General features: G+C 36.6%; 12 protein-coding genes across 30 annotated transcripts in view; 5 read left to right on the forward strand and 7 right to left on the reverse strand.

The window, feature by feature from the left end:
* Positions 1-1936: 1936 nt before the first annotated feature.
* On the reverse strand, positions 1937-6016 carry LOC128191486 (calmodulin-like). The gene is made up of 4 exons (XM_052863588.1): positions 5750-6016; positions 4832-4975; positions 4082-4327; positions 1937-2172 (listed from the first exon to the last, which is right to left on the reverse strand). Exons 1-4 carry the CDS (start codon positions 5922-5924, stop codon positions 2132-2134), a joined length of 606 nt encoding a protein of 201 aa, XP_052719548.1. The 5' UTR covers positions 5925-6016; the 3' UTR covers positions 1937-2131.
* A 3165-nt stretch (positions 6017-9181) lies between these two features.
* LOC128168496 (trichohyalin-like) lies at positions 9182-19102 on the reverse strand. 3 transcript variants are annotated; one of them, XM_052834705.1, is made up of 12 exons: positions 18453-19078; positions 18175-18189; positions 16441-16567; positions 16114-16219; positions 15866-15943; positions 14577-14691; positions 13805-13989; positions 13551-13706; positions 12983-13144; positions 12533-12691; positions 11986-12153; positions 9182-10434 (listed from the first exon to the last, which is right to left on the reverse strand). In XM_052834705.1, exons 1-12 carry the CDS (start codon positions 18622-18624, stop codon positions 10222-10224), a joined length of 1656 nt encoding a protein of 551 aa, XP_052690665.1. In that variant the 5' UTR covers positions 18625-19078; the 3' UTR covers positions 9182-10221. The 3 variants fall into 3 exon arrangements, with proteins under 3 accessions (XP_052690665.1, XP_052690679.1, XP_052690674.1); XM_052834719.1 differs by lacking the exon at positions 18175-18189 and having other exon boundaries at positions 18952-19102; XM_052834714.1 differs by lacking the exon at positions 18175-18189 and having other exon boundaries at positions 18453-19077.
* Positions 19103-19233: 131 nt separating this feature from the next.
* Positions 19234-42687, forward strand: LOC128168404 (vacuolar protein sorting-associated protein 11 homolog). The gene is made up of 29 exons (XM_052834663.1): positions 19234-19296; positions 19721-19795; positions 20271-20444; positions 20558-20608; positions 20703-20768; positions 20900-20997; positions 21410-21554; positions 21930-22019; positions 22222-22358; positions 23220-23361; positions 23477-23556; positions 23706-23859; positions 24191-24337; positions 24824-25015; positions 25952-26057; positions 26922-26951; positions 27688-27788; positions 28751-28834; positions 29046-29096; positions 29203-29291; positions 34560-34634; positions 36033-36124; positions 37110-37195; positions 37507-37628; positions 39619-39717; positions 41569-41628; positions 41929-41995; positions 42184-42249; positions 42388-42687. Exons 1-29 carry the CDS (start codon positions 19282-19284, stop codon positions 42454-42456), a joined length of 2763 nt encoding a protein of 920 aa, XP_052690623.1. The 5' UTR covers positions 19234-19281; the 3' UTR covers positions 42457-42687.
* A 487-nt stretch (positions 42688-43174) lies between these two features.
* On the reverse strand, positions 43175-65031 carry LOC128168420 (potassium voltage-gated channel protein Shaw-like). 9 transcript variants are annotated; one of them, XM_052834664.1, is made up of 8 exons: positions 64867-65031; positions 54509-55210; positions 51546-52458; positions 50890-50928; positions 48823-48846; positions 47434-47610; positions 46234-46398; positions 43175-45244 (listed from the first exon to the last, which is right to left on the reverse strand). In XM_052834664.1, the coding sequence occupies exons 2-8, from the start codon at positions 55028-55030 to the stop codon at positions 45087-45089; spliced, it is 1998 nt and encodes a 665-aa protein (XP_052690624.1). In that variant the 5' UTR covers positions 55031-55210; positions 64867-65031; the 3' UTR covers positions 43175-45086. The 9 variants fall into 9 exon arrangements, with proteins under 9 accessions (XP_052690624.1, XP_052690625.1, XP_052690627.1 ...); XM_052834665.1 differs by having other exon boundaries at positions 54518-55210; positions 64867-65029; XM_052834667.1 differs by lacking the exon at positions 50890-50928.
* Positions 65032-78892: 13861 nt separating this feature from the next.
* On the forward strand, positions 78893-97317 carry LOC128176308 (uncharacterized; the record flags this gene model as incomplete). The annotated part of the gene is made up of 13 exons (XM_052842565.1): positions 78893-79027; positions 79300-79330; positions 79551-79694; positions 81201-81374; positions 82825-82905; positions 89914-90102; positions 90637-90841; positions 91224-91483; positions 93956-94105; positions 94535-94837; positions 95612-95914; positions 96574-96867; positions 96977-97317. Coding segments are annotated over 13 exons (2595 nt in total), but the record flags the coding sequence as incomplete, so codon positions are not given.
* A 1311-nt stretch (positions 97318-98628) lies between these two features.
* On the reverse strand, positions 98629-104068 carry LOC128179468 (low-density lipoprotein receptor-related protein 5-like). Its single transcript, XM_052846903.1, has 7 exons — positions 103936-104068; positions 101901-102092; positions 101386-101596; positions 100925-101172; positions 100514-100660; positions 99635-99931; positions 98629-99522 (listed from the first exon to the last, which is right to left on the reverse strand). The coding sequence occupies exons 1-7, from the start codon at positions 104024-104026 to the stop codon at positions 99326-99328; spliced, it is 1383 nt and encodes a 460-aa protein (XP_052702863.1). The 5' UTR covers positions 104027-104068; the 3' UTR covers positions 98629-99325.
* A 4194-nt stretch (positions 104069-108262) lies between these two features.
* On the reverse strand, positions 108263-110025 carry LOC128187294 (DAZ-associated protein 2-like). 2 transcript variants are annotated; one of them, XM_052857636.1, is made up of 5 exons: positions 109870-110025; positions 109677-109769; positions 109423-109496; positions 109151-109297; positions 108263-108809 (listed from the first exon to the last, which is right to left on the reverse strand). In XM_052857636.1, the coding sequence occupies exons 1-5, from the start codon at positions 109874-109876 to the stop codon at positions 108678-108680; spliced, it is 453 nt and encodes a 150-aa protein (XP_052713596.1). In that variant the 5' UTR covers positions 109877-110025; the 3' UTR covers positions 108263-108677. The 2 variants fall into 2 exon arrangements, with proteins under 2 accessions (XP_052713596.1, XP_052713586.1); XM_052857626.1 differs by having other exon boundaries at positions 109151-109300; positions 109870-110024.
* A 2006-nt stretch (positions 110026-112031) lies between these two features.
* On the forward strand, positions 112032-117517 carry LOC128156103 (rho-related protein racA-like). 2 transcript variants are annotated; one of them, XM_052818114.1, is made up of 10 exons: positions 112032-112169; positions 113320-113504; positions 113607-113781; positions 114006-114151; positions 114399-114510; positions 114648-114826; positions 115203-115332; positions 115491-115727; positions 116100-116434; positions 116869-117517. In XM_052818114.1, exons 2-10 carry the CDS (start codon positions 113322-113324, stop codon positions 117070-117072), a joined length of 1701 nt encoding a protein of 566 aa, XP_052674074.1. In that variant the 5' UTR covers positions 112032-112169; positions 113320-113321; the 3' UTR covers positions 117073-117517. The 2 variants fall into 2 exon arrangements, with proteins under 2 accessions (XP_052674074.1, XP_052674082.1); XM_052818122.1 differs by lacking the exon at positions 112032-112169 and adding an exon at positions 113086-113223.
* A 144-nt stretch (positions 117518-117661) lies between these two features.
* On the reverse strand, positions 117662-126299 carry LOC128156096 (DBH-like monooxygenase protein 1 homolog). Its single transcript, XM_052818102.1, has 11 exons — positions 125928-126299; positions 125503-125649; positions 124732-124926; positions 123323-123406; positions 123077-123250; positions 122164-122266; positions 121906-122072; positions 121440-121628; positions 120390-120449; positions 118156-118446; positions 117662-117909 (listed from the first exon to the last, which is right to left on the reverse strand). Exons 1-11 carry the CDS (start codon positions 126282-126284, stop codon positions 117835-117837), a joined length of 1842 nt encoding a protein of 613 aa, XP_052674062.1. The 5' UTR covers positions 126285-126299; the 3' UTR covers positions 117662-117834.
* Positions 126300-128052: 1753 nt separating this feature from the next.
* LOC128182785 (protein gustavus-like) lies at positions 128053-143538 on the reverse strand. 6 transcript variants are annotated; one of them, XM_052851543.1, is made up of 5 exons: positions 143433-143472; positions 131958-132002; positions 129490-129609; positions 128943-129377; positions 128053-128370 (listed from the first exon to the last, which is right to left on the reverse strand). In XM_052851543.1, exons 1-5 carry the CDS (start codon positions 143455-143457, stop codon positions 128330-128332), a joined length of 666 nt encoding a protein of 221 aa, XP_052707503.1. In that variant the 5' UTR covers positions 143458-143472; the 3' UTR covers positions 128053-128329. The 6 variants fall into 6 exon arrangements, with proteins under 6 accessions (XP_052707503.1, XP_052707497.1, XP_052707510.1 ...); XM_052851537.1 differs by lacking the exon at positions 143433-143472 and adding an exon at positions 134105-134430; XM_052851550.1 differs by lacking the exons at positions 131958-132002; positions 143433-143472 and adding exons at positions 130090-130116; positions 134105-134428 and having other exon boundaries at positions 128054-128370.
* Positions 134545-139860, forward strand: LOC128182775 (rho-related protein racA-like). The gene is made up of 10 exons (XM_052851527.1): positions 134545-134819; positions 135298-135491; positions 135802-135970; positions 136217-136353; positions 136839-136959; positions 137043-137233; positions 137587-137770; positions 137858-138094; positions 138181-138524; positions 138625-139860. The coding sequence occupies exons 2-10, from the start codon at positions 135309-135311 to the stop codon at positions 138835-138837; spliced, it is 1779 nt and encodes a 592-aa protein (XP_052707487.1). The 5' UTR covers positions 134545-134819; positions 135298-135308; the 3' UTR covers positions 138838-139860.
* A 275-nt stretch (positions 143539-143813) lies between the features above and the next one.
* LOC128182761 (rho-related protein racA-like) overlaps positions 143814-144179 on the forward strand; it is a 6004-nt gene continuing 5638 nt past the window's right edge. Inside the window, exon 1 of one of the 2 annotated variants that reach the window (XM_052851517.1) lies at positions 143814-143913. The gene's annotated coding sequence lies outside the window, so the exon portion shown is untranslated. Of the gene's footprint in view, positions 143914-144052 lie in introns of those variants that run through there. The other variant, XM_052851510.1, reaches the window with a different exon arrangement.

The following is a 144179-nucleotide window of genomic DNA, read 5'->3' on the forward strand; positions in this document are numbered from 1 at the left end:
CAGCTATACAAAAGAAATTAATCATAAAATGATAATTATGAATGTTCACTTGCTGGCAAAAGGGTTTTACTCGACAGGAAACATTGAGGGGTATAGTAAGTAAGTACAATGTAAACGTCTATCTAGCAATTGACGTTATGTAATTTTCTTATAATATTTATCTTTTCAACTGTTTGTCTTTGATAACATAACGAATCAATTTTGAACCCTAAAACTCAAAAACTTCATAAAACATGAGTGACACAAAATGGGCGTGTCTTATAGCATAACCGAAAAACGGTATTGGTTGTGCCGCGTAGTAATACATAGCATGGGCTACGTCAAAAATAGTGGTTTTAATATATAATGTTGTTTTAAAGTGTTCAAATTGGAAATACATTAAATATCAGTAATAAGAAATCATTCTTTGAATATTATGAGGGGATATTTCCAGGAGCTTGGTCAAATCTATCATAAAGACCTTCGGGCTATATATTTGACCACGCCCTGACGGAAATTATCACCTCATAATACCCAAAGAATGATTCCTTAAATGAAAACGCTTTTACAAGAATCCAATTCTATTTACATTTTTTTTAATCAATGAGTGGATGGTATTTATATAATGTCAGTGGCTAGTTACTTTTAGCATAACTTCTGGTGTCGCGTTGCAGCTTTTCTATAGGGAGATATAATTCCGATGTTGCGATGAATTGTTTTACCAACATAAAACTATTGCCAGGTTTGTGATTATTTGCAAGTACACGTTCCTCTCGATCTTTGGTAAAGTATGTCCTAAGTTATTGCTTTCATCACTTTTTGATGATTTTTTAAAAAAAATACACATACATGTGAAAGAAATACAGTTTGAATCAATGAAAGGGAATATATCCAAGATATCTTCATTGAACAATTATCATTTTTCACTCATAAAAGTTCACAGGAACAAAAACAAATTTCTTACGGAGATTTATAATGGGAAATGTTTACATCTTTTCTCCATTCGGAAGTACTCGGGATACCTCGCGCAATTTTTCAACGTTATCATCCGGGGTTATTAATGGCTGATGCAATGCAAAATCCCCGTAGACTTTTTATTTTGGGATGTGTATTAAAGCCTGATGCGGTAGAGGGGTCGTTTCAAAACAGCTAATCTGGACATTTTTCGTATTAGTGGATAAACGTAGTTGGAGCACACTTTTGACGTACCTCTATAATCTTAATAAGGTGCACGATTATCGAAATATCAAGCAAGAAGTAGTGGAAGCAAAAACTCGGGACAGAGTATAGGAATAAAATGGTTTCTGTTCATCACCATTTATCTTTGAACATTATCCTGGATATGACATTAAGAGCGTAGGAATAAACTAGAAAACGAAAAAAGTACATCATTTTATGACATTAAAACAATCAAATGCTTTCTTTAATGATTCATGCGGGTATGATGGTAGCTACTTTTACCCCCAAAAAAATTACATAACCCGCGTTATGTAAATTGTTTCTGCAATGATAGCTACATTCAATTCATAGCCCGCATGGATTATCAAATATAGCATTTTATTATTCATATTTACAATTTTCTTTTTAAAACTTATTAAACTAATCATAAATTGTTAGTAAACTAGCTAAATTGTTGTTAATGAAGATCAGTTCGATAGATAAAAGAAACAGACAAATCGTCCTCTGTTGGAATTTGGAGTCTGACATCAACATGGTTATTTCATGCAGTCCGTGATTATCTTTACGTTGCTGAAGATTTTGAAAGATCGATAAACTGTAGTGTAGATTTTAATTCTGTCAGTTTCTATAAAGCTATAAATTACAATCAAATTCAGTGTAAAAAAAAACCCAGAAGGATTCATAATCAGTGGATGTAAATATAATTCTTAAGACTAAAACTCCCGATTTCATTTGTATATGTACGACTCCACTGCTCAGCTCATAAACAAAAAGTATCAAAACGAAACATACTCATTTATTTTCCTATAGTAATACATGAGGCACATAGATATTGATAAAATATATGATTCAGTTAAAGTATAAAGTTCACATTGTAATAAGCAATCGTTAAACAATATTGCAGCGTAACTTGAACATTCCTTTCCACGTTTATAATGGCGACCGCCACACAATCTCCATGGCGTAAACAAAGTCATTGAAAGACGACGGAACAAATGTGACTGTTGATGAAATCTGAAACAAACAACAAACACATTTGAAAACACTTAAAAAGTTCAAGGAAAGAATAAAAAAAATCATTAAATGAAATAAGGGTCTTCATGCTATATATAAGGAATAAGGAATCATTCTTTGAGTATTATGAGGTGATAATTTTGGTTGGGGCGTGATCAAATCCAATAAAGCCCGAAGGCTTCGCGTCGGTTGACAATGGTTTTCTCGGGGTGTCAATTTCAACTGTTACCCTCCCAAACAGGCACTATTTATATAATATAAAACATGCCAAATTTATACTACATGCAATAACTTCTCTTTTTATTCATATTCGGATTTCAATATATGTTGCATATATATATTCATGCACTTTGAATAGCTTACAATGTAGCTCAATATATTATCAATTGTAATTATTAAACTGTACTCCTTAAAGCGCTTCTGCATCTATATCTGTGTTGTTATTTATTTTATGAATTATTTATGTTCATTTGAGTTGTAACGAGTACGAACATAAAAGGTTATTCATAGTATGCATTTTGAATCACATAATCTTTGATTTCTTAAATCAAACATTGGATAACATGTGATAAATTTTAAAAGATTTGTTAATCCCATTAATCCGATTAATGCTTATAAACTGCTGATCTCTTTCAATAATATTTACAGTCACTTATAGAAGTCTATAACTATCCTTGCAAGTCGCTATATTTGTTTACAAAGTGTATTGCACAAAAGTAAACAATGCCACCAAACGATTGTAAGGTATAAAATTGTCTCTGAATATTTTGCATTTGAAATGTACATGTATTTTATGGCAAAAATAAAAGCAACTTAACAAACGTTGAAAACATATTGATATTCTACATGTACAGTAATTTTTTTTTCTAAATTTGTAAAATAAATTGTAAAAGAATTTGACTTCCAGGTAGCCCTAACCAGATCGATGACATACCTTCATATTCCACGCAACTCTTAATATGCTGATGGCGTATGACTTCTTAATCCACGTAACCCTAGCTAGGCTGATGGCAGACCTTCCTAATTCATTCAAATAATACTTGCTACACTTTTGACGTACCTCTTTAATCTTGTGTTGAACTTATTGATGAAATACCTTCTGAAACAGTTAACACTGGAGCTTGACTGATGATAAACCTCAATAACCCAGGTAACAAAAAGTCGACTTATGACATATACTCGTACACAATCTAGGTACTTAGTATAATAGCTCAGCTAATGCATCATTCGGGTAACCTTTGGCAGACTGGTGGAATATCTTTACATCGTATAATCCCGCTAAGACTGTATGGAGACTGCTAACATACCTTTATAATTCAGGTGGATATAGCTAGACTAATGATACACCTTCATAATCCAGGTAGACATAGCTAGACTAATGATACACCTTCATAATCCAGGTAGACATAGCTAGACTAATGATATACCTTCATAATTCAGGTATAGACATAGCTAGACTGGTGAAATACCTTCGTAATCCAGGTAGACATAGCTAGACTGATGATATACCTTCGTAAACCAGGTAGACATAGCTAGACTAATGATATACCTTCGTAATCCAGGTAGACATAGCTAGACTAATAATATACCTTCGTAATCCAGGTAGACATAGCTAGACTGATGATATACCTTCGTAATCTAGTTAGACATAGCTAGACTGATGATACACCTTCGTAATCCAGGTAGACATAGCTAGACTGATGATACACCTTCGTAATCTAGTTAGACATAGCTAGACTGATGATACACCTTCGTAATCCAGGTAGACATAGCTAGAATAATGATATACCTTCGTAATTCATTTAGACATAGATAGATTGTTGATATACCTTCCTAATCCAGGTAGACATAGATAGACTAATGATATACCTTCCTAATCCAAGTTGACATAGCTAGACTAATAATATACCTTCGTAATCCAGGTAACCTTTGCCCGAGGAGTCCACCTCTTTGAACAGTTCCTCCACTTTCTCTTCCGTCATCTCGTTGTTGTTGTACATCATGACGACCCGGAACTCGCTTAGCGATATCCGGCCGTCGTTGTTCCGGTCCAGAAGATTAAAGGCCGCCTTCATCCGTTCCCGCTCGATGTCGATTGACACGAAATTTGAGGTCATGACCTTGGCATACTCATCCAATGAGATGAATCCATCCCCTACAAACAACGATGTTACCATGACGATATCTTAACTAGTTCGATCAATATTGATATCTGAATGATCCTTGATTACCGGTATACGTGTGAATACCGTATTAATAATGTCATAAAGACATGGCTATTTTGATATCAGACTGGCCATTGATCTATACACATGTTGATATTTTAATTATGAGGTCAAAATGATATCAAAGCAATACATTGGGATATCTGAATTACCATTCATGTATACTTGTTAAGACCCTGTTTACTGGATATCTATGTGTGATGTTCTATTGTCTGACTACACACTTATTTTGATATGCTGTTATAATAAAGTAAAAAAAAAATATAAGCAGGATGATTTGATACATGACTTAATTCACACAACTAGAAACCTATTAATTAAGTCCAATCGATAGCCAGCTGTTTTGATTTCTGACTGACCTTTGCATTATTTATGTAGATACATTATGAATAAATTATTATAAGAAGATATCTGAGCTTTATGTTTTGACTGACCGTTGATATCGGCCTCCTTCCACCAGGCGTCCAGCTCCTTGGTTGTAGGATTCAGACCGATCAGAAAGGCGGCGTCATTCAGCTCCTTCTTTGACAGTCGGCCATCTTCATTCGAGTCAATCAGGTAAAAGGTGTTCACAATTTCTGCCATGAAAACAAAACACTAATTGTATAGTTTATATCTATGACCAAAATTGAAGAGTTTATCTAGAAAAACGACAACTGCAAGACCTAAGGAATATTTTGAAAAGTAGTTAATTTTATATAAAATATGGCACATTTGTAGTAGAGTCCATAAAATGACATTGCTACTAGCTCTGTTCAGTGAGTTTAAATTTCAACTGCAAAGTTCTGTAAGCTCTGTAAATAAATTTCTACAACTGAATACAACAGATCGCCAATAAATATCGGGTCATAAGATTCAAGCAACTAGTGCCGTATTTGATTCCATCCGCTGATCCAGAAAAATTTTCCAAAGGGGGTCCGACGGTTATTTGAGTTTTCAAGGGGTATGACGCATATTTTTGGGTAATTTTATAAAGTAAATTTGATTATGCAATGGGTCTGGAACCCCCCTCCCCCCAACCTCTAGATCCGCAATCTCGCGTGATTTTCCAAAACATGGATAATAAATCCGGATATGTTTTATTTGACTGATATTTATACTGTATTTGCACTTAAAACTAATGTCTATGTTTACAAATATATGACCGAGATACAAGTTTTAATTAAAACTTAAATAAACTAGAAATCGTTTGTCTCCTTTGTAAACACGGATTAATTAATATTAGGTTATGTTTTACTCTGTCAGAAGGAAAGACGATACCAGACCAAAAGTCTGGCTTTGTGCGAGTAATAAGTTGCAGCATTCGAAATGCAGTGAGTGTTTCAAAAGTTCTTAGCGGAAAATTACCCTACCTTCGAATTGCTCCTCCGGCATCCCGGCAGGTTTCCTTGGTTTCTTTAAGAACGGTATCACAGATTTCTTTCTTCTCTCCCGTTTTCTAGTCAGGGCAACAGACGGACTCTCCGTGTTTCTCTCTGGTTTCTTAAACTGAGCAACAGAGGGACTTTCCATGTTAGAATCTGTCATTCATTGAAATAGAGTTCTATATATTATAAGGTCGTGTGCGTGCTACCTCCCTCCGTCCTGACCAACTTAACCATATGAGCTTCTAACCCATATGAAACCTTTATACAATACACAGAGGTTAACGTGATTATAGCGGAGACAAGTCAAGTGAAAGCAATACACAATCAAGATTCCAAGTCAGGCGCATGGAAAATCCTCTGTTTAAAGCTCTTAGAGTACTATTATTTAATGGAAGGGCTATAATTACAATTAAGTTGTTCAGACTAGTTTAATTGGTCTCAGTTAAAAGGTTAGAATATCAACATTACATGAGTTTCACAATTATAAATGCATGATTTTTACTACCTTTCTAGACATTTGTAGAAGTAATGGATAATGGATCTATGAAAATACTGCAGCTATAAATATCTGTTGATGGGATGTATTGATAGATTTTTGTAGATACATGTATTGCTTGATAACTGCTACATAGAAGTCTGTAAAGTATTCCTTGTTATCTATATTTTTTAACTATTTCTTGATATTTGTAATTTGAACTATTTGCCATGTTGTAAATTTTGTATTTACACAGACCCAGTAAATTCAAAATTTACAACATGACATATTGCTTGATATCTATAGATTGAACTATTGGTTGGTATCTGTAACTTGAACTATTCCTTGATATCTGTAAATTGAACTATTCCTATATACAAATGTATTTGAAGTGTTGTACTATTTCTTGAAATCTGTAATTTGAACGATTTCTTGATATCTTTAATTTTAACTAGTGCTTAATATCTGTGATTTGAACTTTTGTTTGCTATCTGTCGATGTGGTCGAAGATAAAATATTATCTAAATGTAGATTTTGACCATCTGAAATATCGTAATACCGGAGTCTTCAGATCTTTCTGTGCATTTTCTATATGTTCGTTTAATGGATAACTCCCTTCTTTTTTCCTTTTTATCTAACACACAGAGGAACGACATGCCTTAATATGAAAATTCCGTAAATTTATTTATAGCGCAGCGTCTAGAGTCTGCGTATACTGTAGCTCTTCTTCCCGATCAGATGGGAGAGGACCCAGAGGCGGATCCAGCAATTTGGAAAAGGGGGGGGGGGGATTCCAATTGATGATAATCAATACGTGCAAAATTCATTATTTGTCAATAAACAAGGCCTTTTGAACGTTTTCTGTGCGTAAATTTTTTAACAGTTATCTCGTCAATATCTACATGTATTTCATACCTATTTCAATATCAGAGTGCACTGCATTTATTAAGCGTTTTGGGTTAGGTAAGGAAGATTTGCACAATTTCTAGCCTTAGAAAAAAACCAAGTCTCCAGCAATGAGAACGTGCGTCTATGCTTAATAGAAAGAAACTAAAAAACAAAAAAAAAATGATTCAGACTTATTACGACAAGCTATTATAAATACGAGTTTTTTGGTAATTTTGTTATGTCTTTGATGTTTAAATTCTGAACTATTTATCGATTTTGATTTCTATCGATCGCCTTCTTAAATAAAGGTCTAAATGATAGGATATGACAAAACAAGGGGATACTTTATCTGCTGAATAGATTGTACATGTGTAATACAATTGTACAAGCAATAGTCGTCCCAGGGAACTTGATGTGACCTCTGTAATGGGTGCCCAACCTCACCCGGCACTAGTACAGATGCGATCATATTCAAGAAAGTTTTGAAAAGTTGTGCATTTACATAATGGTTTACATATAAACCCCCCCTCTGGATCCGCCAATGGGACCGTACATAATGGCAGTGGTTTCCGACGATGTATCCTAGCTTACTTCTTCAGAAATTTGTTTTTTTTTTTCTTTTACATTTTATTCTATGCTGAACACCTAATTCCCGTCTCGGTCTGTCCTGAGCGCTACGGTTATGATTTCAAAAAAAAGTTAAATCTACCATACACGTATATGTCAAGAGTTTATGTAAACTTATGATACAAGAATATAAAGAATTGTGGTTCCGATGAGACGATTCTTATAGAACATTTAACCCCGTTTTTTTTCTTTACTGCTTATCTCTTCTATGAGCCTGAACGCCCATTACCTAAAGATGTTTGTATCCGGTTTTATTGAAATCACGGTCTCATGGTTCTGGAGAAGATGAAAATGAGAAAAAAATACAACAAAGAGAAAGGCAACACCAACAACGAAAGACGCCGGGAAAATTGTGAGCTTAAAGCTGAATTCATATGCATTTGGCCTAGGTATATATATTTTATGACAGTAACAAAATTTCTATCAAGAGGAAATTCAATTATCCCGTCACCAAATTTCCTCAAGTCAATACTCAGCCACAAGTCTGAGCAATAAGTTAATGATTTGAGAACTTTGGTGACGATGGAGTGGCGAAATACATTTTGTTAAAAACATGAAGAAGTAGTAGTTGATGGCAATTCTTAATAATTTTGACTCGTTTGATATACGGAAAACTTACGTCTATGATCTGTGCAGCTGTTGACCGATAAACATTTATATGTACAATACAACATCGATTCACTATGTATTTCGGCGTTTTATTATTCAACACAAACATCCACTTTTAAAGAAGAATAAATTTTCATATATATTTAAAAAAGACACTGGAATTATTACGAGTAAATCATCAAGAAAATCGTTTTGTTTTATGTCAATTCGTCTCTCGTATACAATATACGTATGACGTTGTGGTTAATTACAAAAACGACGTTATCCTTAAAAATTTGATCAAGACCAGCAAAGCAAATGAAAACTCATAGTAAGTTACCGTGACGGTGACTGTTTTCGTCCAAAACTAAGAACTTTTTCAGTAATGTACACGCAATTGGGACAACACTGCCGGCTTGGTGAATGTTGGACTACTGTGGCGTCAATCCAATTATAAACATCTCTGACCTTTCGATTTTATACGAATTCGAATTATTACATCAAAATTCAAATATACAATTGAAACTTGTCAATAGTCTTTGTACTGAATATAGGGCCCCAGCCCCTGACCAGCTCTATATACAATGTATACAGTTACATTGTATCTTCATTGAACGTTTAACTGAACTCATTGAAGAATGATAATGTAGAAGCTTTTGAAACCTGCATAAACGATGAATAGATGTAAAGAAGTATGTGTGCCCCTACGGACATTGATTGGGGTGGGTTTAAGTATTTGTGTACAGGTTTTCAGCCAGGTATTTAAATTGTGAAATACTATTGGGGTTAAGTAAACATCAACAGTTCCATTTCATAGTAAATAAATACACAAAACAAGATTTAATTTTCTTCCTTTATTGTAACTATCTCTTCACGCTTGTTCAAAAAGCCATAAATATATATATGATGAATTCGTAGTGGTAACAACATGGACGGATTTACATATATCGTATGATTACTGGTAACTATCACAGAAAGAAACAAAAAATTATCATAATTAAAATCAATACATGTAAAATGTTAATTAAAACTAACAAAAAAAAAATTAAAATTCATTTACGCTCAAAAGTCAATAATAATTTGTGTTAAATGTTTATTTGTTCCATCAATGTTTAACTTTGATGCATCCTCTGAATGTGAATGACAGGATCTTTCTTGGCAGTGACGTCATGGTGATCGGTCACGTGGTACATCTAACGGTAACCAATCATTTTATCCAAATCATTCCATGTGATCAAATTTAGTCATGTGATCCGTATAACGGTAACCAATCATTTCAAACAAACATCAGGGAGATTTCTATATAAGAAGACCCGTAAATTAACAATGGATGCAGAAATACCGATTATCAGACTTTAGTGGGCGGCTTTGTACAATGTATAAATAAACACAAAGTACCGAGTATATCACTATTAGTAGATATTAAAATATGTGCCAGATTTGATCTCTCTACTCTCTTCTACATACTATTGTTTGTTTTTAACAAGACTCTGTTATAACTTAAATAAACTATAGATATCTATCCTAAGATGTTCCTGTTTCGTTCCTATGGTATTCAATATATTGAACCAACCTGACTGATTCTTCAAACTCATTGCTTATCATTTCTCTTACAACATTTCAAATTTTAATCTAAAAGAACTACATTAAATAATTTTTTAAAATAAATTATCATTTGAAAACCACATTCTTAATTTTGGTTATTAACAATTTTAATTACCATTCAAGCAGATGTAAGCAATCAATCATATTTTGTCAAATATATAACCCTATTCTAACAACTTAAAATCCAACAGAACAAATACATAATAAGGAACTCTCTGTGTGACCTACAACCTCTTTACTGTGACCCATGACCTTTGTCCTATGACCCTTGACCTTAGTACTGCATAACCCTGGAGTTGGAGAGGGGTGGGTGGGCCATGGAGTGAGACAGGGTCCTCATGTTCTCAGCGAGCTTCTCAAACTCCTCCCACTTCTGGCTCTGGACGGTCGACTCAAGCGAGTTCAGGTGCTCGAGGTCTTTGAGTTTGGACTCCATTGTCTGAACCTGGGACCTCAGCAACACGATCTCTTGGTCCTTCTGCTCAATCTAAACACAAGTTCATTGGGCAACATTAGTCACACAAAAATTTCACTTGAGCAATGTTGATCATGGGTTTCATTTATATAAGACAAATGTCTTTTAGTGAATGAAATTAAATCTTCTTTACATTACTAAAATTCACATTTTAAATAGTAGTAACACTTTAGATATTTTTTGTAGTCCTATGTATTCCTATGCCATGTGGTTCACTGTCATTGATTACCAAAGCATCATTTCTACAGCGGTAGCGTTTGGAATCAAGGGTAGACTATCCAATCAAAAGATAGAACCAATACTGGAGACCAGACTTTATTGTTATTTGTTAAAAAATTGCTTGGATACAGATGTATTTCTTTATAACTGATACATAATGCATTGTAAAGTTTGATGGCGTTAATTCTATCTTTAGATATTACCCAACATGATTGATATTGGGTTTTCTGTTTATAACTAGGAATTCTTGTCAGAAAGAACCGAGAACTGAGTTGATATTTGATAAAAATGTAATTATTCATATACAGCAATGTACATTAGTCTCTACTTTAGTCTCTACATTAGTGTGTACATTATTGTGTACAGGTGTGTGTACATTATTGTGTACAGTTGTGGGTACATTATTGTGTACAGGTGTGTGTACATTATTGTGTACAGGTGTGTGTACATTGTTGTGTACAGGTGTGTGTACATTATTGTGTACAGGTGTGTGTACATTATTGTGTACAGGTGTGTGTACAGGTGTGTGTACATTATTGTGTACAGGTGTGTGTACATAATTGTGTACAGATGTGTGTTCATTATTGTGTACAGGTGTGTGTATATTATTGTGTACATAATTGTGTACAGGTGTGTGTACATTATTGTGTACAGGTGTGTGTACATTATTGTGTACAGGTGTGTGTACATTATTGTGTATAGGTGTGTGTACATTGTTGTGTACAGGTGTGGGTACATTGTTGTGTACAGGTGTGTGTACATTGTTGTGTACAGGTGTGTGTACATTGTTGTGTACAGGTGTGTGTACATTGTTGTGTACAGGTGTGTGTACATTATTGTGTACAGGTGTGTGCACATTATTGTGTACAGTTGTGTGTACATTATTGTGTACAGTTGTGTGTACATTGTTGTGTACAGGTGTGTCTACATTGTTGTGTACAGGTGTGTGTACATTATTGTGTACAGTTGTGGGTACATTATTGTGTACAGGTGTGTGTACATTATTGTGTACAGGTGTGTGTACATTATTGTGTACAGGTTTGTGTTCATTATTGTGTACAGGTGTGTGTATATTATTGTGTACATAATAGTGTACAGGTGTGTGTACATTATTGTGTACAGGTGTGTGTACATTATTGTGTACAGGTGTGTGTACATTATTGTGTACAGGTGTGTGTACATTATTGTGTACAGGTGTGTATACATTATTGTGTACAGTTGTGGGTACATTATTGTGTACAGGTGTGTGTACATAATTGTGTACAGGTATGTGTACATTATTGTGTACAGTTGTGTGTACATTATTGTATACAGGTGTGTGTACAGTTGTGTACATGTGTGTACCTTTCTCTGGAGCTCTGACACGTGGTCCACCAGCAGTACTTTGTCCTTGCGTAGCTGCATGTTCTCTTTGTCCACACTGCTGTGTAGGCTCTCTAACTCAGCCACTCGACTACGACTCGTGTTCAGCTCCAAGTCACGTGTCGTAGACACAGACTCATATTTAGACAACTGTAAGGAAAAACAAATGTTTAAGTCAATGACAAATAGTTAATACCTGTGAAATTAGTTCGCCCACACTTTTGAGATTTTTTTCTTTTTCTCTGACAGAGATTAACTAGTAAATCATAGTCACTGCAGAAATGCTCGGAATGAATTCATGCTTACAACAAAGTCATTTTTATTCTCCCAAATTTTAAATTAAAAAAAAAATTTGATTGGATAAATAATGAATTAGGTTTATATCAAATCAAAATTTGTTTGTCCCTGGCACTATGCTGTGTGTTTTACTGTTTATGGGATGTACATATCTGTTTACAAATTAACAACTGCAGTGTAGATACATAGAAGCTGGTTGTTTAGAGCGTGCTTGTAAGGATAAGACATTGACCTTCTCCATCAGGTTCCTGGTCTTCTCCTGCTCCTTCTTCAGCTGTTCCTGAGTGTGCTGTAATTCAAACCTCGCTTCCTTCTCGCGATCCTTGATCTGAACATACTCAGCAATGCTCTGATTCTGTCGAGATTCCGTAGCCTCTCTATAAGCTTTCTCCTACAAACAGATTACATTCACTGAAATACCGCTGACAACACATATGTGCATGACTGTATGTATGTATGTATGTATATATATATATTGATTTTTATTGATAATCCAACATGAAACTTGATGTTTAAAATATAAATCTCTTTGTTTCAAGCTGCAGTATTGCACCCCCCCCCCCCCCCCCCCCCCACTTTTGAATATTTTCACAAGCAATAAACTTTGTGAGCCATATCATTTTATATCAAGTGTATCTTCAATTCTGACTCATAGAAAACTAGTACTCCGGTAATATCTCACCCTGTCCAGCTGCTTTTTGAGGTCCATCATCTGCTGGGTCAGTGCTGCGTTTTCTCGGGCGAGGTTTGTACTGTCCTCAGACAGTTTGACTTTCAGGAAGCGGTCCTGGTCCGCCGCCATTTCTGTCTCCTTCAACTTCTGTCTCAATAGCTGTATTTCTTCCTGAATAAAGAAATAGTAGTTCATTCAGCTAAAATCCAACGAAATAGTTGTTGTAATTTAAAATCATAGGCTGAAATACAAGGTTTTCCTCTGAGCCTGAGTAATTCCAGTATTCTGTATTTAGCTTCAAACCCCCTTGTGACCTTGTACAAATATGATCTGTTTTACTCCAATAATTGATGACCAATATAATTGTAAATATCAATGTTTTTTATTTATTAGATGACCTTGACCTATCTCTCATCTTAAGATCACTGGTTACTCTCATTTTAAGATCACTGATTACTTTAATCTATCTCTCAGCTTGAGATCATAGTTGGCCTTGATCTATCTCTCACCTTGAGATCACTGGTGACCTTGACCTATCTCACCTTGAGATCACTAGTGACCTTGAACTATCTCTCACCTTGAGATCACTGGTGACCTTGTCCTGGAGCTGCAGTGATTGGTTGTAGTACTTGTCCTCCACCTCTCTCAGCTGAGTCTCCATGCTCATCAGCTCCGAGCGCTTCTCATCCACTGTGATCTGGGCCAGATTGTGAGCCTCAATTCGTTGTTCCAGCTACCGGTAATCAAAGTACATCAAATGCAGGTATAAATAATATCATCATGAAAAAAACAAGTGTCAAACATTCTAGGAAAATGACAATAAAAATTTACCTGAGATCTTAGGGTTTCCATTTTGAGGTCAGCATTTTTCAGTGCTGTTGCACTCTTGTCTAGTTCAGATTTGGCGTCCATAAGCTGGGAATCTCGCTTAGAGATTTCTCTTTCCATGACATCTTTGTCTTTCTTTAATTGTACTATTTCATCCATCAGCATCCTTTTGTCTCTCGTCCTAGAGGCTATAGAAACAAACTTCTAGAGATTACTTTCTTCATATAAAAAATAAATCCTCAAAACAAAAGGAAACTCAAAAGTCTCACAGGCAATTGTTAGGAATACATCCTGTCATACATCAAGTATACCTTCTTTGTCCCTCATTTGTGTCACACAAAACATACCTTCTTCATCCCTCACTCAATCATGTCATACATAACACATACCTTCTTCATCCCTCACTCAATCATGTCATACATAACACATACCTTCTTCATCCCTCACTCAATCATGTCATACATAACACATACCTTCTTCATCCCTCACTCAATCATGTCATACATAACACATACCTTCTTCATCCCTCACTCAATCATGTCATACATAACACATACCTTCTTCATCCCTCACTCAATCATGTCATACATAACACATACCTTCTTCATCCCTCACTCAATCATGTCATACATAACACATACCTTCTTCATCCCTCACTCAATCATGTCATACATAACACATACCGTTTTCATCCCTCACTCTCTCCATCCTATCATACAGTATTTATACCTTCTTTGTCCCTCACTCTCTCCATCTTGTCATACGTAACACATACCTTCTTCATCCCTCACTCTCTCCATCAACTTCTCTTTCTCCGTTTTCAGAAGAGCAATGTCGGTCTCCTTCCTCTTGACCTCTAACTGAAGGTCGTCTATCTCCAGCTGCATTTGCTGCAATGAATTTCAAATGATGAATATGTGTATGTTATGTACAAATGTTACACGTAGATGTGTTAAATACTCCCGTGTTGCTGTTGATGCATAATGGGTTATGTTGTTTATATTTATCTTTTGTTAATTGTAACTATTCTTAGCTTGACCATGTTTAAGATTCACTTGATTTTAAAAAAAGAGGAATGTTATAATTAACGAGGCCGAGTACAGAACGAGTACGCACGCTTTCGCGCAGCGTTTCATTTGTATTGTGACGTCATCTTTTTGCTTGGTTGACGCCATGGCGTGATAGTTTCAACTGCAGATATTCAGCGAAAATTGTTGAAAATATCTCGTTTGATGCGTAAAAATAATGTTATATTGTGGAATAAACATAAATGTCTCGATGTATAAGCTATATTTGGGCTCGGGTCGAAAACGTGAAGAGGGTTCAGCAAGCCTAGCCCTCTGTCACCTTTTCTTAACCCGCCTAAATATAGCTTAATTCATATATTTCAAGACCGTAACCATATATTTTATATTGATGACCCTTAATATGTGATGTTATATATTTTTTTATTACTTAAATATGTCTGAATGTTTTAATAATACTATATAGATCACCTTTTTCGCCTTTGTTAAATAAAAAATAGCCATTATCTGACGAATCTGGGAAATTGGGCATACAAAAATCAACTTTGATAAGACCCCTGGAACAAACCAGGAGGTAAACGGTTTTTTTTATTTGACCATTTGACGCCTTTTAGCAATAACTTTAATATGTAGAACAGAAAAAGAAATCCCTAGGGCAGAAGTTTTGAAAAAATGAGAAAAATATGCAAAATTGATACATTTCAAGCAAAATCCCATAGGGTCCTATGTTAAAGATTAACAAACTTTGAGATGACCCCCTAAACAAACGGTGTGGTAAATGTCTTATTTTTCAATCTTAAAATAATAATTATATCAGTAGAAATTCATGTAAAAAGTTTCATCCAAAAATCTAGGGCAGAACAAATTAGACCCGGCCTCGTTAAATTGGCATTTAAAAAATTGATATCAAAATCATCAGAAATGCTTAAAATCTTTGCCCCTAAAACTTTGTAGGCAGCATTGGAGTGTTGTGCAAAAATAGCCATGTTACACATCTTTATTACTCTACAGTACTGTATATAAAGCAGGAATGACCTACCCTGAGTTTAGCCAGCATTCTCTCTGCCTCGGCAGTCATTTTGGGGTGCATCTCCGTTGCTTTCTTCACCTGCTCCCGTGTATCACATGTTAAGAAAAATATTATCTATTAAATCATCAAGCTACATCTTTTAACTCTCATAACAAATACTCTACCGGATTATACAATGTAGCAACAGTCTGTAAAACAATCTTAGGAGAGGGAAAGAATACTACATGTAGTGTATGTGAACATGATTACAAAGGATATAAGTAGTTTGACTCCAGTTCTAAAAAGTAGATTTGCTGCTGAAGATTCTTGATGTACTCTCCCTCTATGTTTTCTAGAGTAGAACTTTTCAGGGTCTTAAGATTTCTGGAAATCAGAAAAAAACAAATTTTAAATTGAATGTTAATAGCATAATCTTGGATGTGCATCAGTTCTTTGATTTTACAAATTCTTTTACCAAGAAATACCACTTTATATAACTCACTACTGGTTTTCAAAAAAAATATTTGTTTAGCAATGCAAACATATAAGTATCTCTCAGAAAAATGTCTTGCTGTGCTGGCTGACATTTGAGGGCGTGTTCTTACCCTGATCCCCCCAGGGAGGCTGCTAGTGACCCAGTGCTCTTCCTCAGGCTGTTACTGGACTTGTGGGCTTTCTTACTGGAACTGGACATGGTGGGCAAGGACTGCTGGACCTCCGTCAAATAGGCACCTACAAAAACAACAACAATGGTAATACCGGTATGTGTCAAATTAGATGTCCTACCATTTTCAAGTAGGCATCTACAAACAAACCTGCAATTGTCACCTGTGTTAAATATAAATTCCTCACTTAAACCTACAGTCAGAAAAGCAATTTTAGGTCTTTAGATCTAAGGTAACATTCAATTATTAATGTTTAGGAGGTTCACAGGTGTATCCTGAATAAAACTAGAGAACATTTCAACAAGAATGAAAGCATTTCTTTAAAATTAATTTTTTATATACAGGGTTATTTTTGCCGTTTGTAATTTTCTCCCTTGTACACTTGCAAACAGTTTACCCCATCTTTAATTTGCCAAAACGACAGTTGTGTTTGAAGAGAGATAATTTGAGACATTGTAATTTGCCAATTTCTAAATGAGACCACTGACAAAGAGGGCAAAATGGGCAAAAATGAAATGGGGAAAGTATTTCTCTGTATACAGTAATAAGTACATGTTATTGTATAAACTTGATGCAGAATCTTAGAGGTGATTGTGAAACAATTCATACAAAAAAATACTGACAGTGAAATATGTTTTTGTCCTCATTCATCCTACACAGACTTATGAAATATAATTGAACTTCCTTCCACAAGCACTTAGAATATGAATTCCTATTCTACATGTCATTCTTTTAATAAATACATGTTCAAATATGACGGAAAAGAAACAACTTCCTCAAACTATTAAGTTTTCCTTTTATTATAATTCACTGAATGCAAGTTTCACTGGTAAAATCAACTTATGCTGAGAATGTCAAGAATAAAAAATATTACATTTTATAAAAAGTATGAATTATCAAATATGCGTATTATGCAAGGATAATTTATGGTAGGCTTTTCAGAGTTCTTGAATGAAATTAAATGCTCAAAATTTTGACATACATGTAGCATCAGATAGGAAATATTAGGTTTGAGCAACCATAATTATGTCACTACTGGCGTGCGACCAGTTCTCACCAGTACATTGTGACATCATTTTTCGTCTACAATTTTATCTGTTGATAAAATGAAGTCACAATGTACTGGCAAGAAAAGGTACTCAGAGAGAACTGATTGCACGCCAGTATAGTACAGTGCAAGACATGTAGATACATGTACAGGACTGGAATCTGGTGCAGATCTGGGACAGGTGATACATGTAGTGCTAGGTGTGATCATCTTGCCAATGACCGCTAGGTAACTTGTATACACACTATAACAAGTTGCATTCACTAGTTTTTGATATTTTGATTTTCTTAAATACCCCCATGTCCACACAATATTTATTCATAAGAATGATAGAGCCAACAATGTTTCAATTAGAAAATCATCACAAATGAACGAAATAGCAACACAAGATATAGCATATTGTAATATCAATACTAATAGACATTTACCTGTAGTCTTTTTTCAAAAGATGATCAATTGTCAAAATCATGCACAGATTATATTTCAATATAATGTTGCATTAGTACTATTAGTCCTTTTATAATATATAAAATTTGTGAGTAATCTGTAAGCAATGACGATGCACAATCCTTATTATAAATCTGTGTCATAAGTGGTGAATTTACTTATCTACACAAAAGTTATACTTTCATTTCCATCCTCTGAAAAATACATTGAATATATGCAAACATGCAAACTTTGCACACAAAAAGCCTACAATGAACAAACTCTGATATTAATTTCTAAATTTGTACCTTAATATCATTTTTTCACAGATAAGATGTGATTATATATGTATAGGTATATCTGAACACTCTTGTAACTAAAAAGAAGCTATTAGAAGTTGAACACAACATAGCTAGCTAGCAGAAGCTTTATCTAACATGGTGATACCATTTGGATGGTTTCCAAGCATCAGATTTACCTTTTTTTGTATGAGAGCGAGCACTGGTGACTCTAGAAGGCGATGGACTACGCGATCTCAGATTCTGATGACTGTGATGGGTAGGTGAGGGGCTTCGAAGTGATCTGCTCCACTCTAGGACATCGGGTCCCTGAGAACCTATAGGTTCACTAATTCTCCCTGTCTCAGTCATGGTTAATTAGGTCACTGACTCTTCAGATAGTAGCTAAGCATGCAATGTTTTTTTCCCCCAGAAACTAAGAACTGTGCTAGACAATGTATATGTGCTGCTCCTCTATAACACTCAATTTGATGCAAGTTTTGCAAAATGCAAAATAATGACATATACCCTACTTATCAGCTCCCCTCAAAAATATATGAGATAGATGCAGACACACACGACTATGTTATGCACCTAAATGTCAAAAGTGCTGATCTTCTATCAGTGTTGAAATGCAAGGATTGCAAACATATACAGGCAAATGATCCCCTTTTTCCGATAAAGACGAAGCTTACAAACCTCCTAAGTATTTCGGTGAAGACTTTGGACCCTTCTCTTTGCCAAATGTTGATGATGTTTTAGACATAGCGAGGGAGAAACTTTACATGTATGGACGCGGCATCGGTTGAGAGGCAACAACATCAAAGCTAGGCGTGGTAGTTTCGTACTTCTCTTGCATCTGTATTATTTGTGACCATTCATTGAACAGTAGTAGAGTGGTTGTTAATATTACTAAAAGCAAAAATGATCATAATTTCTCTAACCCAAATGTGTGCATCTTTTAAACTTTCATATAAATTTACGAAACTTCACATAAACAGTGCGCGATCACGTGATTTTTCAGAAAAGATGGCCTTTCTGCAAGTAGGTGTTTCATTTTTATTTTTCTGTAAATAACACCTTTAGAGCTTGCAAAATTTTTTACGAGAAAAAACACACGAAGTTTTACAAGGATTATCAAGGATCTGTATATATTTTTTTGTGACAAGACTGAAGCAACATGCAGGCAGTTGAGGAACATTGACCATGTTGACCACAGGGGCTCGTCACGAAGTTTTTTCAATCTTTTATATATACCACCTCTATACTATAAAATACACGTGTATTTTATAGTATAGAGGTGGTATATATAAAAGATTGAAAAAACTTCGTGACGAGCCCCTGTGTGTTGACTGTCGGGTTTAACTTGCATACATATACACTGTACATGTATACTAAAGATTTAACTAAATCAAATGATAAAAACAACATAAAACTCACTAATGTTTTTTTTGGTTGTTTCTTTTAGTGGAGGAGGTTCAACTTCTTTGACAAGGAAATTCTTAAGGACACAGAGAGTGACCAGGTCTATGACAAATTAAAGGTACACACTTCCCAAAGTAATATGTATACATGTAATTTTCAGGTTAGAGGTCTGTGGGGTTTTACTATAACAAATTTGACTGTAAAGCCAATGTGAAGATAATTGTGCTGTAGATGCAATGTTTAGTTATTCATGGCATACAGGTGTCACTGTGTGTTATCAACCACATTTTGATGCAAACGTGTGAGAAATATACAGAGATATAATATACAACTTTGGTATACCTGCAGTTTGCAAATCATGCTTAAATTTTGCCTTGTGCAATAACCGACCAATGCTCAAGGATAGAAATTACACAAATTGTTGGCTAAGAATCACATACCATCAAAAATCATGAGAAATTTGTATTCTAGATTATTAAGAATTTGAAATCAAAAAAGTAAATTCAATATTTAGGCAAAATGCACTATTACAGTACATGTAATATTTGTCTGTTTCTAGTACTAACTAGTGATACTTTTGTTTTGCTTTACAGGATGTGAACATCTCGGCCTGTGTGAGTGGGCGGGGCCAGCTGATCGTGGGGGACCATGAAGGTTATGTCTACCTGATCAACAAACAGCTGAGCCTCAACATGTTCAAGGCGTACGAGATCCGAGTGTCGCACCTGTACCAATTAAAACAGCACAATCTCCTCGTCTCCATAGGGGTCAGATTTCTGTACATTTGTTCTTGTTGATAGTTAGATATTATTTAATTTTTGAGAAAAAGAAATAAAAATATTTTGACCATTTGTAGTAATGTTGAGTTTTCATTGCACAGGAAGATGAACAGGGCATTAACCCTCTTATCAAAGTCTGGAATTTAGACAAGGTACTAGTACATGCTATTTGGTGCTGTTTGCTTTCATTTGAGAATTGCTATTTGTACGGTATCTTCAGAATTGTTAAAATATTTTAATTTATAGATGGAAAAAGGAGGACCTCTTTGTACCAGAATTAGCAGAGCCATTCCCAATAACAAAGCTACACCAGTAAGACTTAAAAATTCATAAAATAGCATGACAGGTGCTTGGTGGATTCACATACTAGTTTTAGAATGACACCATTAATTTTATACATGTATCAATTTTGTTTGTATTGATTTAGTTATTTTTTGATGTAGGTTACATGTTTAGTTGTCCATGAAAACTTGAACTGGATGGCAGTAGGCTTTGAGAATGGGAGTGTCATGCTATTCAAGGGCGATGTAACCAGAGACAGGTATGAATCTAAGATACAGATATATTAAGATCTGTCAGGTCTCTCGTTTGATGTGGGATTCAACCTTTACACAGATGTTAATTAAAAAAATGAAAATAAGAAATGGCAGAGAATTAACAATACGTTGGCCTTTGGGTTCGATGTAAGTACCTTTTCTTGCATCAAAACAAGTTAAAAATGACACTGGCTTCAAGTGAAATATACACAGATTCCGTAGTCTTAGCTCAAAAGCCAGGCAAATCTAGCTGATTTCAAAGTGCCATGGCTGAGTGGCCAACAATGAAATAGACAGACATGCATCACATTGTTGTTAGTCACAACTTCCCAAAGTCCAAGCTCCTTTTAAAATTGTTCTAATGTTAAGAAAAATATGGCATACCGGTACTTGATATCCATTCTTTATTTCTAACAGGCACAACAAGTCCAGGATTGTCCATGAAACCTCCAGGCCAGTAACTGCCTTGGAGTTTAGAACCCAGGGCAAAAATATTTTCCTATTCGTGGTGACAGAAGCTAGTGTTGTCTCCATCAATATCTCAGGGAAACAAGACGCCAAGGTAGGTCTCCATGTTAGGCCACTGTCTAGGAAGTTCAGGAAATAACAACAGCTGTTTGTGTCATGCCATGATGGGGCAAAAAAACTAGCACAAAGTCCTGAGGATATTGATGCCTGTTAAACTTGAACATTTCTTCCAACATACTAAATAAAACAATTTGCAAAGTTTTCACTTAAGACATGTTCATTTTAATTCGTTAACAAAGATTAGATCTTTATTCTCCATACAACAGAATACAAGCCTCTATCAAATGTATATACAAATGATTTTGGACATTCTTTATTAATTGGTAAATTTCCAAAGTTAAAATGCAAGAAAATGTAGAATTAAGACGTAATCACTGTTTGTGTTGATAGAGACTGTGACATGTTGTAGAACACACTGGAACAGTTTGGTGGTAAGCTGGGCGGTGTGGTAATGAGTGACCACAATCAGGACAACCAGCTCGTGGTGGCCAGGCCAGATGTAAGTATATCTTCTCATTCCAAAGTGAAAGTCAAAAGAATTGGATTTACGGCTCTATTTTCTCAAGTCATTTTTTCATTTACAATATATGTGCATGTATATGAATTATGTACCGGTATATTGATAGGATTTTTAGAGTTTTTATGCAAACAAATTTGGACCCTCTAAAAAAGTAAAGATGTGCCCTTTTCATTCCCCACAGGCAGTGTATTTTTACCAGTCAGATAGCAGGGGACCTTGTCTCGCCTTTGAAGGGGAGAAGTTACGCCTCCACTGGTTCAGGAACTATCTGATCGTAGTCGGCAAAGAGGACAAAACTCTGCCAAGGCCTGTACAGTTGTAAGTTTACAACTTCTAGCTGGGTTTTTGAAGAAAAAAAATTAATGGAATGAAATCTGAATGCCGCTCGTAAATAGGCACTGTCTGCCATGTTTCTCTTTCATCAATGATGTCCCTACAACCCCTTTATAAGGCACAGACGTCTAAACAGTTCAAAGTACTTCACTGTAGAGGTCTCACCTGTGTGGACGTACATCTTGACTCACAGTGTTACTCAGTCATGATGAAATTATCAAATTTTACACACTTCTTTCAAGCCAGGAGAATACTAAGATCAAAAAAGTTGGTCAATGCATTATTTACAAATAGAATATGCACATAGAGTAAGAAATAAATGCATAAAATCAAAAGACCATGAAAGGAATATTACACGTTGGCCACAAGTTTCAGATGTACAATCAAGTGTAACAGAATCGAAGGGTTTATACCAGGTATCTGTGTGACGATGCCTATTAGTACTTACAAGCAGTGTTCAGCTTTAAGGTTCTTATAAAAAATCCTAAATTAATTAAAAGCTATGTATAGTATTAGCATTTCATGCAAGACTCTCATTTTCCAGCCTTGAAGTAATATAGTTAGGTCACTGAGTAATTGAAAAGCAATAGTCATTACTAAAATTACCACTCTTCAAAGTCTGAACACAGATGACTGGTAAAATGAGTTTGTAATGTGCATGTATATTCATTATTTTCCCCCTATGGCCCCTTTGTCTGGTATCTAAGCAGAGGGAGACTGTTAAAGTTTTATGATTTATATTCATTATTGTCCCCCTATGGCCCCTGTGTATGGTATGGAAACTGAGGGAGACTGTTAGAGCTTTACAATGTTTTCTATAGCAGTGTTTATGTTTCTATCACACAGGGGAGGACAGACCATGGAGATGAACATCGTCACTGTGTACGACATCCAGAACAAGTTCATTGCTTACTCTGCCCCCTTTCCTGATGTCATCGACGTCCTCTCTGAGTGGGGCTGTGTGTACATTCTAGGAGGAGACAGAAAGGTCAGAGTTCAAACAGTGTACCAGTAAACCAATCGTACTCATTTGTTGCAGTTTTAGATGTCACTAGCTTGTTATATCAATATTGTTGGGAATTTACTTTTGATTTTTTTTACAGATATATCAATTGCAAGAAAAAGATACTCAGACCAAATTAGAAATGTTGTTCAAGAAAAATAACTACACACTAGCCATCAGGTAATGTCCATGTTGAATAAGAGTTGTCTTTCTTGCCACAGTACAATGTGATTTCCTCTGTATTACTGTAATAACGCTGTCCACTGGTGTGTCTTTTCTGTAAATGACTTGACCCAGTTTGTACTGTTGCTTTTTCCGTGATCTTTCAGTCTGGCTAAAAGTCAGCAGTACGACCAGGAGGGGCTGATAGACATCTTCACGCAGTACGGGGATCATCTATACAGCAAGGGGGACCACGACGGAGCCATAGACCAGTACATCAAAACCATCGGCAAACTCGAGGCCTCCTACGTCATTCGGAAGGTATAAACATTGCTCATAATGTGGCAAACTGGAGGCCTGCAATGTCGTTCATATGGTTAAAATCTCTGCCAGCCTTTTCCATGAGAGTTTTCTCATTTACATCATAGAGATGTTGTTACCCATCAACTACCGTAAATAACACTTATAACCATTGTTTAAAAGTTTGGATTTAGAAGTAGCAGATTATACTGCTGCATTTTACCTGTTTTCAGACAGTAATTTCAGTATGAATTTCTGCACCTCATGATTGTACATGATTGTACAAACCTTTGGGTTAATTTTTTGGTGATTGGTAAGTATTTAAATTCATCACAAATATACCAATGTGTAGTTTCTAGATGCCCAGAGAATCCACAACCTGACTAAGTACCTGCAGGCCCTCCACAAACAACAGCAGGCGACGGAGGAACACACCACACTCCTCCTGAACTGTTACACCAAGCTCAAGGATGTCAACAAGCTCGACGAATTCATCATGGTATTAACCATACTTCTAGTCATCTTGTCATTGTGAATTCATTGATGAAATTATCATGGATTGAGTCATATCTCTGATAACTTGCATGTCTTTTCATCATGTTAATATGAATTCTTTGAGAAATTCATCATGATATCAATCACACTTCAATATGTCATGCTATTATGATAACAACTGACAAAATCATGGTAAAGTACATGTAAATATATTAATGAAGACATTGTCAATTCATCAATGAATTCAACATGGTGTTATCATAGTGGTGAGGAATTCATCATGATATAAAGGTTATAGTTACAGCTGTGCTGTAATAGAGAGTTGATTTCATTCTTCAGTAGTATCTGGTTCAGTGGTACCTGAACTAAAGATTAAATCATGGAGTGACATTTAGGAATTTTTAAGATTATTTCACAAGTAAATATGAGAATTGAACATAAAGGTGTAAAAACAATCCTTTAGATGGTTATTGATGCTGTGTTATTGTAGACCAAGGACCGGGAGGTGGACTTTGACGTAGAGACAGCCATCAGGGTCTGTAGACAGGCAGGCTACTTCGAGCATGCTCTGTTCCTGGCCGAGAAGCACGGTAAACACGAGTGGTACCTTCGGATCCAGCTCGAGGACATCAAGCAGTACCAGAGGGCACTCCAGTACATCAGCAAGCTCGAGTTCTCCGAGGTAGGCCAGCTATATGTTTAGTCAGCAAGCTTGAGTTCTCTGAGGTAGGCCAGCGATATGTTTAGTTGGCAAGCTCGAATTCTCTGAGGTAGGCCAGCGATATGTTTAGTCAGCAAGCTTGAGTTCTCTGAGGTAGGCCAGCAATATATTAAATCAGCAAGCTCGAGTTCTCTGAGGTAGGCCAGCGATATGTTTAGTCAGCAAGCTCGAGTTCTCTGAGGTAGGCCAGCGATATGTTTAGTCAGCAAGCTCGAGTTCTCTGAGGTAGGCCAGCGATATGTTTAGTCAGCAAGCTTGAGTTCTCTGAGGTAGGCCAGCGATATGTTTAGTCAGCAAGCTCGAGTTCTCTGAGGTAGGCCAGCGATATGTTTAGTCAGCAAGCTTGAGTTCTCTGAGGTACGCCAGCGATATGTTTAGTCAGCAAGCTTGAGTTCTCTGAGGTACGCCAGCGATATGTTTAGTCAGCAAGCTTGAGTTCTCTGAGGTAGGCCAGCGATATGTTTAGTCAGCAAGCTCGAGTTCTCTGAGGTAGGCCAGCGATATGTTAAATCAGCAAGCTCGAGTTCTCTGAGGTAGGCCAGCGATATGTTTAATCATTCACATTCTTCAAGGGCTTTAATTTGGATGGATTGCATTGCAAAGTTTTTAAGAAAACACTCTTCTTAAATTCATGGACAATGGCTATACCAATACAAACTGTTGCTGTGTTTCTTATCTCGATAAACATTTGAGTTTGTGAATAAACTGACCAAAATTTCTCAAAATTTTGTGCTTTACTAATGATGCTGTAACAACAATACCAATAATTACTTCTCAGTCTGCAAGTGTACTTCCCCCCCCCCCCCCCCAAAAAAAAAAAAAAAGAAAAGTAAAGTCTGGAATGTTTCTTGATTATGATTGTAGCAAGTGTATGTCACATTTTACTATGTTTTCCAGGCTGAGAAAAATGTGAAGAGATATGGAAAAGTGTTGATGGCAGAGGTGCCCCAGGAAACTACAGAGCTGCTTAAAAGACTGTGTACGGACTACCGCCCGACGGACAGTCAGTATATTATCTGTGTATTTATAACACCAGCCTCATCTGTTCTAATGGGTCATTATGACGTCTACCTCTGTGTTTAATTCCAAAATCATCTGTATAGTAAACTCAAGATTATTTGCGGATTTTTAGGGGGGTCTGCCCAGCAGAATAACGTTTCCATTCTGTTATGATAATGATATTTTTATCAATTGTGATTTATTGTGAGCATGGATCTTTTTGGATAAGATTTTTTTCCTTTGTAACTTACAGTATTTTGATTTGCTAGAATCAATTTTGACTATTAAAAGGGCATGGTCACGATTTTGGTCAAATATTATTTTTCCGATTTTAATGTTTACAATGCTTCAGTAAGGCATTTTTAATAGGCAACCAAAATTTGAAAATCATTTGTTGAGGTATAAGCGAGTTACATAGCTTACAATTCTTTGCTTAGTAAACAAAGCTTTTGTTCACATTTTGAAAGTTAAAATTCCAGTTTTAGACCTCACATGAATGTGTTAACTGTTAAACATTAGGAACTCTTTTTTATGCTTAAAACAAATAAGATGATGGACAGATCAGCTTGAAAAAGATTTTATACTGGTATATTGAACCTATGTAAACAAAAACAGGGCACGAACCTTGTTTAGATGACAAAGAGCTGTGAGCCCTGTATCTTGCTTATAACTCTATACGACTGACACTCACGTTTCACTTGATCATTAAAAATACATTCCTATTGTATGGTAAATAATAAATTAGTAAAATTGAATTTGACCAAAATCTTGACCATGCCCCTTTAACAGTATATAACATTAAACATAATCTTTTTTTCAGTCTTCAGAATTGTATTAATTTTAATGAATATGTTAATTTTTGTTTTAGAGCCACTAGTTGACCAAAATATGTATGATGGTAAGTAAGTCTGTATATTCTCTGCATGTTCTAAAAAAGAATTACCGGGGTACCAGTATAAAATGAGAATTACTCATTCTGTACACAGTATTGGTCAGGCCCCGCCGTCACCCAAATTTTTATCTCACTCAACTCAGTCCTCAACTCAGATTTGTTTAAAGGGGCATGATCACGATATTTGTCAAATTCTATATTTTCGATTTTATTATTTACAATGTTATTAAAATGTAATCCAAATGATCAAATGTAATTTGAGATTCAGTTGTTAAGTTATAAGCAAGATACAGGGCTCACAATTGTTTGTCTTTTTCAAGCTGATTTGTCTATTATTTTATTCATTTTAAGCATAGATAAACAGTTCCTAACATTTAATACATTCATTTTAGGTCTAAAACTGAAATTTTCACTTCAACATTCAAAATGTAAATAAAAACTTGCTTTACATAGCAAAGAATTGTAAGCTTTGTAACTCACTCATAATTCAATGAAAGACACTCAAATTTTGGTTGCATGTTAAAAATACATTACTTAGGCATTTTAAACATTTAAATTGAAAAAATAATTTTTGACCAAAATTGTGACCATGCCCCTTTAAAGGAAAAGTGCATGAATTTGAGGTAAAAACTCAGACATAAGGCTGAGTTTTGACTTGAGTAAAGTTGGTGACACCGGGGAATTATTTCTGTGTTTGTTATGGGTAAGACTGAACTATTTTGTCATTCTCTATCTTATACAGGAACAGTTGGCCACATTGAGAAGGCGCAGGCAGAAAACTTCATCCACATCTTTGTCAACAACTCGGAAAGGTTGACTGAGTTCTTGGAACACATGATTAGGGTAAGTAATATACTGTCCGGACAACAACGCTGTGGTACTGTCTGTTAAAGCTGACATGAATTCATAAATACGCATTATTTCCCTTTTATCTCCTTCTACCGCCATATTAGTTGTCGATTTCTATTGTTCTGCTCATCGCTACACCCCCCCAATATAAGGCAGATAGCACTATTCATGCTTCACCGCATTCAGGTATATCATTCACCCGAACACGTTACATTGGACGAAAAAACTTGCAGAAAAGCGTTTTGAACAAAAATAATACAACCACTGCACTGGTAGGGAATAAATCCTTCAAAAATCTTCGATAATTGCAGAACGTTTTCCTGTGTATGTGACAACATCACGAATGCGCAATCCACACACTGCGGCAGATCTTAAAAAAGAAGCAGACCTTATGCACTCTGTATTAACGACACACGTGTTCGATTGCATGCGAAGTAAGACAGCCCTATTTGTGCAGAATAATCCAGATACCTTGAAAATTCTTTCTAAGAATAAATATGTCTATGTTTTATTGATTGTAGTTTCCTTTATTCTTTTCTTACAAACATTTTACTACAATGTGTAGTTCATGCATTAAGAAGTCCGTGCAACCTGATTGCCTCGATCAGAAAGCAACGGACCGTAACTTTCTCCACTGGTATAATATATACCCCAGTGGCAGTTGAGGAATGATCAAAACTAATATGGCGACCGAATGCTTTTATGAATTCATGTCAGCTTTAAGTAACATTGAAATTGACCGTTGTTTCATGCTGACTTGGTTTCGTAACATTTTTCTTAATGACGTTTACAAATGCCATAACACGCTGATGATGTAAAGGGAAGTAACTCTAACATTTACATGTACTAATATGTGCTTCAGTGGTAATCCTGACTTTTCTGTAAGTGTTATGGAGGTGAATATTTTCTAGTTCTCTAGATAATAGATTTTAAAAATGTTTGGTGTTTGTACACAGGTCCAGCCTAACTCTCCGAGTCTACTCTACAACTCCCTGTTAGAGCTGTACCTACATGACATTGTACACGAGACCGACAGCATGGTAAGCAGCCACACACTTAAATTTATTGTATCAATTTTCTAATGTTGCTTCACAAAGTATTTTCTGGTTAATACACATCACAGATTGCTCATAATAATGTTGTGTCATCAGTGAGTGTAAATCAGTTGTGTATTGTATGATCAATTTGAACTTTTTTTTATGTAGGGACATTTGTGAACATGAATCTGATATTATTTTGTTTGTTTAACAGAAAAAAACAGAGCGAGTGAGGAAGACAGAGGAACTACTCAAGAACCCAGATGTAAGATGTGACAGGAGTTTTCTCTGAAACTTTTTACTCTGATTGTAGTACGTGATCAGACCCTGTCTAAATGACACACTGTTCAGACTGTTTATATTTTTTGTAGGCCAAGTATGACTTAGACCAGGCCATGGTTCTGTGTCAGATGAACGACTTCAAGGTCGGGATTTTGTACCTGTATGAAAAAGCCCACCTGTAAGTTTTGTTGGGTTGTATACCTGTAAAAAAAAAAAAAAAAGGTCACCTGTAGGTTTTGTTGGGTCACCTGAAGGTTTTGTTGAAAAAGCTCACCCTGTAAGTGTTATTGGATTGTATATCAGTAAGAAAAAGCCAACCAGTAATTCTTATTGGATTTTGTACCTTTGTGAAAAAGGTCACTTTTAAGCGTTTTTGGATTGTATACCTGTAAGGAAAGCCCTACTTATAAAACTTAGTTGATTCTAAAGGCCCGCCTGTGGGTAACTCTATCTGCTGTCCTTTTGTACTTGTATGAAAAAAACTCACCTGGAGGTCTTTTTGATGATTGAATCATGAGAAACTGCTTATGTATCTAAACAGAGATGTTATTTAAAAAAAAACTGAAATTTTTAAAATTCAAGATGGGCAAATTTTTACAATTTTTTGTAAAACCATCAAAAATTAATTCCTTGCTTCTCATGCAGTCCTACACACATCTGATTTAACATTGTGCATTGTCCTTTTATTTCATTAAATGAATCCTTAAATTGAATGCTTGACTTAATAAAGAACATAATTGCAAACATCGCAATAATTCAGATTTTATTATAACAATGGCAAATGGACGCCAAAGTGTCGTTACGAGATGCTGTGTTTAAGTTATAATTGTGACAGCAATGATTTTAGTGTCGGGATATGAAGAGGAACATCTTTTAACCTCAAATGCATATAGGAGGAGAGTTCCTACAGCTTGTTCTATACTTAATATCGTGCTTAAACACATGGCTTTCTTAAGCCTTGTAGTTGTGGTGATTTTTGAAAATGATGACTTAATTATTTCATTTAGTTTGAGCTTATAAATCCGATAAATTCATTGCAATTAAGGTAACTATTTATTTGCTTTTAAACATCGCTTTTTCTGGATTTGAATAAGAATTGCACATGTTAAAATAAAAAGAAAAATACAGCATCCTTTTGTTTATAAAATAAAAATAAAAAATTATCACTGCCCGACCGCATCTGTTTTTGAAAATGTTGGCCTGAGAATCAAGAGATTAATTTTTTATGGCCTAATGGGCAGTCACCATCAGATTTACATCTCCATCTGCATTCTTTATTAAACAACTTCCTCATAAAATGTTCAATGTTCACAATCCACAAAAATTAGTCTCCAGAGATTTTAAATGGTTTCACAGTATGTCATTGCACCAGTATATGACATCAAAGTGACCTACGCCAAAGATCAATACACTGTGGCTTGGAACTCCAGCCCCCGGGGGAAAAATCAGGTCAACCGACTGGACCACTACAGTCTGGAACATGTAAAAACTTATTACATGTAATCCTTCTGTGTATTTGTATTACAAATGAAAAAAAAACTGAAACAATATGAGGTGATACAGAGCACAAAATTTCATAGACTGACCTTGATAAATTGGTGTATTATAGATTAATTCATGGGGTCTGAAAACCTCGCTTTCTTAACACATGTAGTTGTATTCAGACTTCCTGAATTATCTCAAACACAAATAACATAAAATTGTTGTTTTTTTTTCTGATATTAACTTTTTCTTACATGCAAAAGACTGACCAAGATGAAGTATTTTTATGAGTGTCATGAAACACTTTTAAAATGACTCTTTTCTGAAAAATATGTCGATAGAAATCTTTCAGATAGGTTATTATAGTTCGATCATATAATGGGTACATATAATGTATTGTTATACTTTCATGTTAAATACTGAAATCTGATTGGTTAAGACGCAGTTAATAATATTTACTATTACCCTCAGCGTTAGCAACGCACTTGGCAACGGGTAACATTAAAAAATGTTACATGCGCGAAAATTATGCGCGTACGGTTCGCTGTAGAATTCACGTTATTCCTATATAAAAGCAGTAAAATTTTCTTAAAAATTTTAAAAAAGACATTCAGTATAACAAAATAAATAGTGCCTGTTTGGGAGGATAACAGTTGAAATTGACACCCCTCGAAAACCATTGTCAACCTCCGCTTCGCGTCGGTTGACAATGGTTTTCTCGGGGTGTCAATTTCAACTGTTACCCTCCCAATCAGGCACTATTTATATATTGTTATACTTTCATGTTAAATACTGAAATCTGATTGGTTAAGACGCAGTTAATAATATTTTCTATTACCCTCAGTGTTAGCAACGCACTTAGCAACAGGTAACATTATATAAATAGTGCCTGTTTGGGAGGGTAACAGTTGAAATTGACACCCCGAGAAAACCATTGTCAACCGACGCGAAGCGGAGGTTGACAATGGTTTTCGAGGGGTGTCAATTTCAACTGTTATCCTCCCAAACAGGCACTATTTATTTTGTTATACTGAATGTCTTTTTTAAATTTTTTAAGAAAATTTTACTGCTTTTATATAGGAATAACGTGAATTCTACAGCGAACCGTACGCGCACAATTTTCGCGCATGTAACATTTTTTAATGTTACCCGTTGCCAAGTGCGTTGCTAACGCTGAGGGTAATAGTAAATATTATTAAATGCGTCTTATCCAATCAGATTTCAGTATTTAACATGAAAGTATAACAATAAAAGATGTTACATGCGCAAAAATAATGCGCGTACGGTTTGCTGTAGAATTCACGTTATTCCTATATAAAAGCAGTAAAATTTTCCTATTTTCATAAAAATTAAGACATTCAGTATAACAAAATAAATAGTGCCTGTTTGGGAGGATAACAGTTGAAATTGACACCCCTCGGAATCCATTGTCAACCTCCGCTTCGCGTCGGTTGACAACGGTTTTCTCGGGGTGTCAATTTCAACTGTTACCCTCCCAAACAGGCACTATTTTTATAATATTACATTTGAAATATTCATTCTCTATATAATATGTATATTTATTATAAGAAGCTGATAATTTCAATATCTTACAGCTTGTCTTTGTGTTTTTAGTTGACCTTTTTAATCATAGCATTTTCTAAATGTGTGGGTTAAACTTGAAAGCTTGAATGGCACCCAGAAAAAGGTGACAACAACAAACTTGTACCAGAAAATCACCTGAAGAAGGAAACCTTAGAGGTGTAATATACCTGCCGTGTCAGGTGTACTTGACCTCTCTTAACCAGTGTTACAAAAGGTGTAACCTTCAAGTAGAGTACCTGAGTGACCTTTTCAAACTGACCACTAAATCAGATTGTTACATAATGAACGGATCCACTAACAAAGTCGCTCTAATGTCTCCTGTAATAGTGCTAATTACACATGGTGAAAATTAACAGGTAGTTCCACAGTAAGCTTTTAACTGCTTTCAATGTGGTCACAGAAATATGAAGGTTTTTAAGTCTTTCTAAACTAGTTTTACAGAGAGACTAATTAGAATAATCATCGTTTTTTATTTTCTCCACTGAATACCCGAAGTATGATAATTTTACAGACAATTTATTATCCACTTAACATGATTAAGGTCGATCTGCAAAATATTTTATTATACCTCAATATGATTATTCTATATAACGCATCATCTGATTGGTCTAGAGAGTCACGTGACAGGGCGAACAAAACGTTGTGTCTCCCAGGAAATAAATATTGTGTCTCACCTCTTCAGAAATCTCATTCCAAAGGTATGAAAAAGCTAATAAGAGCATTCGAATTTGACATATATGATAAAATCAAATTTATCGTTTGAATTCTCTCTATGCCACAAAAACAAGTTTTACTACATTTGATTCGAATTTATGAAAGAAAAGAGAGGCAATAAGAAAAAACAAATGATCACGACGTTATTGCTCTCGACAAGTTGAAAATTATTAGAATTTGAGGTATTTTATATAATCATATGTTTTTCGGTACAATAAAACTTTTATTGCATGATTGTTCAGGAAGTATGAAGATTTATTCCCCCAGAAAAATCAAAGCCCTCAAGAAATATGATTTTTCTTGGAGGAATATATCTTCATATTTCCCTCACCATCATGCAATAAATGTAGAGTGCTTACTTTCTAATTTTTGCTCTATATCACCAGATTTATCTTCAGTTTCTTTATTTGCAATACAATACTGATACCAGTGTTGGAATATATTTTTTTTTGGTTTCTTTTTTAAATGAGTTGAAGATCATGAGCATGGATAAAGAAGGATTATGAATGCTGTGATAAGTTATTAGTGCTACTGGATATTTATTTGCGCATTTACAAATGAGAACGTGATTTTCAAATAGGAGAAACAGGTACATGATGTCATCAATAACAACCACCACGTAAACTATGGTGTTAAATCGTGTGGCCTAACAACATATTGTTTGTCAAAAAATCCTACTTAACAACCAGTGTTAGCAGTAAGAACGCTGATTTTTAAATACTTTTTCCAATCCATTTTTTTTTTTTTGAGGGTAGATATACTTTAGCAAAAAGTTCATTTTGCTACTGGCATAACAATGCAGTATGTTCACTGGTATTAAGTCTGGTGCCCCTCACAGCTGAACCGGCTATTCTGCTCACTCAGATATTGAAACCGCTGAAAGTTTGGCATTATATCATCTTGCTGCTTCTCCCTGAATTAGCTTTTAAAAGATTAAATTGTCTACTTGAAGGTTGATTGAGTTGGAGAATGTCCTTATACCTCTTCATTCCTTTAATGGAATGGCAGCCCCTCACCTATAGACTTTAAGGAACAATAAGTTAATCATACTTATACACTTGTTGATATACCAACATACTTATACAATATTGAGTGTATTGGCAGGGAAGAAATGTCATATAATCCTTGGGCTTTAATCTATGGTAGAAATTAATGAAGTAATTACCCCTGAGAGCACTAATGCCCCAGCAGCACTAAGCAACATTGATATCCAAATCTTAAGTGCCCTGTGGAGTTCTGGCCTAATTAGGAGACAAAGGACATAAATAAATCATTGGACTGTCATACTTATGAATTATCAAGCAGGGTGGGTACAAATATAATGTGGGGGTTTTTTTTGGTATTATGCATTGATGTAGACTTGTTTTCCTCTGACAGACACTGAGTTGGTATTTTATGGAATCTCCACAGTAGCACCAGTATTGATTTAATTGTTTTATGCTTAGCTAAGTAGATCGTGATGAGTATCCAGAGAATCCACTAAAGTCTGAAATTCAAAGACAAAAATCTACATTGTAAACCTCATCAGAGACATCTCATAGTCGTACAAGAGACATTTGAATGGGTCATCTGGTCATGTACGGCCTCAGTTAGGATTTCTTTGCTATGAGAGAATGGTTACATAGTATGTATAAATGGTGTGACTTAGATATTTTTTTTAATACAGATACCAGCAGATACTGAGGTACCACATGGAGCATGACGACTATGTAAACGTCATAGAAACCTGTAAAAAGTTTGGGTAAGTACACAGTGTTGGTTTAGCTTACATGTATATGGCCAACATTAATAAAAAAAATACAAAGACTTTTGGTGTAGCTTTTTTACTTAACATGTCGTATTATCACAAAACTTGGTAGACACAATTAAGCGATAATTTCCATTTATTTGAGCTCAAAAAATTAAATATATCCCTTTATATTTAAGTTGAATTCAAAATTTAAAACTGCAAAAATGAGGTCACAGCGCACTGCCAAGTATTGTGTTATTCAAAAAATAAACTTCACATATCAATAAAGTAAATGCTTGTGCATAAATTGATGTGTCAGTTGTGACTTTAATGAAATCTATATGACAGACAGCCACATTGTCTCTGCATCATTTGATTTACCCTTGTACATGTATGTATACAGACTGTAGTATCATTGTTTGCTTGAAGATTCTTTTTTGCTGTCTCTTCACTGATTCATTAATTGGTCTCACTGTAAAATTCCTGGGTCGGAGTCCATTTATTCATTGCAGAATTCAAAATATTAATGTTTTATATTGTTTATATTTCTAATGGAAAATATCCATTTGTAAAGTTTGATGACAATTCCTTCTCTGTGCCATGAAGATGCATATGACCAGTGCTTATCCCCGGTTTCCATGGAGCTACATGTAAGCAAATTAGAGTCATTGACTCCCCCTAGATGGGACACCAGTCCATTCCAGGTTGACCCACAGTGAAAGCCAGAACCCAATTTCAGCTGGGTGGACTGAGACTATGTAGATAAAGTGCTTTGTCTAAGTGCACAACATACAACATCAAGTGACCACAGAGGAGTTTGAACCAGAGACCTTTCGGTTACAGGCCTAATGCCCATAACCACTGAGCCATGTGCTCCACCTTGATGACAATTGCTGTCTAAAAAATATTGCAGAAACTTTAATATAGACTACAGTCCATACCCTCACGTCTTTCCTCTTTTGAGTTCAAGCCACTATAATAAATGGATGGTTTGGGATTGAAAGTCCTCAATAGTGATTGTTAACCTTTAATGGTAATAAGTATCCCTTGGTGTAAATGGTAATACCATGATGATGATGGTAATCCACTGATGGTAATTCTAATCTTCTTGAGGTAATTCTAATCCCCAGTGGTAATTCTAATCCTCTTGAGGTACCTGGTAATTTTAATCCCCTGATGGTAATTCTAATCTTGAGGTAATTCTAATCCCCTTGGGGGTAATTCTTATCTCTGATATTTGATAGTGTTGATGTTGATGACAGACTTGAATCTCAATTTAAAACAACAAGACTCTAACTTGTGGGTACTGGCGCTGTTGTATTGTATTTCTATGTCTCTATTTCAGACAACAAGACTCTAATTTGTGGGTTTTAGACACTTTCCTATTTTATGTCTCTGTCTCTTTTTCAGACAACAAGACTCTAACTTGTGGGTACAGGCGCTATCATACTTTGCCAGGAAGGAGGATGATTGTAAACCTCAGCTGATGGAGGTCCTATCCCGTATCCTTCACTGACGGTTAACAAAATGAGCCTTATATCAATACAGTGGAGCACAGTTACAGCAAACACCTTTATAGTGAATTCTTGTTTACACCCAGTTCTGTTTAATTTCCCTTAAAATTAACAAAATCAGTTTTATTTATGCAAACAAACATGATTGTAGCAAACATATCCTATTGTATTGAATTCACCTTTACAGCATTCTAGACTGTTAAGTTCCCCTTAAGATAAACGAATAAAGTCTTGTGTGTACAGTAAAACACAGATACACAGATACAGCCAACACCATCTCAAAGAATCATGCCTATAACAAAGTATGTTTAATTCCCTTAAGATGAACAAGATCAGTTTTGTCTATTATAATACTGTTAAACATATTCACAACAAAAATGCTTGTAATTAATTTATGCTTACATCGAAGTCTGTTTTATTCCCTTAATCCTGAAATTGTACTATAAACTTACTGGATAATACAGATTTTGGTGTTAACGAATCAGAATTGCTCATCCCTGGTGCTTAGCCATATCTGTCTCTGTATACAGGCTTCTTCTTTCATCATTCATTTCCAGGTTTCAAGAAATTAATTAAATTTGTGATATGTGAAATCTTTGCTCATGTTGCATATAAGGTGATGTTCTAAAGGGTATTTTTTACATAAAAATCACAACAAGATTAGCTAATACATCTAGTAATTTCAATGTGAATGGATGAAATAGCACATATATTGTGGCACAAACAATTTTTCAATGTATTTAGATTATGACATCATATCCAGATTTCTTTGACATATAACTATCGTCTCCATTGTGCAATCACTGTACAATTAAATATGCAAAATGAAAATTTTCCACCTTCCATCAGCTTAAGAAAGCAAGTGATATTTTTGTTCCATAGAACAATTAATCAAAGGTAGACCCAATCAATTAGTGAAAGTGGGAAAAAAAACTATACTATCAACTCCTCTGTTTTCTTAACTTGGGATAAGAAATAGACAAGAAGAACCTTCTGCCTCCATTACTTGTGATTCAAACCTTGGCCCATAATTCCACAGCGACATTGTCTGTTGTTAAGGTGAGTGCACAACTGTGAAGTACCTGTACATGTCGTTAACAGCAAAGTATTGATAAAATAGAATATTAGATTAATATTTCATCAATACAGTTTGATTAATATAAATTTGTATGGATTTTATTAGAATTGAAGCAATTAGATATGGTAAAAATGGATTCATAAAAGAAAGTTTAGCATATTCGAACTACTTGGTATCAACTTTGAAGAAAACCATGATATGATTTTAAGAATAAGGAGGGAAAGAAATTTGTAAAAGTATACAGAGCTTCAACATGGCCTTTTTTGTTTTATAGTTTTACTCTTTGTTCTAGGACTATATCATTCGAAGGCTGCAGATGGAAAATGACCAAATCGCCGAAGACGAGAGGTTGATAAAGCAGTACAGAGAAGATACGGACAAAAAGCGGGCGCAAATCGAGGAACTGAAGACAACGTAAGTAGGAGTTGTCTGCCCTTTATACCCCTTATAGAGGGCTGTTCAGGTGAACTATTTCAACAGTATTTTTTTTCTTTCCATGTTGTTTTATTCAAACGGAACCCCTCAAACCACCACCCACCCCAAAAAATGGTGGTAATTGGACATGAGCTGACATCAAAATGAACTGTTTCCAGTTCAAAAAATTCTTTTATTGCCAACTATCACCACAGATGTTTTACTTGACATTTCAGAGTTTATTATTATCTATTCATATGTGTGTATGCTCTGTAGACAATTTTTAACAGAATGTCTTAGGCTATCACTGCTACTATGCTGTTTTTACAATATTGCGTGTTTAGAAAATCAAAGAAATGGATAATTGACAACCTTTTCAATGAAACACTGCAATATTTGTTCAAATATAGTTTGAAGATATTTACCTGTTGTCATACGTAACTTTCACATACCACTCATCAACAACTGATTAACACTTCTAAAACTCTTGAACATGGAATTATGATTGGGATAAAAATATATGCTGCTGTTTTCTATGTTATACAATACAGTATTAGAATTATTGTTTAATGGTGATACATGCAATATTAATGTTATCCTTTAAAATTGTTATGTGACTCTAACACAGTAATTCTAGTAGTATCATGAGTAAAAATTAGAGAAAGTTTTATTCAGACAAAGCAAATTGTGAGCGATATCAGTTTTTTTCCATCCTTGCTAATTCTCTGTTGACAGACCTAGTGAAAAGGAATTCTTTTTCTGTAAAGCATACAATCCCTTCCCTCTTTAAAAAATTATCTTGAAAACTGTAATTACAATATTATGTTATAATACTGGCAATAAAACATAATGAATTGAAATATGCTGGCAAGGAATTTAAGCAGCACTGATTGGATTTATCTGTTCAGTGTACAGCAATTCTCACTTCCTTTTACATTGTATTGATCTCTGAAAACCTAATCACAATAACTCACAAAATACATAATTGAAATATGCTCGCAAGGAATTTAACCAGCACTGATTGGATTAATCTGTTCAAAGTACAGCAATACTCACTTCCTTTTACATTGTATTGATATCTGAAAACCTTATGTATAAATCATCACAAATAACTCGCAAAAAAACAATGAATTGAAATATGCTGGCAAGGAGTTTAACCAGCAGTGGTTGGATTACTTTGTGCAGAGAACAGCTACATTCTCTTCCTGTTACATTCTATTGAACTCTGAAAATCTATGTATAAATAATAATTGATAGTTAGCTATGATACCTTTGTGGAACTTCATAGGGATGCCATCAAATAATTATCAGGTGAAAAACGAGAAGTTATCAGAAAGTTGTCAATAATACAGCAGAATAAAATACAGGCCAGATTTCTCCCCGATCTCAAGCTATATTGAGCATCGGAACGTGTGATTTAAAAACATTAATTATTAAATTGATTAGCACTTTGAAAGGAAATCAGATCCACACGCTGTGCAGATTAATGGGAACGTCCATACTGGAGATGTGTGAAAATTTGCATTGCATTACTGTACTAAAGGAGCTAGTCAATAACATCTGGGACACACTAATAATGGCCCCTGGTGTCCCCTAACAGCTGTGGGGGATATTGAACCAGGGTTCGCATGCACCATAAATAGATATTTAACATAATAATAGAGAGCTTAACTGTATCTGGAGACTTGCAGCACACGGGGGAAGATTTATAGCTGTCGGCCAGGATGCTGTTACAGAGCGGATTCTTATTTACAGACTTGTTTTTTCTTGTTGCAGACTAATTACCATATTGATTTCAAATATGTTTATGCACATTTCCCAGTAAAGCAAGATACATGTATTCTTTATAAACTTGATTGATCTGGACTGGTATTTTCTAAAATTTAAATTTTCAGGACCAAGGAGATTATACCAGTAATCAAGAAAACACAATACTTGAAACTATATTCCTTATAAACTTGACATTCATAAATTTATACTTTATCTTTAGGGCCAAGGTATTTCAGGCTTCCAAGTGTAACATTTGTAACCACCCCCTGGAGCTGCCATCTGTTCACTTCTTGTGCGAGCCCCACTCCTACCATCAGCAGTAAGTCACTGTGTCAATTATTCTTTACTATGTTAATCATTCTGTTCTATGTCATCCTCCTTCTACTACCAGCAGCATGTCCCAATATGTTAATACTATATTATATATATTATATTCATCGTGTTTGCGTCAACCTACTCCTACACTGGCAGTATGTTGTAATGTCATTAATTCTCTACTTTGTCAATCCAACCTACTCCTACCACCAGAAATATTTCACTACGTCAATCATTCTAAACTAAGTCAATATACTCCTACCAACAGAAATACATTTTGTATATCACTAAGTCAATCATTCAAAATTATATCAGCATACTCCTACCACCAGAAATATGTCACAATGTCAATCATTCTAAACTATGTCAACATACTCCTACCACTAGAAATATGTCACTATGACAATCATTCTAAACTATGTCAATATACTCTTACCAACAGTAAAATGTCACTTAGTCAATCATTCAAAACTATGTCAACATACTCCTTCCTCTAGAAATATGTCACTATGTCAATCATTCTAAACTATGTCAAGTTACTCGTACCAACAGAAATATGTCACAATGTCAATCATTCTAAACTATGTCAAGATACTCCTACCAACAGAACTATGTCACTTAGTCAATCATTCAAAACTATGTCAAGATACTCCTACCAACAGAAATATGTCACTATGTCAATCATTTTAAATTATTTCAACATATTCCAACCTCCAGAAATAGGTCAAAATGTCAATCATTCTAAACTATGTCAACATACTCCTACCATCAGAAATAGGTCACTATGTCAATCATTTTAAACTATGTCAACATTATCCTACAACCAGAAATAGGTCACTATTTCAATCATTCTAAACTATGTCAACATACTCCTACCACCAGTAATATGTCACAATGTCAATCAACCTAAACTATGTCAACCTTCTCCTACCACTCGAAAAATGTGACTATGTAAATCACTTAACTATGTCAACATACTCCTACCACCAGAAATATGTCACTATGTCAATCATTCTAAACTATGTTGACCTACTCCAACCACTAGAACTATGTCACTATGTCAATCATTCTAAACTATGTCAACCTACTCCTACTGCCAGAAATGTGTCACTAAGTCAATCATTTAAAATTTGTCAATCTACTTCAACTACCAACAGTGTGGCACTATGTGAATCAGTATGTTATTATCATTATGTCTAACACTTTACACTATATCAATCATCCTATACTATGCCAACCAACTTACACCATGTCTATTCCATCATACTATGTCAATCACCCTATACTATGGTAATCACTTTATATACAACAGTCACTATATACCAACGTTAATTTGGAATTTTTTACAGTACAGTGTATCTAATTTTGCTATTTTTGAAATAATTTTTTATCTTTCAAGCACATGGACACTCATTAGTTTCGTCTGTAATGGCTTTTTAAAGTCATTTTTATTTGAATTACAGAAAATGGTGAACACATGAAAAAAAAATTGATTTTTACGCGTTTGTGTCTCTTTCTTTTGGAGACGCACTCAGTCCCTCTACACAAAGTATTTTACATCTCTCAGATTATTGCGTACTTTGTATCTACCTGGGAGAGTAGGCCTCCTAGATACACCGCATGTCAATCACAAGCATTGATCAGGTTTTTCAAATGCTATTTCAATTATTTCCGTTCCCAAAATAACATCATAATCAATATAGCTTCAGCATGTTTTTTGTTTCTCTATTTTTTCATTTTAACAAGAAACAATACATGCACCATGTACGGTACTTCTTTGTAAACTGAAAGAAAATCACATTATTGTTTAATCTTTTACACCTTAATTGAGTATTTATTGTGTTTTCTTTTCCAGCTGCTTTGAAAGTTATGCTGAAAACGACTCCGAGTGTCCAGTTTGTGCTGCAGAAAACAGGTAAACAAACATGTTTGTAGAAAAGTGTACTGAGATTGAAATTCTATATCAAAATGTACAAAGTATCTGACACAGACCTTTGTTTTCATTGGTAATCGGTAAGCCACCCAAATATTAGACATAAAGCAGATTGCGCTGATTAACTTCTGTACAAGTACAAACCATAGAGTGCCAAACTCGTTATATTCTGGGGGGTTTTGTGTTTGTCAAGAGTTTGGGGGTGTCTAAGTGGAGTGACTCATCCACCGCGACAGTTGGTTCCACTAATACACTACACATGACAGCTATGTTTATTTCCAGGAAAATCATGGATATCATTCGAGCCCAGGAACAAAGCCGAGATCTTCACGAACAGTTCCATAATCAGGTAACAGGATCCATCAGTGTATGCTCCATGTTATCTCCAACACCCTGTCACATAGCTCTGATGTAAGACCAGCATCAAGCAACTGCACTAGTTGTAATTCTAAGACTATCATCAAATAATCCATTTCAGTACTGATAGATCATACAGTTATTGCCTCTGGTATATCTTGATCTTTTTTTTTGTTACAGTTACAAAGATCTCAAGATGGCTTCTCAGTGGTGGCAGACTACTTTGGGAGAGGAGTTTTCAATAAGGTAATTCTAATCCTCCTGGCCAATCCCTGTTATAACTACCTATGAGCAGTGTCAAACATTTTTTTTACAAGGAATACACAAATTTTGTCTTCCTACCAATTAACAACATATCAGAATGTTTGTTTCCTCCTTTTCCAGGTGACCCTGATCACGGATTCACCTGCCAGACAGACCTCTAAATCCCCGGCCACCAGCCGGTATGTGTAGATTTCACCGGGTGGCGGGTGATGCCAGTAATGGTTACCCAGGCAGCGGTACAGCAGACCCCAGGAGTCGTGATGACTTGCCTGACACACAAACACACTACCGGAGCTAGATCTGGGACTCCTCAGTGCAATATTGTTATCTTGTGATCGCTTTGTTTCAGCAAACCTAAGTGTAATTGTTTTGAATGGATTATATGTATATAATTATTAAAACATTTGATGTTTTTAACAACTTGTGTTATTTTGTGCATTACTCAATGTTTTCACCCATGTTTTCATAATTCACAAAAGAGTTAGTAATGTTAAAACTGTATTTAATGAACACAGAGAATTAGGATAAAACTTAAGTTTGGTAGTAATCTGGGTGAAGAAATTCATTCAGGTTTGAGTATCTGTTAACTTAACCAGGGAAATATTGTAAGATTTGGCATGTTGATCTGTTCCTCCATCCATTTACAACATTAGCTCTCACATTTTGTATTTAATCATTAACTTAACTGATAAAGAGCTCAATATCTTACCTAGAAAACCTCATTCATTTAGTGTCAAGGTCAAAGAGATTATGTAAGTCACAGTCATTCTATGATTGGGACACGGATCATCTTTCCCAGGATTAAGTTTACGCGCCTCTCCGTCCACGGTCTTGTTATCATTTCTCCATTTGATGTAGAACTCTGAGACACATTTGCTCAATACCAAAAACAAAACAACAGACTGAGTAATATGTACGATGCTTTATTGTCAATCTGCAGAAGATAACGATAAGACGTGCTTGTCCGAAATAGACAGGCAAAAGATTGGGCGGTCAAGAAGGAATTTACTGTAGTATAAAAACTGGCGGGGGAGCCCAAATAGTTTACAGGGACCGCTGTGTATCCCGTAACCATGGATACGATGGGTCCCCAGAATGTCTAGATAATCGTCATTTGATGAAGTTTCATGTGTAATGATAGTGTTTGTCCTTTTGGTTTGGTTTTGGGGTTTTGTATTTTTGCTATGACTATTAAGACTATAAGACTATTAAATAAACAGTTCGCCTCCCAACCCCTCTATTCAATACTATTAAACAATTCACATTTATAGTTCTATATATAATTTTCGGTATTTTTCACTGGGCAAACAAGTGCAAATTATGAACAAAGGTCTTGTTCAGTTTCCAAACCTCGACAAACACCCGTGAACAGAGTCTGGTCTACACCGCCATTTCGCCTCTGTGACCTACACGTATTTTGAGACTGGCTGTTTTATTGGTTATTTGAAATCGATGGATCAAATAAAAAGAGCAGCAATTTGTATTTAGATGGAACACATTCTATTTAATGTGGTCTTTGTGCGGCATATGGCCACGAGTCTCTTGTTTGCTTGTATGAAATGAAACTATAGTGTCTGAATGAGATTATATATTTTGAAGGAGAACAATGAAAAATAACATTTCGCTGTGTATATATATAATATAGTAATAAACAGATATATACAAGAAACACACGCACACACGGTTGATATAGGTCTGCTTCACAAACACAACTCCCTGCTTGTGCTCCGCGAACTTTTAACACAGAACACTAAACACTAGGGGAGAAGAAAAATAAATTTCACAAGAATGTCAACAGCATAGTTAAATATCAGCGTATTGCAGCAAAATCTCTAGGATTGAAAACGGGAACTGCGTCAATTTTACACAATAAAATCCTTGCCGGAATAATTCGGTATTGATACACTGGGACTTGTAGCGACTCTATTGCGGACTACTCGGTGCGCTGGAAACCATTTCTGTGCAGGCAATACATAAAAATCAAGTTGACGTGTTATATAAAGATATATATCTTGTGCAATTTAAGAAATCTCTAATAAATATGCTATATTTAGTTTTAGTCACGATAAAAAATACGGTATGGCTGTTTTGGAATTGGGTGAGTTCAGTTTAGAAGTAAGGAGTACGGAGATAGTCGAGACTTCCTGTGGATAGTCAAAACATCCGGGACCTTTAATTTGTATCACTTCAATCAGATTCCAGAGACACATTAAAATATCGACTGGATTCTACCGTTCTGTTGATCACGTCCTCTGAGAATACTGTAAGAGAATAATATCGTTTGGTTGCGTTGTACGTAGAATCAAAAAACAAAACAAGCTACTATCAACAGCTGATAGAGTTGGGAAGTTCGTTGCAAACGGTTTTGTAACCAGTACACGCTTAGATTTCTTCAAAATTAGAAACAAGGTATATAATTTTCCTAGTTATCTTGTTTTGGGGAAACGAATACATTAACCTTGGTGATTGACAATCATTGTTTTAGTAATTTCCTAAGTTTCAGCTATATGGACAACACACAAGGTGAGGAATTCACAGCACGGATACAGGAAGTGAATTAATTCAAATGTTCTCATAAGAAATGCCGACTGAATAAAAAAAATCATCACATTTCTCTAAGATTGTTCCTAACCTACACCAGGTGTCGCTTTGTCATCTGAAGCAGGACACTAGGACATTCTAACTACCACCCTTGAAATACAGTCCTACTTCCGGTTCGAAGGAGCAGGCGTGACGTAGATATCACAAGCTGAGTTACCGATATGTCTTGCGCGGCTGGAAGTCACTGAGCGGTACGACATAGCGACACGTGGCCTGGGTTACGTATTCACCGCCACCAGATTGTTAGACTTGGGGGGTGAGGTGGAGGGGGAGTAGTGACGCGCTTCCGCCGAGTTGTTCACCGCGGAGGAATTCGAGAGTTTGGTGGAGTCTGTTGTCGCCCCGTCCGCTACATGAGAGTTGTTTACCAGGTCCTCTGTAACAAATGAAAATAATTGTCAGCAAACTCACTAAAGCAAAAACACGGTCTCAAGGCTAGAGTTCTAAACACGTTTAAAACTATGGTTTCAATCATCGGTAATCTTCATCTTTTGAAATACAAATTATTTTTCAACTAATCAAACTAACGCTATATGAGTTTATATTATCATTTTTGGTTAATTGTTATATATGAGTACACGACCATTATTTTTACCCAGATAATAAGCATGCACTGAAGTTCTTTCTGCTGTTATTTGTCTTTAGTGAGATATCAAAGACAGAGATTATTGGTCTGCCCTTGAAGTAAAAATAATTCTCTGTATGTGTAATGAGCTATGTATTATCGTTCTTTGGAACAGTTTCTGTGTTATTTTCTGTTTCAAGGTTTGGATGAAGTTTCTCCAATCAATATATATATACCGGTATATATTGCATATTTTATATATATAAGTCGCTATATTTGTTTACAAAGTGTACTGCACAGAAATAAATAATGCAACCAAACGATAATAGAGTAAAACTGGTCTTTGCGTATTTTGCATTTGAAATGTACATGTATTTTAAGGCAAAAATAAAAGCAACTTAACAAACTTGAAAACATATTTATATTCTATACATGTACATTAAGTTTTTTTCCTAAATTAGTATGTAATTAAGAAGCATCGCGTCCATGCTTATCTATTTATTTATTACTTTAGATAACTTTTTTTTTCGTTCAAATAGGCATCAGTAAGGGTTTATTCTTTCAAGATGCGGCAACTATTAGTCAATTACCAATCATTGCCAATTATGACCTTAATTAATACGGTTACATAACATGGCTACTGAGCCGTGAAGCTTGGACTTGGTGTGTACTAAATCATTTGACATCAGCAAAAATCCATAGTTCGAGGTGTGAAGCATGTACATGTACTAATGAAAGGTAATTCTGACAGAATATTACCACGAGAATTACATCGTCGAACACCACCGAATGCTACTCACTCTTGTCCTGGTTTATCGAGGTGGATGTGGTGACATTACTGGTGACAGAGTTGGTGGTGACCCCCAGGCTGGCGGTGGTGGCTGTCACAGAGTTACTGCTCCCCACGGGGGTACTGTTTAGGTTGGCGTTAGGTGCCATGATAAGACTGGTGATCCCAGCGGCATCTGTCAAACAGAGCAAGAGGAAAGGTCAATAAACATCAACAATGTATCAGTATCGGCCATGCTATATGTTGTTTAACGCCTAGTAAGTGGGACAATGATGTTTTTGGTCATTGTCGTCTCTGCACAGTAGTTAATGAAATTCAACCATTGTAAACAAACAGAAACAATCTGTGTGCATGTTTCTTTGAATTTCATCATTTTAATTATGGCTTTGACATGTATTTGACTATAAATTGTAATTTCATTTGAGAGATTATTTTACAACATCCTAATGGTAGCAAATGGCTAGAGAGTAATATAATGAAAAGTGCTTCTTTTTTCTCTATTAAAAAAATCCGATAAAATGATTTACTCTGACATTAGGGAAGATGCTTCAGATTTTGCTGATCTTCTCATCTTCAAAACAAAGAGATAAAGCAGCTATACTTGAATGTTAATTAAACCCAGCAAGAGGATGGCAGTCGCTGGTTGCTTCCTTACCAATTCTTGTTGATCGTTGCAATATTCTTAAAACTGTGAGTGAAGTAAAGCCTTGATATTTACAGTAAAGCGAGGAGAAATGCGAGACGACGCTCGTTTAGCATGTCTCCATGCATTTCAAGCATGGCTTGTTTTTTGTGCGTGTTTGTACGAAGTGACTATTATTTACCAGTATTCTCTCTCCAGAAATCGAACATTCCAATCTCTGCCACACTAACGACAACATGCAACTCTATCATGGATGGTGATATTGATTTTAAGTAAAGTTAGAATAATGCTTTAAAAGGCCGTAACTACAGCACTACACAGACTAAAAAACAAGCTAGAAGCAGCCTCAAGCAGGCTAACACTTGGTTGGTTCTGCAAAGCATTGGCAAACACAGTAAAACGTGAAGATTATATCAAAATTTGTTCACTTCTTAAATCCGACAGTCGTAACGTCAGGGGTACTTGTAAAAATATCGCAATTTTGTTGCGGTTCTTGGAAACAAAAGGGGGAAAATTTGAAATAAAATAATGACGACATTAAGCCACAAAATTCCTCCAAATACAAACCCGATGGCTTAATTTCGGTAACTTTAAGAGGGGTTCCGGGGTTTGAACTTATTTCCACAAGGCGGGGTGGGCTCTTGTCTACCACATTGGATTGGGGTCGGGATCGAGGTACCGTACTGTCCTCTTTATCAGTGTGATTTATCATCAACATCGGGATCGATTCCTCTCCAGCCCGGCCTACAGAAGCAACACAAAATAGCACATATTAGCAGACGACATGCGATTAGTATGAAACTGGCAAAAGTAAACAATATGTACCATTTTCTACATGAAGGTGTTAGCGAGTACAGACACATTGCCAAGGTCTTAAATGGAAACAAGTTCAATTTTCCTTCCTATAACGAGTTAATTAACTGCAAAGGTTGCTTTCGTTCAACGTGGTTTTATGAACCAGCTCAGTCTCTAATTGCCCTCTTTTATGAGATATAATGATCCGATTTGCTTCAACAGTTAATGTTCTACGAACATTTTTAAATGCAAGGTGGAAATTAAGCTACATGTAAGACATTATATTTAATGAGAGTGCTATTTTCTCAGTCAACACTGTAAGTTCTCCCAATCTACGATCAACCAGAAAGCTACAGAAATTCAGATGAGTCTAAATTAATTACAAAGGTTATTTTGGAGAAGAAGTATGTTTACAGATTATCTGCAGAATAAATGTTAAGCTACTCACTGATAAAACACTTGTCTACTATCCCAGTTACTACAGATCGAGAAATGGTAATATTTGTTTATATTATATATGTCATGATGTTAGTAAATATTGCTGTCGTCATTGGCTACATAGTGAGATTAGTACTAATGCTAAGAATGTATACAATTACCGGGTGCTAATCAACAGAAGCATGCACATTATCACAATGATCTTTCCTCTCAGCTGTATATTGTAATAACGCAAAAACCAAACGGTTGCCCCAGTGTGTAAGGTGACGAGTATATATGCATTCATTCTGTGTAATATAGTAGCTGTTGTAATGTAATAATGTGTGAGGAACGAAAGGTTTATAAAGACTCAAACTGGTCGCCACCACACCAACCACAAACCGCAGCGCCACACAACCTCAGTCACGTGGCAACAACCAGTTGAGTCAACAGTGGTGGCGAGGTAAATAATACTGAAAGAGACGCAGACGACAGCGAATCAACGACCACTAAAAAACAGTTTTACTGTTATCGCTAATTTTCAACCACGTCGAGTTCGTGATGATGAAAAAAAAAAACCCATCCCTTCCAAAACAAGCCATTATGTTTGCGCGGTAACAGTAATAAGAAATCGAAGGCCGAATTCTTGCTATCGTCTATGATAATGATCTTTCAGCTTATTTTCCTCCCTTGTATTGCAATCAAGAAAATTGTATCTCACGGCAAAACCATGGCATACTATACCTAAGAAATACCCGTACGGATATGCTGCGGACGAGAAAGATTTAATGCGACACATTAGCATTCTATACATTTAATAGCACTACTGGCCAATGCACACACATACACACACATTCTCTCTCTCATTTTACTAAGTCATTGTAAAAAACTTTCTACAAACAATTTATCAGTTGAGTTCACTGTTTGAATTATTCATTGATATTAGTAGATCTATATACACAAGTGATGGAGACTCCATAGAAGCGTGTCATAAGGCTCTCAATACATTAGACATCTAAACATCAGTCATGATACAGATAGATACAAATAGATGTTTTCTAATCTATCTTGCGTTAGTAGGCATGCAATGTGAGAGTTGTTGAATTGTCGGCATGCAGTATGGTCACTATGCTACACAGGCGGTAGCCCAAAGGTAACACCTCACCCCTGGGGTCACAGAAAAAAAGTGTAAAACTGTCCCATTCTTTGAAGAGTGATCATAGGGTAAGGTTTTTTGTAATTCAAATCATTGTATAAATCTGCTGTAACAATGTGCGTCATTTAAGACATAATGAAGCAAAGGTTTTTGATAAGTAATTCACAGAGGCACCTGGTGTTACATTATTTGTATTACTTTAATTTTTTTAACATTTACTATTAGGTAAGAAGATATAACGCCAGGTCCCTGTGATAATAAGTGGTGCACAAGTGAGGTTATTCTGGTTATGTCTCAAAATGGACAATTAATTTCCATGTGAAAACAATTTTTTTTTTCAATCAAAAAATACTCAGATTAGCTGTTTGCAAAGGTATATGGCAATCTCTAGAAAAATCATCGGGGATTTCCCCCTAATTTTTTTTTTTATCAGGAATAAGTCTTAAAGAAATAACAGGCTATGAAGATTATTTTTTACTGGGAAAATATGATTGAAAACTGGGGTCAACTGGCGGATAGTGGTGGGTTATAAAAATAGCAATGTTACGACTGACAGGGGGGTTGTTTGGAGCAGCGTCTGACCCTCCACGACGAAGGTGATCGGGGGAGGCCGGCATCACAGGTGTAATTAGATGATCGACCAATTAGTGCAGTGCCAGTATCTCCAAGATTAGCGAAAACGGTTGTCTAGTAAGTCTCAGTCGTTTAATCAATGATCAATGCCCTCTTTATAACACCTAGGCGATGATGGAAAAAAAACCCACAAAGACCGTGTTAAAATGCATATCTAATCATGCCAAAAATAGTCTGAAACGAAACAAGACAATTCACTTTAAATTGATTTTTTGGTTCAAATTGAAGGAAGGTTTCTCTGATATGCATTGTGATCATAAATGCGAGTTGTTTAGATTACTGGTGCGTGGAACAACTAAGTTGACATCAATGGCAGCTGTTTGGTTAGATCGGTATAGAACTATCACAAGGACCAATCAAAGAGAAACAGGGCTGTCTCCTGCCCGAGTCTTCTTAGTGCAGCTTTATCTACCTCCCAGTTACACCGAGAACGAACCGAGAACATGGAAGCCAATTAGAATAGAAAATATAAATAGATATAAAATCTAAATATTTTTCTGACTCTTTGATCAATTCTGTGTCTGCGTCAAAGAATTACGGAATCTAGGCAGAGTTTATAGAGCTGCTGGTTAACACGTCACCAATTCATAAATATTTATCAGATTTTGTGTCTAGCGTAATTCGATTTACACATTTTAGGTGCAGAGGGTCTTTATTACATCTACCAAGGGCATTATAAACTCAGGTTTGTTCCATCAAACAAGGAAAACAAGACTGAAGCATGTGGTCCATACTTCCATAGCCCAACTAGAAAAAGTGCTCACAATGTATATACTGCAGTAGAGTTGCAAGGGTTTACCAGAGACAAATATTTGTCTATCGGGAGACCTAAATCAAAGTGGTATAATGAAGTGAGATTTCCGATGAGAAGGGAGAACATGGCATCGGATAACAGCGTGTTCTGAATAGACAAAGCACAGTAAGAGTTAGTCTGTACAAATGATGTTAGTAAAGACAGGAAGTCACCTATCTACAGAAGCGCATGCGCCACACATAAATACAGATGTATACCAGTAACTTACTACGAAAGGGCATCAATTGCTGTATTGTACAACCTTGATCTTTAGAGGGGTAAGAAAACAATCAGTTAAAGTTCAAATGAAACACATCTGTAAAATGTCACACAATAGTAAAATATGAAAAAGAACGAATGCTTTAAACAAACTTCTATTTATTGCCATATATAGACGATGCTAACAAGGTATTGATTGGTGGCTTATTGTGCCTCCTTGAGATAAACCCTGCATTAATACTACTTGTGTGTTGCTCTAGAACGTCAACAAGTTTTGACAGATCTTTTCTTGTCCAAACGTGAATCTAGATTAGGATGGTGCCACACAAAACGTTTACACATTTAATGAGCTAGCGAATGATTGTTTCACAAGGCATATTAAAGAACCAGGGTTTACAATGTTAAATGAAAATTAAACAATTAGTTTGGTAGAAAAACACCTAAACGCGATTGAAAATCTACAAAACATTCTGCTTTTCAATATTTACATTTCATTATCACAAGTTGAAACAGTATGAAGAAAAAGCATGCACGATCAAATATTTAGACATCCTATTCTACTTTGAACGAACAATTGAAATGCTGCATAAGCGATTAAAAACCGACAAGAAAAATGACATTAGAAGGAAAAAAAGAACGACACACAACTCTAAAGCGAGTACTCACCCATTCTGTTGATCTTATGGTCCGGCTGACCCACAGGGGGGTGCTTGATGGCGTTCCTGTGCCTGTTGATGGGAGGGGGACCTCCCCCGGGCCCCATGCCCTTGGGGCCCTTCGGTCGAGGCAGTTCAACCGGAAGGACCCGCCTCCTCTTCTTCGGTAGTTTGGATCGCGCCTGCGTATGAGAATAGAACAGGGCGAAGTTGCTGACTATGACGGGGACTGGGAGCGCAATAGTCAGTACCCCCAGCAGAGCACACAGCGCCCCCACAAACATACCCACGTACGTCTTTGGCGCCATGTCTCCGTACCCCACGGTTGTCATAGTAACGATAGCCCACCACAGTCCAACCGGAATGGACGTGAAATCGTTATCCGGATTATATTGAATTCGTTCCGCATAAAATATCAGAGCGGCAAAAATCACAATGCCCAACACAAGGAAAAACACTAGCAGCACGAGTTCCTTGGCACTCGCCTTGAAAGTATGAATTAGGATCTTGAGTCCGGCGGAATGCCGTGTAAGCTTACAAAGTCGCATGATACGGATGATGCTAAAGAACTCCAGAATATCATTTTCTTGTTTCAGCTTCGTCAACATAAAATCCAAATAGAATGAAAGAGTAGCTATAATATCTATTATGTTCACCGGTGCTTTCAGAAAATCTAACTTATTTGGTGCAACTATCAATCGAATTATTATTTCAAATGTAAACCAAGCATTGCTTGCACATTCAATATAAAAGAACGCCTGATGGGGCTCTGTCTTCTTCTTCTCTAGCCGCCATGAGAGTCCGCCGTCGGAGGTGTTCGAAGTGGTATTCTTGAGCACTGGAACTCGCATCTCGGGATGTGTTTTCAAACAGAAGGATAAAATAGAAACCACGATGAAAAATACTGATACAACGGCGATGACCTACAAAGGAAGACATGTTGTATCAAATGAGTGATACGTGGGCTGATAAAAAAGATGCAATAGTTACCATGCCTAAAATATTGCAGAAAATTTTATTTACAATTACAATATGAAAAGAATGAAAAAAAAAAACGTTTACATTATAACACTATATCATGATTTTATTTTTACCATTCCTGAACATTTTACATGTACCAAAACGGCAACTGTCATTGACAAAATTGGCTGCGATATTTCTAAAAAACAGTTTGATCCCTAATTATCTTAAAAGATGAAAGACAAAGGAGCAAGCGGTCTTAGTACACGGAGATTGTTCTGAAGTGGACCCCCAAAGAACCACCTCTGTTCTGATGAATTCCAAGAAATCGACAATTGTTCTCCCACTCCTGAAGATGATCAGTTTGCACCACTTGTGTGGTTTCTCCTCCCCCACCCCCAATCAAAGCTAAGAACTCATCCGTACCACATCTGTCCCCGGAATGTACAGTCATAATTTAAGAATGCCCCCACCCTCCGGGAAATTTCACATTCATCGAGTCTGTTTTTAGGAAAACTGTGTCACATGGAAACGCAGAAACAAGAATTCTATTACAGCGAAATAGACCTCATCGGCTTCCGCCAAAATAGTTTTGGATTAATTTGATCGGTTGATGAGTTTTGCACGCATTGTTTTCATAGAACGCAATTACTATAGAATCTTTGCGTAATTATCAACACTTTTTGTGGTTCAAGGAAAATATGTACAATCTATCAACTATTTCTAATTAGAATTTTTATTTTTATTTTATTGTATTTTTATTTCATCTTGTTTCTTCATCAATATATTTCTATACCTTTTAAACTCGTAATGACTTATATTTATTCCAGTCTTATTAAAAAATTCATCTTTTTTTGGGGGGGGGGGTGGGGGTGAGAAGTCATAAATTATAGTTTGTTTATTACTCGATCTGTTACATTTTTGATTAACCTTTATTTTGTTTACAATAATTTCTTCATTTTTTTTACTATTGTTTACCACTTTCTCAGCACACACCAGCAGACGGCAGATCTATAAATAAGACTACTAATGGCGGATAATAAAGCTCCGATTTCTTCCTGGACCTACGATGATTGGGTGTCAGACGATGGCTGATGATCGAAAAGATCACTCCACGGCTGTTAGGAGGAGGAATTACTGATGGAATATCATCGTTATTCATTCAGAACAGTTCTCTTCACCACACATTTCGACTTCTGTTAAAAATATCGTTCTATAAACAAACTGGCAAAAATGAACGATTTCCAGAACCCGGATCAGCCAAAGAGAAGCTTAATGCCAGAATCCTGTGCTACCCTTGAGTAATCGACGAGCCTTAATGCCTGCCTTCAATGGCATCTTCCCAGATGAAAGGACATAAACGGTCCGAGATGGTCAGCAACCATTCCAGGGCAGCTATACAGAGACAGATTCAAACTACCTACCTACTTAAATGCTATTATGAATCAATGTTCCATTGAATTCTGATATTTTTCTGTTATATTTTTAACGTTTGTTGATAGTTTTATTGTCGTAAATTCACGATTTATGATTCTTCTGAAATTGCTCTTATGAATTGAAATTAAATTTATAATCCCTCTGATATAAATTCTGATATTTTTTTTAAACACTTAATCTTTGTTTTATCTTTGAGAATTAATTATTGTTATTCCACAATTTTATTTCTTTTAATTACATCTTGTTTAACAGAAAAGTATGAGATTCCCATTTATAGAAATGACGTCAACTTGCAGAATAATTAACGACTTTCTACCACCCGAATCCACTAAACGTCAAAGCCAATTATTTCTTCGGAGTTAAGTATTTAACTAATTCCCCTTCCCAGAGATAAACTAGAATGTTTACTCACTCGCAGAATCTTGCATCCCGCGTGTGTAAATCGAGACAGATCTATTGTAAGGCCTGTCGACATTGTCTAAATACTTATCCACAGTTAAGTAAACGTCTACGACCCCAGTTCACCGAATAACGCCCGCCGACTCCTTATCTTTATATAGGTACACAATGTCTTACCCGTCTTACCTTGGCAGCATTGGAGGAGTAGGGCTCGTCAAAGAGGGCCCATATCTTGGGCTGGATCCTCTGCCAGCAGTTCAGCTCCCCCGCCCTGTATTCCTCCTCCCATCCAAACTTCTTCATGATGTCCTCCTCCGTCGGTTTGTCTGTGTCCAGGTCCAGCCGATCCAAGATGGCCAGCACGTCCTGAGTATCCCTGTGTTGGGTGTAGGTCATCCAGCAGCACGGCTCCACTTGGTTCGAATCCAACCCCCAGAACTCGAGTTCTTCCTCAAACAGCGGGCCACAGACATCGGTGGGGTAGTGGAGCTTCCCTGTGCGGTAGTAGTTGAGGATCTGCGCGAACACCCCAGGGTGGCGGTCGAAGAAGTACTCGTTAAGTATGGGGTCATAGTTGGCCAGCGCCTCGGTCAGTCGGGAGAGACGCGTGGCTGGAATCTTCTTTAGGGTGGCTTTATAAGTCTCATGGCGGATGCCGCCAACATTAAGAATGACCCGATTATCGTCTATCGTTGTCATGGTTTTGTAAGAACAAAAATTATTTCACTTATATTTCACGTAACAATGTTATATATATATATCATCCGAAGAATTCAAGAAATGATTGGTCAGTTGCAAACGTGTGTCACTTTCACATCGCCACCTCGGTCAGCGCTTTCTTCCTTTTACCCATGTTCCAGGGACGGCTGGAGAGGCAGTCTACAACACAGAGGTTACTCGATCAATGAAAACTTGTCAATATTTCATAAAGCTTCCAAACTTCATTTTCCTCATTATATGGAAATAGGATTATGCTATAAATTGGATTAGAATATACACAGTTGAGAATTGCTTTGTTTATACATGTTTTGCCAAAAGCTCTATGCAACATTAATGTCAAAAGCGGCACGCCTGGGGTTCAGAGACAAAACACCATCCGCCGGCTCTCTTGGCACCGTTCTACCCCAGACGGACCGCTGCCGGAGCTATCCCGTAAAACACGAACAGATGACGCAAAAAAATAAAACAAATCGGATTTTTTGTCCTCGGTGTACATCGCCGAGTTATAACAACGAAGAAACCTCTCCAGACGTATTGATATCAAGTGACAAACTGAAAGTCGAACTTATTATAATACAATAGAGCAGGTGTAGACAACCTTGAGTCCTGGACTACTTTAACAGTTGTTATGATAAAGACGATAAATGTGTTATTCTCCTTAAAATATATTAAAAACATCGTCTCATTAACATGTACATGTATAAATAGAAGTGATAAAACAAAAGCATTTGAACTAATACTTGTATACTATAAGAAACAAACAAGACACGTGTATAAATAAAAGTATTTATCACAAAATCAGATGTACGTCAAACTCCTCTACAAAGTTAAACACTCCGAAAGGTCTTAAACGTGGTCAATACCATTGCAGATTTCAGGGGGGGGGGGGTTAATTTTTTTTTTGAAGGGGGGGGGGTGTTGTTATTTATTTTTGCATAAATATAATTTTTATGAACAAAAAATCGACTGTATCTTTTAAAAGAAAAGGAATTAAAAGGATGTACCGATTTAAACTAGACGTAAGCTCATTTACAACGGTAAATAATTTATGCATAATGCTGGTATATTTTCTCCAAATCATTCATACTAACATAGCTTTGCTTAAACAAAAACAATACGATGGAAAGGCGTGTTATTATAAATAAAAAGAAAATATGAAGAATAGTACAGCAAGTGCATGTTTTTCGTTCGTTTGTAAGGCGTTTAACCCCGGGTCACTGGATGTAGGCAAGGCTGTTGGCTTACAAGGAATGAACAATTGATGTCATTTTCTTTCATTTTTTACAATAATAGAACCATTTTAACAAGACCTTGGACTTTCGGTTGGATGGCGCGGTTTCAAGTGAAATATGCACCGACTGCGTAGTCTTAGCTCAAAAGTCAGCCAAATCTTGTTGATTTCAAAGAAATAGACAGGCCTACGTCACATCGCTGTTTCACACAACTACCCAAAGTCCAAGCTATTGTTAAAATGGTTCTAAAAGGTATCTTGGTTTACTTTCTGTTGAAATTTCAATGATTTATCTTTTTCGGAAGGGAGAAAGATTAAATGTCTCAATAATTTCCGAACAACCCTCGTATACTTGGTATTAAATCGTACACTAAGGAAAAAAAATTTGTTCAATCTGAAATACAACAAATTAAAACAAATACCGGGTATGTTCTTACATAGAATGTCAAACACGTGCATATCGATATATATTATTATTTACAAAAATATGTGCGTTTGTTTCTGATTTTCAACACAAGTGTATACTGGTATACCTTATTTTTTAAATTCCCCATCACCACTACCCTGACCCTGAAACCTAGCCCCCCCCCCCCCCCCACCCACCCACTCAAACACACATTCTCCTCATCCACAATTGCGTTTCGTTCGTGTAGTAAACAGCTAAGAACGTCTCAATGAAAATTCCACTGCAGAAAATATTCTCTTTTATATATTTGTAATCAAGCACATCCTGGTATGTGTGACGGATAAACTGCCAAATATCTGAGGCTAAGGTCTCTTCCGGTTACGCTGTTTCTTCTTCCTATGAACGTTGTTTGATCTTATTACAAACGGTAGAGGCAAAAAGTTGACGGGAAAGACAAGGTTTTAGGACATTTGTGTGTTTCATAAGTTAATCAAACAAAAGTACCTATGTCAGAGGGTCTTCTGTTGGAACCAATCAAAGACTGATGGGGGGGGGGGTGTCAGAACCTTAAACATGGGGAAAGAGTTAAAGAATAAGGGGTGTGGGTCCATCATCCAATCAGAGTCTAATAAAGTTACAAAAACTTTCCAAGTTTTTTTTTGACATTCGGAACAATTAATTACCCGGCCTTCCCATTCGATGTGAGTAATATCGCTAGTACTGTATATTATCCCTTCTTATCAGCCCCTGTCGACTCCCGGACGAACTCGGTTCCTCCGATATACTGCCGCTAACTACAAAGGGATTTGTGTATCATAGAATATAAACAATTTGCGATAAGCTGACTAAATCTCCAGGAAAGATGCTGATACAAGTTGGTTAACCCACAACACCCCCCCCCCCCCCCCCCCCCAAAAAAAACTTTTCTATTGCAATGTTAGGACAATTTCAGAGGATTACCGGATTACATTTTCTACACGTATTTGTCATATTTTGCTCACATAAAAATGTAGACTTTGATTTTGATTTCAATCTTATTTACTGAAATATGTAAGCTATCTACGAGGAAAGTAATTGGAAAGTGGAAATTCGTCAGAATATGAAAGGTTTCGGCCGACGAAATTAAAAGAAAATATTTAAAGAAGACTGCCGCAATGCTGAGAAAGTGCTGACGAACGCCATTACAGGATCGCTTCGTCTGACGCGGGAGATGCACTCTTCAGTTTTAGATTTTTTGGAGAGTTTAGACAGCTTCCAGGCCTATTAATCTCAGCTACCTTCATTCATTAAATGTTTTGATATATAATATGTCAGCCGCTTCATTCCGTTCAGTTAAATTTGATGAAACCCTTGTTCTCTCTCGGCTGGGGAGAATTAAGATGTTGGATCCCCTTTCCAAAATTAAAATCACATTAAACCCTGTAAGCGTCTTATACGTAACCCTCTTGTTCATGCATAATAAAGATGTTTCACTTAATTATTTCAAAAGTAAAGTACATCGATTTAAGCCCTCTTGAGAGATGGTCAGCGTGCGTGACGTCATAGCCTTTTTTCTGACAGCAGTCTGCGATAATACGATATAATACAATTTCATCGGAGATTCAGTGAAGAAATAAATGTAAATGTTTCTAAAATGATCCGAACTTTACAATATATCTTGAATGTCTAATGTATATTATAAGCTATATACTCCACGATACAGCGTAGTTTTAATCCAAGAAGAATCATGTTGACCAACATACGAGTTCGGTTTTGCACTGGTTTAACAGGTGCGCAATCAAATATCTTCAAAGTTCGTAAATGATTATAAGGCAGATAATATGAAGTAGTTATAAACCAATGACCTGTCAAATGTTATCAAGCAAATTCAAAATAATCTAAAACTCATAGGAAAATGAAACAAAATTATGTGGACGATCCTCGTTCGCTGTATACTTCAGTTACACGGAGACAGGTCAATAGCTCTGTGGAGTAAAACACCAATAAATCTACATATAAACTTGTACATGTCAATCCATCTTGTGACGTCAGGGACTGGGGGATTCTGTCTACTGCTGAGGCTGCAGATGTTATCTGTGGCTGTCCGTCTCATGTAACGTACTCTTATTACGGAGAGGCCCTTATTACAGAACAGCAAACACAGATTGCTAGAATAAGATGTATCTTATTCTTAATGTAACATGGTCGTTATGTCAATCACTTGCCTCAAACAACGTGACACTCAATGTTTGAGACAGAATACTACTGTACTAGAGATATCAGGCATGTAGCATCAAGGGGGGGCAGCCCCCCCCCCTCCCTTTCTCTTAAATTTACATATAAAAAATTAAATTAAGATGAAGTTGCCCCCCTCCCCACTTTTCTGAGGCTATGTACAAAATTGAATTGAAAATAAGAAAATAAACAGTGAAATTGAAGTTAAAAGTATAAAAGTATTGCTGCTGCCCCCACCCACACCCTCCCCACCCCACGGATTAAGATCTTCAGGATTTTGGAAACCCGTATTTTGGGCAGTTTTTTTTTTTTTTTTTGCTTGTCCAGATATTTTGGATGAGTCTGCCCCCCCCCCCCCCCCCCCACTTTCAAAAACGATGCTACGTGCCTGGAATTTGAGAAAGAAGTGAATATGTACACTGTACAAGTATACAGATACAGATCATTTATTTCTAATTCGGAGTCCAGAACAGACAAGTATATGACATATTATTATAATTACAAAAGAAAGACATACTAAAGAATAGTGCAGAATGTATTAAAGTTTAACAACTATAGCAAATGACAACGTTAATTCCAACAATATTTCACTTAAAATGAGTACTATAGTATGTTATCATTGATAAATTTGCCCACAAGATTAAGAATTTCCTTGTATATGTATAAGTATATGTAAACTACCCATTATGAGGGGACGCATAAGAAGGGGGGAGGAGGGACGCTAGTTGAAATAATCTCAAAATTTCAGAAATTAGAAACAAACGTGACAACTATAAATAGAAACAGAACGGAGTAGCATTATCGACATCAGTAGGAATGGAGTTAATTTAAGCAAGGTTGTTCGGCAAAATCAATAGAGTGTTTCATCAACATGGATACCCCATTGGATCGTCTAATTAAATGTCGACGGTCTTAGGAGCAGAGGCCTATCAATTCTAATGATTTGGTTCTATTGGATAACCATGTATGATGCAAGACATCTCAGATGGAGTGTAATGTTTTGAGCGAGTACAGAATCTAATACCGGAGAATTACGATCGATAGAAGATCCGACGTCCACTCTCAAATAAATAATCTTAACGACAATACAGAAGATTTATCAGGCTTTGCGACGAGCTGGTTCCGGATTCATCTCATAGTGTAATCCAATTTCTAAAGACGTGAAGATGAGATTCATCCCAGCCAGGACTTTCATAACGAGAGCCACTTCCTCGGCTTTAACCTCCTTGAGCGTACATTTTGCAGGATCGCGAAGGTCGAAATCTGGTTCGCTTTCAAAAGCTCGGTGTTGTAGCTAACACACCTCCCGGAGACCAATAAACGTGCTGAGAGTCAACACTCGGCCATAAATCCAGGCCTCACCGAGCGATCGTCTGATAATCGATAAAACGGGCAGATTTCTGGAGAATGGCACCGCGGCCTATGTGTCTCAAGAAAAGACGGACAACCAGAAAACCTTTTAGTGCGTGGGGACTCCTATATATAGGGCGCATGGGGACTCCTGTATATAGGGCGCGTGTAGTAAAAGCTTTGTGACGAATAGTGATGGGACCGTTTCGGTCTAAAGTCCTTGCTACAGTCAACAACCTTCATTATGGATAACGCAGTTGCTTGTTTGTAGGAATAAAAATCAGCTTTATATATATTTTTAATTTAGTACTTTCTTTGATGTCACTGATTTCTTTCAGACGTTTTCATTTGGTCATCGACATTCTATTGATGGCATAGATAGGGTGTTCGAGGTTTTCTAAAAAACTTTTTAACCTATCAGGACTCATTTCCAAGTTTTGAGCAGTAGAGTAATTATAATCACGCTCGTTCAACCAATTACTATAACTGTCTTTAATCCGAGGTGCGGAAATGACTAACGTGTTGCTATTTTTAGACAAATTGTAAGCGCGTGAAGTGTGCTCCGTTAGACCTAGGAATGCTTTTTATCTACAAAGCCATAAGGTTCTTGTTGTACAAGATTAGATTTCTGAAATGTTTATACATGTTCCAACTCCATATATCCAATCTCCAAGAGGGCTCCCGAATGCTAGTTACAGGTTTCCGAATTCATGAATTAGCATATTACGGAACTAACACACGTGGATTGCTAGCTGTTTCTCTATTTGAAATGAAATCTAACGTCCGTGTTAAAAAAAAGTACAGATATATCTCAATGTAGGTTCCCAAACTCCAACAGAGAGTCTAGCTCTATAGCATACCAGCTATACGATGTGTATGAATGAAAGCGTGTACACGAGGGTTATCTATGCGAGATAGTATTCTGATACGATTAGTTTCCATTACCAGGGCGGATCAAAGATTTCAAGATAAGAATCGTGTTCGATTCCGCCGCGCGTCTGTTACCAGCGTCACAAGAGTGTTCGCGGCCTATTAACTGCAAGAAGGGACAAGCCGCGACAAGCATCAATTTGTTTTCCTGCTGCTTCCAAAAACACACAAAGAATGTAGATTCGATAAATTAATTAGCAGCAGACTACTCTATACACAATTTATTTCGAAAGATCCGGGCTCCAGCTAGCCCTACGTCAGCAGAGTAAAGGTAATCACAGGTGTAACGAGGTGTGCAATAAATAGTTTGACATTGTAGTTATATTTCTATCCAAAAAATAGTTGTATCTAGTTTAAAAAGAATAATGAAATTATCTTTCTAAAAAAATCTTTGTTTCATTCTATTGAGGACTAAGGGTAACGATTATATCGCATTAGCCAGATCCATTTTATCATTCTGATGATGAACTTTTTCATAATTAAACTCTTATGTTCCCTGACAGTATGCCGTAACACCAATATATCCCATTGTTAACTCAGACTTTCTTATTCATAAGTACACAGAGAGAAGTGAGGCGCGTTTACCCACCGACACGACTACACTCTATAGATAGATCAATGTTTATCCGGGAAACTCAGCGCGATCTTTTCCTCGCTAAGCCTCCGGGGACAACGGTTTGTTCAGAAGGTGTAAATGTTGTAACAAAAATCTTTTCAAACAAATACCAATCAATCACTTTCTAGGCATTAGTTTTTTAATGCACCGCTGTCGTGGATTGACAAGAGGTGGCGCTATACGGCCTCGAATAACAATTAAGTTTTTCATTTGCAGTGAAGTAAAAATTGCCGGATAAATTATTCACAGCAAAAGAGATTAAAAATTAGCATCGATTTCCAAATCACATAAGGTGCACATATTGTTTGACAAATGGCTATAATAAAATACTTTAAATATCTTGTAAAAACGATCAATGCCTTGGCAATTCGTTAACCGATCCAGTTTCCAAAAATATCCGTGTTCGGAGTTAGTTTTCTATCAAAAGTAATACAATCACAGATGGCGGTCTCCAATAACATACCTGTCCCGATCTTGGCTACTCAAGGGTAGGCGGATCAACCGGCAGTTGATTGGTTCCAATAAAACAATGCTACTTATTTCATAAACTGGCCTTGTCAAAGACTTTGGATGATATCTGGATTTAGAAAGAAACAGAAAACAATCGCTGGATTGTTTCTTAGTTCATGGCCGGGGATGGTGGCGTGAAATTAGATCACCTACCAAGATTCCTAGTATTTATAAATGTTCTACCCTACATAATGGCTAACCTTTCACTTTTACAGGAGCCAAAAACCTCTCTATCTTCAATTCTTATCACAAAATGAATATGTTACAAGTCAAAGTTATATGCTTATTCTATTATTTCCTTCCTGTCAATTTCTACTAAAATAAAAAAACCCCATAAATATTTCATACCTTTAACATAACTAGAGTACATTTATTAATTTATTATTTAATAACAATCTGTATTGAAATATTCTTACTTATCCCCTCGCATCCTCTAAATGAGATATAAGGCTTACTTTTGAAACAATGACTCAACTTGTCCTTCCTAAGTCTATCATGCCATGATCTGTAAATGTATACTGTCGCTTGACATACAGTTAGTGAGTTTACGTAATATTATTCCATCAAAACTCTGATTTACCTGTGTAAATCTTTATATGTATTGTATTTATCTAGTGTTTGTTACCTTTGTTATTTTTGTCTCTGATTTTAAATATATCGTCATTACTCAATTCTCTTCGTTTTATGTCATGCAGTACAGCTGTGACACAGCTCAAAATACACGGCCTTTTATGACCCGAGACCCTATTCTAATCAAGATAACTCCTACATTACGGTACAACATCCCTCTAAGATGAACGATAACTCTTAAAAGGGTACTTTACAACATGAGTTATATCACTGCCTCCAAAAAGTGATAATATTTTTATTACAATTTATACTTATTAAATGAAAATAATAGATATTCAATAATACAGTGGGAAATTTCACCTAAAATAGTGCACCTTGAAAGAATACGTTTCTATCTCAAAAACAGAGGGCAAATAGCAATTTGAAATTGATTTGTCTTTTAATCCATGTCCAGTATTCATTCGTTTTCCCTCGTCTGGCTCAACCTGATACCATCCTTTATACCTCAGATACAAAGTATACCATCCTTTATACCTCAGATACAAAGTATACCATCCTTTATACCTCAGATACAAAGAATCGCTAAGTGATTCCACTACCCAGTAATTCCTGGTTCTAAGTAGTAAAGGGAACTGTGATGAACGATTCCATTTCATGTACACGCATACAAGAGATTTAGATCATTCTATAACTAATGACCACAATAGCACACCTTTGCTTTTATCACAATCAATCGCCTTAAGAGAAACATTTGTCCATTACTGTAAGGTTTATACTGAATTGTACGCACGCTCATAATACCATGCTGCCGATTTTTTCTCACTTGGTAAGGCTCGAGTTTTTATTCTTCTCGCCATGATGATTAGGGTATTTTTTAAAACAATTTTCATATCATTCATACATATAAAAAATTAATTGCATTCACAAGAATGTTAATGTAATAGGTTTCCGCGTCATAAAAATATTAACACGTGACGAGGACTGTTAACAGAAGCAGGCGATGTTTACATTGTGTTCCGCGAGATAATCACATGGGTACGGACCATTCATAACTACCCACTTTCTCTCACTCTCAGCCGTGAAAAATATCTATCTGGCCTCAATGGCGAGTCACCGATCTTATCAATCGTAAACAACGGCAGGGAACCGCTTCACCAGATTTCCTGTATATTGTAAATTGTAGAATTGCGGTATTTGTTTGCTTTTTCAATTTCTCAATTTTAATAAAAAATTATATCAGTATGACATTCATACATCTCAGGCACAAATCTCATCATCTATTCATTCTTTCAGGGTCAAAATATACAACTCTCTCTCTCTCTCTCTCTCTCTCTCTCTCTCTCTCTCTCTCTCTCTCTCTCTCTCTCTCTCTCTCGTTCACGTCGTCCCCGGCACATTGCACCTTCTGTGTCGGTAAGGCATAAAAGTCATCACAAGACAATGAATAATTAATTGGAACAAAATAGATGGCGGAATATGATCGCCAATTAAACACACGATTCAAACCGAGACAAATTCTGTGAAGCTGCCATTCTTATAAAAGCTTTGGAAAATCAAGCCTCTAGCAGCAACAACATACCATATAAAAATATACATATTTAAGAATGAGACATGTTTTTGCGTTTTCTTGTCGTGGATACAAAGTTTATTGACAGTTGAGAATCTCGACCCAAACTCCGAGAGAAGGACGAATCAATCTGGATCAATATATGTTAATGTTTCACTTGAAGCCCTCAGATTTGTGTAGACCCAAGACCCCGCGAGCGATTCTAGCTTTCCAGAAGGGAACGTTCTTATATTAAACAGATGGATCCGGCATGGGGGTCTAACGAACAACAGAGATATAATACGGCGAGAAATTCATAATTTCATCTCCCTGTTTTACAAGCATCCATCGACCCTTCTTCCGGCTTGTCGAGAAAATTCCCGACCGGCGGAGAGAGAGAATCGTAAAGAACAAGGCAAGCTAATAGAGTCAAACACCCTACCTGTCCGGGTCAAATCGGTGTTCAGAATGAAATAAATCCATGACTGCTTCTATAACGAACACTACTAGTCCTGGTACAGCGCCTGTATGGGGAGAGGAGTTTATAACGCTCGGAGATCCTCGACTTTTCAGCAGCAGGCCGTGTTAGCGAGTTTCTGTAGACGAAATATTGATTGCGGGCGATTCCATTAGCAAGAGCGCGGAGAGCGAGAGAGAACTGAGAGCTTGCTCACTGGATCCCCAACACAGCGAAATATTGATACCATTAACATACAAGTTTTACTTTTATTGAATTTCCATTTATTTTATTTTATTTGAAGGAGGGGGGGGGGGGATATCGGCCTTTCATGAACGATTCACTAAAACAATATTTACCATTGGTCTCTCGATACTGTCTTTATCGATCTACTAGTGGACATAGGCATGTTCTGAGTACTCAAACAAAATAACCGAAATTGATGTTAAAGAACATTTATCAATTCTCAATATAGATTTTTTTCTTTGATGATAACAATCGCTACAATTTTTGCTCGTAAAAAGTTTTATACAATAATGGTTCCTACGGACTTCTTTACTGGCGAGCCAGATGTTAGTAAGTCCTTTCAAACAGTTTAAAGAAATCGATGTATCGATCCCAAACACCCACCATTCAACACACAATAGTACTTGAGAGAATTGTTGAAGGGCATTTGGTATCTAAAGAGTTCTTAATTAAGTTGCCCATGAATGTTAAGCCGGCCGATCGACCGGGGAAAGACAACGTCCGCGCTATAGCGAGCCGTCGCGTGTCGCCGCCCTGAGCCACAGAGAGAGAGAGAGAAGAGAAAGAGAGAGAGAGATAGGATATTATATCAATCCGTTAAAATAAATATGATAGAGAATGAGATAAAGACCTGTTTACTTTTTTGGAGAGAAAAAAATGGGGGAAAGTATGTCGTTTAATTTCAGAGGTTTATTTTTTCAATAATCTAGTGAATGGGGAGGGGTGGCGAACGATAACCCTCTGATAATTTTTGTGGGAAATGTTGTAACATATTTTAGATACAGAACTTCTCGGCTTTGTCTAAACAACACAGATATATTTCATTTACGAATAAATATCCGTCACAAAAAAGTCCAAAAAATCTAACGATCCCCTAGCAACTCCTAGCGACCCGTAGTACCTGTATCAAAGATAGTGGGCGTTTACTTCTGGTCGCGATAATTTTGCTTGGGAATACTGTACAGGGAAGTTCTTCATAAAACAATCTCTCTGGTATCAGGACTTCTCCAAATGTTCGAAACCCGTTTTTTTTTTACTTAGTCTATCAAATCGAAGTGTTGTAATTGACCAGTAAACATTCGTACAATAAAGGCAGTCTATCAATCTTCTATCATTAAGCACATACTTAAGATACATGAATTTTGGGAGTACATTTCAAAAATATTTTGAAAATTTTCTTAATTAATGTTCTCGTTGGATTTTATCTACCAAATTGAAATAAACAATTTTTGTTTTTTAAAATTATCTGTGAGGTTTTAAGCAACCCCCCCCCCCCCCAAAAAAAACCCCCAAAAAACATACCAGTAAACACATGACTGGTTTTTATCAGTTTTTGCCTTTTATTTTATTTGTCTTCATTTATTGTATTTTTGGAAGGGAGGGAAATTCAAATAGTCCTGTACTTGCATGTCGGTTAACCCGTTAGTTGTCTTTAAGTTGTTTTATCGACGATCACCGTGAGCGTTTCTTGTCTACAGAGGCTATTGAAGTTATCACGCAAAATACTGCCGAGTTCGCACGCACGTGTAAAAGTAATCTTTCACAATTTGTTGTCGCGAGATCGTGGTAGTTCCGGTACGGGTACTTTGTCATTTCTGGTCAAGGAATTACCCTAAGAGAATAACAGACGAGAGTTGAAACAAAAATGATCGATTGCATCGCAGATGCTTCGGCAGAAAACTGAAGGTGTTCTCATTCCACCTGAAGCATTGTTTCCACTTCTAACAATTCATCAACAGTGTGACGAGTCGTTATGGTTTGCACTCTTCCCTGGGCAGCCATGTTCTGCTAACTACTGTATCTCTGACAAACACAAAACCGGACAGGCAAACAGACAAACAAAGGACAGACGCACAGGCAGATGGACAAACAGACAAACAAAGGACAGACGCACAGGCAGATGGACAAACAGACGAACAAAGGACAAACAGACAGATAAAAGACAGACGGACAGATGGACAGCCATGCAGACAAAGGACAGACGGATGGACATACACGTGATGGTTACAAAACCCTTAGAAATGGGCAGCTGGGACTATATTCGTTTTTTATTTTGCAATTCTGTACCTATATATTATCACATAATCGTTTGCCGGAAATCGATAATGAGCCTTAAATATTTAGTAATTCAATTACAAAAAGTCATTGCTGTTGAATTTCTGCAATCAATACTAACTTGGAAGTCATCACTGGTGACATAAGGCAACTTTAGTTCCTGATCCTTAGCACGAGATATACGGTAGATAGTCTCGTCTAGCTGATATGGATTTACATTCCTTTTTCGAAAATAAAACGTGCAATCGTGTGGAAAAAGCAGCACACACTTCAGAAAGTACTTCATGCCTCAGTGCCCCTGTGCGTCCCCGAGGGGCCCGATCCTCCGCTCTCCTAGCGCTGTGATTGGACGAGGAAATTCCTTCCAGAAGTGAGCTGAGTGTGACCTGTGATTTAGGTTCATCTTTATGATCCGGAGAAAGACATGGTGCCGCAATCTATGGCTCGGATCGATACTAGATACACCTCAGTGTCCACCCTCAGTACTACACTTTACAAGGACACTAGGAGCTATGGAGACCCTCAGTAATACTTTAGTAATAATACACTTCACTAGAAGATAATGCTGTGGAAATCCTCAGTACTACACTTCACTAGAAGCTAGCGCTGTGACGGCCCTCAGAACTACACTTCACTAGGAGCTAGCGCTGTGGTGGCCCACTGTACTACACTTCACAAGAAGCTAGCACTGTACATATCTTTAGTACTACACTTAACTAAGAGCTAGCGCTGTTGCGGCCCACCGTACTACACTTCACTAAGAGCAAGCGCTGTGGCGACCCTCAGTACTACACTTCACTAGGAGCTAGCGCTGTAGCGGTCCTCAGCACTACACTCAATAGGTGCTAGCGTTGTGGCGGCCCTCATTACTACACTTCACTAGAGGCTAGTGCTGTGGCGTCCCTCAGCTATACACTTCACTAAAAGCTAGCGCTGTGGGTCTCTCAGTTCTTCACTTCACTAGGAGCTAGCACTGTGTAGATCTTCCGTATTACTTCTCACTAAGAGCTGGCGCTGTGGAGATCTTCAGTACTACACTTCACTAGGAGCTAGCGCTGTGGCGGCCCTCAGTACAACGCTTCACTAAGAGCTAACGCTGTGGGGGTTCAAAGTATTACACTTTAATAGAAGCTGGCGCCGTGGCGTTCCTCAGTTCAACACTTCACCAGGAGCTAGCGCTGTGGCGGCCCTCAGAACTACACTTCACAAGACGCTAGCGCTGTAGCGGCTCTCCGTACTACACTTCACCGGGAGCTAGCGTTGTGGCGGCCCTCATTACTACACTTCACTAGAAGCTAGCGTTGTGGCGACCTTCTGTCACAGGGACACTGGGAGCTAGCGCTGTGGCGGCCCTCAGTACTAGACTTCACTAGGAGCTAGCGCTGTGGCGACCCTCAGTACTACACTTCACTAGGAGCTAGCGTTGTGGCGACCCTCCGCACTCCACATGAACACATGTAAATTATAAATTCTTGAAACCCAGTTCCTGGGCTATTGGGGTTGCGTGAAAATACCCGGTATATGGAAGATTTTTATGATGTTCCCCGGGTTTCATTGCGTTTGGTTTATGAATGATAAAAAGTCGACCTTGTAATATTTATATTTCCACGAATTAAGTGTTATTTTGAATTCACTCACTTTGTGTAAACCCGGTTTTTTTAAGATGAAAGTAATAAGTTTTTACTACAAATATACATTTAGACTACAATTCACATAATAAGGAAAGATAATAAACGGTTTTATTTCCTTGTGTATCAAATCTAACCAAAATACATTTAGGTATGTAAGACCGAATTCTGTTGACTGCTGCAGCGAACAGACAGTGCAGATTGGTCATCGCTTTGTTTCTGTTTCCCCTTCCGTTGCGACACATGTCATGACGTAATCATATCTCGAGATCTCCATCTCTCAGCGTCATCGCAATCTACTCTATGCTTGATATCTTTAGTGAGATCATCAGCGAGATTATGCAAATTCAGTAATATCATGTGATCTGCCACTAAGTCAAAGCTTCCAGTGGTTTGATTTGTGTAACAGCTGCAGGTAATAACTATAAGTCAATAGTACATCAATCTAAAAATATAGATCAGCTGTTCAGATTCACTCCCTCAACCTGCCCCAAGCGACATTCAAAGTTCTTGATTGTTAATGAAAGATACGCTCGAAATTTGTAACGAGATGAGAAAAACTGGTAAAATAACAATAACATGGCCATCTAAGAAAACAACGTAAAATTACAATAAAGAACAACATCGTGATTTGTGCGTGTGGGGGTGGGGGAGGGGCGGGACGGGGTTGTCGGGCTTATCTCAAATTGCATTTATTGTCACTGTTCAGTCAGTGGGGCCTCGGTTTTCCCTTTTGTCTGTACTATCATTTCAAAATTGGAATATTTATTGCATTTGAAATAAAAAGTCTCAAATATTGCTTCATCTTTTTAAAACAGTAACAGACATTTTTTTGGTCTCAACAAACAAAAGGTGTGCAGTGGATTTGGCCATTTCGTCTACGTTCGCGTTGACTGATTGTCGAGAAATTCTTCTTATATAGTGTCTTCATTTCTGTACGGGTTCCGTCTACTACAGAAATAGTTCGTTTTCAATTTCTGGAATGTGCCATTACGTATCCCATTCGTTAATTAGGCTTTTCTTCAAAAGTTCCATAAAAACTTAACCATGGTCTCGGATTGGGAGCAATTTAGTAATTTACTAGGGGTGCTCACGAGAGCTTCTACAGCTACTTTTAAAATTATGATTATGCAGTATTCGGAGAAGCGAAGACAATTAATTGAATTCTTAGATGAGTCAACTTAGTCAGAAAGCGATGAATGTGCCTCATACACCGGAACAACTACTCCGGGATTCTCTTGTACCTGTTCACCAGCTAAAACCACGTGACTAATACAGCATTGAACCGTTTGTGTCATACTGTACCTCCGTAAATGCTCGGGTGTGGTTTATGTATAATTCATCATGGGAGTGGGTACGAATTTCCTCTGTCCTATTCATTTCTAGTGGTTCCACGTGTGAAGTTATATCTATATGAACAAAGCCAGTTGAATCACGAATTAGCAATAAAAATTTGGGTAACTGTGATTATAAAAGTCTTTTCATTTTCCGAGTGACATTAATCGCGTGTACACGGGTTGTGTCTAAATATTTTTTAAAATATATTTTCTATGATGTTTTGTGGCATTCTTGACCTTTTCTCCTGATGGTAATCAGATAATATCTAACGATTTGGAAGATTATTTATTAAGAAACCAGACAGAGGGTTTTACTTGTCCTCATGTTCAAATACAGGATGACTTATTTGCTATGTTAAAACTCTGTCTTCTTTTCTATGCTGATGACACTGTCTTGATATCTGAATCTTCATCTGATTTACAAAAGTCATTAGATGTGTTTGCAAATCACTATGGATATATATGGAAACTTAATGTCATATTTTCAAACGGTGCAATGTCCAAGCGTAAATTTTGTATAATGGAGTAACTTTTGAAAACGTAAAATCATTTTGCTATTTGGGAATTGATTTATCAAGAAGTGGAAAATTTAATAATGCTAAAAAGCATTTAGTAGAACAAGTGTCAAAGGCATTATATAGTGTTTAACGAAATATACGTTATTTAAACATACCAATTAATTGTCAATTAGACCTATTTGACAAAGTCATAAACCCAATTTTACTTTACTGGTGTGAAGTATGGGGTTACGAAAACTTAGAACCATTTCAACAAGACCTTGGACTTTCGGTTGGACGTAGCTATCTATTTCTTTCGTCAAAATAAGTTAAAAATGACGCGGTATCAAGTGAAATATGCACCGATTGCGTAGTTTTAGCTCAAAAGCCAGACAAATCTTGTCGATTTCAAAGAGCCACGGCTGAGTGGCCAGCAATGAAATAGGCAGGCCTACGTCACATTGCTGTTTGACACAACTACCCAAAGTCCAAGGTCTTGTTAAAATGGTTCTAGATATATTATCGAAAAGGTACATTTAGAATTATATTAAATCCAGTACTCCAAATCGTAAGATGTATGGAGAAACTGGAAGGTGTCCATTGTCACTCTTTGTTCAAATTAAAATGATAATGTACTGGGCGAAAGTTCATACTACCCATAGTCCTCTGCGTCTCCGTTTGGTACAAACGAACTCTGGCGGAAGTTTGGGCGAAAGTTATGACAGCTTACGATTGTATACTCACTAATGTAATATAATGTTATTTTTGTAGATGTTACAAAAATGGATCTTTTATACATCCATGGATAACATGTGTACATGATATACTCAACTCGTGCGGGTTGTCTTATGTATGGGAATAATAAAACAATATGTAGTTATAACTGGTTTATAGTGAAGGAAATATTACAAAATAAATTTGTACATGAGTGGAGAAGTATAACTCACCAAAATGTATTAATTATAGATTTTTTTTAAAAAAATTCAATTTAGAAAAGTACTTGTTGATTTTACCTACAGATCTACGGATCAAGTTTACATTACATGTGCAATGTAATCATCGATTCCCAATAGAAACAGGTAGATACATATGGCACAATATTGATAAAAAATTTAAGAAAATGTACAATGTATGACTCTAATAGCATTGGGGATAAAATTCATTATATTCTGGAATGTACTCATTTTGTAAACAATAGAAAAATGTTTTTGTTCAAGACGTATTATAAAAACCCAAATATGATAAAATTTAACGATCTAATGAATACTTATTATGTAGAAAAACTAAAAAAAAAAAAAACTTGTCAAGATTTATTAAGAAAATTTTCAAAGTCTGTTCTTCCAGACACAAACCAAAACAACCTACTGTATTGTAAACTTAACTTTTTTTTATCATTATTACTTTTACTGTACATGTGACCCTTGACTGTTTTTGTGTACATCTGTATATACTGATTTTGAATTTCAAATACCAGTGATTTGGTCTTGAGTGAATAAAGAATTGAAATGGTGTATTTAATTTATTTTGCCAAATATTTTAATTTATCTGGAGTTTAGCAACTTGATTATACAACACTTACAATATTTTGTACTATGAAACATTATGTATAAATACATCGCTACAAGGTATTAAGGTTTAACAGCTCGTAGATATATAAGAATTTACATGTTTAATAATTCTGCAATACTATTTATTTTCCATAAAATACTTAGCTTATTACATATAATCTGTTATTATTTCTTTTCATTCATTTTGATTTTATTGTGCAATCAGGTATATTTCGGGGTATTTCAAGAAGCATAACTCTCGCACAGAATTCCAAAGTATCTTACCTCTCTTTAATCTAGACTGTTAGAATTTAGTAAGATCGAGAAGACAACAAACACAGCATTTTATTTTTGTATTCTTACTGGTTATAAAGGTGAACTTGATCATTTATAACGCTTTACCAGAATTTGAATGAATTAGTCAAGTTGCGAGATGAGATAGCGAGGTCAGAAATCTTTTATTTGTAAACAACTTACAAAATCTTTTATTTGTAAACAACTTACAAAGCTCGAACCTTGTTTTTGTTGACGTGAGTGTTGACATGAACGATTTGACATTTTTCGAACGTAAATGTAAGTAGAGCCATTTTAACAAGAGCTTGGACTTTGGGTAGTTGTGTCAAACAGCACTGTGACGTAGCCCTGTCTATTTCATTGCTGGCCACTCAGCCATGGCTCTTTGAAATCAACAACATTTGTCTGGCTTTGAAGCTGAGACTACGCAATTGGTGTACATTTCGCTTGAAACCGCGTCAGTTTTTACTTGTTTTGACGCAAGAAATAGATAGCTACGCCCTACTGAAAGTCCAAGGTCTTGTTAAAATGGTTTTAATTAACAGCAATGTTAAAAAGTCCATAGGAATATGACTTTAAAAGGTACATGTACGTGATCAAATATTCTAAGAAGCCGTTTGGGCTTCACGGGATTTGATCACGTGACCAACCAAGTTCATATTTCGATGAACTTTTTAACCTGCTGTTTATTTCTTAAAACTGTACTTTTCACTCAATTTATTACACAAATATCAATGATAATGGTTAATATCTCGAATACATGAAAACTACAGATCAAAAAGGACGTAAGTGTACTGTTGTAACCTGCATAGTCTCCAGGTTAGTATAAACAAAATTTGAATGTGATTTTATATCAATCGAAAAAGGCACGCCGGTATTTAAAAAAACCCATAAATTTTGCATGAAACTTATGTAAATAACTGTTCCCAGAATTGGATAATTTTTGCATTAATTTATTTTTAAGGTTAAACGCTAGGTGTGGTGAAATGATTTTTCGATCTTTTACTACCTCAGCTACATGGAAAACACTATTTTCAAAAGACTCACATTATGTCATCTTTTCATCCCTTGTACAAAATACTTTAATCTTTCAATCAATGTTATTGAATATTTTAGGTTATGAATATTAATGAAAAAAAAAACCTTAAAAGTAGCAGATTGTGTAACGTTTATTGTTGAACACAATTTCAATAACATCTTTTTAAAGAAAATAAACTTTGAAATATCTGTGAGATTACAACCAATAAAATAACCCTTAAAAAAATTGTCAACTACACATTGTGAAATTACATGTTGGGACGCGTAGTAAAGCATTATTTGTTAGTCTTGAAACCGACTAAACTTATTTCTGATGGCGGGATCTGGGCAATCATACTCTCTCACCCAAATCAAAGTGGCCCATGGACTCTTTAGTTTCCAAATTTGAACAGTATCTGCATTATGCCACGTATCCTGATTCGGGCTTTAATTGTACAGCTGAGTGAAAAAATGCCTTACCGAGTTAGACATTTAAACGATCCCCTACTGTGATTCTGGTGACGTCATGGTTTCGCTGTCGTCTGATCTGAAAAGATTCTCGCATCCCGATGTACACGGTTCATTTGCCGTCTGCTGGGGCAGGTGATTTATACCGATTACCTGCATCGCTGATCTGACGTCATTGCTCACCGCTTCCGTTTGTTCAAACAAATAAAATTGATTGGTTGCCCTGACCTTTTCTAGGTGATACACAACTACACCAGATAGGGTATCAAATTATTTGTTTATTTATGACAAGGAAAAAATCTCTACCTGGATTCTGTGAATAGAACAGCCATTTACATTTTTACCTGTTGTTTGGTTCTGAGGAGATTTAAATAATCCCTTTAAATTGTATTACCTACAAAATTTAAATATAGGAAAGTCAAACTGTATTTAGGAAATCTACTTACGAGTGACCACTTAATTAACCTCATTCAGATTGTGTGGACCTAGACTTCTAGACCCGTGCAGATATGGAGGTAAGGATTGCATGTTTTTTTTTGTTAAAATATCAGACATAAGTTAGTAGTTCTTGATAGGGCAAAGCTAAATTTGGTCAGAAGGACAAACCACATTTGCCTGGATGACCAGCAAAGAAAGGGGGAGGGGTCAGTAACAGTTAATTCCCTTGCACGGTGCTTGACCTTCACAAATACCCACGTGTTTGCTACATTATGTATCAAAGGGAAGCAATCGTAAGCTGTGATTCTGTAAGGTCCAGCAGGACAGCTACGCTTATCCCGGAGGGTGGTCGCTCAGTGTCGCAAATTAATCCTCTGTTTTTAGTAAGAATGATAGCACTAACAAACCTGATATTCCGGGGTGCACAGTTCGTGTACAAATATGCTATGTTGCATTACATTTTCTAAGAACTGATGTATATATACTAGCAAAAATGGTTTAACACAGGCTTTCTGCACGTTTAATAACACGTTTAAGATGTCATGAACGTTACTAATCGTGTCAAAGAACAGAGCAAAAGCTGTTTATGAGTATATTTCTATATGCAATAAAATTAAATTCATTAATTATGAATGATAATTTTATCTCGATTTTAAATATTGCAATAATTTTAAATGTATATTGTAATGCAGAACACAGTGTCATAAAATTGTATTGTAATCTTTTACCAAGTTCTTCTTGTTAACCAATATGATATAGCCCTAGCAGATTACACAAAAGGATTCAGCATAACACAGTTTCTAACTTTGATACTTGTAAAAGATTATCGACTAAATACTTTACTACCTATCACAAATATGATAAATTAGATGGATTCAACACCGATATGTTAGTTATTTACCGGTATGCATGTATATCGTATATATGAAAAACTGATTCATCGCCGACATGCGATTAAAACACTGATTTATCGCCGACATGTTCTGATGTTTATATCGCCAGAATGCAATATGAACAACGATTCATCGTCGACATGTTCTGTTATTTATCGCCAGTATGCAATAAAAGCACTGATTTATCGCCGATATGTTTTGATGTTTATCGCTAGTATGCCATATGAACACCAATCATCGCCAACATGTTCTGTCGCCAATATAATTTGATTCAACACCGACATGTCCTGTGATATATCGCAAAATAAACTGATCCATCGGAAACATGTTCTGATGTTTATCTCCAGTATGCAATATGAACACTGATTCATCGCGGACATGTTCTGATGTTTATATCGCCAGTATTTTAAAAAAGTATTTAAAAGGAAAGAATTTGAATTGGTTTTTATTGTTAGGTGAAATTTTTTTTGTTTCATATAAAATTTACATGAAATTCATATATAATTCATTAAAACAAAATAATGCTTTCCTTCATGATTCATGTGGGATATGAAGGTGGCAACATTGCAGAAATAATACATCACGCGCATTAGCGAATTATGTAATTTTTTGCAATGATCGCTATTTAAGCGAATCAATAAATAATTGTAAAAAGTAAACAAAATTCACTACATTACTGCATGTTATTGTACATCAGTTAGTACGTTAGCTAAAAGAAACAGCCAAATCGTCTTTTATGGGAATTTGAGTCTGACATCATCATGATTATTTCGTGCTGTTCGTGATTTTTCTTAGGTGGCTGTAGGTTTCGACCAATCGATAAACGGGGCGCGTTGATTTCAGTTTGGCTGTTTCATAGAGCTATGAATTAGCTATAAGTTTCCGTAAGAGACATAGGAAATCATATATGGTCGATGTCAATATATACGAAAGAATTTTAACACCCCTGTAATTTGCGGAAGCATCTTAGCATCAAAATAAAAAATGAATAGCACTTTTCAAATTTTGTCAATCTTCCGTTTTGAAATGACTAGATATGGTTTATATTTAAAAATAAATACTTCAATCGTCATATAAGAAGAATTTAACAGTTCTGAATTTATATGATTAATAGAATTCGTAATTCTTCGGTTTGATCAAAGTGAAAGGAATTTGGGCTTATTCACTTATTACAGAATCGTCGGCGACTCTAAGACTCTCCAATTATGTCGTCTGTATAATTCTATGTATCGAACAAAATCTAGTTAGTAAGGTTGTCGTCAGAATTATATCACAGGTGTATGAATGTTTTACTGAGTGTGTAATCAGCGGACTAATAATTAATCCCGCACTTTTAATCTAATAAATAAACACCGGTCAAGTACTAATATCAAACACGTAACACACGGTCAAGTGGTGGTAGATCCGGGTCTTAAACGGCCCCTGCACTAAGAGGGATAGATCCACTTGTAGCGACCGTTCACTCTCTAAAGACAGGTATGAGAACACCTGGGACAGGTAACGACCGGTGAGATGGTTGAGCAGTCAAATATAGGGGCACCTGCAGAAGGAACGACCGGTTGGGATTAGCGGAGGACCCACGTACTGTTCCAACTCCCCCCCCCCCCCCCCATCTCTGCTCAAAGTCAAAGGTCAAAGTGGTTCATCGAGCAACATCTGTCTCCTTTAATGGATTCAACCAACATCGGAATACATGTCCTTTACAATACGAGTCTGGTTTCTATGAATAGACGTTTTACATGTAAATGCATACTTGGCGGGCATATACTAGTATTCATTGTCTGTCCAGTAATTTTCAGCTAATAATTGTCTGATACCAATAATTTCACCAAATACCGGTATACTCATTTATAAATATACATGAATCTACACATTCTGTTAAATTCAGGACATAATCTACATTATATAGTATATTTCGTTTACTAGTTTTGCTTTTTTCCCCTTTGCTCGGAAGTGTAATATAGGAAATAAAGCTCACGTCTTTATTGATATAGAGAATAGTTTAAAGTTTTGGTTCCTGTGGTATATCGTATTTCTTAAACTGATTTTCACTGATCAGCCCAAAATGAAGTATGCATGATTATGCATGCATTTTTTTGTCGGACCGACATTAAGGTGGTATGGGACACCTCCATATTGTGACGTATTATTTATCGACATAAAAACAAGTTAAGTGAAATTTTATAAATAGTTTCTATCTAAACATTGTTACCCAACAGCGTGGCGCAGTGGTTAGAGGGTTCACTACGAATCAGTTAGTCATGAGTTCGAATTCCGCAGGGAATTATAAAAATTTTATTTTTCCAAAAAATTTTAAAACGTATTTTTTTGGTTGAATATTGTAAAATTTGAAAGTTCTAAAACGATGAAAATATTTTTATCATAATTTACTGTAAATCCACTTAAATATTCACATATGCCCCACATCACCTTAAATTTATGAGCCGATTCTACGGATCGGTTAGCATTTGCTACTAAACAAATAGTATGAGCTGATTTTTGTGTAATTAAAAATGTCTCGTAAATGTCCTGGGTTTTTTCATTAAACATGTAAGTTAAGCCTTATGAAAATAAAAAAAAAAACATTAAATAGTATTGTAAAAGAGCAGTAAAAATTATGAAATATGTATCGTTTCTGATAATCAATATCTAACAGAATGAAAATTGATTAATTTTGCTTCAGAATTTCTGTGTAGTTTTTCCAGCAAAGAATTGACGAACACTTTTTAAATTCGAATTTTTTTTCTGCATGAAATGTTAAAGTACAATTTTGTTAAAGAAAAAAAGCAAAGTTGAATATTTCGGAACTTTAAAGGTTCAATGATACTCTAAGGGCAGGGAAGGTAAATCGCAACGGAGTATATGACAGTTCTTTAAAAATATTTTTAAATTGTTCAAGTTGTCAAAGTTTACTCCACAGACTATATGATGACAATAAAAGCATTCAACTAAAATACAGTTCGTGTGAGCTCAAATGCATTCTCGAATTATATTTTGTTTATGCATGTAAGCTAAGTTATAATTTTTTTAATTGAACTTCATAATAATGGAAAGATAAGCTCGTCAGTTTCGACATACATGTATTACTACTTTGAGAAACACTGGAATCATTTAAATGTGACTCGGCACTTCTGGCTCTGTAATTGGACCTAACAGGTGTTTGTGACAAAAGGTATTGACTGCAGACAGTGCATGCTGTAGGCCTGGAGCAAACTGAGAACGATATCAAACCAAGGTCAGGGCATTGATTGACATGCACAAAGTGATAACGGCCAAGAAATATGGAGAAACAGTTGAAGTGCTATAGAAATGGAATTGTCGAATCCCCAATTGACCAACAGGACAAAAAGCTCTAATCTGAAAGGTGTTTTCATAAAGGGTTTTCACATCCCGATAATCTTCTTACAAATCCTGATAACAAATATAAAAACAAATCAAACCGTATAGGTAAAAACACTGACAAGCGAGTCAGGGGCGGCAGTGTTATATCTTAATTGTAGGAATTATCTGCCTATCGCTTGATTTGTTCACTTGATTTTTTGCTATTATCTACTGCAAGTGGACTTTTAAATTCTGAAAGGTTTGGGGTAAATATTTTCAATCTTTGGCGAAGCTCAACAGGAGAGAGCGCGCAATACTCTGACACCGATTGTTCAGAGCGAGCTGGCCTCAATATCACCACGCAACATGTCGGTGTCCGATGATAGTATTATTTCAGCGTTAAGGGTAAGTTCCATATTCCAATCTGAAGCATCTTCATTTCATATTTTGCGCAATTTCCGGTTTTGCACGTCGCGCACATGTACAAGAATTTCCTTGGACTGGTCAGATTTCCAATGTCCATTGATTGCCTCCAAATCGTTTCTACGAAGAAAAACTGACGTTTTCTTCACCTGTTTGTCTGTGTCTGTCTTCTTCATTAATTTGTCTCTACTGTTGAACGTTTTTGGTTTGCGTTTGTGTCATAGTTATTTATAAGTATTTTCTTTCTGTTACAGAATGGAGAAATAAATGACGGAATAATGGACGGTAGGCATTCTTATTATTTCTAAACATACGAGATTTTCTTTTATTTTCATTTTTAATTTTTTTTATTTTGGAATCTTTGAAAATACTATATTCCTGGAGAAATGGTTTTCAGGAATTTTGGGTTGTTTAGGGAATTTAGGGAAAGGGGTGTGAATTTGGTTTTGATGACGATATTTTACTTTGTTGATCGATTAAGACTTGTAGCTATCATTTGCTCCAGAGATCCGACAGACGTTTGAGCTGTTTGACAGTGACCACGATGGCAAGGTCAGCACCAAGGAGATTTCGGTCATCATGCGCTCCCTGGGGATGCTGATCTCTGACAAAGAAATGGACGAACTGGTCGCTCGTCTGGACACCGACGGTCAGTGAAAATGAACAGAAAATATCAAATTTGAATTGTAAACGAATTTTTATCCACATGACATCAAATTGAAAATAAAAGACGTTTGCCTTTTACAAAAGACCGCGAGGCACCCAAAATGATATTTAGTTTGTAGGAAATATATACGCACATGTTTAACTTATAGATTATATTGATTCTGTTATTTACAATTCATGAATAAAATATTTTGTAAAGAAAGATTTCCAATGAAGAGTTCCGTGTGTATATGAAGGTACACTTGTCCCGGTTAATTAATGTTCATGAACATTGTTTAATTTGGAATATCTGTACTTGTAATATTAATTTCTTTTGTTCAGCTGCCGAAATCCTTCGTTAGGCAGGGGTCAATTTATCTGTATATCTTCATGTATTGTTTAGCAATTTCTATGTTATTTTATCAATTTATTTCATTTACGCCGTCAGATTTCATTTTGTACATTTGCTGTACAGATTTATCGGCCTCTGTTTATTGTATCTGTTTATCAGGACATTTGTACTACAAATGACCAAGGTGTTAAAAGGCTGTAACAACTTTTTCAATGTTTACCAATTATAGGCCTACCTAAAAATGTCTCGGCAATTGCTCTTTTCAAAATACAGTGAAAATTTCTTTAAAATGGGACTTGGTTATGTTTTTAAAGACCCTGTTATTTTAAGTTTTTTGCTTTAAAGGCTGAAATGTGTGATAGATTCTGATAGGTTTTAAATCTTTTATTCGTAGATAATATAAGGAACCGATTGTCGTGCTCTCTATAATGCATGCTACAGGTGCAAAAACTGTTGTTATTTTGACAGTGATTACGTAAGTGTAAGTTTCAGACACACCCAGATACTTCCGTTTAAAACAAAAAGTTTTATATTTTTCTACAACATCAACAAAAGCCCCAAAAATATTTACGTCAAATTACATATCATTACAATTATAGATTCCATTCATTTGCTCAAACGGATCATGTTTCGGTGTTTATGAGTTGGATCAACATTCGATCCTGTTGATTTAAAGATCTTTTTAAGTCTATCAATGCGTTTGGCATACACATGTATCAGTATGTGTGTAATGTGGCGCGGTCTGAATCATAACATCAATCTGATCGTCGTTCTCTCACCTTGACCAGTGAGATCAGTTTGTCTGTGTGTCTGTAAGAGGCAGTTACCGGACGCAATATATCAGTAGAAGGCCGACTTACTTAGTTGTTTTAGTATTAAGAAACTTCTGTCAATTATGAAGGGTCTATGTCATTTCCTTCTCGCTTAGATTGTATCTTCTAACTTAGAACAGGGTTAGGGTAAGGTAACCCTTATTCTGACTTAAAACATAACTTACTTTTTCATATGCTCATCAAAAGCTCTCTGCCAATCAAATGTTTCTTCTGTTTTTCTTCTTTTTCTTAATTTTCAAATCTGAAATATGACGTCCTTTTGAAAGTGATTTTTGGATGATCAATCTTACAGTGTTGTCTACATAGACCTCGGTTTTTCCCTCAGGTAACGGGACGGTGGAGTTCGCCGAGTTCGAGAACTTCATGCTGACCAGTGGGGTCCTGAACAAGATCCCGGATGAAATGGACGAGAACCTACGGGACGCCTTCAAAATTCTGGACAAGAACAACGACGGCTACATTGACAAGGAGGAACTCATCTTCTACATGACCAAATTCGGTCAGCAACTAGTTTTTTAAAAAATATTTTAATATTAAAAGGTGGTATGTATGGTGGCATAGATCTGCCACCACTTGTCAGATAATTATGTTAACTTCTCATATGATAATGTCGACTTGTCAGATATTTATGTCAACTTGTCAGATCTTTATGTTGACTTGTCAGAAAATAACCATAGTGACTCTAGAGACTCACTATTTTGTTGTCAAAGCGTGTTAGTGCCACTAACTGCCATTTACTTGTCATCATAATATCATATAAGTCGACATAAATATCTGACAAGTTTACATAATCATCTGACAATTCGACATAAAGATCTGACAAGTTAACTTAATTATCTTTCAAGTCCACATAAAGATCTGACAAGTTAACATAATTATTTGACACAAAAAATAATATGGCCCCTAGTTTAAAGAAAATTATCATTCATATTGTAAGTCGACTTGTCAGATAATGATGTTGTCTTGTCAGATGTTATGTCGTCTTCTCAAATAATAATGTCAACTTGCCAGATAATTATGTCGACTTGTCAAATAGTTATATTGACGTTAAAGATGATTATGTCGACTTGTCAGATCCATATGTCGACTTGTCAGAAAATATTATTTCAAAGGGATGGCACAAATTGGGCGTGGAAAGGTTAAAGTGTTGAATTCTTAACCACGTGAATAAGTGACAAGTCGACTTTAAGAACTGACAAGTGAATAAAATTATCTGACAAGTCGACATCAAGATCTGACAAGTCGACATAATTATCTGACAAGTGGTGGCAGATCTATGCCACCATAGGTATGGGACATCTATCGATATTAATGTGGATTTACAATGTAAGTACATTAAAATTAAAATATTTACACCAGTTTAGAGTGATTCATATTTTACAATGTTTAGCCAAAAAATACGTTTTTAAAATTTTTGGAAAGCTAAAAAGTTTTAAAAACCCCAGCGGTATTCGAACTCATGGCTTACAGATTTGAAGCGAACCGTCTAACCCACTGCACTACGCTGTTAGTTTTCTATTTCGGGAAAGAGACTGTTTATAAAATCACTCTTGATTTTATTTTTTATTTCGATAAACAGTGCGTCACAATATGGAAGTGTCCCATACCACCTTAATTCAAATCAATTTGTTTTCATTTTTTAAAAACTATATGTAAATTTTACATGATAATGATAAAAGTCGTTTTTCAGTATAAACTGAAACTTTTTTCTGTTGAACTACAAGTGTTGTCAAATTGTAGATTCTAAATTCAGAGGCTGTTTGTAAATACAAGTTTTACAATATGATAATTGTATTGCGTACTATCACCCAGCAAGTAAACTCAATATGGAAATAAATACATATTCATAGACATACATCTGCAGTGAAATGTTTTTCCCCAAAATTAGTTTTAAAAAAAAATGCAAAAATATGACAATGTAATCGTTTGCAATGTTTTGTGTTGTCTAGGTGACAAGATGGCGGTCAAAGACGCGGAGGAGATGATTGAGGAGGCGGATCAGAACGGAGACGGAAGGATAGACTACAAAGGTACGTGCCTACGTCTTCAATGGCCGCCCACTTCAACAAAGTGACGTCACAAACAAGTTCTAAAAGAACCCCATTATGTGTACAGTTGTCACTTTTTCCTTGAGTTCATAGTCTTTACGGAGATGAAATCGTTCAAAATATGATAAAATAAATCACTGAAGATTTTTTTTTACCAGTTCTGATGTTATCGCGTATGTAAAGGTCATGTTGATATAATGTGATCCTATGGGTTGCATCAAATGAAAAATTAACAATGTGACAACAATGAAATAAATTTACGATTAATGTTTTATTTATCTAAAGTATATTATCAAAATTCATTGATTTCTGGAAATAACAGTGTTTTTGAATTTACGGGTAAAATGAAATGTATCAATTATCAAATTCAGAAAATATCTTGATTTCCGCGTGAAAAGAAGAATTTGTTATTAACATTTAATTGTCCGATGCTCGTTTACAGAGTATGTCCGACATATGACAGGGAAATTATAATCAGCACCAGCGTCCTACAGACTTTTGAACTTTGTGCTACGCCCCGGGAAAAACCGAGTTCTTCCAGTGCCTCAGCGTATACATGTACACTGTACGTATATAGATCAGTACGTGTACGTGTACGCGCTATTGAACATTAAAACAAACAGCGTGGAAGGACGTGATGACTCCGATGTAAAGCACATACACTGGCGGCCATATGTTGTGAATGAGCAGACTGAATGGGTATTGTTTCATATTTTTATTGTGTTATAACTGTATCGATATATGTCTTTATGGTTATCATAAATATATACATATGTAATGAATAATATGCATATGTTATGCATCAAACATAGACATATGTATCAAGCATAGAAATTTGTTATCAGTGATCAAACATAAGTGTTATCGTATCATTTATTCCATATATTATAGATTTCGCATTTTTTTTAAGTTTTGAAGAGTCGGATTAAATTAATTGTCAACCTCTCATGAATTTAACTGCATTTGAAAATATTTTTGGTATATCGCATATTATGAAATACGTTTAAATTTTATTGTATTCGCTTTATGGCTAAGCTTTGAAATAAATTTTATTTATTGAATAATAAATATTTTCTAGGGAAAAAATTATTAATAATTGTTTGTTGTTGTTGTTTTTGTTTGGTTTTTTTTAGGGGGGGGGATATGTATTGTTTCAGTATTATTTTCCTAAATAGTGCTATGATGGAGAAAATTATACGATGAGCGAAGTAGATCTACTCGATTTAGTTCATTGGTTGAGCAAATTAAAAACCATTAAAGTGTTATATCTGTTTATTGAATGCATGAAGTATTTAAAGCATATTGTTTGTATGTATTACATTATTACAGATTGATATCATTGATATGAAATATGTAACGTATTTGATGTAACGCATTATTTCTGTTAAGCGAATGTTACGTGTGTATATTCTTTGTTGTTACAAATCATCTGTTAAATTGTTAATGTATGGATGCGGATTATGTTTTGTTAAAACATGGAGTTTTGTATGGAGCGTGCCGGAATATACCGGGTATGCATTACAGCATTTACAGGTACTTATTTCTAAAATGTGGTGACACTTAGGACAATGACATGTGTAACATGTTAATGAAATACTAAGGGGAACAACATATTCCAGAAACAAATCCTATGACTTGTTGAACGTATGTACGTGTTTTGTATTTGATATTTCCGCAAAAAATATCTTCTTTCGTAATGATCCAAAATAGAATAAAATCTTATTAACAGAACAATGTTTTCTTGTGTGTACTGGGGCAATGACTTGTATCCTAGTGATGCTACGCTGTGTTCCTCCAACACTGCTGCTGGGACTTATGAATTTTAATTTTTCTCATGAATACCCATTCATGAGTTGTAAATAAACACCCGTCCCTTTGCGGCGTGTATACAAAGAGAAGTTCCGTGTTGTGTTTAATACAAAATACACACTGTCTCTACAAATCGGTCACCTCCCGGGGGGGGGGGGGGGGGGGTGCACGATCCAGCTGGTGTTACAGACCGATGGAGTACACACTTAACATCATATAAAAAAAGTCTAACACGGCTGCTTAGCTAATGAAGCGTGGAGTCTTACATAGCACCGTACAATATTATAACACATCCAGGGCCCCGGGGGCTCAGTGTGTGTAAGAATATTGTATATATAAGTACGACACTAAACTTGTTACACTTATATACACGGAATATACCGCGACCATCTTTGTTTCTGTTCATTGGATTCAGACTGACAGGTGCTTGTAATTAGATCTTTTAATTGGATATCTTTAATCAGGCTTCATTGACCAGTCCGTCTCCTGGGACTGAAGGAATTGATACACTTTCACTATAACGCCTCGTCTCTTACCCCGCCGTGTGTCGTGACCGACTGTGTAGGCATCCCCCGGTGGGACTTCGGCAGATTTTTCTGTAATTCCCATATTTCATCAGTACAGCGAACGGTCGGATTCGATAACCTCTAGAATTACTCATAACTCTCACAGAAATGTCGATCCAACGTATAACTCCCGCGTAATAAAAGCAAGGCTCGAGTTTATCTGAGTAATCGCAGCGTCCTTGTGTTTTAACTTTGTTTTTGAATTGTCAGGAAGCCGGGATTGGAACACCGGACATCGGTTTGTGTCTCCTCTCACACAAAGGATGCTGTGACCGCGCTAGTAGGGGGAGGGACAGCGTCATCGATTGGACGACAGACTCTGAGACAGTGGAGGGGTTTACGTGGGGCCAACTTCCGTATTGTCGAGGCTCGGTGATCAATGAATTCAGTATTGATCAAATGTCCGTCGTCTGATAATACGATCTGTTAATTAAGTTGATTGTGATTCCTGATAATATGCAGATTGTTGCCATTGATTAAATGGTTGATATATGTGAGTGTATTCTGGAACTGGATGATATTTATATAGAGACTAGATCTATTCCTACAACTCTTCACGTATAATGGGAAAACATGGATTTCTGTGGAGCATCTCCTGTATTTTGAATTTTATTTTGCTACTCGTGAGATTCGGAGAGGGGGGTGAGTATGTTACATAATTAGAAAACATTGTTGCAGCATGCTGTTTAAAATTCAATTGAATCACACGTGTTTTGTGGCCTGTAACAACACACTTTTCTCATTAGCTGCAATAGAGTCTTGCAATTATATGCAGCCATTCCAAGCGGATGTTGCATTACAATTCACTGTGACTTGTTTTAATGAGGCTGTCACTCGGAGGAAAACATGATATGCAAACTCGAAGAACCCCGATGGCGAGATAGCCGTGGCATTGTCTGAATTGATAGAAACTATCGATCCTAATGCACAGGGAACTGATTTTAGAATCACTTAAAAAGATTTTGAGTATTTCTAGCGTCGTTAAGTGATAATGTGTTTAAATCTTGACTGACCCAATTAACAAAAGTGTTCTGACAGAACATGTCACGGGCACATCAAAGTACGGACTTCCTCTTATGTGTATTTTTGGGGTTTTCTACTAATTATCTTCATAATATGATGAAATAGAATAGCGTTTACATTATAGAAATATTAAGTAGAATACACAGAGTAAAAATAAAACCTGGTGCTTGTATCGTAGACTGTAGAGATATGCAGGAATTTGGTTCGATTCCCAATATTTAAGTTCTAATAATTACGTAACAATGGAATGGATGATATTGCCAGGATCATGAAATCTTGTTACTGTAGTTACAAAACAATGTCAGCTTTGAGTTGGTATTGACTCGAAAGGTTCCAATTGTTCCGATTAATAGCGCAATTAATCTGAATTATGCATAACATATTGAGAGCGCAGGCTCACGTCTTTTGAGACAATAGTGTTCAACACATGGCAAACGTTGTGAGAGGTTTCAAGACCAATTCTAATATCTCTTGAAAGTAAGCATGTGAAACAATAATACATTGTGTCACATTCTTGTCTCTGACACGCGACGTCACCTCAAATCTGGTCGGGTTCGGTAATCAGATATAATCTCACTCTCCTAAAACATCTGACAGAAAATTCTTTGTAGAAAAAAATTACATCTGGATAACTCTGATTATATGCAGAATTTGGAGCATTATCAGTTATCTTGTAATCTTGAATGTGATACAGATAAATCACAGATAAAGCAAAGATTGAAAGACTGAGGGAGGCTGTTTACTCAAAGAAAACAAACTATTGTCTGATTTGAGACACACCAATTTTATGATTTTCACACGTGTTTGAATCAACAAGGATTTGTACTTTCTTGAAATTGACGTATGCACTTAAAAGTTTTGCATTTGCACTGCTTTCTAAATGTCTCTTCAGATTACATGTACTTGAAACATCCCTGATACAGTACAAATCAGAACATTACATTACAAATGAGGCGCGCAAGATATGGGATTTCTAAAAGTTAATACTGATATACAGTTTAGTTTTGAACTGAGTCTTCTATTCATACATATGCTGAACAAATATCTACCTGAGGTGGCAGGGGACAGTTTTTTTTATACAATTCATTGTAGCCAAGGCATGCATGTCTTCGGAACTCTGTAACTAGAATTTCCTCAGTTCCCATTCAGCACAAATACCTTTAATTCACTCTTTATAGGGCCAATCACCAATTTCTGAAGAAAATTACTAGTCAAAACCTGTAAAATTCTCTACATACTAGTTTTTATGAGATTTTGGCCCTTTCATATTTTGCTAATTTTTCATGATTTTTCAGCTTTTTAGACCTCCCCCAGCTAATTCCCTGCAGAGGGTTGACCTTCCGTACCGCGTTGATGTTGCACTATCACATGTCAGAAACTTACCGGTGAATAGTTTACAATGTCCCATCCACCTACTTTTCGTGTTATTTTACCTCCCGTCTGTAACTTGCAATTTCACTGTGTAAAGTCAGCACAACAGTCATAGCCGCAGGTTTCGCATTTTACTTCTGATTCTCATGTACCTTACATAAGGGACCTACATGTTGCATATCAATTTCAACAAGAGACACCCCTCTAACTAATGATATTCATTAAACAAAATGTTAAAAATCATTTCATGAATTTTAGCAACACTCATTAGCCTTCAAGTACAGCAACTCTCAATTTTACAACTTTATTCGAAACTGTCCCTTGCTACCTGACGTTGGTACAAAATTAAGTCGTGTCACTTTTTTCGGGTTATACTTAACGTGTACAGTAAATCTTCGTTATACCGAATACCATTAATCTCTTCTCCCAATGATGTTTAATCTCAATATCTTCAGATATTTGGAGAGTTTCTCTCTCTCTCTCTCTCTCTCTCTCTCTCTCTCTCTCTCTCTCTCTCTCTCTCTCTCTCTCTCTCATCAAGTTCTAAATAGAATGCTAGAGGGTAAATATAAAAAATTATATACGAAAGTGATTAGTTATAAATTTATGTTTTATAACATGTTTTTTTTTTTGGGGGGGGGGTCAAGTTTTAAGTTTAGATTAAGTATTGTAACGATGTCATTCATATTGATATCTGGCCTCGAGAATCTGAATTAAGATATGTTCAGAGAACTCTTTAATGAGAATTAATGTTAGCCAAGAGACTTCCCTGCGAGTTTATTTGATAGGTTGTACTGCACATGAGAGCTATCCCGCTGTAGGATTTGTTATCAAATTTGAATTGTTATAATTAAGTATTCTTAGAATTGTATTCAGTTTTGATTTTTACATCAAAAAATAAATATGTAAGTACCAAAAAATATATAAAATAAAAAAATATCCGGACGTAAATGCGAAACACGGCGATATTATACTTATGTATGTTATTATACTATTTCAAAATGTCATGTTATTGATTCGTTCGTCACCATTCGTACAATACTTTGAAAATGAGCCTGCTCTTGTTCCCCATCGGACACTTATTCGATTTGCTATCGAACATTGACATTTTTGCCGAAGCATGACCATGAACTTTCCACTTTTATTTGATTTCGAATATAGATAGATCTATAAAAGGAAAACGTTATTTTTATCTTTTATTTACAACAATTTAGTATCTTCCCGCTTTTTATATACCAATCTGATTTTGTTAATGTTGCTAGCTTTCTGACAAAAATGAATCTAGATCTCGTCTATACCGACAATTATTATTGCAATTTATATATAATTTTTAATTAGCCATTTTATCGCCTATGGACATTTTAAAACTTCATTCAAACGCGTTATCCAGCGAGTTTTAGTGCAAAAGTTATAATAGTTATAGATATTTAAGTACTTTATACAAATAAAATATTGTATTCTCCAGAGATATCGGGGCTATCAGTGGGTTATTTTGTGATAGGAATGTTATGCTACATAGAAATTCGGAGAACACTGACTTACTTCCTAATATATGTAGTTACTTTGATTACCATATATGGAAAAATTTGGTTCTTCTTGTAACGCACAGAACGAAGCTAACGATATCATTATATACATAAACAATTAGCGAAAGAAAGAGTTAAAGATGAAAGTTGAAGTATAAATTTTTCATTGATTATTTGTTTGGGTTCATACGAACATAACCCTCTGATGTGGGTATAGAGTCGTGTTGTGTAAAAGAAGACCACTGAGCTTAAAGTTTCTCCTATGTTATATCCTGTGTATATTGACATTTTTATCTTGATTTTCCGCTAACCATATTGAGTTTAAGATCCTGCTTTCCACGAATAGAAGATACTGATTAAAAACTGATTGAATATTCAATTTGATAATTTATTAAACATTGTAAAGTATCCATACTACTAGAGTGGACATCCTGCTACAATTATTTCAAAATTTAGATAGATAACATTCTAATCTTTGTGAATTATATCCCCTCTATATTTCTTTTTTTTTTTTTATTTTTAGTTTTAACAATAAGTATAACTAAATTCCATTTACAATTAATATAACTATTCCGGAAAAAAATAGTTATCCGTCTATCTATAAATATATATAGACAAAAAATACAGTCAAAATACAAGTATTCAAAACATTTCCACAAATTGCAATTTGTAAACAAGTATCCTCACTCTTTCAGTGGATATCTTGATCTTTGCTGACGGAGTCAGTATCCACCGATCTCTCTTGGACGGCTCTCAGCACCATATCCTACCACTGAACCATATCCAAAAAGCCAAGTTTGTAGAGTTTGACCCCCAAAGCAAGCAGATATACTGGTCAGACGTCCAAACGAGGGAAATATGGCGAACAGACATGTGCGGCGAAGGTAGGAGAGAGATTATGCATCTGTTAGATGTCTGTAATAATGCAAAAGCTTCACGTTGCATGCTTAACAAATACCATAACATATATTGTTATACTTTCATGTTAAATACTGAAATCTGATTGGTTAAGACGCAGTTAATAATATTTTCTATTACCCTCAGCGTTAGCAACGCACTTAGCGACGGGTAACATTAAAAAATGTTACATGCGCGAAATTTATGCGCGTATGGTTCGCTGTAGAATTCACGTTATTCCTATATAAAAGCAGTAAAATTTTCTTTAATTAAGACATTCAGTATAACAAAATAAATAGTGCCTGTTTGGGAGGATAACAGTTGAAATTGACACCCCTCGAAAACCATTGTCAACCTCCGCTTCGCGTCGGTTGACAATGGTTTTCTCGGGGTGTCAATTTCAACTGTTACCCTCCCAAACAGGCACTATATATATAATACCATACTTTCAAAATAATATAGGTAATTATATGGAATAACAATGTAATCTATAAATTGGTTAAACATTTTTCACCTTACAGAGCAGCAGCGCGTGTACACAGTCAATGCCACAGATTATACCTACTTCATTAGCCTCGCTCTCGATTATGACGCTCGGAAGATCTACTGGACAAATACCGGATATGACACCATAGAGCGCTTAAATTTCGACGGAAGTGGTCATGTAGAAATAGCGTCGGAGGAAATAAGTTCTCCAAAGGATTTAGAAATAGATATCAACAATGGGTAAGTATTAGATCTAAAAAAAAAAATTAAACACGAATGACAATTGGTTTCATACCTGTATAAAAGCGTTCTATTGAAGGCACAAGACACGGTTATAATATCCACAAAAACAAAAACGATATTGCAACAATATTCATTTGCTATATTATTCAGATTTCACATCCGTTACAAAGCAGTGGTGTCGGAAGCATTTTGAAGGGGGGGGGGGGGCTAGACTTATTAGAAATCTTGACAAGCAAATTAGTTATTGTTATGTCTACATTTGCAAAAAAAAGTGGAGGGCCAAGCCCCCCTCCCTCTAGCCCCGCCCCCTCCCCGGTTCCGACGCCTATGCAACGTTTATACTGAAGTTACATTCTGCATCGTTACGTGTTATTCCTAGCTTTCTGTATTGGTTGGATGGTGGTACAAAGCCCAAAATAGAGCGCTGCAAGCTAGACGGGAGCGGCAGGACCGAGATTTTTGATCTGAGGGACCAGTACCCTTCAGCCCTTGCCCTGGATGTGGAGGGACAGACGCTGTTCTGGAACGACGGGAACGACCAGTCCGTGTGGCTCGGAAACACGGACGGAACCGGAAAACGGCAGCTGGCGTCCAGCACCGTCCATTCCTTCCCCAACATGATCGGGATCTCCGTCCTAGGTAGGGTTCGGGATTTCTCCTCTAGCCGAAGAACCTTTATGATATCGTACTATGTAATTGCTGTGATTACACGTATGATTGATACATGTATTTCTCGCATTATCACCGGTCTGAGATCGGTTTGTCCGGTTTGAGACGGCAGTTTGAGAATTTTCTGTCTTACACTGTGTATTACTACGCCGCTGTAAAATGTAAACAACCATTTTATGCTGTAACGAAATGATAATTGATTAACTGAGCAAATCTATAAATCGTCGTTTTGTTTATTTGAACACAATATTTATCATATTTTCATTGAAAAATTGTCGTATGTTCTATTCTTCACTTGCACTATTTGTTGCACGCGGAGGGATAAATAAATATAGTTAAATTTAGACGTAAAAAGAGAAAATTATCAGACATCTTTTTATGTGAAATAATGTGAGAAATACGTGTATCAATCATTTTTTACTCATGTGGGATACTAGTAGTAAAATCCCACCTCGGGGCTAAGATTCACGGTCTATGTCTCGGCAAAGCATCGTCCTAGACCGTGAATCTTGTCCCCTCGGTGGAATTTCTTTATCCCACACTCGTAATAATGAATGATTCTATTAATCATGTTTTATATGTTTAATAATTTTGCGCCTGGTCGATTTCACGAATTATTAGCAGTACTCTCTTTAATTCATTGAAATATTTCGTAAAACCGTACTTGTTGAATTTATAGACGGTTACTTGTACTGGGAAAGTTTGGTAAACAAACGAATTGAGCTTCGCGTCGGTTGACAATGGTTTTCTCGGGGTGTCAATTTCAACTGTTACCCTCCCAAACAGGCACTATATATATAATACCATACTTTCAAAATAATATAGGTAATTATATGGAATAACAATGTAATCTATAAATTGGTTAAACATTTTTCACCTTACAGAGCAGCAGCGCGTGTACACAGTCAATGCCACAGATTATACCTACTTCATTAGCCTCGCTCTCGATTATGACGCTCGGAAGATCTACTGGACAAATACCGGATATGACACCATAGAGCGCTTAAATTTCGACGGAAGTGGTCATGTAGAAATAGCGTCGGAGGAAATAAGTTCTCCAAAGGATTTAGAAATAGATATCAACAATGGGTAAGTATTAGATCTAAAAAAAAAAATTAAACACGAATGACAATTGGTTTCATACCTGTATAAAAGCGTTCTATTGAAGGCACAAGACACGGTTATAATATCCACAAAAACAAAAACGATATTGCAACAATATTCATTTGCTATATTATTCAGATTTCACATCCGTTACAAAGCAGTGGTGTCGGAAGCATTTTGAAGGGGGGGGGGGGGGGCTAGACTTATTAGAAATCTTGACAAGCAAATTAGTTATTGTTATGTCTACATTTGCAAAAAAAAGTGGAGGGCCAAGCCCCCCTCCCTCTAGCCCCGCCCCCTCCCCGGTTCCGACGCCTATGCAACGTTTATACTGAAGTTACATTCTGCATCGTTACGTGTTATTCCTAGCTTTCTGTATTGGTTGGATGGTGGTACAAAGCCCAAAATAGAGCGCTGCAAGCTAGACGGGAGCGGCAGGACCGAGATTTTTGATCTGAGGGACCAGTACCCTTCAGCCCTTGCCCTGGATGTGGAGGGACAGACGCTGTTCTGGAACGACGGGAACGACCAGTCCGTGTGGCTCGGAAACACGGACGGAACCGGAAAACGGCAGCTGGCGTCCAGCACCGTCCATTCCTTCCCCAACATGATCGGGATCTCCGTCCTAGGTAGGGTTCGGGATTTCTCCTCTAGCCGAAGAACCTTTATGATATCGTACTATGTAATTGCTGTGATTACACGTATGATTGATACATGTATTTCTCGCATTATCACCGGTCTGAGATCGGTTTGTCCGGTTTGAGACGGCAGTTTGAGAATTTTCTGTCTTACACTGTGTATTACTACGCCGCTGTAAAATGTAAACAACCATTTTATGCTGTAACGAAATGATAATTGATTAACTGAGCAAATCTATAAATCGTCGTTTTGTTTATTTGAACACAATATTTATCATATTTTCATTGAAAAATTGTCGTATGTTCTATTCTTCACTTGCACTATTTGTTGCACGCGGAGGGATAAATAAATATAGTTAAATTTAGACGTAAAAAGAGAAAATTATCAGACATCTTTTTATGTGAAATAATGTGAGAAATACGTGTATCAATCATTTTTTACTCATGTGGGATACTAGTAGTAAAATCCCACCTCGGGGCTAAGATTCACGGTCTATGTCTCGGCAAAGCATCGTCCTAGACCGTGAATCTTGTCCCCTCGGTGGAATTTCTTTATCCCACACTCGTAATAATGAATGATTCTATTAATCATGTTTTATATGTTTAATAATTTTGCGCCTGGTCGATTTCACGAATTATTAGCAGTACTCTCTTTAATTCATTGAAATATTTCGTAAAACCGTACTTGTTGAATTTATAGACGGTTACTTGTACTGGGAAAGTTTGGTAAACAAACGAATTGAGCGGATGGCCAAATCTGGCAGCCCATCAGAAGTAGAAATCGTTGTCAAGGGGGTCAAGGACGTCGTGGAGGTCAAGGCCGTCAAAGTAGATTCCAGTGATATACAATGTAAGTTTTTGTACAAGAAAGCATAATGAAAACATGACGACACATCTCAATTTACACTTCATACATGACAATACTTACTCAATAAATATACTTATCTTTAATGGTCAGTACTGGGGATTATCGAAATTCGATTACCACATTGCACAAGCACTGATCGCTTATATTATTCTTCAGATTTTGAGGTTTGAAAATGAATATCATAAGTTGTTAAAAACCCACAGTTGTTAATCGATGCATAAATTAAGAAAGCATTAGCGATATTGAAGAGAATAAAACAGTAAAGAATCCAGTTAAAATAGGGCATGCTTTATCCATGAAAACGAGCAAAGATCAATGTGCTGGCCCGCAGTCTCTTAGCTTGTGAGAGATTGGACGTGGGTCTCCGACGATGGGAAACAAAACTCATTGCTAACAAACTGTCCATTGCAGGTGCACCTGGTGCTCCAACTAATATCAGAGTAAATGACGTCACAAACACGAGCGTATTATTGACGTGGACGGCTGGATACAATTGGGGAACATCTCAAAGTTTTCAAATCGACCTAAACACTTCCCTCGGTTGGCGACCTGTTGTCTCCAGCATTCTATCCAGTGAGCAACAACAGGAGTACTCCAGGAAAGTGACGGATCTGGATCCAAGCAGAGACTATCAGATCCGGATCAAGGCCTGCAACTCGGCCAAGGGGTGCAACAAGGACAGGTTTGACGAAGTTCTAGCCTTTAAGACCAAAGGTACTGTACAGGTTTTCCATATGCTGCTCATGTCGCTTCTCTCAGCTCATATATCAATAAATTATCCTAACAATTATAGTGAAATTATTCCTTTAGTAATGTGTGTGATTCTTACTCTCATTTACTTTTCGGTGGCAGGTTTAATAATGAATCATGTTAACTGAGAAAGTAGATGGATGTGGGTATATTTTAACTTTACATCAATTTACTTCTCAGTTCTCTCGGAGTTTTTTTTATTAAATACCTTTAAAATACCGTACGTTCGACTTATAAAATACTTTTGCTTATTAAAAGTAAAAACCTCGTGTTCTTTGAGTAGTTGTATTTCCTTGAAATAAGGAAGGCTGTAAGAGTTGTTATGTTTCCCGGTCAATATGTCGATGATTTTTTTGTTTTCCTTTATACAAATGTTTCCCTCAGACGAGGTTATTCTCAATTCTTTTTTCAGAATTATTATTATATTCATTTTGCAATTCCAGGAATTAGGTGTATAGATTTTCATTTTTTAAATAGATCATGGCCTATCATACACTAAATGAAATCCATGGCAATTGCTATAATCATTGTTCCAAATTTTCTTGTAGTTTTATTAGCTATTCTTTCTCGATATACTACTATATATAATATTATATACTCTACAATCTACATACATTTTTAAATTTATGCATGCAAAGGAATCTGATGCGTAATTGTTCTAAACAAAGTTTTTCCTAGTTCTGTAGCTGGCATTTTAGCATTGTATCCTACAGTAGCAGCAGTCTGTCTTGTCTATAGGTTATCCAGACGTCCTACTCAGCCCGAGCCTACACAAGGTTGCCAATACAACAGCAACGCTTAGATACAGATTGATAAATATCAAACAAGCCGAGTTATCGTCCTTGGTTGTCCTGGGAAGGATACACAACAGCGACTGGAGCTTGTTTACAAACTTTTCTTCCACTATGACTGATGCAGGCGACATCTTTGTAACGGTGTCAATGTTGAAACCGAGGCAAAAATATGACTTTCTTGTCAGGCCATGTAATGCTTATGGGTGTAACCCGAGGGATCCCGAACTTCTCTCAATAACTACGCTAGGTAAGACCCATGTAACGATGTCCAAACGATAATTATTGACACGAATCCTCTCCCACCTTAAAGGGATTTGCACGGTCACCAACAAAGATTAAGGTTTACCAAAAAATCCAATTTTTACACATACATGTATATTTTACTTATCATATAAAAGTATGAGCTTTTTTAAAACAGACCGCTCTTTGGCATGCAGTTAATACCGATTAATCTGATTAAAAGTAGACAAGAAAGATATACTGTGTAGCCAAACACAACATGGCAGCGTGTAAAAACGTATTTCTTCCTTACCTTAATAATTGCATGTTTTTAAGATTGCAGTCTTTCAAAACGCAGATTGTTTACGACAAGTTTCCTAAAAATTTTCCTTGATTTTTTCACTATGTTGTTCCCATATCTACTTTTTGGACATCAATCTCAATCACATGACACTTTTTTCAATGTCCAAAACAATCAGATATATTATAACGGCTAAATCTTAAAGGCATGTAAAAGCTGTTTATTGATTTTTTTGAATGCATGCAAACTCCCTTAACTTGAAATTTCTCCCATTCATGTACAATTTTATCTACCTAATCAAAATGTGAAATTCCTTTTTGTGTCTGCTGTGTAATTTTGTTAGAAAAACAGAAACTTTTGGAAGGTTTGAAAATTTATTTTAATAGGCTACCCGGATCTTCCGACTGGAATCCGTGTAGTTAAAGTAAGCAACTCTTCAGCGGAAGTGGAATTCAGCGCAGAATCAATGAATATCCAACAGGAAGTTATTATAAACATTTTGAATGAAGCTGATTTGTCTTCCATTGAAGTTTTGTTAACATTGAGTTCCACAGAAGGGACTCAAAGAGCAGAGATTAGATCTCTACAACCGAAGACAGAGTATTCTGTGACCTTGAAGGTTTGCAATATCTTTGGGTGTAACCCTAAGCAAACGACCCCTTTGACATTTGTAACAGAAGGTAATTTATTGCAATCATTTTTTTTGTTCGCCATGTTTACCCGTATAACAGATACCTAACATAACTAATCATCATTACCACGTGTAACACGTCTCACAATTATCAACAGGGGTCCCTGAAAAACCTGAAATGTTCAAGGTCACAAATAAAACGTCTGATTCTGTGACCTTGACCTGGAGAGTGACTTCCGGTAGCATGCACCGACTCCACCTGGCGGAGAATAACGGGAACTGGTCCCTGCTTTACAGCAACAGAGTAGGGGAGGGGCTACAGGACTTTACTTACCGCGGGTTGGAGGAGGAGGGGGTTTACTCCTTCAGACTGTCAGTGTGCAATGTTTACGGGTGTAACTCGGAGTCCGTCCTCACACTGACACTGTCCGACCATGGTAGACTTGTTGCTTTAGTTTGCTTTATCTACTTTTTCTTCTTTTGACGTGCACTTATATTTTCATAATTATATAATATTTCTCCTAATGAATAACTAACATATTTATAATCATCAAATCTTTCCTTATTACATAACTTTAGATATGAGAGTTTGTCTTTGACTTATAGCATCAACATTTTGTATGGTTTGCATTTAGATTCAGTTTAAATTTCTTGCATTAGATGAGCAATTATATGATCAAATACACCGTGTATAAATGAGCATTTTTCTGATTCACAGACGTTGACTCGGGAGGAGGTGACAGGGGAGCAGGCTTCCTCACCGGCCAGCAACTACTGATCATCATCATCGTCGCTGTCGTCGTTGGCGTCTTCATCCTCATCGTCTGCCTGATCCTCATCATTAAGTGTGCCGTCAGAAATAAACTGACAAAAGATGACTACATGCACGTCAGAGGGAGGGGGAAACCAGCTCACGTCTGAGTGACAGATTACGTCAGGCACCCACCATTGACTGGGTACTCCTCGTCATGGTCAACCCCAGACGGAACAATTCCATACACCTTTACATGTGAGGCAGGAGTAAAAAACAATCCAAGCAGCTCAATTAAAACATGCATCACGCTAAATAACATTTGATACTTCATATCGCAGACATACTGTGCATAACCATTATGATAGATAAACAGTTACATCATTCACAGGACAAAACATTCCACACTGAGAATAATTCATCCATGTACTCAACACATAAGAGTGCCTCTTCCATTTTTTACACGTGCATGTGAAGATATACATGTATGTCGATGTTTGTCTGTCCATCGTATATGCGTCTTCAGTCGTTTTTCTTGTCATCCAATGAAAATGGTATGTGACACGTGGTCACATGATGCGAGTTTGGTACATGTACATGTACTTATCATCGGCTACAATCGGAACCTCCCTGGTCTTTACGTCAAAAACTCATCTAAATTAATATACACGTCTTAAAAAAAAAGATATGGACAAACCTTTATTGAATTCAATTATTACATACATTATATTTTAGATGTAGGACGATGGAGACAGTAAACTATACTACACCAAAAACTTTAATTTTACTGACAAAAACTCTCTATAATGAGTTGTTTATACAGCCAATATATTTTTCAGAACTTTGTCGGAAAGACCGGAGAAGATGCGCTTGTCCCCGACTATTGATTATGTAAACTGTTGTAGCATGTATTTTATTTTATTTATATTGCTTCCTGTCCCTGTGATTTATATGTATCATTTATCATACCCGTGCTCATATACATGTCCCTATGTTTCGTCATAATCCATTGTTGTAAACATATTCTTATACATCGTATACTTGTGCTGGTATTCCCAATCAAATTGGATGATTTTATTTTTAAGTTAATAAATTTACATGGTTTATACAAAAGCATTCGTTTATTCAAATTCTCCATCTTTATAAAACACGTTTACAAATAGTCTCAGTTAGACCAAAAGATATGTATACGACTGTTTCAAGTCGCCCGGGAGTTTTTAAAGGACTCGGTAGGTAGAATGTGCTTTTTTCAATTAACAACCTAAATTGAAAGTACATGTTAATGAAGATTTTGGATCCCAGACGTAATATACTTAAAACATCGCTTAGCCTAACAACTTTACTAAATTAAAAGCAAGTTATTCAGGTAAACAGACGCTGACCATCATGCATATTCATCAAGAAAAAAAATAAATTAAGGATCGGTCAGGCGACCGGAAACACGTATTTTGTCTTGGCCTCGGAGAATATTTTTGTTTTCAATCATGCAATATCATACACAGTCTCAAACTTTTATAATCATTCATACAAGAACATAATATTATGTTCGAACCATAAACATCTACATTGTATTCTCACATTCACAATTTTTTTCATCAAAATCCACAATGCACCTTTTATATATAAAAGCAAAAAAATTGCACGAAACACATCACCGGAAACCCAAGATCAATCGTGTACGTTTAAGTAAATGTCCGAAGGTTTCCGATGACGCACGGACTTTAACGAGCAACACAGAGTCAATGGCATTCAATGATCACGTGATGTATGATGCCGTTGAGTATCGGACAGCTCTGTATCGTCTGTTTGTCTTCCTTTTCCTCGCTCTCCAGTAACCCCAGATACCGAGCAGAATTCCAATGGAAACGATGACCCCTCCTAAAATAATTCCCGTCTTCAATAAAGTCGGAATTGCGTTATAATGCTCTTCTGAGGAGGAAAACACTGACGCACCTAATCACCAAAAAAAGCCAATAAATGAATAAAAGCAAATTGATAATATTGCTTGTTATGGAAGTAACGAGTAAAAAAAATCAGTTTTCTATTATTGAGAGAACGTTCTTACTGTCTGTGGTGAATTTAACTTCCGGTGTGTTGCTACGACTACAGCCATACGTATTACAGGCGCGCAGTCTAAACTGGTACTCCTGGCTGTGTTCCAGCGCTATGATGACGCTCCTGTTACTGTCAGCTTCTATTTTATGCACCTCTACCCAGATTTGGGAGTCAACATCTCTCCGGTCGAGTTCGAAGTATTGAGGTATTTTCCAGCCGTAGCCTGCTTCCCAGGTGAACTTTGCCCTCACGGTACCGTTGACCATGTAGGTGAAGGCCTTGAATTTATAGGCAGGGCGTGGAGGACCTTAACAGGAACGTTCTTGTTAAAACAATGTTTGACAGAAATAAAGCTTTTCCATAGGTATAAAAAATTGGTTACAAAATCATTATACTTTTTGCGAAGGGTTAATGTATGCAAAGAACATTTATGTATTAGTTGGAGACTTCATTGAAGTTATTTGAGCCATCGAAACATATCTAGATAGATGTTAGAGCATTAAAATGTATAACATCCAATTAACCATTTGAACTGAAAAAATCGAAAATAATTAGTAGACTCTTCATGCATAGAGATTGGAACAACTAATAACTTGACGTCATCTTTATAATTGGGGAACTACTTAGACCTAGTTCTCAAAAACATCTGAAGTTCTTTGAGAACACTGAGATTTGAATTGTTAAAAATCCGAATCTTCACATTTTAATACATGTATGTGAAGCATGCGTAGACTATGTTACAATACTGATTATTTATTATAAGTTGAAAGCGTGTTAAATAAAACTACGCCGTAAATGAATCCTTGTGTATACTCTCTTACATGGAGGTACAACTTCTGATTATTGTACGTGATATGTATACTCGTCGACCAATCAGGGCCCGCCTTACATTGAACAACACCAGAGACGACCTTGACACTGATCAAATCCTCCATGTCCTTGATCGGGCTCAAAATGACGGACGCTTCCTCCTGACCGGAAATAGGGATCTTCTCTATGTCCTTGTTCCACCAGTCAATCCAGTAGATGTAGTTACCTAGGCAACAAAACTGCTTATATATATTTTGGTAAAATTAAAGTTTGTCGATTAGGGTTTGCAAAAAAAAATATTTGCACCTTATTGACTTCTTCACAATGTCAGGGGTCCTGAGTCCACTCGTGGCCGTGGGACGTTTGGACTCAGGACCGCTGCATGACATTGTGAGGATGCCTAATTGAAGGAGATGGTTTTACAACTTAAAGTTTTGCCATTCATATTTAAGCTCGGGGTAAAAACGGTTACCTACGGGACGATACAGACCTTCAATGAAGATCCCCGTGATGTGTGGGATACTGGACTTGAGAACTTTCATGGAGGACCCGTCCATCCGGGCGGTGAACAGCTGTTTGGTGTTTTTGTCGTTCCAGTAGAGGGCCTGGGTCTGTACGTCCAGCTCCAGGATAGAGGGGTACTGGTCCTTGAGGTCCAGCAACACACGCCGGCCCTTACCGCTCAGTGAGCAGCTCTCGATCCGCGGCTTGATGCCGGCGTCCAACCAGTACAGAAAGCTTGACGACACAAATCGCAAATAAGTCACAAATAGTAGTCCAACCAGAACAGGAAGCTTAAACTTTAGACTTTTACACAAATATAAAAGGTAAAAACACAAGCGATTTTGATCCCGGCGTCAAACAGTTATTAAAAATATGTATTGAACAACATGGTACAAAAACTTTATACATAACAACTAGATAGACTGTACAACTGTCCCCCGTCCATACCCTGCGTGGGAGTCCACCTCCACGTCTATGGGCGATCCCATGTCGTGCTCCGCTATCACCGTCCTGTTGGACCCGTCCAGGTTGACCCTTTCTATGAGGTCACTGGCGGAGTTTGTCCAATAGATGGCCCGTCGCCGCGCGTCCACAGCGATGCTGACGAAGGCGGCCTTCACGTGCTGGATAAAGATGTCGGACACAATGGTCTTCCGTTCTGAAATTATTCACCAAGGGAGTTATAAGTCATCAGTTTTTATATCAGTGCACATTTTACAGATAATCTGTATCATTTATGATGATATTTCTAAGCGAGTCAGTGTGTAAAAATAGTGTCAAATTATATCTTGTCAAACATTTCTGGCAGATTTTGTGTTTCCGCTTAGTGGAAAATTGAGAAAATTGCGATTGGTTGGAAGTCGACCATCTGATGTACGATGTACATATAATATGTTATCAGTTAAATATATTTCACACAAGTTTTACAATACATGCCGTAAATAAATTGACAAGATACCGACCCTCGGCACAGAGCGTGGCCCGGGAGATGGAGCCACCGTGGTGGACATCTGACCAATAGACCATGTTTTCTACCGGGTCGTAGTCCACGTATTTGGCCTCAGTGATGCCCTCTAGCGGCATCACGTGGTGCTCGCGAGTGTTCTGGTTCACCCAGTGAATGTTGGTCCTGTTGGCAAAAACCATCACCTGCTCTGTAAAGACAAATCCAATAGTTATAATAGCAGACCGTGTCTCTGGATTGCCGGTGTGTTAGCTTGTTAGAGAATACTCATTTGCTATTTTTTTGTCGAGAATATGCAGAACCTTAATGTCGGCTTTGACTCACTGAAAGGATTCGCGCAAAAAAACACTCATTAAGTAAATTATAGGTTTTCTATGATAGTGTGTCTGAGGAAGTTTAATATGAAAAACCTGTAGAGAAAGAGAAACGTTAATTGTATCACTGATACAAATCAAGATAATTCGTCACATTCTTTACTGGGTTACAGAATATAGGTACATGTATTTAATTCACATTACTTGGGTACGAAAACATGGTTCCAAGTCTAAAAAAAAAACAACTTCATGTTGATTGTAAATCGGATTCTTATAAGACGTTTATTTTTTCTAAAAGGCCCGATGCACAATAATTTCAATGAATTTTAGATACACATTATTTATTGATATAGCCAAACTAGGGTGTGGAACAATCAAATTCTGATTTCTGAATCCGCTACGGTTCATTATACTAGTTTTAAATTTCATTGTTATTTGCTAGAATAGTAAAAATTAGGATTAAGGATTAATTTTTGTGATAATTATATCAAAACCAGTGAAAATGTATAATGTTTATAATGGAAAGGAAAAGTACCTCTACATGACTGTATGTTGCTAATAAGATATGTATCTACACCTTAAAATACAGAGTATGTGTATCACTGCAAAGTATTCCCTGTGTTAACCTTAACACGCGTACGTTTCTGTGTTGGAAAACAGTACTAACTTATTTGGTGTTGAATTTATATGAATACTAAACAAATCTAGTCCTACATTTAAAGTCTGATATTTCATATCCTTGTACCGAGAAACGAAGGTTATTCATGGGGTCTATTCTCTCTCCGCTGTGCAATTCATGGTCAACTCCCAAGGTCGTTCAATGACAAACCGAATAATGGAAACTTTCAAAGAAAATAAGTCAGAGCTATTAAAGGAGAAATCCGTGACGTGGACAGAATTATATATTTTTATAAATAAGAGCCAGTCATCAAACAAATGATACTGACGACGATGATCGTGATGACGATGAGGATGCAAAGTCGGAGGGCATGATGATAAAAGTCATTTTAACAATTATTCCCGATAATGAAAATATTTTTCATGACTTATATCGATGAATTGTCTATTTATTTCTTGGAATTTTGATAAACCTTCAAGGTAAAAACTAAATGACGTAACGTAGTCAATGGGGGAAGGGGCTTTTAAGACATCGGTCCTATTCTTATATTTAAGGAACTAAAACTTCAAGCCAACGCTTCTTCTGTCACAATTTTAGAAAAGTATTAATTGGAAAAATTGTATTTGCATGTGATGAAAATATTCTTTTACCCCCCCCCCCCCCCCCCCACCTTCCTACCCCAACAGTTTTAAAATTGTAACGTTTGAACGAGTTATCAGACATTTTTCTAATATCCTACTTTCTTCCTTTGAATTAGTTTTTTATTTTTAATTCTACTTCTCAAAATTTTTGGGTACAATGTAAATGCCAGTTGAGGTGCCATACCCCACCCACCACTAAATATACGCACACACATTAAAACAGACTACATGTCTGCACATTGACTTATTTTATGAGTTAGAAGTACTCAACATGTTGACTTAACGTAGATATTTTATAGATGTCCTCTATACGTAAAATGTTGACTGATATCAGGCAAACTTTGTTATTATAAAAAATTAGCATACCCCTACACTTGACGTCTGCTGGTGATATGGCAAAAATTGATCTTTTTAAAGGGATTTACTGAAGTTGATCAATAAACTAAAAGAATGGCTTACCTTCGTCGTCGGAGTAGACGGAGTTCTTCAGACAAACAGACAGACAGACGGCGATAATCCACAGCCGGGATAGGTTCCTTAGCGCTCCCATTATCACTGACAGTACATCGCGATGAGGCAGTCAAAAACTGAGAGCATTACTGAAACGTAAAAACCACTGACCCGTAAAAGAGGTCTTTTTGTGTTAAAGTCTATAGAATTTTTATATACAAATGAACGTATGTATTTTAACAGAGAAGGTAACTTGAAAATCGTAAGGGTGCTATTATATTATTTTAGATTTTAGAATATATTTTACCTGTACATATTTTTGTCGAGAGCAAATACACATTTTAAGAACGAACAACCTTAATGAGTTTATTATGCTGTAAACATCATTAATAAGATGGCGGTCCGTGGGAGGACGAGATGTTCACTTAAGTCTAGATCTGTTCTAAGACAGAGGACTGTCTCTGATCCCGTCGTGTATTTAGCCATGGCTTCTTGCTGAACGCTGTACTGACTGACTGAATTTTGAATTGCGTGATTTTATTACAAGACGATGCTTTCGAGTTTCGGCTATGACGATTTAAGTGGTAAATTACATATGCATATGTAAAGTATAAAATTGAATTACCATGTTAGTTAATTTGTCCTGAATTGTCTTTTCATCATACTTGTTACATTATTTTTTGATTGTTAGTTGAAAGGACTGTGTCAAAAATCAAATCAAAATGGCCTATTTTCAGGTACAAAGGAACTTTCTAGAAAGTGGGACAGAGGAGGATTTTATCTTCTAATTAACTAGTGAAGTATTCATCGTCATAGTGATACAATCAATCTTATTGTTTCAAAAATATATAACATTAAAAAAGTTTAAGCACTTTACTCAAGCGTTTTTATGGTTTGTTAATTCTATATTTTATGTAGATTGGAAATATTCTTGTATATAACTTTAGAAACTATAGAAAATTAAAGAAACAAGAGGCCCATGGGCCACATCGCTCACCTGAGGAACAATAGGTATGATAAAATCAGCTTAATGGAGTCATAATACAAACTATCTGGACAATGTATAATAATACATGTAGATCCTGTATAATTAAAAACCCTTTTTTTCCTTTGAATATTCTTATGTTTATAATCATTAGTCCCTTTTCTAACAGGATGATTTTATAGTCATATCATATGTTGAGTATTGCAGTTCTCAAAAAGATCCTTAACAATATAATTTATATAAGGGATATAAACGTACATCAAACTCTGAACCTTCTCGGGAGGCCAATAGTCCTTGGGCCAAAGTCTTAACAATTATGAAGAATCATCTGGCTGATTAGTTTCTGAGAAGATTTTTTTAAAGATTTACCCTATATATTCCTTTGTTAAACTTTGACCCTCCCATTGTGGCCCCACCCTACCCCTGGGGATCATGATTTTCACAACTTTGAATCTACACTACCTGAGGATGCTTTCACACAAGTGTCCGCTTTCCTGGCTGATTAGTTTCTGAGAAGAAGATTTTTTGAGATTAACTCTGTGTATTCCTATGTAAAACATCGACCTCCCATTGTGGCCCCACCCTACCTCCGGGGGTCATGATTTTCACAAATTTGAATTTACACTACCTGAGGATGCTTCCACACAAGTTTCAGCTTTCCTTGCCGATTAGTTTCTGAGAAGCAGATTTTTAAAGATTTACTCTATATATTCCTATGTAAAACTTCGACCCCCCCCCCCATTGTGGCCCCATTCTACCCCAAGGGGTTATTATTTTAACAACTTTGAATCAACACTGCCTGAGGATGCTTCCGAACAAGTTTCAGCATTGCCGGCTGATTAGTTTCTGAGAAGAAGTTTTTTAAAGATGTTAAACTTCGATCCCCCATTGTGGCCCCACCCTACCCCCGGGGGTCATGATTTTCACAACTTTAAATTTACACTACCTGAGAATGCATCCACACAAGTGTCAGCTTTCCTGGCTGATTAGTTTCTGAGAAGCAGATTTTTAAAGATTTACTCTATATATTCCTATGTAAAACTTCGACCCACCATTGTGGCCCCACCGTACCCCTGGGGTAATAATTATCACAACTTTGAATCTACACTACCTGACGATCCTTCCACACAAGTGTCAGCTTTCCTGGCCGATTAGTTTCTAAGAAGAAGATTTTTTAAGATTTACTTTATATATTCATGTTAAACTTCGACCCCCATTGTGGCCCGACCCTACCCCCGGGGGTCATAATATTCACAACTTTGAATCTAGTCTACCTGAGGATGCTTCCACACAAGTGTCAGCTTTCCTTGCCGATTAGTTTCTGAGAAGAAGATTTTTAAAGATTTACTCTATATATTCCTATGTAAAACTTCGATCCTTCATTGTGGCCTCATCCTACCTCCGGGGGTCATAAATTTCACAAATTTGTATCTACATTACCTGATGATGCTTTCACACAAGTTTCAGCTTTCCTGGCTGATTAGATTCTGAGAAGATTTTTAAAAATTTACTCTATATATTCCTATGTTAAACTTCGACCCCCCATTGTGGCCCACCCTCAGGTGAGCTAAAAAGGTGTTAAGTTTACAATACAATAAGTTGTTAAAGTTGGTTTCTGGAAGAACAGACTTTGAAATTTTTCTTAATAAATATTGACATTTTTTTTACTTTTTTAATCTTTAGTTTTTAAGATCTGTGTACAAACATAGAATTGTGAGCAAATCTATGTATCTTGCTTATAATTCGAAGTTTAACACTCAAATATGGTTAGTAAATAGAAATTGTAAACAATTAAACACAAGAAACATGCACTACATGTATAACAAATAAAGAACACAATTTATTTTTTCGAAATGAATCATATATATGATACATGTATATACCTACATATTTCTGTCAGCGATATCAAACTCTATTTAAACTGAATAAACTCGAGAAAATGCCGAGCATCTCAACAAAACCTATTGCATTAATTTAATCTTCCATTACGCAAAAGATAATGCCGAATTACCGATAGAATGAATTGTATTTCAGTACCCCTACATCAGATTTTGCTTAATTTGCGCAGGAAAACAGTTAACTGTTTGCTTTACCGAAGTCTCTGTTTGATTTGATACGTAAAAATCACGAAATACAGACGATAGTTTCCAGGTTACAAAGCATAAATAATGAAAACGAAATGAAAATCAGAACAAGCTAACACCAACGTCATGTGTGAAAACTGTCAACGCATTGAAATATTTAGCCTCAATTTACTTCACAAAATCGGCACTAATATATTTTGCATGTTTCAAAATTTCCCTTCATACGCGAACTGTTGCACAACAAGCAATTTCATCATAGTCCGATCGACCCTTTTTCGTATAATGTCATGGCTGCTTGAAACAAAGAACCTCGTTTTAGAAGTATGGAATAATTTTACCGCATGCCGAACCCGAAGCTATTAAACTGATTGAAACACGCCTTTCCTTTATTATTATTTTCGTAATAACTCAAATTTGAAACAGAATTACACCTTAATTTTTGCAATTTATATTTTCCTTCCCATAAGGATAATTTATGCTAAACTGCGTTGAATTTGCATCGGTAGTTCCTGAGAAGAAGATTTTTAAAAATGCACCCCCCTTTTTCTACAGTTTCAAGGTTTTCTCCGCTTTGAATGCAGATCGGACTTTTATTTCTGCAATTTATATTCGCCCTCCCATAAGGATGCTTTGTGCCAAATTTGGTTGAAATTGGATAAGCGGTTTTAGAGAAGAAGTTCAAAATGTAAAAAGTTTACAGACGGACAGACGGACGGACGGACGGACAGACGGACAGACGGACGGACAGACGGACGACGGACAAAATGTGATCAGAATAGCTCACTTGAGCTTTCAGCTCAGGTGAGCTAAAAAATACACATATGACCAATATGGTTCATAGGGGAGTTTTATAATTACATATTTTTCAAGGCTAAGTTAGTTAACTCAACCAATATAATTAACTCAAAATATGATCAAAATAGGCAAACCATGATAAAATTAATATGCAAAACCTGAGAACCATTTGCAAAGATACATGTAGTCTTTTTGGTAAAGGACATCAGGCTTTTTTATTTAATTTACTTTTTCTGATGAAAAAATATGGAAAGTTTTATCTTTTGGGAAAGTTAGTTGCAGTCTTGAGGGTTTTAAAAAATATTTTGCTTAGATTCCAACTGCCAAATTTCTGAATCTCTGTTGGCTTTTAAAAATAAATCATTATTATGAAAGGTTTCCATTCATGAAAACAATAAAAATTTATATTTACTGAGTATTTGCACATATAAATCACTAAAATCAGTTACATTAACTTAAATGAAAAAAAAAGTTAGTTCTTGATAACATTTTATTCAGAAGTAAAAAACAACTATATAAAATGAAACTATATATACATATATTACATATCAACATCATTTAATATAAAATTATACGTATGTAAAAAAAAATTCAACATGTTAAAAAGATAACAAAATTGATCGATAATTTAGAAACAATTTTCCAAAAGAAAAAAAATTATGTCATTTTAATGATGATGAAGAAACTTCAAAAGAGAGCATGAACAAGAATAAAGTGTAAAGTGCCCAATTACAAACAACAATCACCAGACCTTATAACACAAGTCTCTATAAGAGGCTAGGAGGGCTGAAAGACAATCTAAGAAATAAATTCTCCAGTGTGAGATAGGCATCCCAAACTTCTCTATATCTACATCCGTCCGATTGTTTGATTGTCTGTTGGTGGCTCTATAGTCCTCCCCATGTGTACCCGCCCCCGCTTCCTGAGAACCACCCAGCCTTCTGCTGGGTGGCCACAACTGGACGTCCCTGCATCACCGCCTGCTGAGCAGCTGTTGGCATGTACCCTGGGGGTGGAGGCTGAAATACAACAACGATGGTTCTATCTGATTTTTTTTGGTCTTTGTAAATCATCAAAAGTCAATATTAACATTTATCAAAAACACTTAATTATTTCATTTATTTTCATCACTGATTGAGCATTCTGATCATTTCTACAATGAAGTTCTTAAAATAACATCTTATTCATAAAAGACAGTTTTCACTTTAGATACAGTACATGTTTTTTGTTACATGACAAGTACATATCTAACTTTAAAGTAAATCTATGATAGATTACTCTTTGTATATACTTGCTACATTTTTAGTAGTATAATAGCTTGCCACTGACATCTCTGACGAGTGGAGTTAATGAAACTTACCGGAATTCTTGGTTGCGAGATGCCATCAAATCTTGCTGCAGAGTCGAATGAAGCTGTAGCAAGTCCTCCACTAGCCATCATCGGACCTTGAGTGTACATCTGTACGTTCTGAACCTGGGTCGGGTACGCCTGGTAGTTTGGCATGGGCTGCTAAAATCATTACATAATTGTTTTAAGTTATACTAACTTGAAAAGAAAGTTTAACCATCTGTGAAACTTATATAGAAGAAGGGACTTCTTTATCTTTAAGTGAGATTTTGTTCTCAGTTTACCTGCTGAGGTGGGGCCTGGTAGCTGTAAGGGGGAGGGGGGTCACTAGGAGCTCCATACATTGGTGGGGCTGTAGCTGTAACATTAATGTTGAATAACTCATAACATTGATCACTACACTACAGTTTCATCTTATTTCACAAGGTACAAATTTGGAACCATAACAAATGGAATACACATATATAATGGTCAGCTAGCGATATGTGTGATATTCATAACCAGATTTCAATGTTAAGTTCTTTAAAGTTATACTTACGTTGCCATGGCTGGGCCTGAGACTGGGGATAGGCGAACTGTGCGGTTGTTTGCTGTACTGGGTATGGGGGGTTTTGAGTTGGGTAAGGTTTACCTAAACGTAAATAAATACATTGTATATCACACTACAGATCCTGGTGAACAAATGGCGTTTGTTAGTTCATTCTTATCTTGATATGATGTTCATCACTTACCTGACATCCTTGAATCTAACGAAATGTTACAAGCTCGTCGATATAAATATCACTGTTTACAAAGAAGATCTGTCAGACCTTGCGAAATATACCGAAATGTTTACTTTCGGACAAAACCGGAAAATATCACATAAGATTATATTCAAATGTAGATTTCTACCAAACAAGATTTAAAAAATAATACGTTTTGATAATAAAAGATAATAATAATGAAAATAAATTTTTGTTTTTTTTATTTAACTCCAGTTTAACAAATTTTAAATTTTATTTCGGATATACCATCTACCCCGGTTAAAAATCGGGACGCGCGCATGTGATTGGAATCCGTGTCATGTGACAATGACCCTCGCCGATGACGAACTAACATTTAACAGATTTATAGGACTAAAGATTGGTTACAAAATCGCAATTTCTTAAGTCATATGACTATACTATTGTGTTCGAAATTCAATTGCTGTTGAAAAAATGCTTTACAAGAAAAATGAATAATAAATCTGCATCGATATCAAGTCTTGGAACATGTATGGTCACATCAGACCACCTTTGAATTCCATGAAATATATTTGTTTTTTTATGAAATATTTAAGGGAAAAAAAGTAAGAATTATCATAAGTGTGCTTTTGTTAGTGTATTCTATCCCATACAATAGTTAAAAATTACTAACTTACTACATGTGTCAGGCACGTAGCATCGTTTTTGAAAGTGGGGGGGGGGGGCAGACTCATCCAATCAATCTTGGCCAAAAAAAAAGAAAAAAAATCCCAAAATCTTCAAAATCCTAATCCGTGGTGGGGGGGGGGGTACGATAAACTTTACTTCCAACAAAACTCTTACCTACCAAAAATTTTTTTCCCCAAAAATCATGAAATTCCTAATCCGTGGGGGGGGGGGGGGGGGGGGGTGTTACTTCAATTCGACTCCTCATTTCGTTTTTTTTCATATCTATTTTTTACATACTTCAAAAAAAGTGGGGGGGGGGGCCAACTCCATGTTAATTCACTTTTTTATATGTAAATTTTAAAAAATTTGTTGCTGCGAGAAAAAGTGGGGGGGCCAGGCCCCCCCACCTGATGCTACGTGCCTGTGTGTAACTCACCTGGAATGCACTCATGAATAGTACATGTACACGCACCGATTTGAATGAAATGCTGCTATAAATTTATTTCAGTGAAAGCAAAATTTTTTAAAAAATTTTTCTTATTAGGCTATTTGAAATTAAAAGCAAGCGAAAGTTTTGGTTAAACTTGTAATTAATACATTTCTGAAATCAAGTCAATTATTGTTAAAGTATCAGTTGGGAAAAACACACTAAATGGTTCTACGTTACTCTTGGTTAATTTGTCTTATTCCCTCGTAACATATAAAGGTTGTTAATTATGTGTCGTCAGAGACAAAGTAAAATATTCAGAAAAAACTACCGAATTTATGAATTACACAGTGTCCGTAAAGGAGGCCACATTATATACAGTCTGTATATTACTACATGTACTTACAACGTACTCTGTTTCTGATATCACTGCAACATTTCAATACATGTAGTTAAAAAAAAAAATTTCATTGTGTTTTTTAAGTGTCATATAAGATACCTTCGGGCTTTATTGGATTTGACCACGCCCGACCGAAATTATCACCTCCTAATACTCAAAGAATGATTCCTATTCCTTATATAAGAACGGTTAGAATTAAGCAAGAGGCCATACGGGGTGTAGTTTTAGAGTCCTGACGGGGAATTCGGGGTTGGATTACTCAGTTAATACAGAAAAGTTTTACTGCCACCCAAATTATCCAACTCTTTACCATTTTGATTCATGGTATGCATGTAAGGAATATAAAGGAATAAAACTGCAAAATTTATTACCACAATATCTTGATTTACGAGAAAGTTGATATTTAACTTTATTGATGTTGATTAGGTTAGATTATAAGGCTGCCTTTCAGTACAGCGCACTGACAGACAGACAGACAGTTAGGTACAAAGTCTCTCGTTTGCTGTAAGCCTGGAAGTATGTGAAGCTAGTATATATTTTTACGTGTCCCTGTTTAGATTTTCTCGAGCATTCAGTTCATCACACTGAATTCCCATTGGTCCCTGGATGAAATCACCGACCAGCCATGACGGACAGGAGAGATGAGAGGAGTAGAACCGGAGCGGAACAGCGAGAGTCGGACAGACCCTAGATACCGACCCGCGGACGGCCCTCAGTGACTTACCCCTGACGTAGCGGAGGTTTTGGCGCCTTTTTGAGAAATTTCTCTCTGTTATCGTCTGACCTAGATTTAGAGGAGACACATGTTGACATGTAAGTAATTCGTCACAGCTACTCTAATTAATTCATTGATAAGTAATGGAAAACTCTAGATTTGTCTTGTGTAGAGATGAAGTTGATGGTGTTCTAGAATCGTCCCGATATGCACGTGTATGCATTCAGGGTCACGCCCATTCAGGTGTAAATCACAACACGTCCTCTAAGTTATCGTTTACCTGTGCTCGTGGGATCTCATCCAGGTCACATCAGTAGAGGGGCTAGTTCAGCATGGATGTTACCGAACAGGTAGACCTCATCCTATACACGTTACCGTGACAGAACAGGTACCCTCATATGTAAAGGGGGTGACAGAATCTATAGAGGGGACCATTAATCAATGAATCCAGGTTAATGAATGATATAAAGAAAGACAACTCGCATTTCTCACACCATTCGTAATGAGTATTCATATTTCTAATAATGTGGCGATAAAGGCCAGCCAGGGGCGAAATTTGGCCGACTGAACTTACATATATATACAGGTATTGTAAACAGAATTGGTCATCGACGCGCTCAGGGACAATAGAAAAACCGCGACGCATTAAATCAGCTGGGGATAATATTGTATTCAGAACAGAGAGTGCATCGTTATAAAATAAGGGCAGAGAGATTTCCCTCCTCTAAGCCCAGCTGTAGATGGCCCACTTTTAATAACCGCACAGGAAGCTTATAAATTGACCCCCCACCACCAATATTTACACACAAAGAATTATATCTCTACCGTTACGCAATAAAGGGGATTATAATTACAGAGATCAGCCGAGGCCAGCCCGGTATATTCAGTGTTTGTTAACGTTGTTGTTCCAGTCAACAATGGAATACCGAGTCAGTTAACCAATAGGAAAGCGCTTCAATTCTCACGACTATTGAACGCAATTAATAAGATTTTCATAGCACTTTATAATCGATAGCAATACAAAGGCGCTCTGACCAGGACAGTATTGAGGTGAGATGACAATGGATTAGGTCCGAGACGCTTCCCGTTTATGCATATAGATGTTCCCTACACAAAGAGCGCGCACCTGCAAGCTGCACTGATTTTCCCGCGGTATAGTACTTTTGTGGTACTGTTTATAGTTATACGTAGAAAGCTCTAGGGTCAGGCTTATCGCCGATTTATCAGCTTTATGCGCATTAATTTTAGGAATGGAAAACTGCCTGAAGGTTGTGGTGCTGGGTGGGGACACGGCTGGAAAGACCAGCCTCATCCTTGTCAAGACTAAGCACAAGTTCCCGTACCGGAGAGTCCACCGACTGGCGGATCCAACGATAGTCAGGACCCGGATTGATGGGAAGACTTACACGTTCTCTGTGTGGGACACGAAAAAGGTACAAGAGAGAGAGAAAGAGATGCTTTTTTTTATTTTACAGATCGAGCTAACTCACACAATGTTTTCTATGTTATAGATCACTATGTTTTTTATGTTACAGATAGAGCTATGTGAACAGCTTCACTCCCCCGGCCCCGGACACACCACCGACGTGTTCATGCTGTGTTTCGCGGTGGACGATCGGCCGGCATTCCAAGCTCTCACCCACAAATGGCTGCCGCAGCTCAAAACCAGGTTCCCGTTTGTTCCCGTGGTTCTAGTTGCTTGTAAAGTCGGTAAGTTCCATCAAATTGTTCCCGTGGGTCTATTGCATGTCTTGTAATGCCGTCAAGTTTCACTAAATTATGTGACTAAGTATTGTCTTATGTAATGCCGTTTGTGACAATTAAATATCCTGACTTTTATCACGTAAGACACATTCTTCTTTATTTAAAGTGATGCGTCAAATTCAAGGACCCTTATCTTTGACTTGCTTTTCAAAGTCCTTATAATTCTGTAGATCTGCGGTCCTACCCTTCTGCATCATCAACAACAAATCACGTGACTTATGAAGAAGGCAACGCGGTTGCGGAGCAACATGGTTCAATCTACTGCGAAACAAGTGCTCTCCACGCAGAGGGGGTCACAGAATGCTTTAACCTTTCAGTAAGTACAAGAGTTTTTTGGTTTTTTTTACAGGTGTTGGGGTAAATGCTCGTTCATATATTTTTCTACTGGGAAGTGGGTTTGGCCAGATGAAATTTTCAAAAGTAGCTCATTCGTATTATACATACATGTGTATCCAAATATTGTTGTGATGTTATCGTTTATTTAAAGCAATTATAAAAATAAACGTTTCTTAAATTCCTAAGAGAAATCTTAGCCTGAAGGTAAAAATGGCTGTTATTTACAGGTGAGATATGCCGACCTGAACCTGGACAAAAGAGACAGCCCCGGGGCACTGTGTTCCTGTATCCCCAGCAGGTCCCGGTCCTACCTACACGTACACATGGTCCGGCCCCCAGGTACACGTGCACTCTTGTATGAGGCTTCCAGTCTGTTCATCATGCTATCAATTAAATGCCATATATAATTCACATAAATGGTTACGGAAACAAAATGTGTTCTAAAACTTGTACATGTATGTTGGATTTTTCTTTAGATATTCCTCCGGAGTTTGAGATTTTGTCCTCAACGTTTGCCAATGATTGGCTCGAGACCCTCAAAGACAACAAGCATTGTGACGTCACGTGTCTTCTTCAAGGTCAGGAATTTGATGCAAATCAGGTCATTCTCTGTTCAGCATCTGGGTTCTTCTGTCGACTGTTTCAGACAGGAAAGGTAAGCAATTCAATCGTTCAGTTTCTTAACAATGCATTTGCTTTAACTCTAAACCACAGTTTAATTTCATGGCTAAGCAAGTCGTGAGGTGAATCCAGTGTTTAATTTCATGGCTAAGCAAGTCGTGAGGTGAATCCAGTGTTTAATTTTATGGCTAAGCAAGTCGTGAGGTGAATCCAGTGTTTAATTTCATGGCTAAGCAAGTCGTGAGGTAGATCCAGTGTTTAATTTCTAGACCATCTAGCCTCCTTAACATTAAATTCTATGGAAAAATGACCCAAAAACAAGATTTTTTAAGAGTGTTTAGAGGACTGCTTCTACTGAACATATATCAGAGTATTTCCATGTACATGTAATTTAACGTCTGTGTTTTAAGGTTTTCACAAGCATCCCCACCCCTGTTGCCTCCTTTACCCGGGACGTGGTCTCCAGACACTCTACAATCCAGATCGATAGCTCCATATCACTGGAAGTCTTCAAACTAGTCCTGGAATTCCTCTATACCGGTAACACAAAGACGCACACATTATTTAACAAGCCATGGGTGGTTTGTGGTGTGGAGTATGGGACAGAAAGCATTGGCTTGCGATGATGCATCTACCTTTGATCTTGTACAATATCATTTTTTCCTTTCATGTAATGTGTACATGTGTAAATATTTCAGGCTCTGTGTCCGAGCTGGGTAATAATGATGACAAACGTGACATAGCAATGGACCTCATCAATGTCGCTAGGATGTTTGAATTAATAGAATTAAAGACTATTTGCGAAAACGTTTTGAACGAGAGGGAGTACCTGAATCCTAGTTTAGGCAGCGCGGTGTGCGACCGGACAGGGGAACGTCTCAAAGACCTCTTTCTGAATTGTGTGGATACCAGTGACGTAGTCTTTATAGTAAAGGGTAGGTGTACTTAACTGTCATGGAATGTTAATCTAAAAGATTTTATCCAAGTTTGAAAAAAACATAATCTGTGTTCTTTCTAATAGCTTTTCAAAAATAAAAAAAAAACACCTGGATTTGATATTAATTTTTTTTAAATTGTCGCAGACGTCCTCATTAGTTGTGTCTGAATCTACTGGGCCATGATTTAAGTTTGGATTTAAGTTTCTACAGCGACAAATTTTTAACGTAATTAACTCTGGGGGAACTACCAAAAAGCATAATTTTCATGGCCGTAAACTTGAAATGCTTTGCTAGAGACTGCTGATCATGCATTACATTCAATTGCATTTAAAAGAGAATGTCTCTTTAAAAACATTTTCTGATTCACAGGTAAAAGACTCTACGCCAACAAGGTGGTGCTGTCTACAAGATGTGACGTCATGACAAGGATGTTTTCAGGGAACTTTAAAGAGTCGAAATCCGAACTAACAGAAATAGAAATCCCGAATTTTACAACAGAGAGCTTTCTGCTGTTTCTGGAATATTTATACTCTGATCACGTGAACTTTGAGAACGCGGACGTGTTCGAAATTCTGAAAATAGCGGACATGTACTGCCAGACCCGGCTGTTGACGATGTGCGAGTACTGTGTCTCTCGGAAGGCGCAGTCCTGGACCCTCAGGAAACGCGCCGACCTTGTGTTCCAGGTCCTGCTTTGTGTTCAGGTAGGTCAAGGTCACAGGTCAAGGACGGTCAATTACAAGTTGGTTTCTAATCAGGTAAAATTACTTCGTGGCGAACCACGGCAAGCATGTACAATCCTCTACCATCAGGCCGGGTAACAGATAGATAATCAGACTCCAGACCATTGGTTGAGACATGATTAGGTTATTTATTTTCTCAAAGAGCTCATGCACACTGACACCTAGACAATATCTCTCAAGATTAAATAAAGATTAGGTTTTATCATAACGACTCTCTAGGATAGACTTGTTGCTTCTTATGTGATCCATAATTTTGATTTGTTTGAAAATGTACTAGTATTAGATATGTAAATAGACTACAAGCCTGATATGTTCATCCTACATCTATAGAAGATTGAGAATTAAAAATGTGATTTTTATTCATTTTTATATACAATGTCTTTTATTTATTTCAGCCATTCAACACGGTGAATTTGATTAACTGGTGCCTGTTTGAGTTGTCCAAACACACGGACAAAGTGAGAGCACACAAAGACTATGGTAAACTGAGCGAGGAGAACCGTAGAGCGGTGGAGGCCCGGGGGCCGCTCCAGGGGGGCAGGGACAAGCGCCCAACCCACGAAAACCACTCCTACAGAAAGAACTGCGTGATCCTCTAAAAACCAAAGCGTCATACTAAGTATGAATACATTTGGATCTTTAAAAAAGTCTCGTTTGTTAAATTCAAACATATTTGTGATGTTTATGACGAAATATAAGTGAATAGCAAAGACATGGTTGCATGACGTGTGAAAAATGTGCCACATTCTCACTTAAAGAACCCACCAATATCAATGTAATGCGTCACACATGCCATAAATGGACACTTAAAACGCAATGCATCTGGGCGTCACCCGTAACTTACTTCGAGGCTTAACGCATTGCGTCACTCGCATAATGTGACTTCCTTTTACGAGGAAATAAAATTCCTGTCTTTTCTGAATCATTTAATCCGGTTATAAACTCATGGGATCCCGCATGTTTTACTTAATATACTGTTTTATTTATGCTGGTATCACGTGGTAGCGGATGTCTCCAGAATGTTCATTCAGGAATCTCCTTTGAAGGCAGCCTATTCCAGGAACTTTATTTATGATTTTATGTCTATTTATTGATTACTGTGTATCTATTATTTATTTATGACTTAGGGTATTTATCAATGCAGTCATAATGGATTCCTAGAAAAGCTTATATAGTATTCAGGAAGAATTGTGTTTTAAAAAATATCAATATTTTATTGAACTTACGTATATGTCAAACATGATTTGCATGTTTACATAAAAAGTGAGATACGCATACAAATGGTATGTTATGATCATATATGAGTATCGGCATTATGACTTTGTTCAGTCGTGAGGCAATATTACGGCCTGTGTTCTGTTTTAGGTGGTACATGAGGACTTTGGTTTTTGGTATGGGGTATTAACTTCCGGTCTCTGGAAATAGTCTCCGAGAACCTGTTAAAAAAATTGAAAAAAATCTCTTAAGAGATAAAAAATTGCTTAAGAAATTCTTTTACATGTACTTACCATATTTATATATATATATATGTATCATAAATGGCATTTTTACTAATATACCATTGGTTATCCATTTGTTTAATCTCAAACCAACCGCCCAATAAATGAACCAGAACTATTCAAACTTATTTAGTTCCTTGGTGCTTTTTTTTTTTAAATCCAACGTGTTGCAAGATGAGTTACCTTTTTGCCTCTATAGAAGCACTGGTTATCGAAGCCCGACAACTTGGCTTTGTTTCTGAATTTGGCGCGAACACTCGGGTTCCTCCAGTCTATCTCGTTTATCATGCTGTTTAATCGATTCATTTGACCCTGAGAGTGATGATCAACCTGCTTTAAATATGACGTCATCTGGTCTATTTGGAAATCCGAAGGCGCGTCATGCGCCGGTGAACTCAAACAAGCATCGACCTTGACCTTTGGATAGTACATTAGGAAGGACAGGCACATTTCCTCTCTTATCCCTAATCCGCCCTGTAGATAATCAAACAGGCGAAACAATTATTGCAACTGTCATTAAAACGACGAAAAAATTATAATATTATTGTACTGGTTTTTATGGCTTACGGCCATCTAGTTGCCGGATAATCTTTACGGCAAAGAGTTCAGTTATCTGAACATGCGCGACAAAAAATAGTTCAATTCGAATGTTACAAAGTTAACTGTTTGATGTTCATAATAAATATCTTTTAGCAAGATTATATTTTCCATATGTTATTATAACTTATGTTATTGTAACCAATATGAATTGACTTTATTTAAATTAACTCGAAATCTAACGCGAATGAATGTTAAATGCAGTGTTTTCCCTAAGCCGTTTTTGCATAGAGGTATAGGCCCCCGCCATGCATCACATAGAGCCGCCATGCTTTCCGCTATGCATACTTACATGTATTATAAGCAATAAATCTTCTCCCAATTATTTCAGATTCTAACAGTGATAAGTAAATGTAATGTAGTCGTTATTTCGTTTAATCTTCATAAAAACGTTTGCACCCACAGGGAGCGTCGCTAACTTCGATCGACATTGATCTCAGCAAGGGGGAAATTGTTTAACGGTTAAAGGACTGAACTTATGTTTGAGATATATTGAAACGGGGATTATAAATCGGTAATAAATGCATATATAGAGGGGCAATTACTACTTGTTTTAATATAATGTGCCTTCTTCGACACCTCCGCCATTATCGAATGTTGGGGATTTTCCAAGATCTAAAAATAGCACAATGTTCCCTCGATGGAGTTACCTTGGTTGTGCTATGATTGAACTGTTTATTTGTCGTAAAAATATTGGAAACTTGAGACCAAATGAACTCAGATAAGAAAACAATATATAGTTAAGCTTTATTGCAAGTCATATACGGAAGCGATGTCACATTACTATAACTTAAAGACATCGTATAGTATGTCTCTGAAAATGACTGAGTACACATGTCATGTGAAGAGAGACTGACTGCAGAGTTATAGTGCAGTAAATAATTTTATTTAATTAAATTTATTATAATTAAATTTGGTGTCAAAACAATTTTGCTGTAATTGCATAGTTCTGCCTGTTTCTTGCCCCCCCCCCCCCCCCCCTTCCAAAGAGTTTATCTCTGTACAAAGGGAAAAAAATAAAACAGAAGGTGTTAGAACTGCTTTGTGAATCTATATTTCTTATAAAAGCTTGTGAAGGTCAGCCTCTTAAAGAAGTAGAAAAAACCCAGAAAAATATGAATAGATATACATTTATGAAATACAAATAAAATGGAATAATACTTGTTGGTGTAGATTTCATGAGAATTCATTAATTATAGTACATAACATGCAGTACATTTCATCATTTGGTTATATTATTTTTACGCGCAGTGATTTCGCGCTGGCTGTGGTGCTGTTACGTCGCACCGTGCACCAACTCTCGCGCAGGTTCATAGTGCGTAGGAATACAAGGTATACTGATATTTGAGAGTATGTTGGTTTTGAGTGTTTTTTGTGTCCTATATAGTTGAATGAATTTACTGTTAATGTACTTCAGTCGTTGGATAAAAGAAAGAAACAAATTGTCTCATATTGGAGTTTGAATCTGACATCATCATAATTATTTCATACAGTCTATGATTTTCCTAAAAGCAATGGTGTTTTCAACCAATTGATAAAAGAGGCGTCTAGATTTCAATCCTGTATGTTTCGGTCACTAAGGTTCGACCAATCAACAAATGGGGCATGTTGATATTGGTCCTGTTAGTTTCCATAGATCTATGAATTACATGTAGCTAGTTACTTTCTTTAGAGCTATAAATAAACTAAAGTTTCCATAAGAAATAGAGGGAATCATACTCAATCCATGTAAATAAAGTCATATCAAACCCGTAAGCCATTATGGCCCTTCAGGCCTTTGATTTTTTAAATGTTTACGTACAAAAGATGTTTTATCTTACCATGGTAACGTTCGTGCGGTTCATGGACTGGTAATTGCATTCGATGATCAAACTGTCACCCTGTATAACATGAGAATATGTTTTATGTCTCTTCAACAAAATTGGCGATATCATATGTGTTTGCGTTCTGCTGATGTCAATAAAACGGCAAAATCTCCAAACCAAACTATAATTATTAAATTCCCCGTTGCAATAATCTCTTTGTTTATTATGTCGAAAGCTTTTTTAATGCTGTCTAATACATTTATAAATATTTAACTTCAATCGAAGGTGTTCTGGTAAAAAACAAATGATTTTGTGACCTTGACTTTCCTAATACAGTACCTTGACTCAACTTTAGCTCAGTTTAAGGAAACACCAAAGATGATTAAACATGATTGAAACTTTGCGTTTTGAACTTGACGTCTGAACTTGACGTCACATAATTCTTATTTTGGGTTTACCTTAGATTCAAAGCTTTTAAAAACAATTTCACCAAGCTCTTTTTGCCTAGAAATAAACCGATCCGTCTTTTGAAATATTAATTATGAGGTGATAAAATACGGTCGGCGTAAGATCAGAACCAATAAAGCCCAACGGGCTTTTTGATACATTTGATCACATTTGACCGTTCTTGACCACCTCATACATGTAATACTCAAAGAATGAATCTTTATCATCCCCTCGCGCAACTTGTTGCTCCGCTTTGCGGTGCCCTTGTTACTTATATTTTTATAGTTTTCATATTTTTCATTGTTCATCATTCATTTTTAATTATTGGCATTTTTACGTTATTTACGTTGTATAACTATGCAAATCCCGCTTGCGACAAGCATTACGCAATTTTCGTCATTGATGAACTGTATTGAACCATACTTTACGATTTGTGGTGTTACCAGACAAAGATAATTGTCATGAACTGTAAATATATAACTAAAAAAAACAACTTGTGAGAAAATACATGTTGCACTTCTTATCATGTTGCAAAACAAAATTAATATAAAAAATTAGGATTAATAATCTTATACATACATCCAGTTTCTAATTTCTAAACTGTTCTGAAATATTTACCGATTTGATTGTAATTTCCTTTTGCAGTACGTTAGCTGCTTGATAATTGAAGTCGTAATTGTCATCGTTAGCTATCGGTGGCTGCTCGACTCCATTGCGGATAAGTCTGGTTTTCATGCCTCTAGCGAGTAGATGAGAGTGGTGGAAGAGCGCGAACACTTTAATTTCGTCTGTAGCGTTTGGTAGTCCCTAAAACGAAAATGTACAACTAGCATCAGCCGGCGATTATATATTATAAATCTTATGATAGATTTTGACAATAAAATATCATAATTCATTTAAAATGCAAAAAATGTAAACTCGTATTAACTTAGTTCCCCTTGCATATTTAGAAACGAAGACATTTTTACATTGCTTTATGGTCTACAATACAACCAAACCATATCAGAGCTAATGTCTATTATTAGTTTATTTATAACTAATTATGATAAGCTATGACATGTTAGGTTTGCAGAATGGAACTGACCAATTTAAGACATTCCATTGAGCAAATGCCTTCAGACAAGAAACTGTCCTCGTGAGGTGGAATAAACTGAGTAAGAGTTATCTCCATCCCTGTTTCCATGACACCAGCCTCGTGCTGACGTAAATGATTGGTGTAAAATATTCGAATGCCGGAATTATCCAAGATATCTGAAAAGTATACAATAGTTATATAAGGAATTCTTGTTTTTCTTTTTCATATTTCGCCCTTTAGACATTTATTTATTACAGGTCGACTTACCATCTCTGAGGTCGGGGTTGGAATAATGTGTCTCCATTACAAAGAACGATGGGTCTCCCTCGGCTCCAAGAGACAAACCGGTGTGTTCAGGCCAAATAAAGGACTGTAAAAACATAATTTGAATCCATTTTTGGGAGTTGATTTTAATCAACTCTCCTATGCAGTCACTCTGGCAAACCGAAAGTGAAACAGTGTTTGGACCTAAGCACAAATCATCACCGCTGACAAGTCTTAGTTCTTGAATATAATAGAAAAATTCGATGTAATGTATGCTGAAGCATTGTTTTTCAAGGAAACTTATCTATAAACACTTTGAAAATAGTAAGATTTTATACAATACGAACAATTTAGATATTTATGTAGTCTCATGTATTCTTACGCCAGAGTTTAATATAGTCTCGTTCAACCAAAAGCTCGACTCTCTCCGTAAATCTCCGACAAACAGAGGGACTCTCTTGCTTGTCAGAGATTAACGGAGACAGCTGAGCTGGTTGAACGAGACTGGAGTTCAATATCAGTAGTGCTTGGATCCATACAATTTTTTGAATTGTTTCGAATACTAATACATAGTTTGAAATCTATCTTTAAATATTACACAACATGATTCATATGGGGTTTCTCTAAATTCTTTTCTGAAGAGTCTAATTAAAATTCATATTATAAAAAAGTGCGTAATTGAAATACAGACTAGAAACTAATTGCCACGCAAGATAAGTTGATTTTAAAATAAATGATAATCGATAAAATCAACTCCCGTTAGTACTTCAGTACTTAGATTTATAAGAGGAATTGGACACCTTACAATATCTCCAAAAGGATAAAATCTGAACATTATCTGATAAATTCATGTAATATACTGTGTTAAGGCCAGTGGCCAAATGAATTTTCGAACCATATATTAATGGCTACCCACCCCGGCACCTATCTCGTACATGAGGAACACCGAGCGACATTCGGGTCGATAGTCCGTGGTAGCCGCGTAGCAATCGTAGTCCATGTGGGCGTACTTCGGCTCCTCGCCCCGACAGCGGTATAATACAACATGGTGGACGATCTTCTCATTCCCTGGTGTTACAACCGGGTCATACTGGAATAATGTCGATAAATGAAGTAATTGGTGTTACTAATTCAGTTGTTTGTATGCCGTGTTGTTACTTACTCTGATAACGTGGCGTTTCCCTCCTATATCGGGCATATTGAATGTAGTACAGTGGTAAAACGTGTCTCTCGCTGGAAGATTAATCTTGAAAACAAAAGACAGAATATCTAACATCAATAGACAACAAAAAGCTTTCTCCGTGTCTTTTTAGCCGGGCTCTGCTGAAAGCAGAGTCCTGGCTATAGGCAGGCAAATCGCAAATGTTACTATAAATAGCACAAATAAACAAAAAACCAAAGAGCGTCAAGGTAAAGCTTCCGCTATACCAAATAGTTACACAAAGAGCCACGTTTTGTCAAAAGGGTTGGCATTTTGTTTTGTTTTTTTAAATTTCGAATGAATCGTCTATCTTTTTTAGTTTTCTTATCAATAACGTGTTTTTAAAACATTACTATGTATTTTGGACACATACAATGCGCATGAATTTCCATAAACTACTTTGCTGCGCGATGAAGAAACGGGGATTGAATATATAATGCTTGTTGCAAAATTCAAGGCAGCAACTGTTGAACTTTTTAACTTTTACTAGACAGACATATTTTTTGTTTATAGCCGCTTACAAAATTTGGTCGCTCTCTGATGCTTTGCCGACATTAAAAGCATGGGAGAGAGAGAGAGAGAGAGAGAGAGAGAGAGAGAGAGAGAGAGAGAGAGAGAGAGAGAGAGAGAGATTTTCAGTCTTTACTACACAATAAGTATAAAGACACACCAAAAGAGCCCGGCTTTCAGTACTTCAGTACTTTGATTTATAATTGACATTTGTTCTTTATTCTGCCCAGTGTTCTTTTGAATTTTTAATATTGACACTCGAAAAATCAACAAAATTTGACTGATTACCAGAAAGACAAACCATGTTATTTGTGTCATTTAGTATTATATAAATAGTGCCTGTTTGGGAGGGTAACAGTTGTAATTGACACCCCGAGAAAACCATTGTCAACCGACGCGAAGCGGAGGTTGACAATGATTTTTTAGGGGTGTCAATTTCAACTGTTATCCTCCCAAACAGGCACTATTTATTTTATTACACTGAATGTCTTAATTTTATAGATGTTTTTACTGCTTTTATATAGAAATGACGTTAATTCCACGGCGAACCGTACGCGCATAATTTACGCGCATGTAACAATTCGTTGTGTTACCCGTTGGTAAGTGTGTTGCTAACGCTGATGGAAATTGAACGGATTATCAACAGTTTCTGCGTCTAAACCAATCAGATTTCAGTATTTAACATGGAAGTATAATAAATGCATTTGTTTTACAGTTGCTTACAGTTGTTTTTTGCCGGGTTATGAAGTTTTGCCTTTGAATGCATACTATATTGTTTTTGCCATGCTATAATGGTTTTGTATTTGAAAATGCACCACGCTGTTTTGCCGCGGTTTGATATCTTGCTTTTGAATACATACCATGTTGTTTTTGCCGTTGATGCCGTTTAAGAAATCAAAGTATTGCACGTCGTCTGGGAGATCGGGGATCTTGGCGCGTGACTCCAGCAGACGGACACTTTTGAACCCCCTCCTGGACCCCCCGTGGTAGATCAGTCTGTCCTCGGACACAGGGTCGTCTGGGTGGTAGGCGTACAGGATCCGCACCGTATCCTCCTGTAATCAACCATACAGGACACGTATAGGCTGGGACTTTTATTATTGATTTCTGAAATACTAATTCTAAAACAAAAACTATTACTTTGATTGAAACATCGGAAACGTAGCCTTGTGGTAATATATTAGATTATTTGAGTCTAAAAGTTACGGACATATGCACTGCACACAAAATGTTTCTGCTTGGTTGGGTTTTGCTTTCCGTTTTCAAACTGTTTCATAAACAACATTTTTTAACTTACATGTAACATTCGCTCTATTTCATTGAACACCCAAGTATATTAACGAAGCACAATTATTTAAAAAGAAAGAAAACTCCATTACTACACGAAGGATCATGAAATAACAATTTGGAATTTTACGATTTTTGTTGTTTAACCAGTATGTAATTAACACAATTTCAAACTCCAGCATATGATACGCTATTTACATCATATTTAAAAATAGCTAAATGAAAACAAAATGTAAATGCAGAAATAGAAAAAAATCAAGGTTAAAGACAGAGAAATAGATAGTCGAAAAGTGAGATAATGAGACCAAGGGTAAAAATTCTGGTAAACTTTAAGCTGTTCTCACAGAAATCACGAAATCCTTGGAGTCGCACGTATCCAGGAGCCGGGAAAACTTCAGGATGGTGCCGAACTCGTTCTCCTCCGCCCTCAGGAGCTGGTAGTCCTGGGCCTCGTCCTTTTTGGGAGGGTAGTAACTAGAGCTAAAACGGTCCTTTATGAAATAGTAAAGACAGCTGTTATTACCTCACATACATGGAAATGGTATTCCTTATGATGGTTAAAGTTCAACGAGTCTCCTCTCATACTTTGTATATATATGACGTTTTTGTTGGGGTATATATGATTTCTTTTCTATGTTTTTTTTTACTTTTTGCCATGTAAACTAAGCGTCAAGTCATTTGTCTAGTTTTGAACATGTACATAAATGATTTCAAGTTGGTTGCTTACAAATCCTAAAGTTTCTCCATTATAATGATAAGAAATTCATACCGTGAACACGATGGATCCATCAGACTTGACCCACCCAGTGACCATATCGGCGGGGTACATACGTCCCGTGGGGGACAGTCCCAACCCAAGCCAACCATGGGTCTTGGCGTGGGCCTCGAAGGTGATGTGGGTAGTGTTGAATTTCCAGAAGAGGAAATATTCTCCGTTTCCGGAGAGGTCCAGCATGTAGTCAAACTGTTCCGTGGCGGTGGGTCTGTACGGACAGTCATTGCCGAGGGAGGGTGTCCCCGAGAGGAGCAAGCCAAGACCGAGTAAGTATAGTGACCCAGGCATTGCCAAAGTTTGTGGTCTGAGAAACAAGCGTAGAATGATGGAACACCCCAAAGCTGCGGACATTCTATCGTCTAGAATACGGATTTGATTGGACGACAAATTTTTGACATGTAAGCCAATGAGTGCATGTACGTCACATGACCCCTAGTTGATTCGGTCATCCATACCAAGTTGATTTTGGACTTTCTATTCTAAGTTTAGCAAAAGAATTACATTTGGAAATCACACTTAGACATTTTAGTGCCGGACATGCTGAATTTCGTACGCTGAATTGTTCGTAAATACTAAGATCGATGTATGTATGTTTTCAGAGATTTGCTTCACTTTTGCAACTGAACTATTAGTTACATATTTTATTCTGATTTTTACAACATTTGAGGGAAGGGGTCAAGGACATATTGGGACCAGGAATCAGAACGTACTAGTTCTAGTGACAACATAACCTGAATTTCAACATACGTACCGGAAAAAGACCCAATATCGGGCTGTGTCCTTGGAGAATTGTGACGTCTTGTTTGCTCTGTACTTTGAGTTTTCTTTGATCTGTTTGTTCTAATTGTGTTTTTTTTTTAAAATACTAGTAATTTCAGAATTACTAGTCCCAATGCCGGGACAATTACAAAAATCAGATACTTGAAATTCATTTTAAATCGCTGAGATGCAATATTCTGAATGATGTTAGTAGTGTTCCAAATCCGTCCGCTCCCGATTTTACTTTAATCTACACTCTGAAGAATTGCCTAAGTATCAGTAATTACAAAATAAGCTTAATGTGTTGTCTTGTTGTTTAAATGTTGTCTGTTAACTAATATTTCCGAATATTAAATGTTTTTGTTGCCGCGAGAGGATCCGCACAACCTGACTACGACTCTGTTACACTGGTCGGAAGTTTATCTTCAATGAAGAGAAATGAAATAAATAAAAAACAGGAAAACTTTTTATCGGATTATATCTGATAAAGAAGAAGCATGTATGTAATTAATTTCGATTATTTAAAAAGAAAGTAGCTATGTGCGAGTCAGTATCTGAGGTTTTATTGGGCCTGTATATTTGTTGCCGTCAATCAAAAACCTTTTTCACCAATAACAGTGGCTAGAATTGTGTCCTGCATTGGTTAGATTGTATTGATATACATATCCGAAACAAAATCATTCATTTTACAGTGTCCGTAAAAATGCTTTAAAATTTAACAAGGTGGCAGTTTTATGCCGTTCTGACTCGATAAAACCTTAAGATAACTGTAAAGAGACAAGCGCTCATCCTTTGGCTTAATTGTTCATAATCCTCTAGTGTACACCACCGGGAAATGACCATAATTACCCTGAGACAGCGGACCAGACATGTGAACTAACGGGTTGGGGGGGGGGGGGTGTATAGGATGACCAATCCATGCAACAGCTGCAGGCACGAAGCATCGGGGGGGGGGGGGGGGGCAGCAACAATTTTTTTCAAATATACATATAAAAAATTGAATTATCATGGAGTTGGCCCCCCCCCCCCCCACTTTTTAGGAAGTATGTAAAAAAAAATTGATATGAAAATAAGGGAATGAGGAGTGAAATTGAACTTATATTCTACCCCCCCCCCCTCCCCACGGATTAGGATTTTGAAGATTTTGGGAAAGTTCAAATTGCCCCCTTTTTTTTCTTTTTTTTTTTTGCTTGTCAAGATTTTTTGGATGAGTCTGCCCCCCCCCCCCCCCACTTTCAAAAACGATGCTACGTGCCTGAGCTGTACAAGGCAAGGTCCATATTATCTTAAATTCACACGAGCAAAGGGGGGGGGGGTATAGAATGATCAATACAAACAATGCAAGACTGTAGATTTCTCTGATGTAATGCGCGACAACACGAAAATCATAAAAGTATACAACAAACAAAATAATGTTCCATCAATTCTCTCCATGATGTATAATGCATGGACACAAAATAATACACGAAAATAGTAACAGTATACAGACAGTAAACAATTTGATATCTCTTCATAGATTCTTTATTAAAGCTCTTTACCACTTGGACCTTTTGTATATTTGTGTTTTAAATAGAGTTTGTAAATCTTCCCTGAGAGATATTTTAGCGATCCTTTATTATACGAGGTATGTTTTGCGTTTATCTTCTTTTCTTTCGAATTGGGCCATCAATATGTTTACCTGAAATTAAAGGAAAAAAAAACTACTGTATTAAGCATAAATAAATGTAAAATAAAATGTGTTTATGTTCAATATAAATTTATTTTCTATATTCTAGATAATACATTTAATATAATTTTACTTTCACTTCCTGATACATTTTTTCGGGATTTATGAAACTACACAAAATTAGTTTCCTTTAAAAAAATATATTTTCAGTCTTATATTAAAGGGGGGGGGGGGGGATTACTGATATAACCAAATGCCATTCATTCTCGACCAAAGTTCAATAAATTGTAAGTGCAAATGTCACGTGACAATGAGTTTGAGACGACTAACGGTTGTTCTAAAGATTTTTGAATATACGTTTAGTGTATTTCCTTATAAAGAGAGAAGATCATTCAATTGCAAGTCGACGAAAAATGTTTTGATTGCTTATCCATCGTGAATCAATTTGCATACAAATAAACTCCATGGTTTTGACAACTTTATGCGAACAAATTCTATACCCTTATTCCGAAACAATACCGAAACAATTTTTGGTCTGAGTTTTTTTTAAGAGAACTAACATCCGGGTAGTTTAAGTTTCTGACCTTTGCCCCTGTACACGACAGTAATGGCGGCCCCCGTCTGTGTAGCAGACACCATAGGATACACGACGCTCCCGACCAAATGTTCATCGGTCAGCGCCACACCGAAAAACTTGTCCTCTTGACCGAACAGTAGGCTCCCCACATCCATGTCTATATACATGTAGAAGCGATCGGGGAGACTCGTCAGGATTCCGGGGAACTTCCCTATCTTCTGTTTGTTGTGGCACACCTCTTTGGTCACTAGATCCACGCCCCACGAGTGTTCGTCTGACCCCACCAAAGTTTTGTTACAGTCACTGACTAGAGCTGCTTTTTTCAAACCAATTCCAACTGATGCGTGTTTCCCGCGCATTTGGCGCGGGAAAACTATTTCGAACACGTGTTTTCCTCTTCGAAACGGTCTGCTCCATTTGGCTCCGTCGCTTACACCATTCCCTAAAAAATATTCATCCTAAATAATGAGCATCAATTTTGAGAGCTAGTAGATTAACTACCCTTGAACGTTTTAAGGATTAAGTATTATCAATAGTGGATAGAGTAGAGATACCGGCGCGAGTTCTGACGATGGTGTTGTTGTTTATTTTGGCGAATCCTTTAGACAGGGTTTGTAGACCGTCAGCGTAGTACCTCTGGGAGAACATAACGGTTCGGGTCCACGACGGGGATTCTGAAACCATGACAACATGTAAATACCCGGTTAAATCAAATTATCGTATCATCAATCACTAAATAATCAAACAAAGATTTAAAATTAATAACAATTAAAACGGTTTTTTAATGGAAACAATTTAAACTATCACTTTAGCCTAATATTAATTGATTTCGTAACGATTTCAAAAAACGGAGTTTAACAGTTAAAAACAAATCAACTCTGCAATGAAGTTAGACACACAGAAAATGTTATGCCACAATACCCCAATATTCCCTTGCAGTAAGACTAAAGTCGAACTCTCAAAAGCTAGAATAAACTCTCTCTCTCTCTCTCTCTCTCTCTCTCTCTCTCTCTCTCTCTCGTTAGTATTTCTATATATTACTAGTAGTATTTCAATACATCAGTCTAATCAAAATGCCAGGAAGAGGGCTAGTTTTAATCGGACTAAGTGGTTAGTGATTTAAATATCCCACAACATTCAGATGTCCCCCTTACCGATGATTTCAGCGCCATCCCGTGGTACTGAAGAGAGAGAGAGTATAAATTTTCACTCAACTTAACTCTAATATAAAGATAGGGACAGAACTATTTCGTTCTCCCCTTATATCCTAGTAACCCATTTGTTTTGTGAACTAAGTGAGACAAGGTATTAAGTTTGGCCCCGAAGTCTGTGGAACGAAAGAAGGAGACCACACCTTTTCATCCGGTAAAGGCAATCGCAACCTCTCGGACCTTTTCGGTAGGCTCGGAAAAACACCTCGAATGAATTAACATTTCCGGATGTAAGAATTCTATACAAAATGGAGTCGCTTCTCATAAAAATAAATATCGGCTAAACAGCCTTGTATGTCGCTTCTGTGGTATATTTTAGGGTGTATCATTGGCTTTAGTGAAGTCTAGCTCACATCTCAACAGATCGTAAATATGTTGTATTTATTTCAAATTTTATAAAAAGGGGGGTTGTGATGGACGCTTTTGTAATACATTCGAGGTGTTTTAATATCCGAGCTCTGTCGGAAAGGCCTGAGAAGTTGCTATTGCCGGTAAAGGAAGCCAAAGACTGTATCTGCAGCCCTGGTAAAATGAATAATCATGCGCTCGTTCTCACTGTGGTGACGAACTTCCTTTAGCCGTTTTAACAATAGCTTGGGCTTTGGGCAGTGCTGAATAAACTCCAACTTGATGAAGGCTGGTCTGTTATTGGTTAACTGTCCTTTCATTGGCTGATAGGACCTCTAAATATGAATACATTGAACGCAATGACAGCTATCAGACTTCATACAGGGCTGTTTCAATCAACTGAATCTACGTCGATTTCATACAACAGAGCAGATCTTAAAGGGGGGGGGGGTGACTTTCCGATTTTGACAGTTTATGAATATTAATGAGCTTTTCTTAGCGAATTACAATCAATATCTGACAGCTTGTTTTGATGAGAAAACTAGATTTTAACACCCCACCGAAAGTCCAAGCTATTGTTAAAACGGTTCTAGCTTATTAGAACCGGAATAGGGTTGTCGCTCATTCTGTCCCCACGTCGTTTTCCAGACGACGATTGTTTCAATTTTTTGAGGGGGGGGGGGTGCAGGTAGGGGACATGTTTTGCTTGAATGTATGCAATTTTCTCAGAATGCTTGTTTCATAGGCCATGATCCAATGCAAGTCCCTAAATTGAGATGCCTATTCTGACTTTTTTATCTTCAAAACCTGTCCAAATCTTTTGAAGAAAGAGTCCATTGCAAATGTTACATTTTAAAAAGTTTAAGTGTCTAAACTAAACTATTACAATTATAGCTGAGTTTGGAAATCTTTGATTTTAAACTTTGATATAATTTAACATATATTACAAAGAAAACATGCACACAAAGATAATAATTTGAATACATTGTACACATACCTTTAATTTTTATTTTAAAAAAAGGCACACCGTTTTAATATCTACATCAATAACTAAATGTTTAGGGGGATATTTTACATCTTTAGAGAATTTCAATTTATTTAAGAGAAAACGGTGTAAAATCATGAAAGATTCTCCAAGGTCGGAAAACTGCCTTAATGCGTCATTATTTTGATTTTTTTATAGACATCATTTTGTATTTGGACCAACATGATTTTATCTTGTAAAGAACATATAAAGACACATCATATACAGAAGTATGCAAATTTATACGAAAACCTCCCTTGGGGTTTAGTGCCGCCAGGATAGAGTGGTGTCAGTGAAGCAAACTTAACCGGAAGAAGTGTAAACTGTAAAACTGAACCTCTCCGGAAAAAAATCTACAGGAAAGGTACAGCCCTGTACAGTGCTACAATTCATAGAATATTGTAAAACCACATGTGTTCCCGTGAAACATCCAACTTACTTGAATCAAACATGCGCTCCCGGGCGGAATAAAGTTGGTACCTCTCTACAATGCACGGTTCACACAGTAGGTTTTGACCTTATAATGAACTGAATAACTTGGTGGTTTGTGCTTTGATTGTTTTCAATAATTCATTCTTTACACCTTTTATTGGGAGACCAAGGTCGCTTTCGATTAGTTAATGGAACAGAGCATTGGCAGAATATACTTATATAAAACAAGAGGCCAATTGGCCTTAACGGTCACCTGAGTAGCATACAAATGTATATCCCATACACAAACTTGTCATGGAGTCTCATATATGCATCTAAATAATTAGGTTTCATACTGGAGTAGAAAAATTATAAATTTGTAATGACGACCACATTTCAAAAAGAACTGTGAAACCTATAATTTTGGTGAAAAACTAAAAATCTGGTCTACAAAATCATGAATTCAGTTTTCTTTTCAGGTGTGTGGGAGTAAAAAATATACTTTTTTAACGTTATATGCATTAACATCTATACATCCATTTTGGCCCTGCCCTAGAGTCAAAACCCATACCCCAGGGGACATGAAAATTAAAATTTCAGTAGAGGACTTCCTGGTAAACATAATTATTAGTCAGTTTTTTTTATACAGATGTGTGAGAATATAGAAGAAGATTTTTTAACATTATATGCATTAACACTATATTGCCATATGCCCCCCCCCCCCCCCTCATGTCCTGAACCCCTGACCCAGGGGCCATGAATTTCACAGTTTAGGTCAAGGAGATTGTGGACATCATAACCATTTATTCAGTTTTTCGCCCACATCTGTGGGAGTAGAGAAGAGATTTTTTAAGATTTAAAACATTTTTACTATTTGGCCATATTGGCCCCACTCTAGAGCCTGAACTCCTAACAAAGGGGTCATGAATTTCATAATTTTGGTAGAGGGCCTCATGGACATCATAACCATGCATTTAGTTTTTAACAAATATATATGGGAGTAGAGAAGAAGATTTTCTTAGATTTAATACATTTTTACTATTTGGCCATATTGGCCCAACCCTAGAGCCTGAACCCCTGACCTAGGGGTCATGAATTTTACAATTTATATTGAGGGCTTCATGGACATCATTATCATGCATTTAGTTTTTAATAAATATATATGATAGCAGAGAAGAAGATTTTCTAAGATTTAATACATTTTTACTATATGGCCATATTGGCCCCACCCTAGAGCCAGAACCCCTGACCCAGGGGCCATAAATTTCACAATTTTGGTATAGGGCCTCATGGACATCATAACCATGCATTTAGTTTTTAACAAATATATATGGGAGTAGAGAAAAGAAGTTTTTCTAAGATTTAATACATTTTAACTATTTGGCCATATTGGCCCCACCCTAGAGCATGTATTTCACAATTTAGGTAGAGGGCTTCATGGACATCATAATCATGCTTTAGTTTTTAAAAAATATATATGGTAGTAGAGAAGAAGATTTTCTAAGATTTAATACATTTTTACTATATGGCCATATTGGCCCCACCCTAGAGCCAGAACCCCTGACCCAGGGGCCATAAATTTCACAATTTTGGTAGAGGGCCTCATGGACATCATAACCATGCAACCAGTTTTTTCCTCACATGCGTGGGAGTAGAGAAGAAGATATTTGAAAATTTGGCTTTTTTTGCATATTTGGCCCAGCCCGTGGCACCCCAGGGGTGGTAGAGCCATAAATTTTACAATTTAGATTCTTCTTACCATAGAGATGCTTCACACTAAAAATGGTAACGATTGGCCTGGTAGTTTTCAAGAAGAAGTTAAAAATGTAAAATTGTTAACGCACGACGCACGACGACGGACGAAGACCAATTGCAATAGGTCACCTGAGTGACTCAGGTGACCTAAAAAACTACGTTTGTTCAGATAACATTGAGTTGGGGGGGGGGGGGGGGGTTGGCGGTACCGCAATATAGGTGTTGCTGTTGGGGGTTGTAGTATTAACACCATGTACCTACCGTTGGGGAAATGCTGCAATGAGCTAAGAGCGGAAGTAGAGAGAATGCTAAGGAAATTCACCATACAGGGATATAAGATGGGAGATGTAGTTTAAACTGGGAAATAATGGTCAGGTAAAAATAAAATCTTTACTACTCTATCGAATGTTTTAAACCTACCGGTGCTTGATGCGCCGCTCCCCATGTATCATGGCTGAGCAAGGCGTGGATATTGGACGCCAGAATAAGCGGAAATACCACGTTAAGTCCGGAATAAGCGGAGATCCCTCGTAAGTCCAAATAAGACAGGGATTAAATGGAAGCTCACATATACTTTTAACGATCAAGTTTAATTTTCACAGGATCAAAATTGACTTACAGAGGCTTGTATTGATCGTGTGCACAAGGACAATGCATTGTCGATCGTTTGCTGCATGCTGTTCGGGGACATGGAATTTGCACATGTCTGAGTTCAGTTTGTAGAAGTTAGAGTAGAGTTAACGCGGTTATTCAATGCCTGCCTTGGCACATTCAGCGAGAGGAATTTAAATTCAATCAGCTCTAATCAATACAAAGCAATGTTTACTTACAGATCTATGTGTATTTTCTTGAGGTCGTCATGTTCATTTAACACCTTAACGAACCGAGCACAGGTATATAAGGGGAGATGGGGTGAAAATAAAAAGGATTATCAGTAAACTAATGTGTAGCAGTTTTTAGCCCTCTTTGATAAATAAAAATCAATCAATATGTCTATGTTAAATTGTTGATAATGATAATCCGAAGGATTATAGCTTGTTCTATTTTTAAAGCAGCTGGTGTGTAGATAATTTTAGCTCGACGTTTCGTTGGCCATCGTGATATTGTGATTTTAAATACAGAATATGCAGATAAGGTATAGTTAACATTTTTTTATACTTGGTTTTTTTTTACTTACATCTCTCTCTCTCTTTCTCTCTCTCTATCTCTCTCTCTCTCTCTCGTTTTAAGATACTTCACTACACCGAGACTTATACTTTTTAAGACACTACGTCACAGGAGGCGGTTTAAATGTTTTCTTAAATTGTTTGTATCAAAGTATTCAGATATATATCGTCATAGATCAGTGGTTAAAGTATCAGGCTTGTGAACCGCAGGTCATGAGTTCGAATCCACCTGGGGCTTTTGTTTATGTTTACTGAATGAAATGTTTGAAAATACCATTTTTTATCTAAAATTGCACATTTTTTCGCCTATTTGGTATAAATACTTCTTACCCATCATGCTTTCTATCATAATCAAGTAATTTTCTGCTGAGAAACTATTTCAAGGTGTAGTGAGGCACCTTAACCAGTTTTGAATTAAAATTTGTAAAGCTCCAGCTTGATTTGCAGGATTGGGCGCCATGGAGAACCTTAAGTTCCTTGTCGTGGGGGACGGAGGCGTGGGCAAGTCCAGCCTCCTCTTGACCTATACCACCCACGCCTTCCCGTCAGAGCACACCCCCACGGTGTTCGACAACTACATCGACACTGTGATGGTGGACGGCGACCGGAAATGTCTGGAACTCTGGGATACAGCAAAGAGGGTGCGTGTCAGTCAAACAACCATTCATAATACATAACTTGTTCATAACAAATGACAACGAAAGGACATGCAAACAGACATAACGTTTATTTAGTAAAGCCATTCAAATCATACAGGTAAATGAGACACAAAAAATGGACTTACATGTAAGGATATCGTACATGTAATATACCGAAATTCAACTAAAATAGGCATCGCCAACTATTAGGAAAGGAGCGAAAGGGGGGAGGGGGGGGGGAAATATGATGAGAAACGACACTAATTCTAATTTGATTGATTTTATAAGACAATGAACGTTTGTATTGAATCAGGAGGAATGCGATCGAGAGCGCCCCTTGTCGTACCTCGGTGCCGACATCTTCCTTCTCTGTTACTCCATAGAGAACAGGTGCTCCTTTGAGAACATTGAAGACAAATGGATACCGAAGATTGAGCACGTGTGTCCAGACGTTCCGGTTCTCCTGGTTGCTTGTAAAACAGGTTAAGTTGCATTTTATATCACAGTCCGCCATTCAAACTGATATGAAGAATAGGATTACCAGCATTGAAAATCTTGGGATATAATATACATTAAATCTATTTATCACAAAATCGTCCACAAGTTTTCTTTAAAAACACTGTTTCCAAGAGATTCAATATCAAAGATATAAATTTGTATGATATAAATATTAAAACAAACGTGCCCTGGGATAAGCTTGTGATCTTAAATTATGTTTTCTCTCTCAGATTTAAGGTCATCGTCCAAGATAGAGGGGGTGGTCAGTTCAGAGGAGGGGCGGGCGCTGGCGGGACGACTCCGGGTCCCGTTCTGTGAGACCAGTTCCCTGACACAGACCGGGCTCAGGGAGTGCTTTGACACCGCGGTAAGTCTGGGTGTGGCTACCGAGGGTGTGGCTACTAATAGTGTTGGTACAAACGGTCTGCCGACCAAAAGTGTGGATTAAGTAGTGTGGCTACCGAGGGTGTGGCTACCAGAAGTGTGGATACCGAGGGTGTGGCTACCAGTAGTGTGGATACCAGTAGTGTGGCTATTGAGGGTGGTGATAGTGGCTACCAAGAGGGTGGCTACTAAGTGTGACTCACTGATAGTTACTTAGGCACTCCTTAAATGAATAAGAGACTATCACAATTACATTTCCACCTTTTGTTGAACAATTTCTGTCAAAATTTGCCATGCTGGATCGAAACTTTGTGTGTTTTTAGAACAACTTAGATTTCTGTTAGAAATACTTTTTAAAAATCAAATTTTTATAGCTAAAAATTGGCAAAATACGTCTAGGGCTAATTTTTAATACTAGTATATCAGCCTATCATTATATACTTTAAATCTTTATGGTTCTTCAATCAGATCAAACGAGCGACAGAATGCAGTCATTGTAAGAAAAAAGCGAAATCCCACCGTAGATTTAGTGGATATAGTTGGTCAAAAAAGAAGAGGGTGCATTTACCTCCCGTCATGCCTTCAGTCGGTAGGTGGCACATGTACTAACCCCCATCCGTCTTTTTGAGCACGAAAAGTGGAATAGCTCTGAAAGTTGGATCTCTCTTGCAGGAAAGGCTCCGTGGGTAGAAATAATGACGTCAACATTTAGTTCTGTTTGGACGAAGGCGCTACAGAATCCTGTCCACTCTGACGTGACTTTTATACTGGAGGGGAACCACAAACTCGATGCCCATCGTCTGGTGCTGTGTGCAGCCTCCAAGTTCTTCCAGAAAGTCTTCAGATTCTCTCAAAGTGAACAGGTTGGTAAATCATGCTTCATCAAAGTGTCCAAGTCTTGTGAAACTGTATTATATTTTAGAATATTTCCAATAAAATCTAAGCTGTTCTAAAAACGTACAAAGTTTTATTTCAGCATCGCAGTTAAATTATGATAAAGCATTCACTATATGTACGACAAAGTGAGTAACTGCATTGTAATAGCCTCTTACTGACTCATTTAAGGACCCTGCTATATATTTCTTCACAATAAATTAGCAAAATATTTCACAGGTGAAAGAAATTGTCGAAATAAAAAAAGAAGTGTTTCCACATACATCCGATCAAAACATCCGCAAAAATATTTAAAAATCGACCATTTTATTTTCATTTTCAGAAAAGATATCAACTGACTGAAATTGAGGACGAATCTTTCTCGACACAAGATTTAACATCAGGGGCAGTGGAAGGCATAGCAACGGTCATAGAGGAGAATGATGTGAAAACTCACACAACCATACAGCTGTGTGATGGAATCCGGCCCAAGTCTTTCGTGCGGGTTCTACAGTTCCTCTACACAGGTACAGCCTTCTCCATTAATAAATCCACAATTTGAAAAGAAAAAGAATTTTACATAGCTTTGGATTAGTCCCTTTTTTGCAATATAGGATTGCCCAATCTACCAAAGGACGTTATGGGTATTGAAGACGAAATCCACGATGTAAGCAGATTGGCCAAAATGTTTGGATTGGGACAACTAGAGACAATCTGTAATAACTGTTTGAAGGAGATGGATTTTTTGAATCCAAGCATTGGAACGTTTCTCAACGACGAAACAGGAAAACGAATGAAAGATATGTTCTTCAACAACCCTGAATATGCCGACGTCATTTTCCATATTGAAGGTAAGGTGCTTTTTCAACAAAACGGGTCTATACTGTTAGAGAGGCATTGCTGTTGAAACTTAGTCCAATTTTTATCTCTATTTCAGGAACAAAAATTTACGCCAACAAAGTTGTTCTCGGGGCGAGATGTGAGGTAATGTCGGCCATGTTTGGAGGAAGTTTTGTAGAGAGTCAGAGTACTGTGTCCGAGGTCCAGCTAAAGGAAGTGACGTCAGAGTGTTTCATGGCTCTCATGGAGTACCTCTACTCGGACCACGCCCCTATTGAGGACGGTGACTCGGTTGGGATCATGGTACTGGCGGATGAATACGGTCAAAAGAGACTGGTAAATCTCTGTGAGCTTCACATCACCAAAGAAGTGGATCGAAGTGTAACCAAGCAAATCGAGAAATCAGAAATTGACGTCATAGGCCTGTTACTGACGTCTCAGGTTGGTTTTAAGAAAAGAAAAATTTTAACTTATAGCGTTAAACTTGTCTTTTAGCCGTGACATGTTCAATCTTAATTTTAGGGTTTTTAAATTATTTCAGCTATATAATGCAGAGCAGCTCTCTAACTGGTGTCTCCACTTCATATCTTCTAACTACATTGCATTCGAGAAAAGACAGGAATTCTCCTTGCTAACCGGAAGTAATATAGAGCACGTGGAGGAGCACAGGTGGCCGCCATTGTCCTATTTAGAGGACGTGAAACAGTATGAGAAAGAGATGGAGAAAATGGGAGAGAAGTGTAGTGTTATGTGATATAATACTAAAATCCCCAATTTAAGTAAAAATAAAAGAGCTGTTGGAATAACAAATCCGGTTACATTTTACGCTTTCGCATTATTCAGGCATGCATATGCCCAAATCTTCTCTGCAAGGAGACAGTGCATTAGTGATGGGAAATAGCTCTGAAGTCGTACATGTACCAGTGATTTAGTCATTTGTGTAAGGATACAAGTTGTCTGGTTGAAATGTATCGCACAAGTACTGAAATTGGTTAATATGATAGGATATCGACATATGCATATATAGCGACAGTACTAATTGTGAACGGAGCCAGTTCTTCAATTAAATATCCTATGAAATATTTTCTCCAATATTGAAGTGTAGTATAAAAACTAGTAATGCATATGTACATGTATCAAAATTTTAAATTCTCCCTCACTTTGTTAATTCAAATAAAAAACAATTTAGCGCTGAACCATCGGTCTCTGGTGACTGCACGCGAGCCATCGGACTTTGGCGTACTAAATCGTCTGGGTTTACGCAGAAGATCGGACTTTACCGTGACCATCAAGCTTTAAAATTCCTTCACACTTTGGAGTTTTACAAATATATCCTAGTCAAAAACTACGCAAAATTTTATTAGACCAGTTCAAGCAGTCGTAGTATAGAGAGAGGTAGAAAGGGGTTAAATTTCGCGCTTTTTAAAAGATCACTGGATAATGAATTTACCGACAAAACTACGTAAGAAATATTGTTTTTTTTTAAACGGATGATGCAACTACTTATTGAGACAAGTAGATTATGATATTCTTAGAGAGAACATAAATTGTACATTATGTGACTGTAATGAAATTGCGATGAAATTGAGGATAAATTTCATTATCTTTTCTAATGTTCTGATGTATGTATATCAGATTCAAGAGTTACATGTATGTATGTATGTATGTATGTATGTATGTATGTATGTACGAAAATATTTCATATCAAATCAAAGTACTTTTCAATTTGATACATTGCTCAATGTCACAAATAAAAACCAACTTATCAGTATTCAATGTTGTGAACTATTACGTACTACCTTTGAAAGAGTTAGCCCCCCCCCCCCCCCCCCCGGTTAACTTGTAACAGTTATCTACAACCCTTCACCGTGCTTGTACCAATAATTTTATCTATCATGTAATTTGTATACTAGTATACTGCCACACTGCATAAGTATTTTCTCTACACTATAACTTTAGTTATGAGAATAATTTCAGAGACATTATCGTTCCGGTGTCATTGTCCCCATAATATCTCCAAGCTTTGAGTGTCACGTTATGTCAAGATCCTACTATTAACACTTTGATCACGTGACTCGAAATCTATTCGAACGTGTTTCGTGAACAACTATTATGTGTTGTATTAATTTCGAGTCACGTGATCAAATAGTATCATGAGGTCATATTTTTGGTCGGTGCGTGATCAAATCCAATAAAGGCTTTATGTTATGATTGATCACACCCCGACCGAAAGTATCCTCTCATTATATTCAAAGAATGATTCCTTATTACTTATATCTATAAAATTTCAGTAGAATATCAATTATGCAAATTCTGCCTGCACCCCAAAAATACATTATTTGAATTTATTGGACTGTGCAGTAAAAAATAGATATAATGTAGTGCTATCTCAGACAAAAGACACTGAAAATGTAAATATATAAAGATAAATACATGAGTGTATATATACGTTGTTTCTACATGTATTTGTAATACTAATATTATCTAAATGATAACAAATAACATAAAATATATTTTTAAGTTATATTATACATGGACCAACTTCTTTTAAAGGGGGCATAATCAAGATTTTAACTTAATTTCACAAACTTCGATAATTACAATGCTTAAGTAAGGTATTTTCAATGCTCAAACTCGTACAAATCATAAGAACAAAGAGTTTATTGCTATTATTGTACAGTAAATTAAAATTAATATCTACATCAATTAAGTAGCTCGATCGATAAATGTATAACATACAGATATTACATGGCCTCGAAGGCGACATACCAGAATATGTGCCCTGAAGTAACAGGAAAGCCCTGGAGTGTTATGTCGCCCTCTGTCTTCGGCATCGGGCAACATAACACTCCAGGGCTTCCCTGTCTCCGATGGGACAAATATTCGCCCGAGAAGACATGTAATAAAATCATGAAACATCTTGAAGAGAATTATTTATTATTTACAAAGAAAACCGTGTAAAATCGCGAATGATTTCCCCTAGGTCGAAAACTGTCTAAAAAGAGTAATTTTCTCATATTGAAAAGTTGTCATAACTATATTTGAAATTAATATTTTAATTGATTTATTGGACCAACATGATTTTATTTTGTCAAGAATATGTTTTGTGAGGTATTCAACGTTGAAAGACATATCTTATACAGAAGTATGCATCAAATCAAATCATTAAACAAAACCATCCCCTGGGGTACATTGCCGCAGGGGTAGAATGGGTTCAGAGTGGTGTCAGTGAATCAGACGTACGCGCAAGAGGTGTCAACTGTAAAACTGTACCTCTCCTGAAAAATATCTCCCGGAAAGCTACAGCTCTACGGTTCATGGAGTATTAATTAAACTGTGTTCCCGTGAAACATCCAACTTACTTGAATCAAACATGCGCTCCCGGGCGGATTAAAGTAGGTGCCTCTCTACAATGCACGGTTCACACAGTAGGGTTTGACCTTATATATGAACTGAATAACTTGGTGTTTTGTGATTGTTTTCAATAATTCATTCGTTACACTTATTATTGGGAGACCAAGGTCGCTTTCTATTCGTCAATGGAAGGGGATGTTGGAATAGTTGTACATAAATCAAAAACATATACTGAGTATATGGATGATGGAAGAAAATTGTGTTTGTAGGGGAAGGGGGTGGCGGTTCCGCAATATAGGGGTGGGTGTCGTAGTTTTACATTTGTAACACCATCAGTTGTACATGTACTTTATACCCACCGCTGGGGTATTATGAAGAAACGTTAAGGAGGTGCGCAGCAATAAAAGCGAAGTTTGAAAGCGCTGAGGAAAATTCACAAAACAGGGATATAAGGTGGGGAGTGTAGTTTAAACTAAGAATAATGGTCAGATGCAGTGGCGGATCCAGGAATTTGAAAACGGGGGGGGGGGGCGCAGTTAAAGGCAGGGGGTCTAGGGGCCGCCTTGAGGCCCCCAGTGGGTCCAGGGCGAAGCCCTGGTGGGGGTCCAGGGGGCGAAGCCCCCGGAAGCTCCTGAAATCTAGATATTTTGAAAGGCAAAATCATGTTGTCTGGAGGGCCAATTTTTACTTATTTTCCCGTCATTTTAGTCACTAGAAATGTTACCAAAATGTTATGAGACATTTAATTTTGAAGTAACAAAAGCTGCAGAAAGAATTATCTTCACAAGTTTTCACCGATTCACATATAATAGCATCTTCCCTGTTTCGTGTTCTATCAAAATTTGCACCACCATCATCAGATAATATTAGCGAGAACAGAGTGTCAGAGTGATCAGTAAATATTTTTTTACAGGCAAGAACATCGTCAAGTATTGGATGATCAGCATAATCACTGGCCCGTATAAACAACTCGGCTGCAACAATAATCCTTATCTTCCAGGAAAGATTCGTATCGCCTAAACAAAATTAAATGATTTTTTTCTAAATATTTATGACTGCATTATTTATTTACGTTTTATATGTGTAGTTAAAGCAATATATACAGTGCACTGTGTCCTGTCGAAACTCAATCAAAATTCAAGCATTTTTTAACACTGGTAATTTTTAAGCCACACATTTTTAACTTAAAAAAATATATATGATATTATAAATTGATAGTACTGGTATTAAAATTTTTGCTTCTAAAAAATGATCAGGAGATCTATAGTATAGCCTAAAATTTGCTTTTACTTGTTTAATTTCATTTCCAAACACTTCTAATTATTTCATTTTCTATAGCAAGTTTTCAGATTTTAATAATAAAATATTAATTTTAAAACAAATTACCTGTTATGAAGATGGAAACGCAGTTGTACAAACAATTCCCGTCACCGGGAACCTTTTTAGCTTCGTAACACACATTATCATCAGAAATAAGTGCATTTGCCAGCGTGTCTTCTTTCAATCTCTGAAGCATTTCTATTTTGGGACAATCTCTAATGATATCTCGAATACCGTTGATAAGTTGTGCATGAATGACTTGACACTGACTTTTGTCACGATCTAGGACAGACCGCCGAAGTAATTCAAAATTTTCCATGTTATCCATGTTCAATTTGCAGACGCTGCAGCCGAAAGTCAGTCGTAAATAAACCGAGTCTTACACAAGAAGTCCACTCGTACACAAGTTGAGCCGTTCCTATTTTTTTTTAATTACTAAACTATATCGAATGAAATAACACTTCTACATGAATATGCCTACAAATTATAAATCTTTGTATTTTTCATTTTACAAATTGAATTTAATATTAAAGTAAAGCATGCTTTTATATGATCAGAAAAAAATCATCCACAAAAAAAAAGAAAAATCAAACGGGGGGGGGGGGGGGCGCCCGGCGCGCCGGCGCTGGATCCGCCACTGAGATGCAACTACTCTATCACTTGATTGAAACCTACCGTTGCTGGATGCACCGCTCCCCATGTATCATGGCTGAGCAAGGCGTGGATATTGGACGCCAGAATAAGCGAAGTCCGGAATAAGCGGCGGGAATCCTCCGTAAAGTCGAGAATAACGAGGATCCCTAGTAAAAATCCTAGGAAATGGATTAAATGATAGCCTTAACACAGACTTTTGCTGGATCCAATTTAATTGTCACTTGATCCGAATTGACTTACAGAGACTTGTATTGATCTTGTGCACACGGACAATGCATTTGTCGATCGTTTGCTGCATGTTGTTCGGGGACATGGAATATGTACATGTCTCAGTTCAGTTTGTAGAAGTTAGAGTAGAGTTAACGCGGTTATTCAATGCCTGCCTTGGCACATTCAGCGAGAGGAATTTAAATTCAATCAGCTCTAATAAATACAAAGCAATGTGTATTTATATATCTATGTGTATTTACTTATGGTCGTCATGTACATTTAACACACACAGGTATGTATACGGGGAAAGGGGTTAAGATAAAAAGGATTATCAGCTAGTATACTAACGTGTCTTAGTTTTTAGTTCTCTTTGTAATAAAAAATAATCAATGTATTTCCTTGATATGTTAAATTGTTGTCGATCAATGTACAATGATAATCCCAAAGAAAATCTCTATGCTTATATAGCTTGTTCTATTTTTAATTCAGCTTGGTGTGTAGATAAATTTATCTCGACGTTTCATTGGTCAATAAATATATCCGTATTCCACCGTGTTG

Source organism: Crassostrea angulata, chromosome 1 (assembly GCF_025612915.1).
Source record: "Crassostrea angulata isolate pt1a10 chromosome 1, ASM2561291v2, whole genome shotgun sequence".
NCBI classification, from domain to species: Eukaryota; Metazoa; Mollusca; class Bivalvia; order Ostreida; family Ostreidae; genus Magallana; species Magallana angulata.

Excerpts from the sequence above, each read along its gene's own strand:
- LOC128182775 (XM_052851527.1), top strand. The coding sequence starts at position 135,309 with ATGGAGAACCTTAAGTTCCTTGTCGTGGGGGACGGAGGCGTGGGCAAG. Across the intron at positions 135,492-135,801 it reads TCTGGGATACAGCAAAGAGG|GAGGAATGCGATCGAGAGCG; the intron begins GTGCGTGTCAGT and ends GTATTGAATCAG. Across the intron at positions 137,771-137,857 it reads TCTACAGTTCCTCTACACAG|GATTGCCCAATCTACCAAAG; the intron begins GTACAGCCTTCT and ends TTTGCAATATAG.
- LOC128182785 (XM_052851543.1), bottom strand. The coding sequence starts at position 143,457 with ATGGGGAGCGGTGCATCCAGCAACG. Across the intron at positions 129,378-129,489 it reads CATCGTCAGAACTCGCGCCG|GGAATGGTGTAAGCGACGGA; the intron begins GTATCTCTACTC and ends AATATTTTTTAG. Across the intron at positions 128,371-128,942 it reads TGTCGTGTACAGGGGCAAAG|GTAAACATATTGATGGCCCA; the intron begins GTCAGAAACTTA and ends CTTTAATTTCAG.
- LOC128191486 (XM_052863588.1), bottom strand. The coding sequence starts at position 5,924 with ATGACAGATTCTAACATGGAAAGTCCCTCTGTTGCTCAGTTTAAGAAA. Across the intron at positions 4,328-4,831 it reads GAAGGAGGCCGATATCAACG|GGGATGGATTCATCTCATTG; the intron begins GTCAGTCAAAAC and ends CGTTGTTTGTAG. Across the intron at positions 2,173-4,081 it reads AGGTTACCTGGATTACGAAG|ATTTCATCAACAGTCACATT; the intron begins GTATATTATTAG and ends TGTTTGTTTCAG.
- LOC128168404 (XM_052834663.1), top strand. Across the intron at positions 28,835-29,045 it reads TACACGAGACCGACAGCATG|AAAAAAACAGAGCGAGTGAG; the intron begins GTAAGCAGCCAC and ends TTTGTTTAACAG. Across the intron at positions 37,196-37,506 it reads CGACATTGTCTGTTGTTAAG|GACTATATCATTCGAAGGCT; the intron begins GTGAGTGCACAA and ends TCTTTGTTCTAG.
- LOC128168496 (XM_052834705.1), bottom strand. The coding sequence starts at position 18,624 with ATGACTGAGACAGGGAGAATTAGTGAACCTATAGGTTCTCAGGGACCC. Across the intron at positions 16,220-16,440 it reads GCCTCCCTGGGGGGATCAGG|AAATCTTAAGACCCTGAAAA; the intron begins GTAAGAACACGC and ends TCTGATTTCCAG. Across the intron at positions 13,990-14,576 it reads GAGAGTGAGGGATGAAGAAG|CCTCTAGGACGAGAGACAAA; the intron begins GTATGTGTTACG and ends TTGTTTCTATAG.
- LOC128168420 (XM_052834664.1), bottom strand. The coding sequence starts at position 55,030 with ATGACAACGATAGACGATAATCGGGTCATTCTTAATGTTGGCGGCATC. Across the intron at positions 48,847-50,889 it reads GCAATTGATGCCCTTTCGTA|CATATCCGTACGGGTATTTC; the intron begins GTAAGTTACTGG and ends TCTCGTCCGCAG. Across the intron at positions 46,399-47,433 it reads TACCGAAATTAAGCCATCGG|ATGCCGCTGGGATCACCAGT; the intron begins GTTTGTATTTGG and ends TCTGTTTGACAG.
- LOC128156096 (XM_052818102.1), bottom strand. The coding sequence starts at position 126,284 with ATGTCCGCAGCTTTGGGGTGTTCCATCATTCTACGCTTGTTTCTCAGA. Across the intron at positions 123,407-124,731 it reads TCAACGGCAAAAACAACATG|ATTAATCTTCCAGCGAGAGA; the intron begins GTATGTATTCAA and ends TTTGTTTTCAAG. Across the intron at positions 118,447-120,389 it reads ACCGCACGAACGTTACCATG|GGCGGATTAGGGATAAGAGA; the intron begins GTAAGATAAAAC and ends GATTATCTACAG.
- LOC128156103 (XM_052818114.1), top strand. The coding sequence starts at position 113,322 with ATGGAAAACTGCCTGAAGGTTGTGGTGCTGGGTGGGGACACGGCTGGA. Across the intron at positions 113,505-113,606 it reads CTGTGTGGGACACGAAAAAG|ATAGAGCTATGTGAACAGCT; the intron begins GTACAAGAGAGA and ends TTTATGTTACAG. Across the intron at positions 114,152-114,398 it reads CAGAATGCTTTAACCTTTCA|GTGAGATATGCCGACCTGAA; the intron begins GTAAGTACAAGA and ends TGTTATTTACAG.
- LOC128187294 (XM_052857626.1), bottom strand. Across the intron at positions 109,301-109,422 it reads ACCAGGCCCCACCTCAGCAG|CAGCCCATGCCAAACTACCA; the intron begins GTAAACTGAGAA and ends TAATGATTTTAG. Across the intron at positions 108,810-109,150 it reads TCTCGCAACCAAGAATTCCG|CCTCCACCCCCAGGGTACAT; the intron begins GTAAGTTTCATT and ends GTTGTATTTCAG.
- LOC128179468 (XM_052846903.1), bottom strand. The coding sequence starts at position 104,026 with ATGGGAGCGCTAAGGAACCTATCCCGGCTGTGGATTATCGCCGTCTGT. Across the intron at positions 101,173-101,385 it reads GAGGTGGACTCCCACGCAGG|CTTTCTGTACTGGTTGGACG; the intron begins GTATGGACGGGG and ends TGTGTCGTCAAG. Across the intron at positions 99,523-99,634 it reads AGTTAAATTCACCACAGACA|GTGCGTCAGTGTTTTCCTCC; the intron begins GTAAGAACGTTC and ends TTTGGTGATTAG.